Source organism: Bos taurus, chromosome 5, assembly GCF_002263795.3.
Source record: "Bos taurus isolate L1 Dominette 01449 registration number 42190680 breed Hereford chromosome 5, ARS-UCD2.0, whole genome shotgun sequence".
NCBI lineage: Eukaryota > Metazoa > Chordata > Mammalia > Artiodactyla > Bovidae > Bos > Bos taurus.
In genome coordinates, this window is record NC_037332.1 from 115,729,415 (window position 1) to 115,873,593 (window position 144,179).

The following is a 144,179-nucleotide window of genomic DNA, read 5'->3' on the forward strand; positions in this document are numbered from 1 at the left end:
TCTCAGCAGGGCCACACATGGAAACTGGTTAGTGCTGGACGGCTTTGGTTTAGGAATTATTAAACAGTTACACTCAGCTTTCCGTTTCTAACTTATTTCTGTGTGAAAGGACCCATTTGTTTTAGTTGCTTTCTCTTGATTCCCAGAACCATACTTCTCTTGAAAAAAGCAGTAGCTTGATAAACATCTGTATCTAACCACAGGGATTAGTTGGTCAGTGCTTCACTAAAATCAGATTTACAAACTGGGTCCTTGGAGGGTGAATTCTAGAATAGATAAGTGGTTTTTAAATAAAAATCTTCAATTGAAGTATAGTTGTGGTACAATATTACATAAGTTACAGGCGTACAATATAGTGAATTCACACTTTTTAAGTTTAACTCCATTTATAGTTTTAAAATACTGGCTGTATCTGGTGTCGTACATACATCCCTAGAGCTTACTTTACACCTAACAGTTTGTGCCCTTAATCCTCTGCTCCTGTACTGTCCTTCCCTCCCCACTCCCCACTAGTAACCATTGCTTTTTCCTTTGTATCTGTGAATCTGATTTGCGGTTGTATTACTAGTTATATTTTCTAAATTCCATGTGATTTTCTACAATACTTGTCTGACTTACTTTACTTAGCATAATGCCCTCGAAGCCCATCCATGTTGCTGCAAATAGCAGTTTTCTTTTTTATGGCTGAGCAGCATTCCATTTTATATATACGTGTGCACACACACACACCATTCTCTTATCTTCATATGTTGCCATTCACTTGCTTCCGTGTCGTGGCAGCTGACATCCTGCTGCGGTGAACACTACGGTGCGTGCATCTTTTCTCATTAATTTGGGTGGTTGTTTTGGGTATTTACCCAGGAGGGAGACTGCTGGATCGAATGGCAATCCTGTTTTTCGTTTTTGAGAAAGCGTGATAGTTTTCCACAGTGGCTGCACTAGCTTGATTCCCACCAGCTGTGTACGAGGTTCCCGTTTCTCTACATCCTTGCCAGTATTTGTTATTCATGTTCTTTTCAATGATAACCACTCTTAGATAAGCTTTTTAATAAAAGTTTTCATCTTTCAGGGAATGCATGCCAGGACTGTGCAAAGAGGAAGTTAGAAGAAAACGGAATTGAAGTTTTGAAGAAACTCAGACGGTCAGATACAGGTAGGCGGCCTCTCCTTTCTGGGCCACTGCAGGTCGGCCTTGCTTGGAGGTGTTGGCAGTCACCGTGCGGTGCGTCCCTTGGCTCTGGGGGGGAGGGGGCGATCGTATATTGTTCCAGCTGCCCAGGGAGACCCACTTTAAACATCTTCTAAGTTAGCGTGTTTCTAAAGAAAAACCCGAGGGAAGTACACGAAGGGTACGGTCAGCCCAGGGAGTTTTCACAAAGTGAATGAATCCACCCGTGTAGTCACCTCCTGCTCAAATGAAACATTGCCAAGAGCCTGCCCACCCCACTCTCCTCCCTTTTTTAGTCACCCCTCAGCACTCAGGGGTGGCCACTCTCCTGATTTATGCCCCCTTAGTGTCCAGCCCTCCAGGACAGTCTTTCCCTGCACACTTTGCTGCTGCTGTTTCCCCATGTCTGGGGCTCCTCAGTCACCTGCTGGTGTGTACGAGAGTGGCCTGGGTGACTGTTCACATCAGTCGTGGGGAAGCTGCTGCTGCACGTGCACAGCTCTCCCCCTGCCGGGCCGACCTCTGAGTGGTGGTGTGTGTGCCTGTTGGGCAGCAGAGCACACTGGCTGGTGGGCTTTGCTCAAGAGCGCTGGGCAAGCCAGCCGGTGGGCTCCTTGGGGATGCCACGCCCACACCAGCAGCCTCCTTGCTAGACGGCTCTGTCCGAGTCGAGAACGCGGTCTAGTCTTCCTTACAGAAAGCTTTGTCCCGCTGCGTGTGGGTGAGACCCAGGTTCATCCTCTCAGAGCTGCAGGCAGCCCCGTCATGCACACACGCTGACCTGCTAGTCCGCAGGCTCCCGCTGGATATGTGGAAATTGCCCCTCCTCTAGCCCACTAAGAAGGGGAGTGGCCTTCCTATTCCTGGGTTGAAATTTCCACAGAGCTTTGCAAAACTAATGTCATAACTGATTTTGTCCTCTGATGGTATTTATAAGTCAGAAAGCCATTTTTAGACAGTAGCCACTGTTTCCGTTTTGGAGGTATTTTCAAAGTCTTTAGCACATAAGAAAATTGTAAAGTTTCTGAAACAGAAATCCCATTGCAAAGACTTTTTTAAGATCAACTTTAATGTGGTATTCCTTTTTGTTGAAACAGATGACGCTGGAGGGTCTTGAAATCTTTTAAAACCAATAAAAGCTGCAACTTGAAAACCAGCCTTCTGTAACCACAGTGCCATCCCCAACGAGGACGAATGTTAGAGAACTCCACACAGGCTCTCTCGATCCTAAACCATCGAATACCCCGAGAGCCATGCGGGTATGTGCCCGCGGAAGCTGGGGGAGGGAGTCCGCTGTGCTGAAGTGCTCGCGAGGTGGCGCGCGCACACAGCAGGCGTCCTGTGTGAGGACTGAGGAGACCGCTGCCTCGGGGACCAGAGCGGTGGGCAGGGACGTACCTGGTGTTCCCAGCTCCCGTGTGACGCGCCTTTGTCAGGCGGTCTTTTTCCTCTAATACAAGGGGGAGAGTAGACTGTCCAGGCAACAGTAGTTGCCAAAGAGAAAATAAGACACTAGACACTTAAATTTTATAATTTTTGTGTGGAAACATGTTACTGTAGAAAAAAAAATTAGATGTTATATTGTTAACTACTGAAGAATGAATGGATACTGGAGGCGCTGAGTCAATGAGTGAGCGTGGTGTTTAAAGAGCACCTACATCTGTGGGGCTTCTTTGGAGTTCTGTAATCTTAGTTACTTTGTTTTTTAAAGAAGGGCAAATCTACTTACTACTAAGAAGTGAAGTCTCCAAGAGGCAGAAGCCCTCTTCAAAAGCACAGGACATCGTCCAGGTGCGTCATGTTACAGATAACTGACAAATCCTAAGTCGAGCACAAGACCAAGTTTTAAACTTAAATACCAAGCTCTCCTAGCCTTTATTCTATGGGGTAAGGTCCCTTTCTGCTCTTCTCTCTTTAAACTCCTCCCCCCACGGCCCATATTCACGGATTTGCACAGTGAAGACTTGACAGAGACTTGTCAGAACACTATAAACGTCAGGGCTCACGCGGGGCGGGCAGCGTGCCATTTGGCAGGCTGTGTACTTGTGCCCACCGAGCTGCTCTGTGACCCTGGCACTGGCCCTGCGTGGCTTCTGTGTCGAGGCTCCCATGTTAGAGCTCCCCACAGGTTTAGAGAAAGGGAAGAACAGGAAGCAGGAACTTGGGATGTGTAGGGAGTGAGAGAGAAGCCAGAGAGCTCCTTAAGACCTTTTTTTTCTTCTTTTTTGAAGCATGGAAAACAAATCTTTTATGTTACTCTGGTCAGAAATAAAATTTTATCTTCAACTCCGTTTGCTTGTCTTCTCTTTAGTTATGACACAAGGTGGTATCATGTATTTAATGAGAATTTTTACCTTGAATTGTCACTCAATTGTGAAATTGATTACTTGGAATATTTAAATGTTTTTTGAAACGCAAACATCTTAAGTTGGCTTTTAAAAAATTGATGCATTTACAGAATGCAACCAGGGCAACATATATGAAAGTTGGTCAGACACAGGGTATGGCAATGTGGGGCTGCCCTGGTGGCTCAGTGGTAATGACCTGCCAGTGCAGGAGCTGCGGATTCGATCCCTGGGTCGGGGAGACCTCCTGGAGAAGGAAGTGGTTACCCACTCCAGTGTTCTTGCCTGGAGAATCCCATGGACAGAGAAGCCTGGTGGGCTAGTCTATGGGGTCAAAAAGAGTTGGACATGACTTAGCCATTGAGCACGCAGCAATATTAAAGCATAGAAATGACATGAAACAGGATATTAAACTGGAGAAGGGAGAGCCGGCTCAGGATAAGCTTTGAGCGCCACACTGAGAATCAGGCCGCCTTATTATAATGAATCAATGTATCTATAGTCAGTTCTTCTGTGATTCTTACTTTAAAATGAAAATTTATCCCTGCATGATTGATATATTAGAAGCAATCTAAGCATAACTTGGGCTTCCCTGGTGGCTCAGCGGTAAAAAGTCCACCAGCGATGCAGAGTTGCAGGAGACTCTGGTTTACTCCTTGGGTCGGGACGATCCCCTGGAAGAGGGCATGGCACCCCCTCCAGTATTCTCACCTGGAGAATCCCATGGACAGAGGAGCCTGGCGGGCTGCAGTCCACTGGGCCAAGGAGACACGGCTAAAGCGACTTAGCACACCTGCACACAAGTATAACTCACTTATAATTTCATCTCTGAGAAAGAGTGGGTCAGGGAGTAACGAAGTATGGCTTTGTTTGCTGCCTCAAGCTAGAAACGTTTTTACATTTTGTATTAACTATGAAGTGTGTGTAAACCCAGCTATTTATTAAGCTCCTGTCTCTTTATTTGGGGGGGGGGGCGTCCCATCACCCTGAGGTTCTCACTGTGTACTTCTGCGTGGCATGAGGGTTTCAGGGGTACGGGTATACTGTGTTACAGCAGAACAGTGATGTACTCTGAAGGGTCAGTGACACGTTATGGGAGAATAGCCCAGGCAGAGACCAGGGTCTACACTGAGCTCATGTGGCACCAAAGGGGCAGTTCAGTGTTACGGTGCTGTCTTTCAAGGGAGAAGGCGGTGGTCTAGGTGATACTACCACCACTGAAAAAGGAACAGAGGACAAGTACAGTGGCACCTGCTAGCTCCAGTTCTTGGGGACCAGCTGATGGAGAACAGAAAGCAAGTGTTTTGTGACTTTACTTTTTAGGCACGGAGTGCATTTTGTTTACCTGAAATAATGTTCAAAAGTGATTCCATTACTTTAGGAGGCCACTCCTTGATTAAATGGCGCTTGGGCCCAAAGCAGCCTTAAATACAAGACCACCGGCCACCAGTACCTTAGAATTGTTTAATTCCATTTTTAAATGGAAATGAAGTACTATTATTGAAAACTGCAACTTTCCTATCCCTGACAGTGCAGAGAGGGTCCGCTGTATCCTTGGGCTGCATATCTGTGGACTCAGCCAAACCTGGATTGAAAATAGGAAAGGGAATTTCCTGGTGGCCCAGTGCTTAAGACTGTGCTCCCACGGCAGGGACCAGGTTCAGTCCCTGGTCAGGAGACTAAGGTCCCACAAGCCATACCATACGGCCAAAAAAAGGGAAAACGGTTGGGAAAAGAAGATGCTGCAAAGTTCCAAAAACCAGTACTTGAGTTTGTGGCATACAAGCAACTAGTTACATAGTATTTACATTGTGTTCGTCAAGGCTGTATATTGTCACCCTGCTTATTTAACTTCTATGCGGAGTACATCATGAGAAACGCTGGACTGGAAGAAACACAAGCTGGAATCAAGATTGCCGGGAGAAATATCAATAACCTCAGATATGCAGATGACACCTCCCTTACGGCAGAAAGTGAAGAGGAACTCAAAAGCCTCTTGATGAAAGTGAAACTGGAGAGTGAAAAAGTTGGCTTAAAGCTCAACATTCAGAAAATGAAGATTATGGCATCTGGTCCCACCACCTCATGGGAAATAGATGGGGAAACAGTGGAAACAGTGTCAGACTTTATTTTTGGGGGCTCCAAAATCACTGCAGATGGTGACTGCAGCCATGAAATTAAAAGACGCTTACTCCTTGGAAGGAAAGTTATGACCAACCTAGATAGCATATTCAAAAGCAGAGACATTACTTTGCCAACAAAGGTTCATCTAGTCAAGGCTATGGTTTTTCCTGTGGTCATGTATGGATGTGAGAGTTGGACTGTGAAGAAGGCTGAGCGTCAAAGAATTGATGCTTTTGAACTGTGGTGTTGGAGAAGACTCTTTGAGAGTTCTTTGGACTGCAAAGAGATCCAACCAGTCCATTCTGAAGGAGATCAGCCCTGGGATTTCTTTGGAAGGAATGATGCTAAAGCTGAAACTCCAGTACTCTGGCCGCCTCATGCGAAGAGCTGACTCATTGGAAAAGACCCTGATGCTGGGAGGGATTGGGGGCAGGAGGAGAAGGGGACGACAGAAGATGAGATGGCTGGATGGCATCACTGACTTGATGGACATGAGTTTGAGTGAACTCCGGGAGTTGGTGAGGGACAGGGAGGCCTGGCATGCTGCGATTCATGGGGTCGCAAAGAGTTGGACACGACTGAGCGACTGATCTGATCTGAAGCATTATAAATAGTAGAGATGATTTGAAGTGTATGACACGATGTGCATAGGTTATATTAAAATATTATTGCAGCAATCTGTGTAAGGGATTTGAGCATGCTTGGATTTTAATACACATGATGCCCACAGATAAGGATGACTGCTTCCCTGTGAAGTCAGTGTTAACTGGGAAAGCCTGTGTTCTTCAGTGTTTCCTTAACAGAAATTATAGTCAGAGAAATTTAAACAGCACGGAAGCAGACATAATTCAATTTCATTTAAAATTTTTTTTGTGTTCCTAAAATTGCAAATTGCAGACATTTGAAATTAAGAGTTTTTTATTGGCATTTTCAATATTGACTAAAGTTCCTCTGAAATAACTTTACATGAAACAGATTCAACACACTGTAACTATTTAAAAACCATGAGTTTCCCTTAAAGATCACTTAAACATACAAGGCAAGATCAGAGTAAAGATGATACAGTATTCAAAATTTTCTGACCGGCTTTCAGAATGCAAGTTTAAACTGTAGTGGTTTCTTTGTTAAACTCAATCAAAGCTGACTCTCATGGGACACATTACCTCCTGGAGTGGGGCCTGGACACTCCTCAGTGGTGAGCTGCAGCATCTTTGCCTGTAACAGTCAAGCTCTTCCACAAAATGGCACACAGGCCGCCTGGCTTTTGCTCCAGAAGCAGTCTGGGCCTGAACTAAACAGACTGGCCTGAGCACTGTGACTGCTCCCGGCTCGAGGGCACTCTAGGTCTTAGTGGGGCTTGCGCTGTCTCCTGCTGCTTTCTCTGCCTTCAGTATCTGGATACTGAGAAAGATCTAGGGTCAAAACTCGGCTGAACATGCAGTCGTCGTACTGAAACGGAGAAAAGACAGTTAAAAGTCAGTTCCAGTAGAGAGTAAGAGCTATTAATGTAAAGAGCCATTAGTGAGTCTGGATTTGCATTTTAAAGGAACCTCTTTATAACCATCCGAGAAGCTGTTACTTCTCCATTTCCATCAGCTTTATGTTTTGTTTTTGGTAAGGGTACCATAGTTTGGGTGAACTCCGGGAGCTGGTGATGGACAGGGAGGCCTGGTGTGCTGTGATTCATGGGGTCGCATAGTCGGACACGACTGAGCGACTGAACTGAACGGAACTGAAGGGTACCAGAATGTGCCACCCAAAAATATACCTCTTTTGCATGTGGATTGTTTTGAGCCAGAGGCTACTGAGAACCAGCAGATACAGGAGAAGCTCTAAAAGCTGAGCACAAGTTTCCCTTCTGTAAAGGAAATTGACATCTATGTGCAAGGGGACATCCTTTCCACTCTGAACTCTTCCTCAGTGGAGAAGGCGCTCGAATCAGCAGAGCAAATCCGACTGGACAGCCCTTGTTTACTGTGCTTTCTCAGGTCCCTGTCCCGTTGCTTGCCTTCCCTTCCCAGAAGCCCCAAGCCCCTTCTGCTTATTTCAGCCTAGGGTGGGCTACAAGTCCAAGTTCTCGCCCGCTCTGAGTTACTCACTGCTAGGTGTGCCCACTTGTATGCACAATACACATTAGTGACCTGTCTGGTGTGACTGATAGGGCCCAGCTGAGACCTGGGCTCAGCCCTGAATAGTTCGCCGCTCCTCTACACTGGCAGTGAGAACTTCCAGTTCTCTTCCAGTGACCCCCTGATATTAATTAGGCACAGGAAGGGAAATCTATTTTTAAACTTTTTTTTTTTCAGTTTTTAAAAAATTTAATTTTTATTGCAGTACCGTTGCTTTAATTTTTATCTTAAAGGAAAACTCAGGAAGTAAAACCTCATTGTCCAAGAACTGAATGATCTAAATGAGTTGCTCTGCTCCATTAGCTCAGCTAAGTACTTTCAATGGCTTAAGAAACTGAATTACAAAAATTACTATACAACTTGGAACTCTGTCAAATTCTTTGTTTTTTCTTTTAGTAGCTTTGGAAGATAAATGGCTCCTTGTTAGCTCTACAACAGTGCGTTTGTTGTTGCTAAAACATTCAAACATTATAGAAGTATGGAGGAGGGTATCAACAGTTTACCCTGTGTAAGTTAATGTGCACTACTGTTTTAAAAACAAAATTATACTCACTGTTGTGCAGTTTTCTATTTGCTTTTTCACTTAAAATATAACTTAAATTTCTGTGTGCTGCCATAGAAAAATATCTAAGTAGTTACTATTAAGTCTCATTTGACTAAAAAATATTTAGGCCTATATTAATAAAGTGCAGAAATCAAACAGTGTCTATACTAGGAACTTGTGGTGTCAGGACACACTATAAGGTGACTTTATCTGTTTTTACTTATCTTTACCTCTGGATAGATGCCTATCAGTGCATCAGCTTTGGAATAGAACTCCTCTTTCAGGGAAATGATTATCATCTGAAACTGTTCCTGAGTCTGCTCTTTAATATAACTTGACACCTGGGAGGAAGCAGAAAGCACGTTTCATCAGTAAGTGAGGCCTCCTCTCTGGGGGCTTTGAGGACGGATTCTGCAGCTCTGAATCTGCCCATTTTAGGTGACAAGGCACTTACTTCTCTTTCTGTAAACTCAATAAATCCACTACAGAAATGGAAATAGTTCAGACTGTAAAATAAGAGGTTAGTAAAAAATATATATAAGGCTCATTAAATCTACGATTGAAAACTTGGAAGAATATTTTTAAGAATAAAACTCTTAAGATACCATGATGTGAATAGGCAATCAATCTTGACAATAAGGTAAAACTACCACTCAGATATTTCTAGGGTAAAGGGTGGTATTTAAACTTCCAACTTCCTATATTGCCATCAAAGCCTCGAGATGAGAAAAATATGGCAATTATATATACATAATCCATAATCAACTCATTTGGTTAGAGGGGAACTCAAAGACTTAATTCTAAGGAATGAGAATAAGAACAAGATAGACTGCATAGAAATGGGTCTTGGTGGACAGACTCTACTCAGAACTTGGAAAATTATGAAGAACAATTGGGACTCAAATTACAGTTTAACAAGTTACTTGCCAACACCCTGGATTTCTCTGCAAGTTTACAGTATGTCTTCTCCTGACTGCACCCAAGAAGTGAAGGACATATTTTGGAAGCAGGAATGGCAGCTTCAGTTGAGGAATGAGTCAGCAGTTGAGGTGAATGATGAGAGGGAGAAAATGCTTCAGGCTAAGAGGCTGAATTCATGGAAGGACCTCCCCCATTAGAGGCAATGGTAGCCACTGTGAGACAGGTCTTTAAAAAGTCTTGGGGTGTTGACAGAATGGAAGAGGAGACAGGATACAAAAATGTAAGGCATGCATTTTGCTAGGAGTCACGTGTGATAGAGGCTGGGTACCCTGACCACAAGCGGGACTGGAAGCTGCTTCACAGTTGCTCATATTGCATCATGCTCATACTCAATTCAGCAGTGGGGTGCCAGGAACGTAATCTCAAAGGGAAACTGGAAATTAAGAGGCTTTTAGTACTTAGGATAGTACATATTACAATAGAAAAGAGTAGTAAGACCTAGTTCTTGAAGATTCCACTAATACAAACATCTAAATTTTGCTAGAAGATATGGATACCTTGGGCTTCCCTGGTGACTTAGCAGTAAAAAATATGCCTGCTAATGCAGGAGATGTGGGTTTGATCCCTGGTTCAGGAAGATCCTAGAGAAGGAAATGGCAATCTAATTCCAGTATTCTTGTTTGGAAAATCCCAAGAACAGAGGAGCCTGGTAGGCTACAGTCCATGAGGTCACAAAAGAGTCAGACACAACCGACTGACTGAACAACGACGGAATGCACTTCAGTTCCCCTTCAGAGAAGGCGAGTGTCCAAAGTCCAGTGATAGAGCCACCCCTGCCCCCACACAGGATACGGGATACAAAGCGCTAAAAAATTCTCCCAAACAAGTCAGGCCTTGGAGTCCAATTAGCTGACGCAGATTGGCTGGCATTCCAGAGAGATGAAGCAAGACTCTCTTTTTATTCCTGTGTTTCCTTTTCCCAGTCACCCCGACATCTCTCACAGGTCACAGACGTGGCTCTGGCCTGTTCTCTACAAGCTTCAGGGGACTCTGGATCTAGTTCCTAACTTTTGTGGGTGTGGCATCAATGTGCTATTCTTATGTATGCCGTGACATGTTCAAACAGCAAGGCCCTATAGAGAGCTGGGTTAGGTGAATACAGCCTGGGAAATGCTGGAAGATGACACTGTTCCCAGCAGAAGTTACCCCGGGCTGCAGCTCCTAGAAAGCCCCTGCGTCTCCCAGGATCACACAAGAGGCTCAACAGAGAGAGATCAAGGGAGGTCAACTGCACAGACTCAGGGTGGTGCCCAAGACTCAATACACCTCTCAGGGTTGGACTCAGTAACCAAGTTTGTAAGACTAAAGTATAACCCAGAATGCCAACTTAACAAATTACTAGAGACCTTCTCTGTCAGCATGACCAGAGCTGCTGCTGCTGCTGCTCTTAAGTCGCTTCAGTCGTGTCCAACTCTGTGCGACCCCATGGATGGCAGCCCACCAGGCTCCTCTGTCCCTGGGATTCTCCAGGCAAGAACACTGGAGTGGGTTGCCATTTCCTTCTCCAATGCATGCATGCATGCTAAGTCGCTTCAGTCGTGTCCAACTCTGTGCGACCCTATGGACAGCAGCTCGCCAGGCTCCTCCGTCCACAGGATTCTCTAGGCAAGAATACTGGAGTGGGTTGCCATTTCCTTCTCCAATGACCAGAGCAGCCTCCTTATAAACAGCTATAAATGCAAAGTCCAGTCATTTCCGGAAGGCTGATGAACCTAGAATCAAAACCAGAAGTTTAATTCATCTCCTTCCAGAAATGGATGGCTCTGGCAATAGGACCACGGCCCAGGGTCTCTGCAGGATGGGGCCGCCAGCGTTTGCCTCCATCCTGTGGTCACCTTCCAGTCAAGTCCGAAATTTAGTCAAGATGGCTGAGACGTCTGACAGTCTGTCACAGGCGGCTCTGTCCGTCTATGTACTGATCTTTAAGGCTGATTTTCAGTTATGTCCTTCGTTCCCTCATGGTCTCAAATACTGAAAACAGGATTAGGATTATGTGCAAATGCACTGATTGGAGACATTTTAATAAATGAAGGGGACCAAAATTTTGAACTTTAATTCCTTTGGGATTTTATTTAGGTATGTTATTTTGGACTTTATTAGACAACTAATTTGGTCCTATTTGCCATGTGGTCTACTTTTAAGGACCCTCTAGGTCCCAATACCCAGATTTGGGGAAAAGCAAGTCACTCAGCAGCAGTGCTGTGGATCCAGCACAGTGATCCTGAGTCCCCTAAACCCTGAGTGAAAACTACTACCCTGGATCATCTTGTTTTTAGATTTTTAACTTAGATTTTGCCTTTATACAGCAACTATCAAACTATGTTTGCTCAGGGTAAATTGCCTTCTGACTGCATCCTGATCCTTGAACTGTAAACACTGCACTGGAAGTTAAATCAGAAAGGAACTTACTTTGCCAATGTTAGTATTGTCCAGGGCTGCATCTACTTCATCTAAAACAAAGAATGGAGCAGGCCGAAAACTAGAAAAAAATTACAATCAAGTCAGTTACAACTTTGTTTTACAAGACTTGGAGGACAGGACTAAGAATATTCAGAATAAATAAAACATGTCCTTTCGTCTGCCTTTGTCTAGGTCACCAATGGCCTCTGTCAATAAATACAGTGCTCAATTCCCAGTCCACATCCCTTCAAAGGAAGGTGGATGGAACCAGGGCAGTCCTCCCCGACTTCCTCTGACGTCAAGGACACCATGATCAACTCCCCGCCCCACCCATTGCTCCAGGCCCCAATCTCTTCTGCCAGCTCCTCCACAATCTCTTAACTTCTTGACACTGTGGTGTCTTTGGGGCTCAGTGATCAGAGCCCTCTTCTATCTAACTAGCTTCTTTGATGATGTCATCTGCTCTCAAGGTTTTGAGTATCATTCATAGATGGAATGCTCTCACACTTCTACTGACAGTTCTGACTTCTCAAACCCTTGCCTCACTGGTCCAGTGGCTTACTCAGCTCCACGTGGGTATCTGCTCAAACTCAAGCAAAATCAAACTTTTCACCTACCCTCAAACCCACCCCCGTCCTGTGCTCCTCTCCAGTTCAGTTAATGGCAGCTCTTATCCCTCTAGTTGATTAGGCTCCCTCCTACCCCACGCCGTGTCTGCTCCCACACTGGTCTGAACCGCCACCATCTTCCGCCCTGATTGCTACCACAGCTCCCTAACCTGCGCCTGCTGCTGCTGCAGACAGTCTGTTCTCTACAGGCACCAGGCTCACTCTGGCCTCAGCACTTTGCTCTGCACTCATGTCTAGAATATTCTTCCCTTAGAACGCTCCTCTAGAACACTCCACCCATGTGACTTGATCCCTTAATTTCTTCAAATCTTTGCTCAAATATTACCCTTTCAAAAAGTCCTCCCCAGAAGACTTTAATATTGCAAACCCTTCCCTGTTACTACTGCCATTGCCTCGTCTCTACAGCATCTGTCATTTTCTAATAGTCTCTATATTAGAGAATTAGTTTCCTAATACACCTTATTTATCATCTGTCTTCCCCAGCTAAAATTAAGTCTCTTTGAGGCAGGGTCTTTGTTTTCTTCACTGCGGTCTCTCCTATGCCCATTAACACCACTCGACACAGTAAATATTTAACAAATATCTGTTGAATAAATGGATGGGGTGACACCCAGGAAGAGTCGTGTTCTGCTCAGATTCACTCCTGTTACAGTCCCTGCCTCCTCCATTTCTCAAAGTCTTCCTGCATTAGTGGCATCTTCTTTTGCTTTCCTATCATCACCAATTCTTTTTCCTTCTTGGGACCAGTAACAAACAGCTGTAAAACTTGGGTTGATCTTTCTGATCATGAAAACAGAGAGGCTCTATTATCCATACCATAGTTCTTCATCTAGTGCTTTGGATGTTGAAAAGTTAATTGCTTTACTTTTAGCTAACATCTTTCCTGTGATTTATTTTACAAACACAAGTGTCACCATCATCAGTGGAAATGAGGAGGTTAAACTTTTTTCCAGAAGAAATACTTTGCTTAACATCCCTTACTAAATAAATAGCACATCTCTGAATGTGGACTAGGAAAATAACATAAAAGTTAGCTGTTTTTATTTTGTTTGGATTTGTTGTTGGAATTGTTTTTTGGCAATCTTAAATTCAAATCTGGCCATTTGCTACCCCCTTTTCTCCTTTCTTTTCGATTAAGCTGGACATTAGTAGCTTTTGATAATAACAAATTGAATAAAAATCTGTCAAAGACTGAATTCTCTCTTAAATTTGCTGTCTAAATTATTACAGGCCTATAGCATAACCTGAATTGTCTGGCTGAAAAAAATAGCTTTGTATGACGTACGCTGCATAAAGACAAGTAGTAAGTAGATCTTCTGTAGGAAGGGCCATTTGGCCTCTGCCCTGATGCACAGTCAGAGGGCTCACTGTGACCATACCTGTGCACAGCGAACAGGAGTGCCAGGGCTGCCACGCACTTCTCTCCCCCGGACAAGTTATCCATCGGCATGAACCGTTTGCCTGGGGCCACACAGTTATAGCTAATTCCCTCCAAGTAAGGCTCTTCTGGGTTCTCTGGGCTAAGAAATGCCTGAAACACATGTTATTTATTTAGCAATATCAAAAAAGCTATTGGTAAAGTTCAATTTGGAACTGCAAAATACTACTGGTTTTTATTTTTCTCCGTTTGATGGAAAAATATACCAATACTTGTAAATAATGTATTCAGCTCTACTTATAATCAGAGATAACAAAGTTTACTGGATAGGGAATACAGGGAAAACATTCTAACACATAAAAGATCAGATCTTCCCATCAGTCTGCTGTTCATAGTTCAGAAGCATATGCTGCAGTCAAACTAAAACAGTCTTCATTCAATTCTTCCACTGGTCCTTTCATCAAATCTTTACTGAATACCTGTTATGGGTCAAGTTCTATAGGAACAGAGATGAATCCTGCCCTCAAGGAGTTAATAGGTTTCTTCTAGTCTTACTTTATAAAAAATAAGTTAATTTTTGGATTAAAGATCTAAGACCAGAAACTATAAAACTCCTAGAGGAAAACATAGGCAAAACACTCTCTGACATAAATCACAGCAGGATCCTCTATGACCCACCTCCCAGAGTAGTGGAAATAAAAGCAAAAATAAACAAATGGGACCTAATTAAACTTAAAAGCTTTTGCACAATGAAGGAAACTATAAGCAAGGTGAAAAGACAGCCTTCAGAATGGGAGAAAAGAATAGCAAACGAAGCAACTCACAAAGAATTAATCTCAAAAATATATAAACAGCTCATGCAGCTCAATACCAGAAAAATAAACAACCCAATCAAAAAATGGGCCAAAGAACTAAACAGACATTTCTCCAAAGAAGACATACAGATGGCTAACAAACACATGAAAAGATGCTCAACATCACTCATTATCAGAGAAATGCAAATCAAAACCACAATGAGGTACCATCTCATGCCGGTCAGAATGGCTGTTATCAAAAAGTCTACAAACAATAAATGCTGGAAAGGGTGTAGGGAAAAGGGAACCCTCTTACACTGTTGGTGGGAATGCAAACTAGTACAGCCACTATGGAGAACAGTGTGGAGATTCCTTAAAAAACCGGAAAGAGAACTGCCATACGACCCAGCAATCCCACTGCTGGGCATACGCACCAAGGAAACCAGAATTGAAAGAGACACAGGTGCTCTAATGTTTATCACAGCACTGTGTACAACAGCCAAGACATGGAAGCAACCTAGATGTCCATCACCAGACAAATGGATAAGAAAGCTGTGGTACATATACACAATGGAAAATTATTACTCAGCTATTAAAAAGAACACATGAATCAATTCTAATGAGGTGGATGAAACTGGAGCCTATTATACAGAGTGAAGTAAGCCAGAAAGAAAAACACCAATAGAGTATGAAAGAGAAAGTGAAGTCGCTCAGTCGTGTTGGATTCTCTGTGACCCCATGGACTGTAGCCCACCAGGCTCCTCCATCCATGGGATTTTTCAGGCAAGAGTACTGGAGTGGGTTGCCATTTCCGTTTCCAGAGTATCTTCCCAACCCAGGGATCGAACTGAGGTCTCCTGCATTGTAAGCAAGACGCTTCACCATCTGAGGCACCAGGGAAGTCACGAATGTATATGAAATTTAGAAAGATGGCATCGATGACCCTATATGTGAGACAGCAAAAGAGGCACAGATGTAAAGAATAGACTTTTGGACTCTGTGGGAGAAGGCGAGGGTGGGATGATCTTAGAGAATAGCATTAAAACATGTATATTATCATATGTGAGATAGATCACCAGTCCAAGTTCGAGGCATGAAACAGGGCACTCAAAGCCGGTGCACTGGGACAACCCTGAGGGATGGGATGGGGAGGGAGGTGGAAGGGGCGTTCAGGATGGGGACACATGTACACCCGTGGCTGATTCATGTCAATGTATGGCAAAAACCACTGCAATATTGTAAAGTAATTAGCCTCCAATTAAAATTAAATTAATTAATTAAAAACACCACCACCACCATCACCAAGTTATTCTTGGTTGAAATTCTAAGTATGTGATTCAAGATTACTTCAGTCATAAAAGAATACCGAGAGAAAGAGGGAAACTCACATATATATGACCTGGTCTACATCTTTTGTCCATGTCCAACTGCACAGTATTTGCTGTGGATATTGATCACGGAATGGAAAGACCAATACGACAAGGGGCGCGTCTAGACTTGAACCCTGCCTCTAGTTCCTTCCCTCTCCACAGACCCCACATCAACCTTTTTCCCCTACATTACCCTAACTCTACTGCAGAGACCACTGACAGCTCTACAAAGTCAAATTAGTACAGATCACAGAATTCCAGAACTGAAAGAGAACTTGGAAACCAGATGATCTAACCCACGCATTGTGCAGATAAAGAAGCAGGACCAGAGATTTTGACTTGCCAGGCTGACTAGACCTAGAACACAGGTCACTGTGATAACCAATTTTCACGAGCTGACTTTACCCAGTTAAGTGGGTTACTCAAGAGAGAGTGATGGTGATTTACCACCATTAAAGAAAACAATATCAAGTAACACAAGTTCCTACTCATATTTGAGGGTGAGAAATACATACTTGGGCACTGTTGTTTCTGCAGAGCTTCTTGTAGATTTGATCAATTGAGATTGAGATGTGCTCAAAACACTGGTTGAAAAGATCGTATCTCCTTTTTTTCACCTGTTCAAACTCTTGCCTACATATTCTGGCTTCCTTTCTGCTGGCCTCAAAAGCTAAGAGAGAATCAATGTTCTTTATTTTGAAGATCACCAAGGGCTTTTCTTATTTTAACTTTAAAGCATAAAACATTTTTTAAGCTAGATTTTGAGTTTGGCCATCTTGAATTAAATCTACCTTCAAAACATCTCAGCTACTATTAAGTCCAAGAAAATGACTATTAAAATTGATGAGCTCCTTTTCTGGGTAGGGCTGATTTTTAAATAATAACAACAAATTCCAACAGAGTTATCTAATATGCCTCTTGTGCTGCTATGAAATAAGACACTGTTCAAAAATAACCAATACACCTGTTTTTAAATTAAAGCAAAACTCTTTTCAAAAAGGAAGAAGTTAATAATTCAGTATTAAAAGTACATTACTATAAGATAACAGAGAAAAAAAAATATATATATAATCAAAACAAAGGTACAGTTTAGGGGGGATTATTGGTAAATGTTACAGAAATCAAAACCCCTAATACCAACGAATATGATCTTGCTATCAACTAAAGTTTAATTTCACCGTCTATGGACTCCTGAAACTTGTCTCTGACAGTCTTCAGGTTCTCCACGGCTCTTAGGTTTGGGGCTGCTGTCTTCAACAGGATATCTTCTTGGGATGCTACTTGTTGTAGGAGGAGTCTAAGCTGGGCCTCAATTTCTTTATCAGATTGTAGAGCCTATTATTGGCAAAGAACAGCAATGATTAGCATGCCACTTAGACCCAAACTGCTGCAGTAAGTAGGCACCGGGCCCTTCAGGGTATGGCCCCTATTTCTCTCGCTCTGCATCCAGCCCTGCCAGCCCTGGCAGCCCTCTCTGAGCCTGCAGTGCAGTTTGGGGCACTACTGTGGCTTCCTGGGTTGGCTGTGCCTTTTCATAGCTCAGGCGTCATGGGTGCTGCCCTCTTGGAACACGCTTCACCTTCGTATTTCTTAATCTGGCTAAAAAAGTAAACAATTCATGTTATTGCTTCTTTTAAAATTTTTTTTTAAATTGGAAGATAATTGCTTTGTAATACTGTGTTGGTTTCTGCCATAAATCAACATGAGTCAGCCACAGGTATTCATATGTCCCCTCTCTCTTGAACCCTCCCTCCCATCTCTCTCCCCATCCTACCCCTCTAGGTTGTCACAGAGCACAGTGTCACAAAAGCAAATTCTTACTGGCTACCTATTTTACATATGGTAATATGTATGTTTCCATGCTACTCTCTCAAGTCATCCCACCTTCTCCTTTCCCCACTGTGTCCACAAGTCTTTTCTCTATGTCTTCATCTCCACTGCTGCCCTACAAATAGATTCATCAGTACCATGTTTATAGATTTCATATGTAGGAATTAATATAAATATTTGTCTTTTTCTTCAACTTATTTCACTCTGTATAACAGGCTCTAGCTTCATCCAACTCATTAGGACTGACTCAAATGTGTTCTTTTTAATAGCAGAGTAATACTCCATTGTATATATGTACCACAATTTCTGTATCCATTCATCTGTCAATGGACATACACTCATTCATTAAAAAATACTGATCATCTACTATGTATGAGGATTCAGTGATGAAAACTACTCTGTCCTTGCCCTTAAAGAGCTGACAGGGAAGGCAGACATGCAAACTGGCGTTGACAACAGTGTGAAGCCCTCCACCAGGTGAGCGTGAGTACTATGGGCAGAAGAGATCCAGCCCGTCTGGTTGTTGTTGTTCAGTCACTAAGTCATGTCCAACTCTCCGTGACCCCGTGAACTGCAGCATGCCAGGCTTCCCTGTCTTTCACTATTTCCTAGAGTTTGCTCAAACTCATGTCCATTGAGTCCAGGATGCCATCCAACCATCTCCTCCTCTGCTGCCCCCTTTTCCTCCTGCCCTTAATCTTTCCCAGCATCAGGGTCTTTTCTAATGAGTCAACTCTTGGCATCTGCTGCCAAAGTATTGGAGTTTTAGTATCAATTCTTCCAGCGAATATTCTGGGTTGATTTCCTTTAGATTGACTGGTTTGATCTCCTTGCAGTCCAAAGGACTATTCAAGAGTGTTCTTCAGCAACACAATTTGAAAGCATCAATTCTTCGGTGTTCAGCCTTTTTTATGGTCCAACTTGCAAATCCATACATCACTACTGGAAAAACCATAGCTTTGACTATACAAACCTTTGTTGGCAAAGTGTTGTCTCTGTTTTTTAATATTCTAAGTTTTTTATAGCTTTTTTTTTCAAGGAGCAAGTGTCTTTTAATTTCATGGCTTCAGTCACCATTCACAGTGATTTTGGAGCCCAAGAAAAGAAAATCTGTCACTGTTCCACTTTTCCACCTTTTATTTGCCATGAAGTGATGGGTCCAGATGCCATGATCTTTGTTTTCTGAAAGTTGAGTTTTATGCCTGCTTTTTCACTCTCCTCTTTAACCTTCATCAAGAGGCTCTTGAGTTTGTCTTCACTTTCTGCCGTAAGAGTGGTATCATCTGCATATCTGAGCTTAATATTTCTCCTAGCAATCTTTATTTCAGCTTGTGATTCACCAGCCTGGCATTTCACATGATGTACTCTGCATAGAAGTTAAATAAGCAGAGTAGCAATATACAGCCTTGACGTACTCCTTTCCCAATTTCGAACCAGTCCATTGTTCCATGACTGGTTCTACCTGTTGCTTCTTGTCCTGCATACAGGTTTCTCAGGAGAAAAGTAAGGTGGTCTGGTATTTCCATCTCTTTAAGATTGTTTCACAGTTTGTTGTGATCCACACAGTCAAAGGCTTTATCATACTTAATGAATCAGAAGTAGGTGTTTTTCTGGAATTCCTTTGCCTTTCCTATGATCTAATCAGTCAGTCAGTTCAGTTGCTCAGTCATGTCCGACTCTTTGCAACCCCACAGACAGCAGCACGCCAGGCCTCCCTGTCTATCGCCAACTCCTGGAGTTTACTCACACTCATGTCCATTGAGTTGGTGATGCCATCCAACCATCTCATCCTCTGTCTTCCCCTTCTCCTCCCAGCTTCAATCCTTCCCAGCATCAGGGTCTTTTCCAATGACTCAGTTTTTCACATCAGGTGGCCAAAGTACTGGAGTTTCAGCTTTAGCATCAGTCCTTCCAATGAATATTCAGGACTGATTTCCTTTAGGATGGACTGGTTGGATCTCCTTGCAGTCCAAGGGACTCTCAAGAGTCTTCTCCAACACCACACTTCAAAAGCATCAACTCTTCAATGCTCAGCTGTCTTTATAGTTCAACTCTCACATCCATACATGACTACTGGAAAAACGACAGCCTTGACTAGATGGACCTTTGTTGGCAAAGTAATGTCTCTGCTTCTTAATATGCTGTCTAGGTTGGTCATAACTTTTCTTCCAAGGAGTAAGCATCTTTTAATTTCATGGCTGCAATCACCATCTGCAGTGATTTTGGAGTCCCCCAAAATAAAGTCTCTCACTGTTTCCACTGTTTCCCCATCTATTTGTCATGAAGTGATGGGACCAGATGCCATCTTAGTTTTCTGTTGAGTTTTAAGCCAACTTTTTCACTCTCCTCTCTCACTTTCGTCAAGAGGCTCTTTAGTTCTTCTGCTTTCTGCCATAAGGGTGATGTCATCTGCATATCTGAGGTTATTGATATTTCTCCCGGCAATTGTGACTCCAGCTTGTGCTTCATCCAGCCAGCATTTCAGATTATGTACTCTGCACAGAAGTTAAATAAGCAGGGTGACAATATACAGCCTTGACGTACTCCTTCCCCTATTTGGAACCAGTCTGCTGTTCCATGTCCAGTTCTAACTGTTGCTTTCTGACCTGCATACAGATTTCTCAAAAGGTAGGTCAGGTGGTCTGGTATTTCCATCTCTTTAAGAATTTTCTACAGTTTATTGTGATCCACACAGTCAAAGGCTTTGGCATAGTCAATAAAGCAGAAATAGATGTTTTTCTGGAACTCCCTTGCTTTTTTCATTATCCAGCAGATGTTGGCAATTTGATCTCTGGTTCCTCTGCCTTTTCTAAATTCAGCTTGAACATCTGGAAGTTCACAGTTCACATACTGTTGAAGCCTTGCTTGGAGAATTTTGAGCATTACTTTGCTAGCGTGTGAGATGAGTACAATTGTGTGGTAGTTTGAGCATTCTTTGGCATTGCCTTTCTTTGGGATTGGAATAAAAACTGACCTCCTCAAGTCCTGTGGCCACTGCTGAGTTTTCCAAATTTTCTGGCATATTGAATGCAGCACTCTCACAGCATCATCTTTTACGATTTGAAATAGCTCAACTGGAATGCCATCACTTCCACCGGCTTTGTTCGTAGTGATGCTTCCTAAGGCCCATTGACTTCACATTCCAGGGTGTCTGGCTCTAGGTGAGTGATCACACCATCGTGATTATCTGGGTCGTGAAGATCTTCTTTGTATAGTTGTTCTGTGTATTCTTGCCACCTCTTCTTAATATCTTCCCGTGCTTCTGAAGCCTAGCTTGAAGGATTTTGAGTGTTACTTTGCTAGCAGGTGAAATGAGCACAATTGTATGGTAGTTTGTACATTCTTTGGCATTGCCTTCCTCTGGCATTGGAATGAAATCTGACCTTTTCCAATCCTGTGACCATTGCTGAGCTTTCCAAATTTGCTAACATATTGAGTGCAGCACTTTAACAACATCATCTTTTAGGATTTTAAATAGCTCAGTTGGAGGTAATATTTAAACTAGAACCTAAACCATGAGCAGAACTAACTTGAGTGAGGAGAGAAGGGAAAAGTGCGGCAGGCATTACCTTCCAGGAAAACTTTCTTGACCCCGTAGAGGCGTTATTTAACATCTGATAAAGGTGTGTTTTAATTCATTGGAGGAAAGAATTTTTTAGAAGATGCCGAGTAAATTGGTTAATTTATGTACCTTCTAAGAAAGATTCTTACCTCATACTATATATAAAAATAAATTTCAGATAAATTAACTAAGAAAAGAAAAAATCATTAACAGGAAGAGAATACTTATAAATAGTTAGTAATGTTGTAGGGAAGGACTTATTAAATATGAAAGCACTAAATAGACTATAAAATAGATAAGAGGTTATTTTCTGATTTCCCAAAGCGCCACAATTAACAATAAAAGAACTCAATAAATCTAACAAAATATATTAATATTAAAAATATGAAATAAAAAGACGTGGTAGTTATTGCTACTTGACATCCATTCTCCATTTCTTCCTTTCTAACAAAGCCCAAGTTGGCCATGTCTCCCTCATAGGGCCCATGAATCCTGCTTGGCCTAAGCTAAGTCCATCCCACTCCAACAGTGACTGTCCAGGAGTGAACATGTGACCCGATTCAGGACACTGTGATGACAGGACAACTGCTGGACCTCTGTGGAAAAGCTTTTCTTCAACCTTAAGAACAGCACCACTACAATAGGTGCTCTCTCTTCTCTGAGGGTTGTGGTTGTGTTGGCTGGAAGGCAAGAAAGGCCAGAGTCATTTTGTCCTCATAAAAGCAGCAGCTTCAGGACAAAATCAAAACACAAAGCAACATATGGCTACAGGGGTAACAGAAACAGAGTCAGAGCTATTAAATTAAACAGACCATGAAACTCGATTTCTGGTCTGTGCTCTGCTGCTATGAAGAGCTTGTCACTTCCTGAGGTACTGCACTGAGACGCCGACAGGGTAATTCAGGATCCTGAAGTGTGTTGGCTACTTTTGTGTGTTTCAGGACTTTTCTCAATGACTTTTTTTATTCATTGTGAATCTTCAAGAAGAGGGAACAGCCTTTCAAAATACTGGCAGAAACTTTTCTTCTTCAACAAGATCTTTCATGGTATTGGTATTCTACAGACTACAGAGGGAGAAATGCTGATATAAACACTTTAAATATTTTAAGCATTTTATATGTAACCTGTTTATACTATTTCTTTAAAAACTATTAGGAAATCTACTTACCCCCCAAACTATGCTCTGTCATCTAAAAATTATTCTGTAGGATTTATATATTCAGTATTCCCATAAGTTAGTCATAAACAACAGAAATCTTTCAGTTACCTTCAAATCCTCTCTTAGAGAGCTGTAGTCCACCTCAATAGCTGCTTCTTTTTCATATATATCAGTTGTTGCCTGGGTACCTTCTGCTTCAGTTCCCAACTGAAAAACACACGAAGCCCTTTCCTTGTTATCTGAAAATGGGGCTGTCTACTCATGTGTCTGTCCCAAGTCCTCCAGTTGATGGCCGAGAAGATAAAACAGCCTTATGCAGGCCTCCAAGGCCTCGGCTTCCCCTTTAACTTTACTCTGTGTTAGTCTCCCTGCTCCAACCAACCTGGGCTCCTTGAACAGACCGTGTACACATCACTTAGGGCTGGCGAAATGCCCTCTGCCTGGACACCCTTCCTCTACACGTCTGTATCTCTTCATCTTCTACCTCGTCTACTAGCCAGCTGCCTTCTCTCAGGACATCCAAGGCCTCTGCCTCAAGTTCTCTTTATTTCCCTCCCTGCTTTGTATCTTCTTTAGCCTATATCACTACCAAACACATGAATATTTTACTGTCTGCCACTTTTTCCCCCAGAAGAACGCGAAGGAAGGGATTTGGGGTAGTTACACTCACTGCTGTAGTGTCAGTGCCTATTGCAATGCTGGAAACATGTATTTCAGTTTCAATATATGTCACTCTGAACGAAGAAAGAGGAGGAAAGAAGGAACAAATAAAGAAGCACTTATTCAGCTGCAGGCCGGCTTTTGGTGTAATGCTGACACCAAAAGCAAGACCTACAAATTAAGCGAAAACCCTTTCTCACTCTTTTACAGATGTTCTCACCTGAAACAAACCAATAAAACTACCTTTGGAAGTTAAGTCCACATGTTATATATTTACACTAAAACGGTTCACACGGAAGGGGAATTTGAACACAAAGGGTAACACTGAACCCCTGAATCTCACAACTACTATTTATGATTCAACATTGTACTTTGTATTAAGTTTCTATGTGAGTCACCTAATGCCTTGCTATTTGAAGTGTGATCCGTGGGCCGGCGAGAGCAGGCCTCACCTGGGAAACAAGGTCCCCAGGGGCTTCACGTGCACGTGAAGGGTTTGGGAACCAGTGATCTGGTACAGTCTTTCCCACAATATAAGAATTTCCTATGAGAATTCTGGCAGATGTAGGTAACTCATCCCATGTCTGAACACATCCCATGGAAGGGAAATCTCAGTTTCACCTTACAATAGTTGTGAGACGATTCCTACAACTGCATAAGACAATTAATTCTATGTGGTGATCCTTGTCCAGCCTTCTGGAAAGAGACAATGTATACCCAATGCCTTTTCTGTTTTGGACTTTAGATGACCTTGTACAGCACCCTCATTACATGGCTGCTGTCCATGAGGCTGCAAAAGAGTCGGACATGACTTAGCAACTAAACACCAACAACTAGATGTGCCTGTAAAACTTCAATCAGGGACTCACCACTAGAGGCCTTCCCTCCTTCTAGCAGGAAGTGCTCCCTAGTAGAAGAAATCTGACTCTGTGTCCTCCACCCCCAACCCCAGTGTCCCCCTGAGGATTAGAAAGAACAAGTATGTTCTGTCCTCTGTGGCAGACCTTCTTCTACTGGAGGGGAATAACCATATTCCCCAAGAATTCTCTTCCCAGCATGACACAGTCTGGGCCTTTTCACTATCGTGGACACTTTACTCTCAGAAAACATCATGCTTTAGAAAGTAAATGCAATATTCCAATGTGGTTTGACCAGCACAAAGTAGAGCAGACCTATCATTTTCTAGATAACGATTCAGTATTAATCCAGCTTAAGGTATTAATACCTGCTTTGAAATAACCACTATGAATATGAAAGTCATTCACCCTAATAAACAAGTAAATAATTTCACATTCATGGTGGGCACATATGTTGGAGAATACTTCTGAAAGTTCACTAACTGAAAAAACAACAGGACCAAAGCAGCAGCAGGAATGCCTGACCAGCAGCATTTACTTAGATGTCAGGCACTAAAGCTGCTGCTGCTTCCACACTGTTCAATGACAAACCTCTTCTAAAATTACAGCCTTTTAAATAGACTTTCCATTTCTCTCTATATTATTGTGAGTACTGCTTTTCTGCTTCCATCCACTTCTTCTGTTACAGACCCTCCCTTCCCTCTTTCTGCACCCTTAAGAGTGGACACATGATCCAGAATGAACCAGTCAGAGTTCTTCCTCAGGATTTTTCTAACTGAGGGCAGGAGAGAGGTGTCTTCCCGCTCTGGTCAAAGCTAGTGGTTACAGCTGCAGCCATGTGAGGAAAGCTGATCTGAACAAATAAAGCCAATACATATTAAGTTCTCCACAGTGTTCAAATTCCTGGACCATGTCACAGGGGAGGCAGCCTCCACTTCAGTCCTATCCCCTGACCTCCCATTCCCCCTTTAAAGCCATCTGAGTGGGGCTCATGACATTTGTGGCCAGTAAAGTGGCTTCTCCTTTCCTTCCATCTGGGATGTACTCTCTGCTAAAACAGAGAAGAAAGACTCTTTTTTAGGTTTAGTTGTGCAGCTTACAGTATATTGGTTCTCTGACCAGAGATCCAACTGGGGGCCCTGGCAGTGAGACTGCCAGGGAATCTCTCCCCTTCCCCAGCAAAAGACTTTTGAGTATAATATAACACCAGAATTATGCTATGAGAAGTAGTCAAAATCAGCAAGAGAAAAACTGTTTCACAGCTGCTTCATACTGAAGAAACCAAAGGACTGAACGCCTCTTCTGGAGTAGAAACTGGAGGGAAATGCATGGATTTCCAACTGGTGACAAAGCAGAAAGGGGAGGAGGGAGGTGGAAAGGGGACTACAGGGAAGAGGTCACTAAAGATTTAAAAGATAATTTGAAAGGTAAAAGAACTAACTATGTTCACCATCCTCTGCCTTAGCTAATAGTAAGATACTCTTCTTGAACTATGTCGTCATATCTTTCCTCACATGAGCAGCAGAACAAAGGGTACATAAGTGTCCCACCGACCTCAAGAGTACTGTGTAGTATGTATGTGATGAGAAAGCAAAGGAAGCTAACAGAAAAATGTCCACCATGGGGAGACTTCAGTCTCCCCTTTTGACTCCCTGGGTATCTATTATCACCTTCCCCACACTCTCATCGCCTGGACACTCAGTGAGTCATGTTTCTACTGAAAAGGACCTCAAGTTGTTGGTGAAGATGCAGAACGAGATCCCTCCACACACCACTGACGGTGTTCCCAGAGTACAGCACTGCTCATGCTGTCAGGCATGTGCCCCTGCCCGCAACGGACTGTGGCTACCCCATCTCTCCAGAATGCCCCTGAACTCCCATGGCTTTAGTTCCGATTCCTCTTGGGTGTCTATATACAGGTAAGAAACTGGTCCTATGGAGCTAAAAGGATACGGATTAGCAAGAGAAATAAGAGAGCTATACAAAGTGCCCAGTCTTCTGGAATGAGGATCATTTTGCCCTTTTCCCTTCCCAGACGAGATGTTTTTTCTGCTAATAAAGCTTTAGAATAAGACTAAGAGTCTGCATGGCTACAACTTCACTAAGCAAACAAAGGCCTACATAAAGTTCCACACAACTGCACATATTTTAAAATCACTTGCTAGAGTACCTCCACTTCAATGATGTCATCCAGCGACCCCAACAAAAGAACTATTTCAATGTCTTGAACTTTGCAGTCAAGCAACATGTTATGCTTCTCTAACCGATTCTGTTCCAGAGAACTCTGAAGGATCACAACTTCTTTTTGCCATTTTCCCACTTCCCTGCAAATACACAGATATGAAAAAGTGATTATATTTTACTAATTACATAAAGTTCCATCAGGAAGAAAAACATGTTTATAAATTTACATGAAAAAACTTTTTTCTTTCAAGTGCTGTTAAGTTGCAGAGTTAGTCCATGAATGATTGTAATTTAAACTTTAACACTCCTGACAAAGGCCACGAATATAATTATTTAATCCAAGGGAACATTTCCAATAATATACTTTACTCAGGCTAACAACAATACAGTGCTCTTCCAGTTACCTTATTTTTAAATCTGTACAATTTTTCAAGGTGTATCTCTCTCAATGTAAGTTCTACATTTTAGAACCTCAAACCAAGAGAAAGTGTCTGTTAGCAAGATAAATGTCTTACCAATTAAGTCATTACACACCTAATAGTCTAAACTTTATTACTACCATCACCACCACTAATGTAAGGCCTTCTATCTTAATGAGGGCTTAGGAGTCTTACCAGCTGAAACAAAAGGGGGGACTTTAAAGAAGACCCAGAAAACTAAAAATAAAAGAAAATAAATTAAGAATTATATGGTTTTCAAGAATCTGATGATAGAGATGTGGTTCTATTTAAATTAAGTATGAGCCAAAAAAATCATGCATAAACAAACTAAATTCCACTCAAAAATCTTAGACAAAGAATTTTCTGGCAGCATTTTGAAACACTAAGACTTTGAACATTGTGAAATATTCAAGAGTTTGAGCAAAAACAGAACTCACTGCACCTGTTCACTTATGGTTGTGTCAATCACACAGGAGAGCAGATGTCATTGGTTCAACAGGCCAGTGGACTCAAAGTGCTACTGATCATCATCACAGCAAATACACGCTCATTGAATGTCAGGTACTGTTCTAAGAACCATATGAACTCATTTAATCCTTACAACTGTTCTATGACATAGGCACTATTACCATCCCCACTTTACTAATAAGAAAATGAAGGCACCATATATAAGCAGCAGAGCTAGGGCCTGGAACCATGTAGTATGGCTCCAGATTCGACACCTCACTCGCTATGCTGTCATACAGACTAGCAGGGCCTTCCTAACAGGAAGGGACTGGTGTCAAGGAGATTTATGGTAAGGAAGCTGAACCTCCAATACTCTGGCCACCTGATGCGAAGAACTGACTCATTGGAAAAGACCTTGATGCTGTGAAAGACCAGAGGCGGGAGGAGAAGGGGATGACAGAGGATGAGATGGTTGGATGGCATCACCGACTCAGTGGACATGGGTTTGAGTAAGCTCCAGGAGTTGGTGATGGACGACACGGAGGCCTGGCATGCTGCAGTTCATGAGGTTGCAAAGAGTCAGACATGACTGAGCGACTAAACTGAACTGAACACTTTGTATAGGTTTCTCTTTACTCATTTAAAAGTACTATACACTCTAAACAACTAACCACCTCTCTTGGTTTTTCCCCTAAGTTGCAATGCTTGACAGATGCAATAGGAGACCAAAAGCCACATAAAGGTACATATTCAAATAATAAAACTTCTATAATAAATTTCAAATTGATGGTAAACATTTTTTAAACTCTTGATAAACTTTTAATCACCTATCAATGGCCAAAAACTTCTTTCGTTCCTCTTCAATTTGAGCTTGGACTTTCTCAACGTTGGTATTCTGAGTGACAAATTCATCCTTAAGTTGCTGCTGTTTTTCCATGAGTTCATCCACAATTTTCAGACAATTTTCTTCAACCTGTATGGAGATGATTCACATTACAGGCTTACCATCTTTTATATTAATAAGGCCAACAGGTCATTTTATTATTAATACAACCATCCCAGTCATTCCAAGACAAACCCTGTCCTGCATGCTGCCAGAGCCTCCACTGTAGAATGTGACCCACTCCTGTTTACACTACCAGGTAATCACTACCTACCTTTCTCTTTCACTTTGGATTCATTTCCCAGCTTGCTGTCATCTGACTTCTGTTTCCACTGTCCAGTGAAAACATTCTTCCTACCAGACTTTACCTTCTTGGCTTTAACTTTAGCCTTTTCACTTTAACTTTGCTAACTTCCTTTCTCCTCACACGCTGGGGATCGTGGCTGTCTTCATAACTAAGGCAACCACTCCTTCCAGAACTCCATCCTTGCTCCCCCGCTCTTCGCTGCCTACTCTCTGAATTTACATAATGGATTCAATCTACTCCAATAAACCAGCCTAGACTTCTCCTGTTATCCATGTACTCACTAACTATCTGTCGGATATTGCTGTTTAGATGTCACAAAGGGAAGTCATGCTCCACAGGTCCAGAATTTTCTCTCCTTAATCTCTCCTCCTATCCACCAATCACCCAAATGAGAATTCAGAACCATCCTCTCAACATCTAGAAAGTCATGAAGCTGTGCGGATTTTACATCAAGTATTTCTCAAATCTGTACCCCTTCCCCACCTTCTATCACTATTAGAGCTTTTCAGGAACTCAACACTTATTCATCAAAGAAAGTCATCATTTCAATGACACTTTGGTCACGCATCATTCATTACCTTCTTTAGGTGATCAGTGTCTTCTCTACCTTTCTCGATGGCTTCTTTTAATGTGTTAATCTTATTCAGTTTCTTCTTCAGATGATTACGACTATATTCAAGTTGAATATTAAGCCGAGTTTTTTGTTTCTCAAATTCTAATCTAGTATAATACAAGTGGTAAACAGAGTCCTTTAATTTTTTTTCCTTTTTATTTATTTTTTAAATTTTATTTTATTTTTAAACTTTACAATATTGTATTAGTTTTGCCAAATATCAAAATGAATCCGCCACAGGTATACATGTGTTCCCCATCCTGAACCCTCCTCCCTCCTCCCTCCCCATACCATCCCTCTGGGTCATCCTTTAATTTTTAAAAAAATTTTTTGTTTTTATTATGGAAAACTTCAAACACAAATATAAAAAAAAGACTACAATGGATTCCCATACAGCTATTACCCAACTCTAATTAAGTAATTCATGGTCCATCTTCTTTTACCTATAATCCCACTTATTACTCCTTCCCATCACTATTTAAAGCAAATTTCAGACATCATGTAATTTCATCAATAAATATTTTAATGTTTCTCTGAAAGTGAAGTGACTTTAAATACATAACCATAAGCTTCTATAGGTAGAAATGATAACAACCTTAATATCAAAGTGTTATCTTTGCCAAATTTCCTGATTCTCATTAGTTTAAAAAAAATGGTTTGTTTGAATCAGGATTCATATACTGCATATGAATGCGTTTCTTAAATCCTTTACAATCTATAGTTTCCTTATCTGTTTCTTTAAGTTACAATTCATATGTTTATTTTATTTAGTCAATTAATCTTTTCAAATAGTAGTTCATTCACAAACTCCAAACTTGGGAGTTCAAGAACATGTTCTTTCCTGATGTACTTTCCTACTATGCGAGATTCATAAACTCCCCATAAAGAAGTCCAGTATCAAAAAGACAGTTTCTTCAGTAAGTGGTGCTGGGAAAACTGGACTTCTTTTATAAGTAAAAGAAGGAAATTAGAACATCCTCTAACACCATATACAAAAATAAACTCAAAATGGATTAAAGGCCTGAATGTAAGATCAGAAACCATAAAACTCCTAGAGGAAAACATAGGCAGAACATTCTTTGACATAAATTGTAGCCATATTTTTTTGAATCTGTCTCCTAAAGCAAAGGAAATAAAAGCAAAAAACAAACAAATGGCACCTAATTAAACTTGTAAGCTTTTGTACAGCAAAGGAAACCACTGACAAAAGGAAAAGACAACCTATTAAATGTAAGAAAATATTTGCAAGTGATGTAACTGCTAAGGTGTTAATATACAAAATATACAATCAGCTCAAACAACTCAAAACCAAACTGATGAAAAAATGGGCAGAAGATCTGAATAGACATATTTCCAAAGAGGAAATGCAGATGGCCAACAGATAAACGAAAAGATACTCAACACTGTTAATCAACAGGGAAATACAAATCAAATTCACCTCACAGCTGTCAGAATGGCTATTGTTAAAAAGAACACAAATAACAAATGCTGGCAAGGATGTAGAGAAAAGGGAACCCTGGTACACTCTTGGTGGGGATGTAAATTGGTATAGCCACTACGGAAAACAATATGGAGATTTCTAAAAATAAAAAAAGAAGACTAAAAATAGAACTACCATTATGACCCAGCACTTTCACTTCTGGGTACATATAAAAAAAACTGAATGTAAATAAAAAATATTTACATTCTAAATAAAAAAGATACATGCACCCCACTGCAACCATGAAATTAAAAGACGCTTACTCCCTGGACGGAAAGTTATGATCAACCTAGATAGCATATTAAAAAGCAGAGACATTACTTTGCCAACAAAGGTCCGTCTAGTCAAGGCTATGGTTTTTCCTGTGGTCGTGTACGGATGTGAGAGTTGGAGTGTGAAGAAGGCTGAGCGCCGAAGAATTGATGCTTTTGAACTGTGGTGTTGGAGAAGACTCTTGAGAGTCCCTTGGACTGCAAGGAGATCCAACCAGTCCATTCTGAAGGAGATCAGTCCTGGGTGTTCTTTGGAAGGACTGATGCTAAAGCTGAAACTCCAGTACTCTGGCCACCTCATGGGAAGAGTTGACTCATTGGAAAAGACTGTGATGCTGGGAGGGATTGGGGGCAGGAGGAGAAGGGGACGACAGAGGATGAGATAGCTGGATGGTATCACCGACTTGATGGACGTGAGTTTGGGTGAACTTCAGGAGTTGGTGATGGACAGGGAGGCCTGGCATGCTGCGATTCATGGGGTCGCAAAGAGTCGGACACGACTGAGCGATTGAAGTGAACTGAACCCCACTGTTCATAGCAGCATTATTTAGAATTTCCAAGATATGGAAGCAAATGAAATGTTCATCAACAAATGAATGGATAAAAATGTGATATATATATATATGTGTGCGTATGTGTATATATATACATACAGTGGAATACTATTCAGCTATAAAATAGAACAAAATTTTGCCATTTGCAATGTGGATGGACTTGAAGGGTATTATGCTAAGTGAAGTAAGTCAGACAAATACTATATGCTATAACTAATATGTGGAATCCAAAAAAATACAACAAACTAGTGAATATAACAAAAAAGAAGCAGACACAGAGAATAAACTAGTGGTTATCAATGAGGAGAGGGATGGAGAAAGGAGCAACATAGCAGGAGGGGATTGAGAGGTGCAAATTAGTGGGTATACAATAAGCTACAATGATATACTGAATAACACAGGGAATATAATCAGTATTTTATAACAAATGGAGTACAGTCTTTGAAAACTATGAATCACTACACTGTACACCTGTAACTATATAATACTGTATATCAACTATAAATCAATAGAACTCCTATCTTAAAAAAAAGAATTCCAATATCAACTGTAGCTCATCCTTTCTCCATCTACCCTCCCTCACATGACCTGCTAGTAGAATCATTCATATAAGAAACACTTTAAAGCACTAATTGTATCAGACACTGTGCTAAATACTACTAATACAAAGGCAACAACAGCAGTAATAACGAAAAGAGAGTAATATTTAATGTGTTGTTCAGTTGCTAAGTCATGTCCAACTCTTTGCGACACTATGGGGTGTACACGTCCAGGCTTCCCTGTACTTTAGTATCTCCCAGAGTTTGCTTAAACTCCTGTCCATTGAGTCAGTGGTGCCATCTAACCATCTCATCCTCTGTCACCCTCTTCTCCTGCCCTCAATCTTTCCCAACATTAGTTTTTTCCAATGAGTCAGCTCTTCACATCAGATGGCCAAAGCATTGGAGCTTCAGGATCAGTCCTTCCAATGAATATTCAGGTTTGATCTCCCTGCAGTGCAAGAGACACTCAGGAGTCTTCTCCAACATCACAATTCAAAAGCATCAGTTCTTTGGTGCTCTCCTTCTTTATGGTCCAACTCACACATCCATACATGACTAATGAAAAAACCATAGCTTTCGGTCTATGGACCTTTGTCAGCAAAGTGATGTCTCTGCTTTTTAATATGCTGCCTAGGTTTGTCATGGCTTTCCTTCCAAGGAGCATGCATCTTTTAATCTCATGGCTGCAGTTACCATTCACAGTGATTTTTGGAGCCCACAAAAATAAAACCTGTGACTGTTTCAAGTTTTTCCCTTTCTATTTTCCAGGAAGTGATGAGACCAGATGCATTATCTTAGTTTTTGAATGCTGAATTCTAGGCCAGCTTTTTCACTCTCCTGTTTTCACTTTCATCAAGAGGCTCTCTAGTTCCTCTTCATTTTCTTCCATTAGAGTGGTATGATCTGCACATTGATATTGTCATTGATATTACTTCTGGCACTCTTGATTCCAGCTTGTTATTCATCCAGCCCAGCATTTTGCATGATATACTCTGCATGTAAGTTAAATAAGCAGAGTGACAATATACAGCCTTGACACACTCCTTTCCCAATTCGGTACCACTCCGTTGTTCCATGTCCAGTTCTTACTGTTGCTTCTTGTCCTGCATACAGGTTTCTTAGGAGACAGGTAAGGTGGTCAACTGGTAGTCCCATCTCTTTAAGAATTTTCCAGTTTTTTGTGATCCACACAATCAAAGGCTTTAGTATAGTCAGTGAAGCAGAAGTACATGTTTTTCTGGAATTACCTTGCTTTCTCTATGATCCAACTAATGTAGGCAATTTGATCTCTGGTTTGTCTTTTCTAAATCCAGCTTGTACATCTGCAAGTTCTCGGTTCATGTACTGCTGAAGCCTAGTTTGAAGGATTTTGGGCATGACGTTGCTAGCATGTGAAGTAACTGTAACTGTATGGTAGTTTGTACATTCTTTGGCATTGCCTTCCCTTGGGATTGGAACGAAAACTGACCCTTTTCCAGTTCTGGGGCCACTGCTGAGTTTTCTAAATTTTTGACATATTGAGTGCAGCACTTTAACAGTACCATCTTTAAGGATTTGAAATAGCTCAGCTGGAATTCTATCACCTCTACTAGCTTTGTTGGTAGTAATGCTTCCTAAGGCCCCTTGACTTCACACTCCAGGATGTCTGGCTCTCGGTAAGTGATTGCACCATTGTGATTATCTGGGTCGTGAAGATCTTTTTTGTATAGTTCTTCTTGCCATCTCTTCTTAATTTCTTCTGCTTCTGTTAGGTCCATACCATTTCTGTCCTTTATTGTGCCCATCCTTGCATTAAATGTTCCACTGATATTTCCAGTTTTCTTGAAGAAATCTCTCATCTTTCCTGTTCTGTTGTTTTCCTCTATTTCTTTGCACTGTTCACTTGAGAATGCTTTCTTACCTCTCCTTTCTATTCTCTGGAATTCTGCACTCAGTTGGGTATATCTTTCCCTAGGCTTTCACCTCTCGTCTTTTCTCAGCTATTTGTAAAGCCTTCTGAGACAACTACTTTGCCTTCTTGCATTTCTTTTTCTTTAGGATGGTCTTGGTCACTGCCTCCGGTACAGTGTTATGAAATTCCATCCATAGTTCTTCAGGCACTCTATCAGATCTAATTTCTTGAATCCATTTGTCATCTGCACCATACAATCATGAGGGATTTGATTTAGGTCATACCTGAATGGCATAGTTGTTTTCCCTACTTGCTCAAGGATGAGCCTGAATTTTGCAATAAGGAGCTCATCACCTGAGCTTGAGTCAACTCCAGGTTGCTTCTGCTAAGCTAGAGCTTAGCAGAAGTCAACTCCAGGTTGCTTCTGCTAAGCTAGAGCTTCTGCTAAGCTAGAGCTTCTCCACCTTTGGCTGCAAAAAATATAATTAATCTGATTTCAGTATTGACCATCTGGTGATGTCCATGTGTAGTCATCTTGTGTTGTTGGAAGCAGGCGTTTGCTATGACCAGTGTGTTCTCTTGACAAAACTCTATTAGCCTTTGTCCTGCTTCATTTTGTACTTCAAGGCCAAACTTACTTGTTACTCCAGTTATCTCTTGACTTCCTACATTTGCATTCCAATCCCCTATGATGAAAAGGACATCTTTTTCTGTTGTTAGCTCTAGAAAGTCTTGTAGATCTTCATAGAACCAGTCAACTTCAGGTTCTTCAGCATTACTGGTTGAGGCATAGACTTGGATTACTGTGATGTTGAGTAGTTTGCCTTGGAAACAACTGAGATCATTCTGTTGCTTTTGAGGTTGCCCCAAGTACTGCATTTTGGGCTCTTTTGTTGACTATGAGGGCTACTCCATTTCTTCTAAGGGATTCTTGCCCACAGTAGTAGATGGTTATCTGAATTAAATTGACCCTTTATTGTTGATTTTAGTTCACTTATTCCTAAAATGTCAGTGTTCACTCTTGCCATCTCCTGCTTGACCACATCCAATTTACCTTGATTGATCGATCTAATACTCCACGTTCCTATACAATATTGTTCTTTAGAGCACTGGACTTTACTTTTACCACCAGATACATCCACAGCTGAGTGTTGATTCCACTTTGGCCCAGCCTCTTCATTCTTTCTGGAGAAGGGATTAATTCCTCAAAAAGACATAATGATCCCAAACATGAATGCACCTAATCACAAAACTTTAAACATCATGAAATATAAACTGAGAAAACTGGAAGGAGAGAATGACAGATCCAAAAGTACTTGGAAATTTCAAAACTCCTCTCTTAGGGAACACTAGACCAATTAGACAGAGTTAGTAAGCACATAAAAGACACCAATCAACTTGACTTAAAAGTTACTCAGAAAATACTCTACCCAATAGAACAATGCATATTCGTTTCAAGAGCACACAGAATATTTATTACGATATAATACATGCCATGTTATCAAATAAGTGTCAATCAACTTAAAAGGATTTAAATAATGCAAAACATATTTCTTATCACAATAAAAATCAGTAACAGAAACATATCTAAATCCTCCCCCATCACAACAATTTCTGTTAAATTAAACAATACTTCTAAACACCCCATAGATCACAGAACGAAACCACAAAGAATATTAACAAATATTTTAAATGGAATGAAAATGAAATAAAACATACCAGCAATAGTGGGATGGAGCTTAAGCAGTGCTTAAAGGAAAATAAACAGCTTAAACGCTTATATTATAAACGAAGAAAAGCGTAAAATACATAAAGCAAGCTTCTATCTTAAAAAGTAAAAAAAAAGAGAAGTAAATTAAACCCAAAATAAGTAGCAGCAAGGAAATAAAGAAGTTAAGAACAGAAGTCAACTACATAGAAACAGATAAACCATAGAGAAAAATCAATGAAGCCAAGAGTTGGTCTTACAAAGGACCATAAAACTGATATAACTCTAGCTAGACATCAAGAAGAAAAGAAAACAAATTAGCAATATCAGGAATGAAAGGGCCATCAGTACAGATCCTACGAAACTGAAAAGGATGAAAGGGGAAATGTTAATAATTTTATATTAATAAATTTGATAACTCAGATGAAATACACAAATGTTATTTTCAATACACAAGCTACCAAAGCTCACTCAAGAAAAAAGATGTCCTGAATGGCCTTATATCAATAAGGAAACTGAATTTGTAACTTTAAAAATATTTTCATAAAGAAAAGTGGGTAGCACTTGCAAAATTTACCAAAATTTACCAAACTTTAGGAAAAAAATAATAAAATTCTACAAAAACTCTCCATGAAAAACAGAGGAGAGAATAATTCCTGACTCATTTTATGAGTCTGGCATTACCTGATACAAAAATATAAAAAAGAGTATTTGCAAGAAAAATAAACTATAGACCAATACTCTCATGAATACAGATATAAAAATCCACACTAAAATTTTAATGAGTCAATCCAAAAATATTTGAAAAGAATAATACAACATGACCCAGTGGGGTTCATCTTAGATATGCTAAGTTGGTTTAATATTCTAAAAATCAATCACTGTAATTTAGTATATTAATAAGCCACCTCCCTCCAAACTCCAACAGTATTATTATCCCAACAGATAGCAGAAAAAGCATTTGACAAAATTCAACACTCACTCATAATAAAAGAAATTTCAGCAAGCTAGAAATAGAAGGGAATATCCTCCTCTTTTCCGGCAAGTGGCCTGAAGCTGTTTGTTTATAGAAAGGTTATACAACTTTATCTACATACATGGATACTAACAGAGAACTAAGTACATTTTAATAACCACTGTGTGTGTAATTATTTCCCCATTCTCTTACTGTGTATATTTGTGCTTTTTCTCTTTAAAAATTGTGGAATAAAAGAATTAGACCTCTTTATAAAAATAGCAATGTTTATTAGCTATTTCTTGATGAACTGAAATAAAGGCGGTAACTGCAACCATGAAATTAAAAGATGCTTACTCCTTGGACGGAAAGTTATGATCAACCTAGATAGCATATTGAAAAGCAGAGACATTACTTTGCCAACAAAGGTTAGTCTAGTCAAGGCTATGGTTTTTCCTGTGGTCATGTATGGATGTGAGAGTTGGACTGTGAAGAAGGCTGAGCGCCGAAGAATTGATGCTTTTGAACTGTGGTGTTGGAGAAGACTCTTGAGAGTCCCTTGGACTGCAAGGAGATGCAACCAGTCCATTCTGAAGGAGATCAGCCCTGGGTGTTCTTTGGAAGGACTGATGCTAAAGCTGAAACTCCAGTACTTTGGCCACTTCATGCAAAGAGTTGACTCATTGGAAAAGACTCTGATGCTGGGAGGGATTGGGGGCAGGAGGAGAAGGGGATGTCAGAGGATGAGATGGCTGGATGGCATCACTGACTCGATGGACCTGAGTTTGAGTGAGCTCCGGGAGTTGATGATGGACAGGGAGGCCTGGCGTGCTGCGATTCATGGGGTCACAAAGAGTCAGACACAACTGAGCGACTGAACTGACTGACAGGCATAATTCCTTTAAATTATTAAATAATAGTTACATTTATATATAAATAATTGCTTACCAACATCTTTTAATAAAAATACCTTTTTTGATCAGCTTCCTGTTGCTGTTTAATATGCTTGTTCTCAAATTCACGAATATTTTCTACACCGATTTCTTCACAGAAGTGTTGAAAAATATCATCTTCAACCTTTTAAATTATTTTAAAACCAAATGGTTTAATAATCAATTTTACAAAAATATATAGACAATCCTTAAATCTATGTTTTTCCCACCAAGATTTTCTGGATTAGGACAGACTATTTCCGACAAGCATCACTACTCTGTAAAGTTGGTGCTTTCTCTTTAATTAACTACACTTACCTATTTTCAGAGTTCTTATTCTACAACAAAATAAGAAAGTTCACGGTGGCCTTTTAAGTGATTTGGCTTTATGAAGAGTTTAATACAAAACTGGAATGTTTACTTTAGCCATACCAAAACATAACATTCTACATAAATACAGAAAATATTCTTTATGAGTAATACTATAGATTCTTTTTTTAATATAAATTTATTTATTTTAATTGGAGGCTAATTACTCTACAATATTGTATTGGTTTTGCCATACATCAACATGAATCCGCCACGGGTGTACACGTGTTCCCCATCCTGAACCCCCATCCCACCTCCCTCCCCATACCATCCCTCTGGGTCATCCCAGTGCACCAGCCCCAAGCATCCTGTATCCTGCATCAAACCTGGACTGGCGATTCGTTTCATAGATTCTTAAATAATATAAAACCAAGAGGACTAAAGCATAGAATTAACACTCAGAAAATTTGGAAAAACTAGAATAAGCCAAATCCAACAAAATAACATTTAACATTAATATTTTTAAGAGTTTACCTGGTAACTCAGAAGGCAAAGAATCTGCCTGCAATGCAGGAGACCTGGGTTCAGTCCCTGGGTTGGGAAGATCCCCTGGAGAAGGGAATAGCTACCCACTTCAGTATTCTGGTCTGGAGAATTAATTCAATGGACAGAGGACAGGCTACAGTCCATGGGGTCGCAAAGATTTTTAAAGCCTGGCATTTATGCACAATTATAGGATAAGAGAGACCTGTTTTAGCAACAGGACATGTGAAAACGGAGAAGGCAATGGCACCCCACTCCAGTACTCTTGCCTGGAGAATCCCATGGATGGAGGAGCCTGGTGGGCTGCAGTCCCTGGGGTCGCTAGGAGTCAGACACGACTGAGCGACTTCACTTTCACTTTTCACTTTCATGCATTGGAGAAGGAAATGGCAACCCACTCCAGTGTTCTTGCCTGGAGAATCCCAGGGACAGGGGAGCCTGGTGGGCTGCTGTCTCTGGGGTCGCACAGAGTCGGACACGACTGAAGCGACTTAGCAGCAGCAGCAGCATATAAAGAAGTTTCAGACTTCAGTTGAATGTAAATTAAATATGAAAGTGATATGACTACTGTAACAGTAATCTATACTTTGTATAAGGAGATAATCCAAGTCATGTAAAATTATGTTTCTGTGTGCCAAATAATTTGACAAACCAGGGTACTCTGTACTGGTCAGACAGTATTTTCAATTTATTTTTTGTTCTAGGCACTGACAACAGAGGCTGGTTACCAGAACTGGTCTTATTTATTCATAGTAAATATGAATAAATAAGTAATTAGGGATATTTAACCTGGAAAAGGATAATTAAGGGGCAACATAAGGGTAGTTTCAAATCATGTGGTAAAAGGCAGAACTAGAGGCAATGGGTGAAAGTTACTGAGTGATGGTGTGACAAACAGTGTTTTAAAGGTTAAAGATAAGCAACAGTGGAATGAATTAAGCCAGAAAGTTCCTGCTACTTTATAAGCAGAGGCTAGATGATCATATCTTTGGTACCCTAGAGCCAAGCAGCTGTGCCTGGCATATAATAAATGTTCAAGACAAAATTACTGAGTGAATACACAACCTTAAAAGATGAGACAAGGGGAAAAGTTCTTTCCTTCTTAGGCAGTGGAAGAAAGAAAATGACTGCAAATTTTACAATGGACAAGGAGAGGCTGGACAGCTGAAGAGAATAACCATGTACTAGTAGTCATCGCCCCTGAGATGAGCAATAGTGGGTCTCAAAAAATACAAGGAATACAAGGAAATTAATACCATATAAGGAAATTAATTTGGCAAACCAATAAAACTTAGCATTTATCAAACTTTGCTTTAGCACATATTGAAGAAGCCTTAAATTTGGTATCTGGTCTAGAACCAAGCCACATGCCATTTAGTAATAAATATATCACTCATAACCTTATCTATCTTTCGTTGAAATTCTTTAATTCTTTGTTGTCGTTCTTTGATTCCTTCACTCAACATGGCACATTGAGATTCAATATTTAGTAGTTCACTTTGTAGCTGAGATTGTTCCTGATTATAAAAAAGAAAAATATCTTTTTAACATGGCTATTTTAGCTTTATATAGTAAAGCCAAAAACATGATAGGTATCTTTCAGAAAAAAAAAGAGACTCTGTGAGATAAGGTAAATCACGTACAACTGAATAACAACATTAAAATAAAGTCATAAAAATAAAGTAACTTAAAGGACTATAATATACCTCAATCACAAGGGAAAGTATAAAAATTACATGGTGCTTTATAAATGTAATTCCTGAAATTCTATGCCTTGGTCCCAATTTCCATCAAATTTTATGTAAATGTATATTACCCGGTAAAAAGCAGCAAGGTGCTTCTTTTTAATGATTTCTAGTTCACTTTGTGCATATTTGAGTCGTGTAGTAGTTCCTTGTATTAGAGCCTGTATTTGTTTCAAATCTGCTTCCTTGCGCACTATCTTCATTAAATCCTAAAAAGAAAGGGAGATCTAGTAACATTTTATAATAGACAACACTTTCACTTTTCACAGTACTTTGATAGATCATAAGTCACTGCTTTTTACACGTAACCATATCCACAACTCTACCTTCCCTTCTTCTGATAAAAGATGGGGCAACTAAGTGCATAAGTCATCTGGAGTAACCAAGACGCCATACAGGCTCCTCAGAAAACTCTCTCATGTCGTCACAGGAAACAGGCACGAAAATGAAGAATGGGGAGTGCACGTTCTGCCCAAGGCACATAAATGGCGTAAATGAGACCACGTGGTCTTTGCTGCCTTTCTTTAGTGCATCCTTGCCTCACCCATTTCCTTCTCTCTTCACCTATCCTATTGCCCAACCAAATAAATCCCTCATATATGTTCTTCTATATTTTTACTTCAAGTCTGTATATAAAAACATGTGCATGCATACTCACCTATATGTTTTTGTCAGTCTTGTTTTGCAATTTTAGAATCACATTAGACATACTTTTCTACCTCCTGCTTTACTCATTCAGTTACTCACAAAAGTCAGCTGATAAAGCTCTAAATTAATTCTTTCAATGGTTGTATATTATTCTAGTGTGACTGTAACAAAATTATTTCACTCTTCTCTTAATGATGGGCATTCATTTTGTTTCCAGGTTTTTGCCATCACAAGCAGCACTGCAGTAACACACTTCTGTGTGTACCCTTAAATACTGCTGTTTTTATTTCTATGCAATAGATTCCCCAGCGTGAGATCAACAGGTCAAAGGTCTTCATGTTCTTATTATACTAGCTGGTACTAACTGCTCTTCCAAAGCTTTAACCATTCATATTTTTATAAATGATATATGAGTATGTGTTTCTTTATAAGTCTACTAGCATATATATTTTTCCCAACTCTTATTGATATGCATGAAGTAATCCTGAGTACTATATTCTATATTGAGCATTTTTTCAGGTTTATTAGCCATATGGATTTCTTCTATGAACTGCCTAAACCCCTCCTTTGCCTATATGTTTCTATCGTGGCTTTTTCAAATCAATTTATAGAAATCTTTGATAGTATAGAACCAACAGTCTTCATTTAAAACTTTAAAAAATTTTATATAATGGCTTTTATCCTCATTTAAATACTACTTTTAATTTAAGCTTTCAATCTACCCATAATTTATTTTTACATGTCATAATATGGAGCACAAAATTAACTTTCCCTAGATGTGCCAATGAAAGTGAAAGTTGCTCACTTGTTTCTGACTCTTCTCGACCCCATGGACTATACAGTAAATGGAATTCTCCAGGCCAGAATCCTGGAGTGGGTAGCCTTTCCCGTCTCCAGGGGATCTTCCCAACCCAGGTTTCCCACATTGCAGGCGGATTCTTTACCAGCTGAGCCACAAGGGAAGTCCAATACCATTTACTAATCTCTTCTTTCCTCGCCGAACTAAAATATCATTTTGTGCTGTGCTTTGTCACTCTGTCGTATCTGACTCTGCGACCCCATGGACTGCAGCCCACCAGGCTCCTCTGTCCATGGGGATTCTCCAGGCAAGAATACTGGAGTGGGATGCCACGCCCTCCTCCAGGGGATCGTCCCAACCCAGGGATGGAACTGAGGTCTCCCACATTGTAGGTGATTCTTTACTGTCTAAGCCACCAGGTAAGCCCAAAATATCATCCCAGTTGTATGTTAAATTGTCAAATATAACCGGGCCCATTTCTGAAGTTCCTATTCTTTCTCCATTAATCTGTCCAGTAGAACTTCCAATAGAAGTTACCACACTCTCTTCTGTTACATGTTTTTTTACTGGTCTCAGGAAATTCATTTCTAAGAATTAGAGAATCACTTTATCAAATAAAAAATCCTTGCTAATATTTTACTTGAACTTGCATTCAAATTATATTAACTGGAGAACTTCTAACCCAAGAATATAGTATGTCTTTTCTTTGGTGTTGTCTTGTCCTTCAATAAGATTTAGTTTTCTAATAGTTACATGTCTTTATACTTACATTTATTTCTATTGTGAGTAGAGTATTTTCCCCATTTTAGATGCTCTTTTACAGTATAGAGAAAAACTACAGTTTTGTTTATGTAGCCCTCTCATTACCTTATTTAATCTAGTAGTTTTTAAACTACAATCTTATCAGAAAAAGGTTAGTTTTTCTCCTTCTCAAAAATGTATATAAATTATTTCATTTTGTGCCTAAATATAATTAATATAACTTCCAAGACTATGTTAAATAATAACAGTGACAGGAGATATCTGTTTACTTCCTGATTTTAACTAAAATAATTTTTATGTTTCAGCATTTAATCAATTATTTCTGTTGTTCTGGGCAAGAGATATTTATTTTTTTAAAGTAATTTCCACAAATTACTCTTTTACTTAGGACTTTAATTAGGACCAGCAGCTGACCTTTATAAAATCTAATTAGGATCACATGACTTTTCTCCTGCCTTTAATTTGTAAATGTAATGGATTATATTGACTGATGGCAACACTGAAACACCCATGTATTCTTAGAACAAATTCTATTCAACAGATGTATTTTTCTATCACTACATTGCTAAATACTCAGTGGTGATATTTAACTTAGAAATTACACATTATGCTCACAAGGGAAGTCGGTCTTTAGTTTTATTTTTGTGGTTATCTTTATAATATTTGATATTAAAGTTATACTACCTATATTAAATAAAATGAGACGTTCCCATCTTTTTCTATGATCTAGAATGGCTTACCTGAGAATTATATTAGAACTCAGCTGTAAACCCATCTGATCCTAATCTTTTCAATTGTGACAAAATATATATACAATTAATCATCTTTGTCATTTTTAAAGTGTACAGTTCAACAGTATTTAAGTACATTTACATTGTTGTGCAACCAACTTCCAGATCTCTTTTTTTTTTGGAGGCTAATTACTTTACAATATTGTAGTGGTTTTTGCCATACATTGACATGAATCAGTCATGGGTATACATGTGTTCCCCATCCTGAACCCCCCTCCCACCTCCCTCCCCATCCCATCCCTCTGGGTCATCCCAGTGCACCAGCCCTGAGCACCCTGTCTCATGCATCGAACCTAGACTGGCAATCTGTTTTTCATGTATGATAATATACATGTTTCAATTCCAGACCTCTTTTTATCTTATAAAACTGAACCTATACCCATGAAACAAGCTTCCATTCTACTCTCCAGGCCCTGGCAACTGTCCTCTACTTTTCTGCCTCTATTTTGACTATTGATTCATACGATATTTGTCTTTTTGCAATTTACTTATTTCATGTGCTTCCCTGGTAGCTCAGCTGGTAAAGAATTTGCCTGCAGTGCAGGAGAACCCAGTTTGATTCCTGGGTCAGGAAGACCCACTGGAGAAGGGACAGGCTACCCACTCCAGTATCCTTGGGCTTCCCTTTTGGTTCAGCTAGTAAAGAATTCACCTGCAATGCAGGAGCCCTGGGTTCAATCCTTGGGTTGGGAGGATCCCCTGGAAAAGGGAAAGGCTACCCACTCCAGTATTCTGGCCTAGAGAATTTCATGGACTATACAGTCCATGGAGTCACAAAGAGTTGGACACGACTGAGCAACTTTCACTTTCACGTTCTATTTCATGTAGCATAACATCTTGAAAATTCACCCATTTTTGTAGCATGTGTTAGTTTCCTCCCTTTTAAAGGCTGAATAATATCCCATTATATGTATAGACCCTAATCTGCTCATCTGTTCATCTATTGAACACTTGGGCTGCTTCTACTTTTTGGCTATTATGAATAATGCTGTTATGAACATGGTACTATGTTATGAATAATACTATTATTATCTAATACTATTAACTAGTATTATCCAGACCCTGCTTTCAATTCTGTAGGGTATATATACTCAGATGGAGAATTGCTGGATCATTTGATAATTCTATTTTTTAATTTCTTGTGAGTTGCCACACTCTTTTCCATAGCTGCCTCATTATTTTGCATTACTGGAGTCTGTTTTCAATGGGAGATCATTCAACTAACAGTGGCTTAAAAAAACGTGGCTTTATTTTTCTCACACAAAAGCAGTCTACAGTGATGCAATTCCTCAACAACGGCATCTAATTTTCAGCTTTTTACTTTTTATTTTATATTGGGGTATGGTGGGTGGTGGTTTAATTGCTGAGTTATGTCAGACTCTTGCAAGCTCGTGGACTGTAAGCCCACCAGGCTCCTCTGTCCATCAGATTTCCCAGGCAAGAATGCTGGAGTGAGTTGCCATTTCCTTCTCTAGGGGATCTTCCAGACCCAGAGATCAAACCTGTGGCTCCCACACTGCAGGCAGATTCTTTACCACAGGGAAGCCCATATTGGGCTTTTAACAAACAGTGTTGGCTTCTTAATACAATGGTTTTTATACTCAAGCTTGTTCTCTTGGTACAAAACTGCTGCTGCACCTCCAGCCCTCTTGACTGCATTCCAGTCAGGAAGGGAAAAACGCAAAGGACAATGCGAACATTCCCACTGATATTGCCAAAACTGTCACACGGCCACCACTAGCTACGAGAAAACTTCAGAAATCAAATTTAGTTTTATGATTCTATAATAGATGCAACCAAGGAAGGAAAAGGTTGTGGCCAGGTATTGGGCCAGCCAACTACACCACTCCCTACCATTGTCTAATTTTTCAAATGTTCCACTTTTTTCCTGATCAATCTTGGCAATTTATATTTTTCTGAACATCATCCATACAGATTCTCAATTTTTTAACTATGTAAATTATTTGCTTATAAGGTTCTCTTAAAATTATTCTAATTTTCTCATTCCTAATCTGTATATGATTACTTCTTACTTTTCTTCCCTTCATTAGAGTTGCAGGGTTTATCTATTTTATTAGTCTTTCAAAACAACCAGTTTTTAGATTGATTTACCCTTTTCTATTTAACTGTAGCTTTAAAATTTTTCATTATTGTTTTGCTTATTTTGTGGTTCCAATTTCTTAAAGTAATAAATTCCCTTACATTTCATTTTTCTTCTTTAATAACATATTTTCCTCTTGATATAGCTTTGCTAAGTTGCTTCAGTCGTATCTGACTCTGCGACCCCATAGACCGAATCGCACCAGGCTCCGCTGTCCCTGGGATTCTCCAGGCAAGAACACTGGAGTGGGTTGCCATTTCCTTCTCCAATGCATGAAAGTGAAAAGTGAAAGTGAAGTCGCTCAGTCATGTCTGATTCATAGCGACCCCATGGACTGCAGCCTACCAGGCTCCTCCGTCCATGATATAGCTTTACTGTATCTCACAGATTTTGTGTTCACCATTTTTGAAACATTTTGTAATTTTCCTCTTGATTACTTGTTTGATCCCGAAACTATCGACAGGTACATTTCTTAATTTCTATGTAGACAAAAAAAATTTTGGTCACTATTTCTATTTCATTAAATTATGACCAAAAGGATCTATAAAAATCTCTTAAAAACTACTGAGGTTTCCACTGTGGATAAGCATATGATCAGTTTTTAATGTTTCACAGCTAATTTAAATAATATCTCAAATTTATTGAGCATGTGTTTTATAGTTTATATTAACCTATTTAATCCTCTTAACAATTCTATGAAATAGTACTATTACTATATCCATTATTATTGATGAGAAAATTAAAGCATTAAAGCGTTTAAGTAACTTACTCAGAGCCACATTGCTAGTGTTAGAAATAGAATCTGGATTTAAGCTTACTGATTGAATTACCAATTCCTCTAAGTTATTGTTTTTGTCTACTTAGATGTGTCCAATTTTGAAAGACATACATACAGTGAAATGCTTAATTTCATTTCTGTTAACTAATCTTGTTTTAAATATTTAGGTAGTATGTGCTGCAAAGAGGTTTAAAATGTAGATCTTACTTTTTAATACATAATATCCTTCTCATGGGAGAAGGCAATGGCACCCCACTCCAGTACTCTTGCCTGGAAGATCCCATGGATGAAGGAGCCTGGTAGGCTGCAGTCCATGGGATCGCTGAGGGTCGGACATGACTGAGCGACTTCACTTTCACTTTTCACTTTCATGCATTAGAGAAGGAAATGGCAACCCACTCCACTGTTCTTGCCTGGAGAATCCCAGGGACGGGGGAGCCTGGTGGGCTACCGTCTATGGGGTCGCACAGAGTTGGACACGACTGAAGTGACTTAGCAGCATCCTTCTCATGGGGTCACAAAGAGTCGGACATGACTGAGCAACTGAACTGAACTAAATATCCTTCTTTATTCAATTTACTCAATGCTTATTGAAAGCTTACTATATAGTTGAAGATTTTTAACCTTAAGGTTCACATTGTCTGATATTGTCACTCCTGTTTTGTCTGCATTTGCCAGGTGCTCATCCGTAATTTTCAACATTCAATTTTAAGACAATTTCTTACAAATGACATTTAGCTGAGTTTTGCCTTTTAAGCTATGATGATCTTGGTCTTTTATTTATTAACATATAAATTTTATTTATGTATTTATTTTTGGCTACACTGGGGCTTCGCTGCTGTGTGCAGGCTTTCACCAGTTGCGGGGCACAGGCTTCTCACTGAGGTGGCTTCTCTTGCTGCGGAGCACAGGCTCTAGGCCACAAGGGCTTTAGCAGTTGCAGCACATGGGCTCAGTAGCGGTGGTGCACTGGCTGAGTTGCTCCACAGCAAGTGGGATCGGAATTCCTGGACCAGGGATCAAATCCGTGTCCCCTGCATCAGCAGGCAGATTCTTAGCCACTGGACCACCAGGGAAGTCTGATCTTGGTCTTTTAATGGGAAACTTAAATCTACTCATGTTTACTGTAATGACTGATTAGCAAGAATTTATTTCCCCCATCTTACTTTTTATCCTTTATTCTTTTCTTGCATTGTTTTTGCTATTTGTTCCCATGTTAATTGAGTGTACTTTTAAACACTCTAGTCCCACCCAACTTCCTCCACCCACCAAGATACAATCTTCAGAATATTCTTCATCTCCTCACAGGTAAGATCTCTGGGACATATTCATTTCTCTCTCCATCTCTATTTCCCAGGTTTTGCTGAGTTAGGTTAGCACTGTTCATTCATTACAATTAGGTCTCTTCTAACACATGTGCTGCTGAGAGCACTTTCTCTGGTATGTTTTCACATGGAGCATGTGGATGACATCATCTTTGCATCTGCTTATCTGCAGGTTCCTGAACTGTAAGTATCTTGGGAGGTAGTGCTTTTCCCTCGATTGCCTACAGCTCTTACTCTAGTCTCAACTAGTTTTTATAGTCTGATACAAGCTTGATTTTTTTAAATGTATAAGGAATCTTTCTGAAGCGGGGGTGACATATTTTAGCACTGCCTCTATAACCTAGGGCTTAGTGAATTACAACTACATCTGTGTTAATGTTTGCCTTTTCTCATTAATCCTACATGGAACTGTGCGTGTCCTTTCAATTGGTAAATTAAGGTGGATCCTCAGTTTAAGAGACATTTTCTTTTTTAAAAAATTACTTCTCTGTGCTCCTTTTCCAATTTCTGGAAATTTTATTTTTCTCATACCAAGACTCCTGAGTCTACCTAAGTTTCTATTTTTCTCTTTTCTTTTTTTTTTTTTTTCACTATTTTCTTATCTTTGCAATTCTTCCCCATCACTGAGATACTATTTCACTTGTCTTCCAGGTTATTAATGTGGATCTCAACAATGACGATCCTATCCTTCAATCCATCTATTGCATTCTATAGTTTAGAAACACATACTTCTTTTCCTGGGAAAATATTCTTGTGCGTGGCATTACAGAGAGGGCCAACATCACACTGTATCTCCTTGAGTCTGTTAGTCGCTCAGTTGTGTCCGACTCTTGGCGACCCCATGGACTGTAGCCACCAGGCTCCTCTGTCCATGGGATTCTCCAGGCAAGAATATGGGAGTGGGTTACCATTCCCTTCTCCAGGGAATCTTCCCTACCCAGGGATCGAACCCAGACCTCCCACACTGCAGGCAGATTCTTTACCGTCTGAGCTACCAGGGAAGACTCCGTATCTCTTTAATGCTTCTAGTTTTTTGTTCAAGTGTTGATGGCTCCTGGAATACCTTAAATGCATTTATGCGTTTTTTTTGCCTATTTGAGGTTCAGGTATGCGTGTTGAAGCACCCCTAGTGGCAGATGCCCCACAGATATTCTCTACACCCAAAGGCCAGCAACTGCAACAGAAAATTGCCAGTGCCCCACTCAGAGATGGAGGAAAAGATGTCTCTCTGGTCTCCCTGCTACTGCTGCTGCTAAGTCGCTTCGGTCGTGTGCGACTCTGTGCAACCCCACAGATGGCAGCCCACCAGGCTCCGCTGTCCCTGGGATTCTCCAGGCAAGAACACTGGAGTGGGTTGCCATTTCCTTCTCCCACAAACTCAGGATGGGGGGGCCATAATCTACTAATATTTACCTTATGGGGGTCAAGACTAAGCATATTTACATGGGACAAATATTTAACCTTCCTCCAGGACTCCCCTGGCTTCCCTGGTAGCTCCAGATGGTAAAGTGTCTGCCTGAAATGCAGATAGAACCCGGGTTCGATCCCCGGGTTGGGAAGATCCCCTGGAGAAGGAAATGGCAATCCACTCTATTATTCTTGCCTGGAAAATGCCATGGATGGAGTAGCCTGGTAGGTTACAGTCCATGGGGTGGCAAAGAGTCGGACGCAACTGAGCTTGCTTTCCTTTCTTTCAGTATTCCCCTATGCCTGATTCTTCTCCCAGCTCTCTTCAAAGATCAAAAGAGAAGCCCTACCTCAGCTTTTCCTGGTGGCCTTTCCCAGAACCCAAGATCTCATTCACACCCAACTCCCCACTAGGGTCAGGTGAGAGACACACAGGTGGTAACCTAGTATAAACACGGACAGGAAACCACATTCATTCAAGCTGCCACCTTCCTGAAACTTCCCCTGTGCCTAGGCTTAAATTTGTAAAATCTTTAAAAGTTGAATTTTTGTATACCTTAGATCAAAGCATAGTTTGTGGTGTCATGTTTATAGAAAAAGATTAAAATTAGCCGAGTAACTTTGCCAGAACACCTCCTTGAATCAAAAATCAATCATTTGTATAAACAAAAGAAGAAAGCTAAATAGGAAAAATAAATAATCAAAAAGCATTATCCTGATTTAGTATCTCTTAAAGTTTACATTTCAAGTAAATTTGTGCGTGGGATTATAATATTCAAATAAATGATACTTTGGGTGGAAGCATTATTGAATTTCTTTTGTCATTTTCAGAAAGAAAAATGTGTTTCTGAGCATGACACTGAAATCCAGAAGTTATAAAAGATTAATAAATTTGGTTACATAAAGATTAAAAATACATGTGTGACAAAACAAAGTTAAATGTCAGTTACTGAATTGTAAAACGGAATAACTTTTGATACACACAACATGAATTTCAAAAGCATTAGGTTAAATGAAGAAAGCATAAAACAGAAGACTACTATTTTATGATTATTCCATTTATATGAAATTCTAAGTGAGAAAAAGCTACAATGATAGAAAGTAGACTGAGCTGCCAGGTCCAGAGTTTCTACGGAGTCCAGGGGAAGGGACTGACTACAAACGAGCCCAAAGGAATTGTGTGGGGGTGGGTATGGAAATGTTGTATATCAGGATTTTGGTGGTGAATACATACACTTGTCAAAACTTACCGAACCGTACACTTAAAATTGGTGACTGTTCTATATATAAATTATACTTCAATATAGCCAACAAAAAAAGCTGAATAGAAAGTATATTTACAACAAACATGCTAAGAAGTAATTTGCTTATTATACAAATAATTCTTAAAGTAGCTAATAGGACAAATAGCCTAATAAGTTCACAGAAGAAAAATTAATGAGTAAATAAACAAATGATAAATATATTAGTAAACGCTCAACCTCAGTTATAAGAAATGCATATTCAAACAATTAGATTATATGTTTTTCTTTACCAGGCTGGCAAAGATTAAAATATTTGCCAGTATCTAGTGCTGCAATCTAGGGACATACACTCTCTACTACAGGTTTTCTTTCAATGGGAATTTAGCAGCATCTATCAACTTTTTAAACGCACACATCCTCAGACCCAGAAATCCCACATGTAGGAAATCGTCTTAGAGATGTAAGTAAAGGTATACTAACAACAAATATTTATATAGTGCTTACACTTTTGTCAGGCATTAGCATTTTATCTTGAATAGCTGATTTAATCTTTAAAGTAACTCTAAAAGGTTCAAGGTATGAAGGGGATAGGGAACTTGCACAAGATCATACTGCTGGTAAGTGGGAGAGTCAGGAATCAAACTCAGGCAGTGTGGCCATAGGATTTATACTCTCAGGCACTGTGTTACTTTCTCTTTCCAAAGGAATTTGAATGCTGCCTCATTTGTAATAACAAAAACCAAAGTAACACTGGTTAAAATCTATATAATAAAGTAGCAGGAAGGACTCATCAAAAAACAAAGTAGCTCTCTATATGCTAAATGAAAACATTGTCCATGTTGTGATACTAAGTAAAAAGCCTGTTGCAAACACAATCAATAGCAAAAGTCTATTATAAAACAAATCAGGAAAATTAATACATAGACTTGCATATACCGAGAAAATTTCTGGAGTATATGTATCAAAGTATGTTTAAGAAATACCACTGAGATGTAAGGATGGGCAAGGGAAAGATGTTTATTTTTTACTTTACTCCATTCTGCAGAATTTGACTTCTTTAAACTAAAGGCATGGTACTTTCATTACCTAAGAAATTTGCTTAAAAACACATTAAAAACACAATTACTCTACTTAGTATTCTACAATTTTTACAACATGGATTTACCTTTAATTCTTGGATTAGTTGGGTTCTCCTGTCTCTTAAATTCTTTAACTCTTTCTCATCCCAGCATCTAGCCTTGGATTTTAAGTCACTTGACCCTCCAGAGATCACTCCAGATTTTAAAAATAATGTTCCATCAAGAGCTACTGTCTGTAAAATTAAAAATATTTTACCTTGGAGAAATGTACATGAAGAAGATAAAAACAGAATATAACACAACAACTTATACAGCTAAGAATATGTAGTTAAAAAAAACTATTTACTGAACTCTATTATAAGACAACTAGCTCATGAGGGACACCAGCCAACAAACTCAAGTACAAAACTCTGTTTTGTATTTCAGGCACAAATGAGTAGCAATATAAAAAGTTCAAAATAAAATTATATGTTAGTTCCAAACATATTCAGTATTGAGGAGAAAAAAACCCAAGAGTATTTGTATTTAATATCTCATACTTTACATTATGTAATACTGTATTTTAAAGACTCTGACATCACATGTCAAAGACATTCTTTGAAAAGAGCCTTAGTTACTTTAGAATACCAAATATACCATGTACTCTAAAATGAATATGAAATTGGACCCCAAATTTTAACTGAGTCAAATGTATAAAACAGCTTGAAATTTATAGTCTTGCTTTATGGAACAAATGAAAGCAATTCTCAGTGTTTTTAAAATGTTTCTAATTAATTAGTCAAAGCGGAGGAGACAGCCTGTGGAGGACTAAAGCCACCTAACATAAGCTAATTTTTAAAAAAGCCAACAGGAGCCTCATTCATTCCTAGATTCAGACACTCTGTGTGCCTGCTGTGTTTGAGACATTCTGTACTGGGGACTGGAGTGACCAAAAGAGTCCAATATGGCACTCACCCTTATGAGTCAGACTAGTAAGGAAAAGACACATGTAAACATATCATTACAATGGAAAGTATGAGACAAGAGAAACACAGTAATCTGGAAGCATAAAACTGGGGTGTTCCAATCCAGCCTGGAAGGTTCACAGGCTTCCAGAGGCGGTGAAGGCTTTCACTGTGTCTTATCAAAAGTATGAGTTAGAATTAGATTAATTATATTTAACAGAAAACTTAGCTCCTCTCTCTTTTGCCATTACAGAGGTAAACATTCCAGTGTGCATATGCTGGCTGCACAGTTAACCCACACTCCTCTCATGCCACTCTACCACCCTTAGTATTTTTCTTGGATTACCCCTCAGAGGAGACAGGCCTTTTATGTTCTGGAAGGCAGTGGGGGCTCCCTTCCCTCCCAACTGTTAGCCTGGCAACGAATTTTCTCATCAGGTCTGAACTCGGGAAAGACACTAGATCTCTACCAGACACCAACAGCAATGGCATGGAAACTGAACTCCTGTAGGTGGTGTCTGGTCCAGAAAGAAGTCTCCCTGACTAGGAAGCCCACTGTTACATGATCACCTTGCTCCTCTGACCTATCCATAAAAGCTTCCCTCTCTTGGAACACTTTTAGCTCTTGCCATTTTTGCCTAGCAAAGTACACCGATACAGAGTGAAAGCTGACGACCTACACAGGCCCCACTGCTCCTCTGCCTTTCAGCTGTTCTCAGTACAGTTTACTTTTGCATCCACACTGTATGTCACTAGTGATGTGTCAAGTGTCTCTTATTTGACAACCTTCAACGTCATTCTGTAGTCCAAGATGACTCCTAGAGCTCTAGCTACTGTGTCTGTACTTCAGGAAAGAAAGGAAAGAGTGAGGCTGCTAGACAGGGCAGATCACAGAGCTCTTTGTATGTCACCACAGGAAGAATGTGGATCAAACACAGCTGAGGACTGACGGGGTGTGTGGAGGGGTTGGAGATTAGCACTGTCTGACAGCCAACGAGACAGATGGTGAGATGTGAACTTTAAACAGACCACTCTAGCAACCATATGGAAAATGGATTGACTGGTCCACCCAAAGCCAGAGGTGATGGTATGAAATCAGCCAATATCTAGGGTAAAGAAAAGGAAAAGGATTTTGAGATATATCTAGGTGGTGTAATTATAAAAGTATGGGAACTGCAGAGGTTATAAGGAGATTCATGAGTAAAAACCAGAATTTCATTTGGTTAGAAGAGTGGTACTAAGAATTGAGATCAAGATTTAGAAAGAACACAAGTTTAGTTTTATACATGATAATTTTACACTGTGGGCTAACATTTTACCTATTGATAATGTATATCTTGACTATTTCCTAAAAGAAATTCTTTTATAGATTAAAATAAAGATTATTGTACTAAATATAAATATACAATAAGACAACTACAAATAGTTAGTTAGTTTAGTCGCTCAGTCGTGTCCGACTCTTTGCGATCCCATGAATCGCAGCACGCCAGGCTTCCCTGTCCATCACCAACTCCCAGAGTTCACTCAGACTCACGTCCATCGAGTCAGTGATGCCATCCAGCCATCTCATCCTCTGTCATCCCCTTCTCCTCCTGCCCCCAATCCCTCCCAGCATCAGAGTCCTTTCCAATGAGTCAACTCTTCACATGAGGTGGCCAAAGTACTGGAGTTTCAGCTTTAGGATCAGTCCTTCCAAAGAAATCCCAGGGCTGATCTCCTTCAGAATGGACTGGTTGCATCTCCTTGCAGTCCAAGGGACTCTCAAGAGTCTTCTCCAACACCACACTTCAAAAGCATCAATTCTTCAGCGCTCAGCTTTCTTCACAGTCCAACTCTCACATACATACATGACCACTGGAAAAACCATAGCCTTGACTAGACGGACCTTTGCTGGCAAAGTAATGTCTCTGCTTTTCAATATGCTATCTAGGTTGGTCATAACTTTCCGTCCAAGGAGTAAGCGCCTTTAATTTCATGGCTGCAGTCACCATCTGCAGTGATTTTGGAGCCCCAAAAAATAAAGTCTGACACTGTTTCCACTGTTTCCCCATCTATTTCCCATGAAGTGATGATGGGACCGGATGCCATGATCTTCATTTTCTGAATGTTGAGCTTTAAGCCAACTTTTTCACTCTCCTCTTTCACTTTCATCAAGAGGCTTTTTAGTTCCTCTTCACTTTCTGTCATTCAGATCAGATCAGATCAGTCGCTCAGTCGTGTCCGACTCTTTGCGACCCCATGAATCGCAGCATGCCAGGCCTCCCTGTCCATCATCAACTCCTGGAGTTCACCCAGACTCACGTCCATCGAGTCAGTGATGCCATCCAGCCATCTCATCCTCTGTTGTCCCTTTCTCCTCCTGCCCCCAATCCCTCCCAGCATCAGAGTCTTTTCCAATGAGTCAACTCTTCACATGACGTGGCCAAAGTACTGGAGTTTCAGCTTTAGCATCAGTCCTTCCAAAGAAATCCCAGGGCTGATCTCCTTCAGAATGGACTGGTTGCATCTCCTTGCAGTCCAAGGGACTCTCAAGAGTCTTCTCCAACACCACAGTTCAAAAGCATCAACTCTTCGGCGCTCAGCCTTCTTCATAGTCCAACTCTCACATCCATACATGACCACAGGAAAAACCATAGCCTTGACTAGACTAACCTTTGTTGGCAAAGTAATGTCTCTGCTTTTGAAAATGCTATCTAGGTTGGTCATAACTTTCCTTCTGCATATCTGAGGTTATTGGTATTTCTCCCGGCAATCTTGATTCTAGCTTGTGCTTCTTCCAGCCCAGTGTTTCTCATGATGTACTCTGCACAGAAGTCAAATAAGCAGGGTGACAATATACAACCTTGACATACTCCTTTTCCTATTTAGAACCAGTCTGTTGTTCCATGTCCAGTTCTAACTGTTGCTTCTTGACCTGCATATAGGTTTCTTGAGAGGCAGGTCAGGTGGTCTGATATTCCCATCTCTTTCAGAATTTTCCACAGTTTATTGTGATCCACACAGTCAAAGGCGTTGGCATAGTCAATAAAGCAGAAATAGATGTTTTTCTGGAACTCTCTTGCTTTCTCGATGATCCAGTGGATGTTGGCAACTTGATCTCTGGTTCCTCTGCCTTTTCTAAAACCAGCTTGAACATCTGGAAGTTCACGGTTCACATATTGCTGAAGCCTGGCTTGGAGAATTTTGAGCATTACTTTGCTAGCGTGTGAGATGAATGCAATTGTGCGGTAGTTTGGGCATTCTTTGGCATTGCCTTTCTTTGGGACTGAAATGAAAACTGACCTTTTCCACCCCAGCTACAAATAAGAGATAACAAATTAAACTAGATGAAAAAAGAAAGTATAAATAATTTAGACTATGAGAAGTCAATTAATTCAATCAAAAAGAAAAATAAAAATTATTAAATATATTGGGATAGATAATCACCCATTTGGGGGGAAAAGCTAATATCTACATCTAATAATACATATTAAAATTAATTCTAGATTAAAATTAAAATATAGAAGTGATATCATTAAAAAATGTAGTAAATACATACTTGATCTCATGGTAAAGACCCAATTATGCATATATCAATACCTACAAAGGCTAAGAGTAATATAGCTGACTATCAAATATCTGGCACATATACCACAACACTCACTAGATCTTTCAAGAGTATGGTTGCCAGACTTAGCAAAGAGGAATACAGGATGCCCAGTTAAATCTGAACTTCCGATAAACAACAAATAACTTTTAAATTTATGTCCAAATATTTGATCTGGCAACTCTATAGAACATGTTAGGGATGGTTTTCACATTCCATTATTTTGGGGGGGGTGGTCCACCACATGGCATGTGGGATCTCATTTCCCCACCAGGGGTTGAACCCATGTCCCCTGCACTGGAAGTGCGGAGTCTTAACCACTGGACCACCAGGGAAGTCCCAATTTTCATTTTTGAGCTCTATTTTCCAAACTGAACATTTATTAACTCGTTTTTTGAATGTGTAAAAGTCAAATGTGACACACACACAAAAATTTGTGGGCTGGCTTGGCAAGAAGAGAGAGAAGTGTATCAAGAACTTTGAACTAAGAATCTGTCATAACACATATGCTATTCTATGCCAGCTCTCTCTTTCCAGGCATCACACTTGGCCAAGTCAACTTCCCCTCTTAGAGCAGAGGGTACTCACAATTTTCTGAGATTCTTTTTATTACTTTGTTGGCTGCTGCTGTCATTACTGTAACTATTTATCATACTATGCTTGACATAGTGCCTATATGCTATTCAATTCTATGTTTGCACCCCATGAGTAAATATGATTTCCATCTTATAGACTGGGGCTTACAGATATTAAGAAGCTTGCCTAAAGCCATCTGTTATTGTTGTTTAGTTGCTAAGTCATGTCCAATTCTTTGCCACCCCATGGACTGCAGAACACCAGGCTTTTCTGTCCTTCACTGTGCTTTTCTGTCCTTCACTAGGAGTTTGCACAAATTCATGTCCAAAGAGTCAGTGATGCTATCTAACCATCTCATCCTCTGCTGCCCTCTTCTTTTGCCTTCAATCTTTCCCAGGATCAGGGTCTTCTCCAATGAGTCAACTCTTCACATCATGTAGCCCAAGTACTGGAGCTTCAACTTCAGCATCAGTCTTTCCAATGAATATTCAGGGTCCATTTCCTTTAGGATTGACTGGTTTGATCTCCTTGATGTCCAAGGGACTCTCAAAAGTCTTCTAGAGCACAATTAGAAAGCATCAATTCTTCGGTGCTCAGTCTTCTTTATGGTCCAACTCTTCACATCCATGCCTTGGTAGCTCAGCTGGTAAAGAATCCATCTACAATGCAGGAGACCCAAGTTCGATTCCTGGGTCAGGAAGATCCCCCAGAGAAGGGATAGGCTACCCACTCCAGTATTCTTGAGCGTACCTGGTGGCTCAGCTGGTATAGAATCTGCCTGCAGTGTGGGAGACCTGGGTTTGATCCCTGCATTGGGAAGTTTCCCTGGAGAAGGGAAAGGCTACCCACTCCAGTATTCTGGCCTAGAGAATTCCACGGACTATTCCATGGGGTTGCAAAGAGTTGGATACGACTGAGAAACTTTCACTTTCACTCAAATCCAGACTATATGGACCTTTGTCAGCCAAGTGAAGTCTCTGCTTTTTAACATGCTGTCTAGGTTTGTCATAGCTTTCCTTCCAAGGAGCAAGGGTCTTTTAATTCACAACTGCAGTCACTGTCCACAGTGATTTTGAAGCTCAGGAAAATAGAATCTGTCACTGCTTCTACTTTTTCCCTTCTATTTGCCATGAAGTGATGGGACTGATGCCATGATCTCCATTTTTTGAATGCTGAGTTTTAAGCCAGCTTTTTCACTCTCTTTCACTTTCATCAAGAGGCTCTTCAGTTCCTCTTCACTTTCTGCTATCAGAGTGGTATCATCTGCAAATCTGAGGTTGATATTTCTTCTGGCAATCTTGATTCCAGCTTATGATGCATCCAACCTGGCATCTCACATGATGTACTCTGCACAAAGCTAAATAAACAGAGTGACAATATACAACCTTGACATACTCCTTTCCCACAACTGAACCAGTCAGTGTTCCACGTAAGGTTTTAACTGTTGCTTCTTGACATGCATACAGGTTTTTCAGGAGACAGGTAAGGAGGTCTGGTGTTCCCATCTCTTTAAGACAGGGACTAAAATCCCTAAATCAAAAGTTGATCAAACATCTATGTCCATGTTCTTAATAATCACCATGTTATAGACCTCCTTTAATTCTAAAAATGAAATAGGCAGCAATTCATAGAATTATAGGGCTTTTAAAAATAGTTTCTATGTTTATTAAAATAATTTATTTCTTTAAAAAGTAAATTTAGTATCAAATAACCTGTTTCATTTGATTGACAGTCAAAGCTATTCTGGAAGGACTACAATTTCTATTTCTAGCCTAAAAATTACAGTTTACAATCGTTGCTCAGTGCAGTCCTCCTATGCATATTTGGGGGCTTGCATTCCCCAAAAAATACCTTGGGGATATCATATAAAATAAGCAGTTGGGGGAATTTTTAAATATTAGTAGCATTAAATAAAAGTTCTAGAGAGCCTGGCTTAGGAAAAGGAGGATTTCTTTGGCATTAAAAATTCATTCTGAGGTATATCCGATCATTCCACTGAACAAATTCAACTGTTTCAAGAAATTGTGTTTCAGTGTTATAAGCTGCTGAAGCAGATCCTCTGTAACTTTTGTGGTATACAGGTTATACATATTTTTAAGCTGTCTTTCACAGGTATGGAAAATAATATACTTTAACATTTCCCTTTTATTTTTGAATGGGTAAGATATTCACATAGTTCAAACTCCAAAAGATACAGGGCACAGAGTAAAAAATTTCCCTGGTATTGCTAGCCCCTATGACCCAGTTACCCTCCCCAGAGATGATCAATGCTGTCAATTTCTTATGTATTCTTCCAGAAATATTTTTGCATAAACAAATACACATCTCCTTTCCTCATGTTTTACACAAATGGTAACATAATAAACACTAGTCTACTTACTACTTTTTAAAAAACTGACTATATCTTGGAGTAGTCATGTATAGATTTAAGAGTTGGACTATAAAGAAAACTGATCACTGAAGAATTGATGCTTTTTAACTGTGGTGTTGGAGAACACTCTTTAGAGTCTCTTAGACAGCAAGGAGATTGCACCAGTCCATCCTAAAGGAAATCAGTCCTGAATATTCATTGAAAGGACTGATGATGAAGCTCTAATACTTTGGCCACCTGATGCGAAGAACTGACTCATCTGAAAAGACCCTGATGCTGGGAAAGATTGAAGGCAGGAGGAGAAGGGGACAACAGAGGATGAGATGGTTGGATGGCACCACCGACTCAATGGACATGAGTTTGAGTAAACTCCAGGAGGTGGTGATGGACAGGGAGGCCTGGCGTGCCGCAGTCCATGAGGTCACAAAGAGTCAGACACAACTGAGCAACTGAACTGAAATCTTGGAGATTATCTGACAGTTGTACATAAAGAGCTTCATTCCCTCTATTTAAGGTTATATAGTGTCCCACTTTATAAATGCATTATAACTTTACTGAACAGTCTTGGGCAAATTGTTTCCAAATTTCTTGCTACACACAATGGTTCAATAACTAAATCTTGTATATATATATCATTTCATACACATATGATTTTATGTGTATGTAAAGTTCTGAAGAAGTACAACTGCTAGACTTGCCCTTCAAAGAGTTGGCACAAATTTACATGCCCAGAGCAGTGAACCCAAGGGTCTCTTTCCCCATAAAGTGTTATTAAACTTTTTGATGTTGATCAATTTGATAAGTGAAAACAGTATTTTGGTATAGTTTTAATGGGAATTTCCCATATTTTAAGTGAGGGTGAGTTTTCATATTTAACAGCAATTATATTTCCTTTTATGAACCTAAGTTTGCTCCTCTCCCTTGTCTATTTTTCAACTTTATTTCTGTTCTTTACCTGATTGATTTGTAGCAAATTTTCTTTTTTATGAGTAGAAAATATTTTCTCTGGTTTGCCATGTCTTTTGATTTTGCTTATAATGGTCTTTTCTATGCAGAAATGTTTATGTAAATTTATGCATAGCCATTAATAATGGCTAAAAACCACAGAAGCCTGGCAGGCTATAGTCCATGGGGTCACAAAGAGTTGGATATGACTGAGTGACTAACTTTTTCACCCATTTTTTTTAGCCTTGGGGTTGGCTTTTTAAATTTTTGGTCATATTGGAAAGGCCTTACTATCTCTGAGATTAAGAAAAAATTTCCCATAGTTTCTCTTGATACCTTTACAGTTTTATTTTTTAACATTTACATTTCTAATCCATGAATATACTGATATAAGGTATGAAGTGTAGATTCAACTATATTTTATTCTAGATGATACCCAGTTTTTTCAACCTACTGTACCCTGCATTTTTATTCTCTCTAGTTTAATATATTTAATTTTTGGAAAAACGATGTTTTCACAGATTACCAGGTAGTTAATAACATTTTTCTGGGTCTGTTTTTTTGCTACATCATATTAGAAGGGTAAAACATAAATGAAAGTGAAAGTCGCTCAGTTGTGTCTGACTCTTTGCGACCCCATGGACTGTATTCTCTAGGCCAGAATCCTGGAGTGGGTAGCCTTTCCCTTCTCCAGGGGTTTTTCCTGACTCAGGACTGAACCCAGGTCTCCCGCACTGCAGGTGGATTCTTTACCAGCTGAGCCACAAGGGAAGTCCAAGAATACTGGAGTGGGTAGCCTATCCCTTCTCCAGTGGATCTTCCCAACCCAGGAATCAAACTGGGGTCTCCCGCATTGCAGGCAGATTCTTTACCAACTGAGCTATTAGGGAAGCCCAAAGCATAAACAGATATTTCTACATATGATTTAGAGAAATAACCATCCAGTCTATGGGAAAAGGAAGCAAAATAATTGTTGTTTCTTTGCTTAAGGGAAATGGATGAAATAATCACATGTACTGAAAGAGACTCTAGATTTTAAAATTTTGTTACATAAATTTTTAAACTATTTTAAGACTGAGTTATAAATATCTTAATGACTAAACTACAGCTAGCAAAATCACTGTAATTTACATTATATAGTTTACATATACTGTATGTAGTTTATAAACTTACAAAAATATAATTTTGTGATGTAACTTGCAATGTTTGAACAAAGAAAATTTTAAACCACATTATCAAGACAATGGAAAGACATCAAGTCCATGGAAAACCAAAAGCACAAATTAAAAACCTCAGATGATTTCTGTGAAAATATGACATCTATCCAAACGTCTTTTGCATCCTAAAACATAGAAAATATTCTTCAAGTGGAATAATAATAATGGGAAGAAGAGTCCCTGGAACATACTTCAAAATAAAAATATGATATATAACGCTGATTAAAAATTTGAAGTAACAAAAAGAACAAAATATAGCCTAAAGGGGTAAGGCATATTACTATGAACAAGATATAAACCATCAATATATGGTGAACGAAGGAAAAGTTAAACACAGTCTTATCTTCATGTGACTTCTTTAAATTCATCACACAAATCTTCAAAAATCAATTTTACAAATATACAAAAATCAACTTCAGCATAGTTAATGAGGTAGCAAATAAGGAAGATATCTTAGTAGCTCACTTATTACACCTGCTTAAATTTAATATGGAGAAATCAATGACAGAGATCACATTAAGATTATTATAGCTACAACTACTAAAGTGTATGAGAAGTTAATCACATAAGACAAGTCAATACATTTAATACAGGAAATTCCTCTCTTTTATAAGTATAGCCTGCTATGTGTTAATTTGCAATTCTGGACATTTCACATCAAATGTGTAAACTGACTAGTAAATACAAATTGACTATCACTTTTTTGAGAGCTATTTCCTGGGCACTATAAAAGCATTTTGCATGTTATTACTTATTTAATCCTATAACTATGAAATAAGTACTATTATTTCTGCCACTTTAGATGAACAAACTAAAAGGTTTAGAAACTTGCCTAAATTTACATAATTAATTACTAAATAGTATCACTGGTCTTTTTTTTTTGCAAGTAGCTCAGTCATGTCCGACACTTTGCAACCCCTTGGACTATACAGTCCATGGAATTCTCTAGGCCAGAATACTGGAGTGGGTAGCCTTTTCCTTCTCCAGGGGATCTTCCTGACCCAGGAATCTTCCCAGCCCAGGGATCAAACCCAGGTCTCCTGCACTGCAGGTCAATTCTTCACCAGCTGAGCCAAAAAGGAAGCCTAAGAATACTGGAGTGAGTAACCTAGCCCTTCTCCAGTGGATCTTCCCGACCCAGGAATTGACTGGGGTCTCCTGCATTGCAGGCAGATTCTTTACCAACTGTCAGGGTATCTTCACCAGCTATCAGGTTCTTTACCAGCTATCAGGAAACTGGTCTTACTCCATAGTTAATGCCCTTAGGTACTATGTTATCACAAAGTAGTTTTTTAAAAAAGACTATATCAGATAATTAGAATAATTTTACACTGTTTAATTAAATACAAATTCTATTTCAATTGAGAGGAAATAATATTTTTAAAACCTAAATTATTTGAGAGACTAATATTTAGTAACCTCATTTCAATTGTGCTATTTCTATATAACTTCAAATGTGTTAAAACCTTGAATGTATAAAAGGACAGTTAGTATCTTCATTAAACTATAGAATAACTGAGAATGTAAACTAAGCACCTAAATTCTTTCCTGGTATTCAGAAATGTATGTATTATATATGTAAATACAGGGAAAATCTGAGATCCATTGTATATATAGTTAAAAAATTAACAGCTCTAGGATATCACTACAATAAATCTAACTTCCAAAATATGATTTCTGATTTGGGGAAATATTAGAGAAAGTAATTTTTGAATACTTAACATTACAAAAACTACTGCAGCCATGAACATCTTAGGTTCTGTTAGTCTTCCTCACATAGGAAAACATATGAAAGCATATATAAATATTTGTATACGTAACATGTTAGTCTTACAAATACTGCTTTAAATTATCCAAAACTGCAATTTAAATCTCTTACTTTCCGTCTTTCAGGTCCAGCGAAGGCAATATGCCTTGCTTCTTCCAGAGTCTCACAGACAAGGCCATTTCCACACACAAACTGAATTACTTTCTTCAGCTGAGGAAACTGAGTCTTTATGACATCAATCATCATTTTACAGCCTTTAATCTCCCTTAATCTTTCATTGATTGGTTTGATCTAAAAGGTTTAAAAAATACTTGATATATTAGGTATATTAAAATATAAACCAAATACTCAGTACATTCTTTTTCAAAGAACATATATAAACATGACAGTAAGTGGTTAGTAGTATGCACTTATACACAATAAAAGTTAGATGAGAATCTGATGAACAATACCCCTGGCTTCATTTAATATTTTTTAAAAATACATTTCATCAAATGCCAGAAGATATAATTTCCAGATTAAATTTTATCACTAACTAGTTGGGATTAAGCAATGACTGAGAAACCCTTCCTGCTCTCAAAATCATAAAATCTAGTGGGAGGAAATACCTATTTATATACTTTCTAAAGAGTGGCATAATAATATGGAACTCAGAAAACCATTTTAGGCTTAAATATCAGGAAAGCTTGTAGATCCCCTTTGACATGACTTAAGCTGGTTTGATAAAGAGATCAAAAGATATTTGCAATGTGTTACTGAAAACCAGAAAGTATAATTTCATTTTCATAAACAAAAACCCTATAACCAAAATATGTGTGCAGATATAAATATTATGTAAATTTTAGATACTCTTAAGACCTTTCAATACATACCTCAAAGCTCAAAATTTAGCTTGCTCCACCAATAGCTGACACATATTTACTGGACCACACACTTACAACTGAAACTTTGGGTTAGCATTTCACTGACAGAACATACGTTTCATCCTTCTCCAACATACTATGCTATAGGAGAAAATAAATTGCTGGCTAGTGGTGCACTGCTAGAGCAATGTGCTCAAAATCATTACGGTAAATTATGGCAAAACTAGATTAGGAAGAAATGATATGAAGGCAAGAAAGACAGCTACCTCTGCTGCTAAGTCGCTTCAGTCGTGTCTGACTCTGTGCGACCCCATAGATGGCAGCCCACCAGGCTCTGCAGTCCCTGGGATTCTCCAGGCAAGAACACTGGAGTGGGCTGCCATTTCCTTTTCCAGAGCATGAAAGTGAAAAGTGAAAGTGAAGTCGCTCAGTCGTGTCCAACTCTTCATGACCCCATCAACTGCAGCCTACCAGGCTCCTCTGCCCATGGGAGTTTCCAGGCAAGAGTACTGGAGTCGGTTGCCATCACCTTCTCCAGATATTATTCTTTGCCTGTCAGTATATTAACACCAGCCATTTGAATGACTAACTGGCATCCAATCAATGACTTTGTAAATTACTACCACAGTCTCAGGCAATAAAGACATACTTTAAAAGACAGAATTTTATCACCATTAAATACTAAGGATTACAAATTTCTTACATCAAGGTAATCTAGTGCAAGGAACGTCTCAGGTTCAGCTCTTTCCTCCTTCAGAAATCGAATACAATCTTTTGCTACCTTTTCAGAGGCTACAACAATGGCAACCATGTACCGACCAAAAAGTTTAGTAACAGCCAGCTGGTATTTCTTATGAATAGGATGACACAGGTCAAGTAGTCTTCCAAACTTAGCAGGTTTCAAAAAGGAGAGAAAAACAAACACATTAGTGAGAAACGTATAATTCATTTTTTAATGCAACAAAGCAACACAGATCAAAACTAGTTTTACAAAATTATAAACATCATAATTTAACAGTCTCAAATGGAAAATGGAAATAAATTTCTGGTGGCTCAGACAGTAAAGAATCCGCCTGCAATGTGGGAGACCTCGTTTCGATCCCTGGATTGGGAAGATTCCCTAGAGGAGGGCATGGCAACCCACTCCAGTGTTCTTGCCTGGAGAATCCCAGGGACGGGGGAGCCTGGTGGGCTGCCATCTAAGGGGTCGCACAGAGTCGGACACGACTGAAGCGACTCAGCAGCAGCAGCAGTCATACCAAGGTACTAAAATATTTTACAAACCTAGTAACGAAACAGCATTCATTCATGACGTTACTTATTAAATAAGAATCTGTGAGGCATCTACTGCATGCAGGTGCTGAGCCAGACACTGGGTAAACATGCCTGAACAAAACAGATCCTCTCTAACCTCACAGAGTTTTCAGGTTAGTAGGGGAAGAAAATAAATAATCAATAATTATATGCATGTACAAAGTAAGAGTTAAAAGAGACACTGTGACTAAGCACAGAGTGCTCTGAGAATATGTAACAGGGACCAGGTTGACCTGAGAAGCCAGAGATGGCTTCCCACAGAGAACTGTTTTTCAGGATCTGAGGACGGGTCAAGAATCAGACTGAAGTTCAAAAAGTCTAGAAAACATCAGAATGCCAGCCGTCCTGTATCAATGCTCCCTAGACGTCTTTCAGATTCAATTTTACGTCTTTAGACTCTTCATTCGCTAGATTCTACTTCAGAAAAACCAATTTCTTTATGATAGATCATCATTGTCTTTAATATTTATTATCTTGTTTTTTCTTCTCAATTCAGTTATGATTAAATAAAATCTGACTTCTAGGTCAGTAGTTTGCTTTTCAGCTATGTAACCATTTCTTGCTATTTGCAATTTATTAGTTCAGTAATGTTTGTTCCTGATTTGTTTTCTTAGCACTACAGTTTTTTATTTTATTCTGGTATCTGAACTTGATTTTGTGAATTCAAGCTCTTATTAAATTGTCTACAGGACAAAAAGCTTATGGGGGATTTTGTTCTGTAACTTTCTTCCACAAGGCTCTTTGACTTCTAAATGCCTTTTATTCTTTTTTTTCTTTTAATATATGTACCTATGCTGCCATACAGCTTCTCTTCACCTTTCCTATATTTAATGTGGGCAGCTCTGTGTAAACCTTTTACTTTCTGTAATGGATAACTTTTTTTGATTCTCACCTAAAACTGAGATGGTTATCTCCTCTGAGCAACAAATGATGGACCAAGTATTTTCTGTTCTATATTCTAAAGATTTTCTGATTGCCCATCACCCAAGGACTTGAACTGGAGTGGGTTACCGTACCCTCCTCCAGGGGATCTTCCTGACCCAGGAATTGAATCAGGGTCTCCTGCATTGCAGGAAGATTCTTTATCAGCTCAGCTACCAGGGATGCCCAAGGGCTTGAAAAGCAAAGGTAAATGAGAGCTGTGCTAAAGCTATGCACATATTTTACTTGAATAACTGAGTTTTATTCTTTCTTCAATTAATATCCCATACTAAGGTTTTTCTTCTTGGGGGAAAGAGAACAGATCCCATTTGGGGGGAGAGGGCTTTGAACTGGCTTCTCAATTTAATGAAGAGCTCTAGAGCCTTCACTTCCATCTAAGAGAAGCAGAAGTCCATATTCTCTGATTCTATTTGAATGCTAGTTTTCTACTCAGAAGGAAACAACAAAGTTTCCTTCTTGCTAGATTAGGGATATTAAGTGAGAATTCTCAGGAATTAATCAATTTATCAGTTTGCCTTGTGCAGAATTAAGAATCAGCAATGCTATATTTTAATCTTTAAAAAGAAATCCTGGACTATTACTATTTTCTGAAGGTTAGTAGAGCATGATGTATGAGCCCCTTTCCTCTTTTGGTTGTTGAACTAGTTTTTCACTAGTTTTTGTGATTTTCCTTGGTATTGGGGGAAGAATTCTGTGACCCACCCTTATTCTTCTATCATTATCTAGTAACTAACACTTAAAGAGTCAGAAAGGCAAAAAAGATGCTATAAACTAAATGAAGATGGGTGATCAGAGAAATAGGAAAACCAACAGAGTGTGGTATCAAGGAGGGTTTCAAAAAGTGCAAGTGGTTAACAGTGTCAGATGCTGAAAAAAAAGGCTGTCGTGAAACAAGGAGCACACAGTGTACACTGGTGTTAGTGACAAGAGTGAGACGACAGACCCCAATACCAAAAGAAATAATTCTCTGAAGTGGATACCTCACATAACAAGTTAGATATTGCTGCATTGGGGCCAATGAAATAAGCTAGTAATACTGGATGGACAGTCAGATTTAGAGAATAAAAATTCACTGTTCAAAAGTATGCCAACAATGTCCACTGAAGAAAGTACTTAAAAAAAAAACTGAAATCATGAAGAAAATGAGGTTTAAGGCTATGTGTCTACAGGGCAACAGACTATTTCATATACACATATCCTTTGGGGATATCTGGACTCTCTGGGTAATGTGTTCATATCAATGTTTCTCCCCAATAATTACTTACCTATAGACATTACTGGGGATTATACACATTTTACCCCAGTTACTATTATGCCTTAAGTATAAATAATAAAACACAAAATTTATAGGTTTCTGAAATAATAATACTTCCTAATAATTTCAAATTTTTAATCACAAATAAGAAAGCTTAGCCTTTTTATTTCAATTACCACTGAATCGGGGTAAAGTCTCTTAAGGTGTTCTAGAATCTCTGCTCTCTTTTGCTGACGTTTTCCTTCATGGGTATCAATTCCAGCATTCTGCAATTCACTTCTAATAAGATTCAACTCTTCATTAACTTCAGACATTCTTGATTTTGTTTTTTCTATTTCATTCACTAAGTTTTCCTCTTGCTCTTTTTTTTCTTTCAAGCAATTCCTATATGACAATAACAATAATACATTATACAGCAAAAAGAAAAACCAAAATTTAGGAATTGCAATACACTCTAGCCTGGCATCGCAGGGGAATGGGATAGTGCTCTATCTATTTCAAATGGTGAAAAATACAATATAATAAACCTAACACCAAACATGAGCAAAAGATACTTAAATAATTCTTGAGTCAAAAGATACATATTTCTGGATTCTGAGAAAAAAGAATAGCTCACTCACTATAACCAGAGCAATCATCATGAGCTTAACAGTAAGTAAATATCAATTAAAAAGAAATTCTTAGTGATAGAATACTTAGGTGCTGATAGTTTTCATGACATATTTTTGTTATAAAATATCAATACCAAAGGAGAGTTTTAAGTTTCACCACTGTTAAACATTTATATTTTCAAAATCTCAACCTTAAGTGGTTAATTATAATTTTTAATTATCTACCATGAAATAAAAAAACAATGGGAGAGTGAGAACATTATGATACAGGGGAAGCATTCACCACAAATATACAAGACCCCAGAGATACAGGAAAGCTGCAAGCAATTTTTTTTACTATACCTACGTGCATGTTTTTGTATACTCCTCCAACTTCTCTATTCGCTTTTTATGATCTTCTATTTGTTCCTTTATTTGTTTTATATTTTCCTATAATAGGAAATGAAATCTGAAATCAATTATAGCAACTCCAAACAAACAGTTTTTCACTAGATGCCTAGAACTTGTAATAGCATGTGTCTGTGCATGCTGTCACTTCAGTCATGTCCAATTCTTTTGTGACCCTATGGACCTTAGCCAACCAGGGTCCTCTGTGCATAGGATTCTCTAGGCAGGAATACTGAAGTGGGCTGCCATGCCCTCTTCCAGGGGATCTTTCCGACCCAGAGATCAAACCCGCATTCTCCTGCAGCTCCTGCCCTGCAGGCAGATTCTTTACTGCTGAGCCACTGGGGAAGCCTTTAACTGCATATGTTGTTCTAAATTTGAAATATATAGATAACCATATGAAAATTCTCAGGAGAGCAAATTTTTATTTTGAAAAGGCAGTATGGTAAAGAGTTTTGAGGTTTCAGGAATCAAGGTTCAAATCCTCACTCCATCATTTACTAGGTATCTATCTTCAGCAAGTTTACTCTGGTAACTTCAAACCCCAAGGGGATTATTTTCAAATATTTATATACAGTCCTCTCTCTCTTTCAAACTAACTCATTCAGTAAATATTTATTCACAGCCTACCATGTGCTAGAAACTACAGATACTATAATGAACAAGACAGAGTCTCTGCTCTCAAGGACTAAGGTCTGGTGGGAGAAACAGACAAGTAATTCCACTAGAGCGGCTCAATACTGTAACTGTATAGGAATCTAAAAGGCAACTACAGGCTTGTGGAAGGAGGACTTCACAAGTATTGCTCCATTCACTTTATCACTAAGTCCAAGGACTGTGGTAGTCTCTAATTTGTTTATCTTTAACATTTTCCCTGTCTAATTCATCCCGTGCATTACAGCAACATTAATCGGTTTTTAGTTCAGTTGCTCAGTTGTGTCTGACTCTTTGCGACCCCATGAACCGCAGCACGCCAGGCCTCCCTGTCTATCACCAACTCCCGGAGTTCACCCAAACCCATGTCCGTTGAGTCGGTGATGCCATCCAACCATCTCATCCTCTGTCGTCCCCTTCTCCTCCTGCCCTCAATCTTTCCCAGTTTCAGGGTCTTTTCAAATGAGTCAGCTTTTCAAATGAGTGACCACTTCGCATCAGGTGGCCAAAGTATTGGGAGTTTCAGCTTTATCATCAGTCCTTCCAATGAACACCCAGGACTGATTTCCTTTAGGATGGACTGGTTGGATCTCCTTGCAGTCCAAGGGACTCTCAAAAGTCTTCTCCAACACCACACTTCAAAAGCATCAATTCTTTGGTGCTCAGCTTTCTTTATACTCCAACTCTCACATCCATACATGACCACTGGAAAAACCATAGCCTTGACTAGACGGACTTTTGTTGACAAAGTAATGTCTTTGCTTTTGAATATGCTGTCTAGGTTGGTCATAACTTTTCTTCCAAGGAGTAAGCATCTTTTAATTTCATGGCTGCAGTCACCATCTGCAGTGATTTTGGAGCCCAGAAAAATAAAGTCAGCCACTGTTTCCCCATCTATTTGCCATGAAGTGATGGGACCAGATGCCACGACCTTAGTTTTCTGAATGTTGAGCTTTAAGCCAAATTTTTCACTCTCCTCTTTCACTTTCATCAAGAGGCTCTTTAATTCTTCTTCACTTTCTGCCATAAGGCTGGTGTTATCTGCATATCTGAGGTTATTGACATTTTCCCCGGCAATCTTGATTCCAGCTTGTGTTTCCTCCAGCCCAGCGTTTCTCATGATGTACTCTTCATAGAAGTTAAATAAACAGGGTGTATACAGCCTTGACATACTCCTTTTCCTACTTGGAACCAGTCTGTTGTTCCATGTCCAGTTCTAACTGTTGCTTCCTGACCTGCATATAGGTTTCTCAAGAGGCAGGTCAGGTGGTCTGGTATTTCCATCTCTTTCAGAATTTTCCAGTTTTTTGTAATCCACACAGTCAAAGGCTTTGGCATAGTCAATAAATAATCTTACTCCTTTACTAAGTGATCTAGAACCAGGAGTTGCCACAAAGCAAGTCACAATAAATTTAAGAAAACTAAAACCATATCAAGCATGTTTTCTGACCACAACCGAGACTAGAAATCAAACAGAAGGAAAAAACTGCCAGAAAACAAATATGTGGAGACTAAACAGTTATTATTAAACAACCAATGGATCACTGAAGAAATCAAAGAAGAAATTTTTTAAAAACACCTAGAGACAAAATACAATGATCCAAAACCTATGGAATGCGCAAAAGTAGTCCTAAGAGGGAAGCTTATAGTGATTTAAGCTGAGGTCGGAGAAGGCAATGGCACCCCACTCCAGTACTCTTGCCTGGAAAATCCCATGGACGGAGGAGCCTGGTAGGCTGCAGTCCATGGGGTCTCGAAGAGTTGGACATGACTGAGCGACTTCACTTTCACTTTCACACACTGGAGAAGGAAATGGCAACCCACTTCAGTGTTCTTGCCTGGAGAATCCCAGGGACAGCAGAGCCTGGTGCGCTGCTGTCTGTGGGGTCGCACAGAGTCGGACACAACTGAAGCGACTTAGCAGCAGCAGCAGCAGCAGCAGCAGCAGCTCTGAATGGGAGAGGTTTGCAAACAGTATATGTGCTAAGCGGTTAACATCCAAAATGTACAAAGAACTCATACAACTCAACATAAAAACAAGAAGTAATTAAAAAATGGGCAGGTTATCTGAATAGACATTTTTCCAAGGAAGACATACAGATAGCAGGTGCATGAAAAGATGCTCAATATCATCAGAGAAATGCAAGTCAAAATCACAATGAGATATCATCTCACCCCTGTCAGAATGGCTGTTATCAAGAAGACAAGTATTGGCAAGGATATGGAGAAGAGTGAACTTTCATGCACTACTGGTGGGAACGTAAATTGGTGCAGCTACTATGGAAAACAGTATGGAGATTCCTCACAAAATAAAAATATAACTATCATGTGACCCAGCAATACCAATCCTAGATATTTTTGTGAAGAAAAAAGTAATTAGAAAAGATATGCACTCCCATGTTCACTGCAGTATTATTTACAATAGTCAAGATAAGGAAGCAACCTAAATGTCCATCGATAGATGAATGTATAAAGATGTGGTATATTATATATACAATGGAATATAACTCAGCCACAAAAAAGACAGACAAAAAGACCAAAAAAAGACATTGTACAAATGAAGAAATCAAAGTTCAAAGAAGTGAAATGATTTAGCTATATCAACACAGTCAGTGACAGGACAAGACTGGATGGAAGCCAAGTCTCTCTTACTCTAAGGCAGAATAGTATAATGCCGTCTTGATGGTTACCTCTCATGTAGACTATGAAGCTCCTCTTGGGCTATGTCCTTAGTATTTCCAAATGACCTTTCACTTATACTATTTGTTTTTTTTTCCCTTTAGTTATACTCCTCCTAACCTCAATGGAAGAACAGACAACAGCATCTGCCTGTGCCTATCATTATGTTGTTGTTCAGTTGCTAAGTCATGTCTGACTCTTTGTGACCCCGTAGACTGCAGCACACCAGGCTTCCTTGTCCTTCACTATCTCCCAGAGTTTGCTCAAACTCCTGTCCATTGAGTCGGTGACGCCATCTGACCATCTTATGTTTTGTCGCCCCCTTCTACTCCTCCCCTCAGTCTTTTTCAGCATCAGGGTTTTTTCCAATAGGAAAGGTCTTCACATCAGGTAGCCAAAGTAGTGGAGCTTCAGCATCAGTCCTTGTAATTAATATTTAGGGTTGATTTCCTTTAGGATTGGCTGGTTTGATCTCCTTGCTGTCCAAGGGACTCTCAAGAGTCTTCTCCAACACCACAGTTCAAAAGCATCAATTCTTTGGAACTCAGCCTTCTTTATGGTCCAAGTTTCACATCTGTATGTGACTACTGGAAAAACCATAGCTTTGACTATATGGACCTTTGCTAGTAAAGTGATGTCTCTGATTTTTAATACACTGTCTAGGTTTGTCATAGCTTTCCTTCCAAGGAGTAAGCATCTTTTACTTTCAAGGCTGCAGTCACCATCCGCAGTGATTTTGGAGCCTAAGAAAATAAAATCTGCCACGGTTTCCACTTTTCCCCTTCTATTTGCCATGAAGTGATGGGACTGGATGCTATGATCTTAGTTTTATGAATGCTGAGTTTTAAGCCAGCTTTTTCATTCTCCTCTTTCACCTCTGTCAAAAAGCTCTTTAGTTCCTCTTTGTTTTCTGCCTATCATTATACAAGTATGCATAAAATGCTTACTGACTACATGAAGGAAGACACTATTTTTATATGTTATTTTTATCAGTTTCTTTACACTTTTATTTTACTTATTTGGCTGTGCTCAGTCTTCACTGAGGCACGTGGGTTTCTCTCTTAAATTTGGTGCATGGCTTAGTCGCCTCACGGCATGTGGAATCTTAGTTCCTCAACCAGGGATTGAACCTACATCCCCTACACTGGAAGGCAGAGTCTTAACCACTGACCCACCAGGGAAGTCCTTACACTGTCTATATCTTAGACTATGAAAGAGGACCTAAATAGTGCTAAGCAGTCTAACAGGTAATCCAGAAAATTTAATTAATTCCTTATATCTGATGTAAAACCATTTATATACTGAAAAACAAATATAAAAAGGGAATAAAATTTCATGAAAAATAATTCTAAATCATTTATTACACAAACCAAGGTACCTGAACTTCTCCATGTCTCCTCTTTTCAAATGCCCATCTTTCTTCATCAGACCTCTGTTCCCACTGCAGCTTTTCCAACTGTTGGGTCATTATAGCCACTTTCTTTCTTACCTGTTCCTTAAGTTCTTTATATTGAACCAGCTGTATAAAAAGCATTTAAACATTGATAATTCATTTAAAGAAGTGTGAGAGGAAATTCTTTCTATGATATTCTTTACTAGCAGATAATTAAACTTATCAAAAATGTTTTATTTGAATTATATCATAATTAGCCATCTTCTCCAGCTAAGACAGCATGAACACAAAATGAACATCTTATTTTAAACTGTTTAGATAGATCAACAAGGTATTCAAAACCAACTCTATAAGGTCTCTGTAAGAAATTCTGTAAGAGAAAGCACATTAAAACTCATTAATGGTCCAGAAGTAAGAGGAGTTCAGAGAAAATTATGTATTTTTATATCTATACAGTCTCAATTATTTTAGCATATATATTGTGAAATAAAGTTATAAAATTAATGAAAGAAATAAATAATAGAAATTTAGTTGAAAGAATGTTTGAAAACTTTGGATTATAAATTTCTGGATATCTATTATTGACTTATATGTTATATACTAAATTGGATATTCATTAATCACTTAACATTTTAAACAATCTTAACCAATTTCCCTCCTGTCAATTAAGTGATCATGTCTCTTCAAAGCCACATATAATCTGACTTTTAAGTTTTTAAAATATTCATGAGGAAAAAATAATTACCTTAAGAACATATGAATATAATTATGTTTTTAAGGTAATTATTTTTTCCTCATGAATGTTAATTACCTTAAAAACATATGAATATAATTCCATAAAATGAACCATGTAATCTTGCTGAAGTATTTTCTATGACTTTAGTTAATTCACAAATGTTACGATGTCATCTACTTTTATAAAGGAAAAATAGCCTAGTGTAAAAATTAAATTTAGGTTCTCCATATAGGCTGAAAAATCAAAATCCCCATAATTTAAATTCTGCGGCAATCTCTTAAAATAATCAGAAAGAGAAGTCATCCTTTAAATTCTAATCAAAAGGAGAAGCTGAAACAGTAGAAACAAATGATTTCCCACATGCCAACTTTTTCACCTGACCAGCTTCTAGTTCAATGTCTCGTCCTTTATGTAACATTTCTTCCTCAATCTGCTTTTCAAAACTTCTCCATGCACCATCTAAATCAGCCAGCTCTGTCTCCAAGGCTTTTATGTCATCTTCCTGTTTAGAACATTGTTTTTCACTGTCCTTTATTGATTTTTTAGCCATATCTAATTTCTTGAGGTGGTGAGAAGTGTTTTCTTTAGCTTTAATGTATTGAGGCCTCTTCTGATTTAACAGTGCTTCAAGAGATCTAAAAAGAAAAATAAACTTTGCTTTAAAGGAAAATCTTATATAAAAGCAAGAAGCTCTTCTGATCAAATTATACATTTAAAAATAAATGCTAAATAGTGACTTTCAGAGACTGTAAGCAGATCAGTGATTGCCAAGTAAGAGGCAAAATCAAATAGGTGAAGCACTGGGGAATTTTTAAAGAGTGATAAACTACTCTGTATGATTCTGCAGTGATGGACACATGACATCATGCATTTGTCAAAACCTACAGAAATTTACAGCTCCAAGAGCAAACTTTAATGTACACATTAAAAAAAAAATTCACTTAGAAGGCGAGGGATCCCAGATAAAATATAGAAAGTGACAGAAGAATCTAACTGTAGTACAAATGTATGAAACCACCTTACTGAAGAGGATAAGAGGAAACGTGTTAACCTAAATAATACTGGAAATGACCAGAGCCCATAAAATAAAAAGCAAAAATAATTATACACAAGCCTTGTACTCTAGTTGATAAATTTGCTTCCCACAAGGACATGGTTTAATAATTCTAGTACTGCCATGCATGATTACTGGAAATGAACAATTAAGCAAATGAATATCATGTGGGACTTCCCTTATAGTCCAGTGGTTAAGACTCCATGCTCCCACTGCAGGAGGGACAGGTTCAATCCCTGGTCAGGGAATTAAGATTCCACATGCTATGTGGCACAGCCAAAAAGCCCCCCAAAAACCATCAATAATGATGGCAGGCTGATACTATATTAGATAGATGATTTAATAATATAACATATATATTTTTAAAATTTATGGTAGAGTCTATTTATTTACTGGCCACACCATGTGGTTTGTGGGATTTTAGTTCCCCAACCAGAGTTTGAACCCCGGCCCTCAGCAACAAGAACAGAGAGCCCTAACCACCAGACAACCAGGGAATTCCCTGTATATGATACGCTGACATTCCTGATGTACTATAATGATCGCATTTTACCTCTGTGGTCTTCTTCCCCAAAACCCATAAACTGGTCTAATTATGAGAAAAGTAACAGAGAAATACTAATTGAGATACAGTCTCAAAAAGCTTCACCAATGCTTCTTAAAACTGTAAAGGATACCAATAACAAGGTTTAAGTCTGAAACTGTCACAACCAAGAGGACCTTAAGAAGACATGATGACTAAATATAATATGGTATACTGGATCAGAAAAAGAACATTAAGTCAAACATTAAAAAATGAACCAAGTATGGAATTTAGTTAATAATAATGAATAAATATGGGTTAATTAATTCTGACAAGTGTAGCATACTAATAATGTAAAATGTTATTTGTTGTTCAGTCGCTAAGTCGTGTCTGACTCTTTGCAACCTCATGGACTGCAGCACGCCAGACTTCCCTGTCCTTCACTACCTCTGGGAGTTTGCTCAAACTCACTTCCATTGAGTTGGTGATGCCATCCAACCATCTCATCCTCTGTAGCCCCCTCCTCCGCCTGCTATAAGTGAGAGAAATTTAGTGTGGGGAATATGGGAACTCTCTATACTATCTTTATAATTTTTTGTATATCTAAAAGTATTCCAAAGTAAAAAATCTATTTAAAAAATCAATTTTCAAAGCATCACAATATTTCTATCAATCTAAATAAAATCCAACTGTTAATAATGATTTTGAAAACTCACTTTAATTCTTTTTGTGTTTGTTGTAGTTGTCTGCTCAACATTCCATGTTCCTTTTTCTTGGCTTTAACTATGTTTTCATGATGAGAAAGAGACTCTCTTGTGACACTCAAATTCTTATTCACACGCTCTAACTCAGTGTATAAAAAATTAATTTTTTTCTCATTGTGATACAGTCGGAAAAGCTGCAGTTGTATCTTGTTAATTTTCAGTTCTTCAAGGAGATTCTGGTAACGGTCTGCCTACAACAGTGAAATTCAACAACAGTTAAGACGGAGTATATTTTACATTGACCTTTCATAAACTCAACTAGAGTACTAATAAATGATCTCTAATGAATTTTCATTTATGTCATTAACAAATGATATTCTTGCCCAAAGTACCATTATTTGGATAAGGCTTCTGCATATACTTCTATAATAAACCATTAAAGGATTTTATATTCATGCACACAGTGGTATGGTGGTAAGAACCATTTGTTAGTCACTCAGTCATGTCCAACTCTTTACAACCCCATGGACTATAGCCCACCAGGCTCCTCTGTCCATGGGATTCTCCAGGCAAGAATACTGGAGTGGGTTGCCATTTCCTTTTCCAAAAGAACTATCTGGGGCACCCACTAACTGAGTCCTGTCCCACTTCTGTCTTGACCTCAGAAGTTTGGCAAGCAAGTCTGACACCAGCTTCCCCATTTGTAAACTAAAGGAAGTAATATCACTTTTAAAGTTTCTAGCCATTTTCAATTCAAAGATTCCAGGTAAAATTTCTTCTATAGAATGTAATTTTTTCTATGAATAGAACAAATAGGATTGTTAAAGTTCTAAATTATATGTGAGATGGGAGAATTTCCTGAGTATTTGTACCATTGAAAGTGAAAGTGAAGTCGCTCAGTCGTGTCCGACTCTTTGTGACCCCATGGACTGTAGCCTACCAGGCTCCTCCCTCCATGGGATTCTCTAGGCAGGAGTAATGGAGTGGATTGCCATTTCCTTCTCCAGGGGATCTTCCTGACCCAGCGATTGAACCCGGGTCTCCCGAAGTCCAGGCAGACGCTTTAACCTCTGAGCCACCAGGGAAGCCCAAGTGTACCATTAGTAAAGAAAAAAGGAATGTTCTACCTTATGAAGAAAGCTCTTAATCAATGAAATATTCCAAGTAACAGGTAAACAGCAATCTGCCAGGATGTTGTTAAAAATAATCATGAAGTTGGACTATTCTAACTATCCTTATAATGTTTAAAGTTATGCAATTCTACTCTGCTATAAGCTGTTTTAGTGTATTACAAAAACTATAGTTTGACTTGCACTTACACCACCATCCCTTTCCACTGACAAAACCAAGAACACACACACATAAAAATCTGAAGAAGCAGAGAAATATCACTAATAAGGAACACGTCTACCTTTCATTTATTTTTTCAAATATTTATTAACTGGCTATTGTGTGCCAAGCCCTCTTCTATGTGCTGTAAAATATGGTAGGGAATAAGGTAGAAACAGTCTCTGCTCTTCTTAGATTACAACCAAGTTATCCTAGTGGGGCAAGGAGGGAAGCAGAGTCAGAGAATAAATAAGCAATAAATAATACACAAGATAATTTCATACAGCAAAATATGCTACAAAAGAAACAAAATAGGGTAATGCAATAGAACCAGGGAAGGGATGCTAATTTAGATTGGGCAAGTGGACAGCAAATGTCTGCCTGAGAAAATGGCTTCTTTATGAAAACTTCAATGAGAGTATTAGCCATGTAAAAATCAGGCACACAATTATCTAGGCAGAGGAAACAGCAAAAGCTCTAGGACACAAGGGAATGTGGTATTTTCAATAAATGATAAAGGTCAATGTGGCTGAAGAGTAGAGGAAGTTAAAGTTTCAGAGGTGAACAAGAGGCAGATCAGCAGGCTGGGAAGGGAGACTAGATTCTCAGTGCAGTGGAAAGCATTGCTCCAGAAGAGGTTTTATGCAAAACAATGACAAAATCTACTTTGCATTTGATAAAAGAATACTCTAAAGGCAACAGTTTACAAGGCGCTACAGCAGGCACTGTGAAGGGCACCAAGAGGTACCACAGAACAGCATTTACAAAGTGTGACCACGGCCTCCTAGAGTTCCCCAACACCCTTTCATGGAGCCCCTGAAATCAAAACTGTTTTCCTAATAATACTCAGATTTCATTTGTCTTTTTCACTGTGTTGACATTTGCACCAATGGAAAGGAGGGTAAAGTTCCTAGGTCTTAGCACAGGTTCAACACAAAAACAGATATGAGAATTCACCAGTTTTCTATTAAGTCAGATATTCATGAAATTATACAAGGTAAAACAATACCACTCTTCTAATTATTTGGTTTTATAAAAGTCAGTTTACTTTCCATAAAAATATGCTACTTATGTTAACATACAATGAGTTTATTATTGTTATTTTTACAAAAATAAATCATCAAAATATAATTTTTAAATGTCTCAGTTTTAATTTCAAATACAATAAACATTGATAGATAACTCTTTGGGGTCCTCAATAATTTTTAAAGTATAAAAGCATAAGATCCAAAAATCTGAGGCCCTCTGCCATATGAGATATAAATCCTTCAAGTTTAATTTTAGTTGGGAAAATCAGACACCTTTGCAGCTCAAGTTGTCCTGCCTATTTTGCAGAAAGAAACCCAAACTGGAAAATATACCAAAAAGTTTATCTTTGATGAATAATGGGCTTTATTTAAGTTACTAAAAGAATTATTTTAGTAACCCCAAACCAATACTTACAATTCTAATACAGGTTTTGTATGCAACACTTAATTGGCTACCTCATGACATCTTACCTCTTCTTTCTCTAATTTTGCATGTTTGCGCTCTGCAGCTACATTTTTTTTCTTATTAAAATTAAATTGTGCATCTTCTTCGGCTTTGTGTAACTTTCTTTTCTTTTCCTCGTATTCTCCTATAAGCTCTCCTGAAGTGCTGATTTCCTCAAAAAACTGGGTTCTTTCTTTGGGTTTTTTCATTGAAATTGACTCCACAGTTCCCTTTCAAAAATAGTTAAGCACACCAACATATAAAATATAGTGATACATTTTCAAAATCATGAATAAAACAAAATACTATTGCTACTTACCTGAAAAACTAAACAGTTCCGTGCTTTGACTATTATGCCTATCTTTTCCAGCTCTGTGATATAAGCAGAACGACTCATAGGATTATCATTAAAACTATATTCTGAGCATCCTCCTAAAATAAAAGAACAAATGCTGTTATGGGAAGTATAAATACCAGATATGTATCAACAACTATTGAAATGGCCAATTATGGCAGTAATATACATGTTAAAAAATGCATTTAATCAATCAACAAATGCTGAGTGTCTACTACATGTCAAGTAGTATTCTACAGTAGTGAACATAACAGACAAAAGTCTGATCTCAAGCTTATATCCTAGTGATGGAGGCAGACAAAAATGAGATAGGTAAGTAAAATAAATATCATGTAGGAAAGTGTTAAGTGCTGAGTAAAATGGAGGTAGGAAAGGGGTATGGAAGTCTCTGTGTAGGAGAGAGAGGCATTGCTATTTTAAATAAGATCGTTTAATGGTCTAAGTGTTTGTGTCTCCACTGAATTCATGCGATGAAATCCTAAACCCAAAAGTGATGGTGTTAGAGGGTGAGGCCTTTAGGAGGTGATTAGATTATGATAGTGGAGCCCTCATTAATAGTATTAGGGTGCTTATAAAATAAAAAGGTCCTACAAGGCTCCCAAGTCCCATCCACAAATGGTAAGTCTGCAACCGGAAGAGAACTTTCATCCAACCATGCTGGTACCTCATCTAGGACTTTTAAAAAACAACCAAGAGGCATCTATTTACAGAAGCCCAGTAAAATCCTAGCATAAATAGAAATATATATATATATATATATATATATATATATGTAACTCTGAATCTTATTTACTCAGGAAATACAAGGATTTGTGAATAAATCCTAGCAAAATAAAAAGTCAAATATTTCATGCGATTTGCTTTTTGGTGGTAGGAAAAACTTTCTATACAAACCAAAAATATGCATTTATAGTTACTTCATCACTACGAAAACTAGATAAAGATACATAAAGAATCTCAGGAAGAACTTTTATGATATCACCACCTTTGAGGTAAACTCCTTCTTTCATTTTTAAACTAATAACCAGGGAGAAAAACCGCTATCTGACAGTAGGGGAATCTGAATAAATATGTCTGCTTAAAGAAAAGTCCAGTGGAGAATCAAAATAGGTTCTATTATTTGCTTCTGATATCTGCTATCCCAAGAAAAAAAATACCTCGGATAGTCCTTGCAAATGTCTTCTCTTCTCCACTTTCTTCCAAATATACAATTTTCACACTTGCAGAAGAAGAAACAGGTTTTCCAATGTGTGCTCCATGAATGAGTTCTTGAATATTTTTTACTCTTAAATTAGCTATTTTTTCTCCCATTACAAAACTAAGTGCATCCATTACATTAGATTTCCCTGGGGAAGGAAAGACAGGAAAAAAGTTATTTATTTTTAATGATAAAAAGTCTTGCCCAGTGCCAAAGGAACCAGGCTACTAAGGAAAGTGAAATACAACTGATGTGCTCGTGCTAAGTCACTCTCAGGAAGTGAACCAGTGCCCCTTGCAATGGAAGCAGCATGGAGTCTTAACCCTTGGACCGCCAGGGAAGTCCCTCCACCACTTTCTGTTAAGAATGTATCACTGTGCCTAAACTGTATCAACAATATGATCTAGGCTGAACATGTGCTTTCTTTCTCAGAGTCTGGAATTTGGGGGAATGGAGGTGCTTATGTGACCATTCCCTAATATAAATCCTCAGAGTTGAGTCTTTAATGAGTTTTTGGTTAACATCTCATATATGTTGTCACAACTAGTTGCTGGAAGAATTAAGCCTGTCCTGCGAGACTTCACTGAGGGAGGATTCATGGAACCTTGCAACTGGTTTCCTAGAGCTCCTCATGTGCCTTTTCCCTTTGTGGAGGTTTCTTTGTTTCCTTTCACTGTTATGAGTAACCATCCTGGGTACAACTATATGCTGAGTCCTATGAGTCCTCCCAGTGAATCACCAAAACTGGGGGTATCTTGGTGACTCCCAACTCAAATGGAAAACTGTTTTGCAACCATGAGCACATAGTACAGAACAACTTCCAAGGTGCGGCGTCATTTCAACTACAACTCTCTCTGTTTAATGTTTTTTCTTTTTCATATTCATTCCCTCATGTCCACAAGCAATTTAAATTTCTAGTGCCAAAAGCAGAAAGAGTAACATAGAAGAATACTGCAAATCACTGGAAATATGGCTGAGTTTAGAAGTTCATTGTCTTTTTTAAAAGAACTAGAAATGGTTAAAAATGCTGCAAATATATTTAGCTAAGTTTCAGTTAACTAACAGGTATGAAACATGGCTTTTTGAGGGGTTAATCGATAATCTGCAGATTGAAAGCTATTGTAAGACGGTTACATATACAGAAAGTGAAAGTCGTTCAGTCAAGCCTGACTCTGCAACCTTGTGGACTATTCAGTCCATGGAATTCTCCAGGCCAGAATACTGAAGGGGTAGCCTTTCCCGCCTCCAGGGGATCTTCCCAACCGAGGTATCAAACCCAGGTCTCCTACATTGCAGGTGGATTCTTTATCATCTGAGCCACAAGGGAAGTCCAAGAATACTGGAGTGGGTAGCCTATTCCTTCTGCAGGGGATCTTTCCCACCCAGGAATTGAACAGGGGTTTCCTGCATTGCAGGTGGATTCTTTACCACCTGAGCATATGTAGGTTACATATACAGAACATTAACTGAAGTTATTAAGTCTGATGATAACAGAATTAAACAGAAATTAGTGTTATCAATCCTTATTTAAAATCTGCCTAAAATAAATACTTCCCCACCCACGTCCAAGGTAAGGAGCAGCGGCTGCACTCCACTGGAGCAGCCATGAAGAGAGACCCCAGGTCGAAGGTAAGAGAAACCCAAGTAAGATGGTAGGCACTGAGAGAGGGCATCAGAGGGCAGACAGATGGAAACCACAATCACAGACAGCTAGCCAATCTGATCACATGGACCACAGCTTGTCTAATTCAATGAAACTAAGCCATGCCATGTGGGGCCACCCAAGATGGGTGGGTCATGGTGGAGAGGTGTGACAGAATGTGGTCCACTGGAGAAGGGAATGGCAAACCACTTCAGTATTCTTGCTTCGAGAACCCCATGAACAGTATGAAAAGGCAAAAAGATAGGACACTGAAAGATGAACTCCCCAGGTCAGTAGGTGTCCAATATGCTACTGGACATCAGTGGAGAAATAACTCCAGAAAGAATGAAGGGAAGGAACCAAAGCAAAAACAATACCTAGTTGTGGATGTGACTGGTGATAGAAGCAAGGTCCGATGCTGTAAAGAGCAATATTGCATAGGAACCTGGAATGTTAGGTCTATGAATTAAGGCAAATTGGAAGTGGTCAAATAAGAGATGGCAAGAGTGAACATCGGCATTCGAGGAATCAGCGAACTAAGATGGACTGGAATGGGTGAATTTAACTAGAAGACCATAATATCTACTACTATGGGCAGAAATCCCTCAGAAGAAATGGAGTAGCCATCATAGTCAACAAAAGAGTCCGAAATGCAGTACTTGGATGCAATCCCAAATACGACAGAATGATGTCTGTTTCTTTCCAAGGCAAACCATTCAATATCACAGTAATCCAAGTCTATGCCCCAACCAGTAACGCTGAAGAAGCTGAAGTTGAACGGTTCCATGAAGACCTACAAGACCTTTTAGAACTAACACCCAAAAAAGATGTCCTTTTCATCATAGGGGACTGGAATGCAAAAGCAGGAAGTCAAGAAACACCTGGAGTAACGACAAATTTGGCCTTGGAGTACAGAATGAAGCAGGGCAAAGGCTAACAGATTTCTGCCAAGAGAACACACCGGTCATAGCAAACATCCTCTTCCAACAACACAAGAGAAGACTCTACACATGGACATCACCAGATGGTCAACACCGAAATCAGATTGATTATGTTCTTTGCAGCCAAAGATGGGGAAGCTCTATACAGTCAGCGAAAACAAGACCGGGAGCTGACTGTGGCTCAGATCATGAACTCCTTATTGCCAAATTCAGACTTAAATTGAAAAAAGTAGGGAAAACCACTAGACCATTCAGCTATGACCTAAATCAAATCCCTTACCATTATACAGTGGAAGTGACAAATAGATTCTAGGGATTAGATCTGATAGACAGAGTGCCTGATGAACTATGGACGAAGGTTTGTGACATTGTACAGGAAACAGGGATCAAGACCATCCCCATGGAAAAGAAATGCAAAAAAGCAAAATAGCTGTCTGAGGAGGCCTTACAAATAGCTGTGAGAAGTAGAGAAGCCAAAAGCAAAGGAGAAAAGGAAAGATATACCCATTTGAATGCAGAGTTCCAAAGAATAGCAAGGAGAGATAAGGAAGCCTTCCTCAGTGATCAATGCAAAGAAATAGAGGAAAACAACAGAATGGGAAAGACTAGAGATCTCTTCAAGAAAATCAGAGATACCAAGGGAACATTTCATGCAAAGATGGGCTCGATAAAGGACAGAAATGGTATGGACCTAACAGAAGCAGAAGATATTAAGAAGAGGTGGCAAGAATACACAGAACAACTGTACAAAAAAGATCTTCACGACCCAGATAATCACGATGGTGTGATCACTGACCTAGAGCCAGACATCCTGGAATGTGAAGTCAAGTGGGCCTTAGAAAGCATCACTACAAACAAAGCTGGTGGAGGTGATGGAATTTCAGTTGAGCTCTTTCAAATTCTAAAAGATGATGCTGTGAAAGTGATGCACTCAATATGCCAGCAAATTTGGAAAACTCAGCAGTGGCCACAGGACTGGAAAAGGTCAGTTTTCATTCCAATCCCAAAGAAAGGCAATGCCAAAGAATGCTCAAACTACAGCACAATTACACTCATCTCACAAGCTAGTAAGTAATGCTCAAAATTCTCCAAGCCAGACTTCAGCAATACGTGAACCATGAACTTCCAGATGTTCAAGCTGGGTTTAGAAAAGGCAGAAGAACCAGAGATCAAATAGCCAACATCCACTGGACCATTAAAAAAGCAAGGGAGTTCCAGAAAATCATCTATTTCGGCTTTACTGACTATGCCAAAGCCTTTGACTGTGTGGATCACAATAAACTGGAAAATTCTGAAAGAGATGTGAGAAACATGTATCCAGGTCAGGAAGCAACAGTTAGAACTGGACATGGAACAACAGACTAGTTCCAAATAGGAAAAGGAGTATGTCAAGGCTGTATATTGTCATCCTACTTATTTAACTTCTTTCTATGCAGAGTACATCATGAGAAACGCTGGGCTGGATGAAGCACAAGCTGGAAACACTGCCAGGGGAAATAGCAATAACCTCAGATATGCAGATGACACCATGCTTATGGCAGAAAGCAAAGAAGAACTAAAGAATCTCTTGATGAAAGTGAGAGAGGAGAGTGAAAAAGTTGGCTTAAAACTCAACATTCAGAAAACTAAGATCATGGCATCCGGTCCCATCACTTCATGGCAAATAGACAGGGAAACAATGGAAACAGTGGCTGACTTAATTTTGGGGGGCTCCAAAATCAATGCAGAGAGTGAGTGCAGCCATGAAATTAAAAGATGCTTACTCCTTGCAAGAAAAGTTATGACCAACCTAGACAGCACATTAAAAAGCAGAGACATTACTTTGTCAACAAAGGTCTGTCTAGTCAAGGCTATGGTTTTTCCAGTAGTCACGTACAGATGTGAGAGTTGGACTATAAAGAAAGCTGAGCACCGAAGAATTGATGCTTTTTAAGTGTGGTGTTGGAGAAGACTCTTCAGGGTCCCTTGGATTTCAAGGAGATCCAACCAGTCCATCCTAAAGGAGATCAGTCCTGGGTGTTCATTGGAAGGACTGATGTTGAAGCTGAAATTCCAATACTTTGGCCACCTGATGTGAAGAGCTGACTGATTTGAAAAGACCCTGATCCTGGGAAAGATTGAGGGCGGGAGGAGAAGGGGACGACAGAGGATGAGATGGTTGGATGGCATCACCGACTCAATGGACGTGAGTTTGGGTAAACTCAGGGAGTTGGTGATGGACAGGGTGGGCTGGTGTGCTGCGGTTCACAGGGTCGCTAAGAGTCGGACATGACTAAGCGACTAAACTTAACTGAATCCAAACTCATTTATTACATTAATTCTTTTGTGTCCTAGGTCATAAGGATACAGTAAACGAACAAGATAACAACCTTGTCTAATGAATATTATAATCTACTAAGAGGTCAAACAATAAATAAACAGGAATTATATATTATAGTAAGTATTGGTGAGGAAACAAACTGAGGGATGAAACAGAAGGTAACTGGGAGAGGTAACTTCTGATAGGATCAAGAAACATTTAAGTAGGGACTTCCTTGGTAGGTCATTTAGTAAAGAATCTGACGGTCATTTAGTAAAGAATCTGACTGCAGTACAGGAGACCACCTATTGACAAAAATGAATGAATGAATGAACCAACCAAGTTAAGCTTTGTAATGGTCAGAGCAGGAACCTCTGCTATAAATAACTCAAAATCAACATCAGGAAAATAATTCTGGAAGAGTAATATTTTAGACTATCATCACTTGATGATGAACCAAGTATTCAAAGATATAAAAATTACAATATCACTCTCCCATCTCAAAACCCCAATTTTTGCACTCATCTGCCCTCTTACCACGGAGAAGGCAATGGCACCCCACTCCAGTACTCTTGCCTGGAAAATCCCACGGATGGAGGAGCCTGGTGGGCTACAGTCCATGGGGTCGCTAAGAGTCGGACACGACTGAGTGACTTCACTTTCACTCTTCGCTTTCATGCATTGGAGAAGGAAATGGCAACCCACTCCAGTGTTCTTGCCTTGAGAATCCCAGGGACTGGGAAGCCTGGTTGGGCTGCTGTCTATGGGGTCGCACAGAGTCGAACACAACTGAAGCGACTTAGCAGCAGCAGCAGCAGCCCTCTTACCAACAGCTACTAAGTCCCTTCTGATTTCAACTCTGCATATCTCTTCCATTCTTCTCCTTCCTTACCATTCTTCTACTTTTTCAACCCCTCCTTACTTTGAGAAGACTCTTAGCTGGACTCAGCATTCACTCTCTTGCCTCTTCAAATTCATTCCTTCATTCTATAAACATTTATGGAACACCTATTAATCAGGCATTCTCCTAATTACTGAGGCTAAAAAGAAACAGTATGTAGGATTTTCCCCTAAGGTGCTTACAGTGGGGAATATTATCAATTTTCATTGAACCTCATTTCATAAATAAAAAACCAGATGCTCAAACAATCATATTTTGGGGTTAGGTGTCTAATTCCAAAATCTATACTCTTCCCACTAAAAGCAGGAAATTATAACTTACTACAATAAGTTATAAGCTAAAATTAATACACAAAGAACTATGAAACACTTAAGAGCAGCACTAATTACTGGAGACTCTGAGTAGGCTTTGCAGGAGACACTTCTGGGCTAAATTTTAAAGAGGAAGTAGAAGTTTGGGGAAGCGATGCTGAAGGTAGACATAACCGTTACAGGAAAAGAGAACAGCCTGATCACTGGTACAACTGGGAAAGCAAGGTACCACTCTATTAGGAATGGACTTCCCAGGTGGCACTAGTGGTAAAGAACCTGCCTGCCAATGCAGGAGACATAAGAAACTCTGGTTTGATCCCTGGGTTAGGAAGGTCCCCCATGGCAACCCACTCCAGTATTCTTGCCTGGAGAATCCCATGGACAGAGGAGCCTGGCAGGTTACAGTCCATAGGACTGCAGAGAGTCAGACAGATTGAAGCAATTTAGCACATTATAGGAAGAAGAGGGTAAGTACTGATACAGAGTTCTTTGGACTACAAGATCCAACCAGTCCATCCTAAAGGAAATCAGTCCTGAATATTCATTGGAAGGACTGATGCTGAAGCTGAAACACCAATACTTTGCCCTCCTGATGCCAAAGAGCTGACTCATTTGAAAAGACCCTGATGCTGGGAAAGATTGAAGGCAGGAGGAGAAGGGGATGACAGAGGATGAGATGGTTTGATGGCATCACCAACTCAATGGGCATGAGTTTGAGCAAGCTCCGGAGTCGGTGATGGACAGGGAAGCATGGCATGCTGAAGTCCATGGGGTCACAAAGAGTAGGACACAACTGAGAAACTGAACAGAACTGAACTGAATATACAGAGATGGAACAAAGCTTGCAAGGTCGGGAATGAAAAGAGAGAAACTAAACTTGATGCTGAAGATTACAGGAAGCTACAAAGGATTTCAGGAATAGCAGTGACTTTTTCAGATATGTTTTAGAAAGATTTCTAAGATAAGCCACCAGAAAAATGGGCAAAGAACATAAAAGGGCAACTCAGAGAATCAGTTCAGTTCAGTTCAACTCAGAGAATGAGAAATACAAAAGGCCCTTAACCATATAAAAATACACTTGAGCTCAGTTTAAGTGTACTGAGTGGAGTTCAAGACTTTGTACAAACACTCATTCCAAGTATCACACCATTGGAAATGCAAAACGGAATTGAGCAACCCTTCACATAATCATCAGTTAAAAGGTGAAAATCACCTGGTGGTGGGCTCAGTAACTTCCTGATAAATGAGTGGAGTCAGGATAACAATGCAGGAGTGATTACAGTAATCATTTTTTCAATGTTTTCTGATAGAGTAAAGGGAAAATGAGGAAATACATTACAGAGAAGAGGCAAGGAAATCAAATGTGTGAATACATCTAAGCTCAGGTATTCTTTCATGTGGGCTTCCCTGGTGATCAGACAGTAAAGTATCTGCCTGGAATGTGGGAGACCTGGGCTCAATCTCTGGGTCAGGAAGATCCCCTGGAGGAGGGCATAGCAACCCACTCCAGTTTCTTGCCTGGAGAATCCCCATGGACAGAGGAGCCTGGTGGGCTACAGTCCACGGGGTTGCAAAGAGGCCAACTGAGTAACTAAGCACATTCTTTCACATATACTAAGTGCAAAAGAAAACCTTAAACAACAGCTGTTTTTAAAATGCAACAGAAATTTTACAACACTTCCACAATAATTATATTCCAGATTTGGTGTGCCCAGAAAGCACACATTTAAGTGTCCTATTCCTATCTGTCATATAAATTAATTTACTGAGTCAACAGGTCTCCTTCAACTCAAAAAAGGTTTCTGAGCTAAGAAAGGAAATCTGGACTGAGAAAGCCAAATTGGAGTCTCCAGATTTGGGAAAAATCTCAAGGTCACTATTGTTTTAGAGCTTACTCCCACCTGCTTTGGGTCATTAACCCACTCTTTCCAATCATGGAGCCAAGGTGAACCTGGCCAGGCCCCAATTCCAGGCCAGACTCTGCCACTTACTGGGCAATCTTGGAAAGTCATCTGGACCCTCTGAACCTCAGTTTCCTCCACTGTAAAATGGGAATTATATGCATTTGTGAGGATTAAACAAAAAGAAGGGTACCAGGAATTTGGGGAAAGCTCAATTATTGCAGTCATTTCCATAATATTCCTGCGAAGGTTCCTTGGATCCAAATGTTTGTTCCAGCCCCTTGAAACCAATGTCTTCCTCCCGATCTCGCTCCCATTATGTCTTTTTAGATGAGAAAGAGAAGGGGATATAGAGGAAAGCAACCACGACTGAGGGCGAGAGGAGGAACCCACAGGGCAGAGGAGCAGGGGTGAAGGAGAGGAGAGTCCAGGGTGGAACCCTGGGGCTGGGGCTGCAGGGCGGGGGTCTGGCCTGGGTGGGGTCTGAGGATCATGGAGTTGGGGCAGCGGGTGAGGGCCAGGCTCCCAGGGGTACTGTCTGAGGGCCAGGGAGCTGGGGCGAGGGTGAGGGTGAGGCCCCTGGAGGTGCGGTCTAAGGGTCAGGGAGCTGGGGAAGCGGGCGAGGGTCAGGCTCCTGGGGGTGCATCTGAGGGCCGTGGAGCTGAGGCGAGGGTCAGACCCCTGGGGGTGCGGTCTGAGGGTCGTGGAGCTGGGGCAAGGGTCAGGCCCCTGGGGTGCGGTCTGAGGGTCGGGGAGCTGGGGCAGTGGGTCTGAGTGTCGGGGGGCCGGGCAGCGGGCGAGGGTCAGGCCCCTGCGGGTGCGGTCGGGGGGCCGGGGCAGAGGGTGACGGTTGGCCAGGTGGACGGCGAGAGGAGGCTCCTGCCACTTCCAACCCGCCCTGGACGGAGTCTGAGGGTCGCTTCCCACCCCATCCTGCATCCCACCCCGTCCCTGAGGTGGGTGGCGAGGGTCGAGCCTGAGTCCAGGCCTTGAGGCCTCCCTCATGTTTCCTCAGGCAAGAAGCGGCTTGGCCGAGTGCGGCGGGAGAAGACATTCTAGGTCCCGAGTTACCGGAGCCGTTGGGGCCGATGATGCAGGTGAACCTCTTGAAGGGGCCTATGACCTGGCGGCCCCGCCACGACTTAAAGTTCTCCACAAACAGCACTTCCAAACGACTCATGGCTGCGCTCTCCGAGCCTCAGCTGCGTTCTCACACGCTGGCGGGAAAAGCGCGGGAAGCGCCTCGTGCGGTCTCGCGAGAAGAAAGCGAGAACACGAGCGCTGTGCTGTTTCTTAGCAACCGGAGTTGTTTACGTTTCCGAGGAAACCGAGACTCCATGCCTCTGGGGCAGTGAGAGAAGGCCGATTGAAAGCCTCTTGGGCAGGCTTTCCCACCTGCCCGGACTCCTGGGGAGCCAGCCGCGCTGGGCTAAAGCTTGTTTTATTTTTGTTGTATTTTCTTTTAATCTCGCATGTTTTTGAAACCTTTTAGAATTTCTTAGCAATTCGCAGTCATGGAGGTAGCACAGCCCAAGGACCTGAAGGAGGACTTTGTCCTGGCCAAAAGAAGACATGCGGAGCTGGTCAGGCAGAAACGAATTTTCAACGCCAGGAACAGGATCATTGGGGTGAGACCCTCCGGATCGGAAGGGAGAGGAGCCAGGAGGGAATGGTGGGGGAGGGGAGGGGGACAAGGGGGCGGGGGAAACAAGAGAGGCGAGCATCGAGCAACAAGAGATGATGAACTGTTGGAATGAAACTTTTGATCCAGGCACAGCTGCGGACGGCTCCAAGCTTTGCCGGGAAGAACTGTTCCACGTATTGAGTTTTCGGAGAATGAGGGAGGCCTCATAACAAGACCGAAAATTGCTCCCTGTCACTTGCCAGACAGGCAAATTGAGTCCTGCAGCGGGGAGCGAGCTTACCTGGAGTTAGTGGCCAGAGACTGGAATGCGGTTCTCCTCTCTCTGAGCCAGACTTTCTACATTGCCAGGGACTTCCTCCAGTCCATTTAACAGACAAATGCCAGTAGAGAGAGTTCTTATTTTGTGGCAAACCTGAGCCAGGCCTTGGAGATGAGGGATAAGACGATCCTTGACCTTGTGAAGTTGATAGCCCAATGGACAAGGCAGGCGTTAAAATGGTCACATTATAATGCAGGGAAGTCAACGCAACTAGGGCTGGGAGAGGAAAGCAGAGAGGGCTTCCTGGAGGAGGTGATGCTTAAGTAGTGTTCTGAGGATGAGGACCTACTGACTAAGAAAGGGAGAAGGAAGCTCTAGGGAAAGTTAAGACAGGCTGAAGAACCAACAGAGGCACACAAGGGCATTCGGGTATGAGACGATTTGGTTTATAAAAAGATAAGTACGATTGTTATCAACTGAATAAAATTGTCTGGCTCTTATTCTCTCCCATTGTTTTCCTTTCCCAGGGTGACACCACGGCCTGGGATGCTCAGGTTTGTGACCAGAACATAAAAGCAGCAACTGAAAAAGCGAGAGATGAAGCCTTTGGTGAGCATTCTCTGAGTGGCCATTGAGTGGTTCAGGGCTTTAGACCCACGTCACATTCCTCATGTATGTAAAGCCTTGTCGTTTTCACACTCTAGTTTCTTGTGCTCAGTTAACTTAATGCACCAATTCTTCCACACTTGAAAATTAGCTATTGAATTCTATGAGTAGGATATATATTGTGAGCGGACATGTATATTTTTCTCTGTTTTCTTTAAAAACTAGGTATGAAAAACCTCATACACACACATATTCTCTGCCAAAAGCTCAAGACCTTCTACCAGGGACAGTTGGTAACAGTAGACAACACACACTCTTGAGCCCACAGCCCAGAGCTGACTCAGAACCAGCCATGGTTCAAGTAAAAGTGTTCTGGCTTGTGGGTCAGATTCTCAAATAGTTATGAAAATTAAGTAGTGTTCTGAGGATGAGGACCTACTGACTAAGAAATGGCAGTTATGTCCAACAATGTCTTTTAAAGCACCATAAGGATTTTTTTAATAGAAGAAAAGGATACAAAATTATATGTACAATGGGTCATCAATTAAGTTTAAATATATAAATATATATAAGTTAAAAATATATAAAAATATGTTTAGAAAAAGACACAAAGGAACTATACCAAAATGTGAGCAGTGGTAAATTTGGAGAGATGGCATGAGGAATGAAGTTTACTTTCTTCTTCATCAGCTCGTTTCAGTCGCTCAGTCGTGTCTGACTCTGTGACCCCCGGACTGCAATGTGCTAGGCCTCCCCATCCTTCACTATCTCCCAGAGTCTGCTCAAATTCATGTCCATTGAGTCAGTGATGCCATCCGACCATCTCATCCTCTGCCACCCCACTCTCTTTCTGCTCTCAATCTTTCCCAGCATCAGGGTCTTTTCTTCTTTATAGTGTTTCATATTTTCTTTTAAAATTGTAGTGTAAAAGTAATTGAAACCTGTGATAAGCCATAATGGAAAAGAATATGAAAAAGAATATATATATATATATGTATAACTGAATCACTTTGCTGTACAGCAGAAACTAACACAGCAATGTAAATCAATTATACTTCAATAAAATTTTTTACAAAAGTAATTCAAACTTACAGAAATGATGCGACAGACATACATATACCCACCACCAGACTAGATGTGAACATTTTGCCAACCTGGCTTTAGATATCTTATATTAAGAATGATTTTTGAGAATTAAATATTACACAGAAGTAGTTAAAGCTCTCCTCCGTCTTCCCATTTTCCCCTTCTCTCCTCCTCGGAGGTGTGATCATTCCCACGTGTGTCTCTGTGCTTCTACCCCTCATGTAGGCTTATCCATGACAATATAAAATTTGTGTGTGTGTTTTACATTTTTACATAAAAGATATATTGAATGTATCCTTTTGCAACATTTAAGAAATTCAACAACCTATTTTGGGAACTTACAGGTGATCTCCATACAGAATATTCATTTTAATTGCTTTATGATATTTTCTTCTATGAATTTTAACCACAGTTTCTTTATTCCTCTGCTGGTGGCTGATTTAGATTTTTTTGTTTTTTAAATAATTGCAAACAATGTTAGTGACTCTCCTGCACTGTGTCTCAATGCTCATGTTCCTGGTGGACCTGGACCTGGCATTGACAGGTCCTAGGATGTGCGCATTTTCAGTTTCAGGGGATGTTGGCAAGTTGCTTTCCATGGTTATAAAAGTACCAAGTTACACTCTCACAAGCAGTAAATGAGAAACCTCTACGTTTCTCCACATCCTTCCTAATACCTGCTATTTTCAGTGTTTTAAAATGTTTCTTCAATTCATTGGATGTTTCCCATCTCGAATGGTTGATGCTCTTTTCACACGCTTATTGATCACTCAGGTTGCTCTGTAGTGATGTGCCTTTTCCCTTCCTTTGCCCCTTTGTGGTTAGGTTGTTTGTTTTAAAGTTGATTTGTAGGTGCTTTTTTATATTCAGAATTCTAACCCTTAATGGTTGTGTTAACCTTTGGGAGAGTTGGATGACTCTTAGAATCACTAAAAATTATTTTTTGGGGGAGATTCGAATTTCTTTCTTTCCTCTGAATCTTTTGCTAATGAGTATGCTGTATCTTTTCTAGCTGCTGAAATGAGACAAAATGACAAGATTGCATGCCTATCAGAAAACCGGGAAAGGAGAGATAGGAAAAATCTCTGTAAAGCTATCAATGATTTCCAGCAGAGCTTTCAGAGGCCGGAAACGCGCCGTGAATTTGACCTCTCTGACCCCCTGGCCCTTAAGAAGGATCGTCCGGCCCGGCAGTCAGATTATGATGCTCGGAATACAATATCAGGAATGCAGAAATTCATGGGGGAGGATTTAAACTTCCATCTGAGGAAGAAATTCCAAGAGGAACAAAACAGGGAATGGTCCCTGCAACAGCAAAAGGAACAGATGATTGGCCGGGAGAACCAAAAATGTGCAGGTAACAGCAGAAGACAAGTGGGTCTCAGTACTGTAACAAATCAACCCCAGTTTTGTTTTTTTCTTGTTTCATTTTTGTCTCTTAAGCCTCACTAATAGGCTACTTTAGCCACATGGCCAAACAAAGAGACATCAGAACCTGTGTTTCAGGATTTGGACGTCTTTAGTCACACGTCCATCACGCAGGAAACACTTTCTGAGCTTGTGGTGTGTCAGGGCGCCCGTGGGGTCCTGGCGCCCAGGGTAACTCAGCACTGGTCTGACCCTCAGTGTGCTCACAGCCTGCTGGGAAGACAGTGGGAAAGACATAGGTCTAGCCTGGGTCAGTTCATGTCCAGTAAGACACTTGGATCATCCCCTGAACCTGACCGTCCACCTCCATCGATGGGAGCTCTGTTCTTCCCGTTGCTCCAGCCCAAAGCAAGCCCTCCTGACTCCTTCCTTTCTCTCCGATGCCGCACGCACTCCTGCAGCAAGTCATCCCGAATTCCGACCACCGTCACTACCTCCACCACTACCAGTAGACTCAAAGGCCAGCACATCCCAACGGATCACCGAAATAACCTCTAACTGGCCCCCCAGCTTCTGCCCTTGCCTCCCTACACTCTCTTCTCAGCCCAATAGCCAGAATGATCCTGTTAAAAAGTTAAACTGCTGAGGGACTTCCCTGGTAGTCCAGTGGTTGAGAATCTGACATCCAGTGCAGGGGATGCAGGTTTGATCCTTGGCAGGGAAACTAAGATCCCGCATGCCATGGCACAACTAAGCCTGCGTGGCAACTGCTGAGCCTGTGAGCTCTAGAGCCTGCTTGCCACAGCGAAGATCCCACGTGCCAAGGCAAATATATATATACATAAAGCTGCTACTTCCCTGGTGGTCCAGTGGTTTCGATTCCACGTTCCCAATGCAGAGGACATGGCTTAAATCCCTGGTCGGGGAACTAAGATCCCATATGACTCAGCATGGCCAAAAATAAAAAATTAAGTGGGATCCTTTGTTCAAAACCAATAGCTTCTTACTTTACTCATTAATGATTGTCTCAGTTGGTAAAGAATACGCCTGCAATCTGGGAGACCCAGGTTTGATCCTTGGGTCAGGAAGATCCCCTGGAGAAGGCATGGCAACCCACTCCAGTATTCTTGCCTGGAGAACTCCATGGACAGAGGAGCCTGATGGGCTATAGTCCATAGGGTCACAGAGACTCGACTGAGCGACTAACACACTTACTCAATAAAAACCAAATTTATTTCAAGTACCAGCAAGGCCTTCACAGTCTGACCTTATCTCCTACTACGCTGCCCCCTAAGCCCTTCTCCTTTGGTACCCAGATAAGTGTGCTCAGTCGTGTCTGTAGACATTACCAGGCTACAGTGATGATTGCCAGCACTGCCAGGCACTTGTCTAAGAGCTTGGCTTGAGTTAACTCATCTGTGTCTCCCATGAGCCTTCCATTGCACCCCCCTTCTTCTGATGGGCGAGTGATGAGAAGCGGACCCAGAAACAACGCTGCGCAGGGCGCTCTGCACATCTGGGAAGGAGCCCTGGGCAGGCACACACACTTTGACTGTATTTTTCTTCCTTTCAGAGGATCTCTACTTGAAGACAAGGCTGCAGTTTGACGAGACAGCCAAGCACTTACAGAATCTGGAAACCGCCACCAGGAAGGCGGTTTGTGCAACTGTGAAAGAATTCAACAAGAACCAGGTGTATACCCCAGGCCTGTCTGGAGGGGAGGGAAGACACACAGCCACCTCCCTGGGTGTCCCAGCATTCTCAGCGCATCAGTGATAGCCATGGTTATTTTTTTTTTTTGGCCATGTCACATGGCTTGCAGGATCTCAGTTCCCTGACTGAACCCAGACAATGGCAGTGAAAGCCCAGGAATCCTCACCACTACACCACTGGTGGACTCCCAGAATATGTTTTTTTTTTAATCTCTGCAACAATCATCTGATCTTATTAGTCACTGTGTTCAACGGCCCTGTCAGAGAGGCACCATGAACTCAATTGATCAAGAAACAGGCTCAGAGGGAGGAATTGACTTTCTTAGAGACAGCTGAGTACTAATCTGATTTGCTTTGGCAGATGTAAACACTGGACTTCCAAATATTAGAAGTCCAGTATTCAAACCAGACCTGTCCAATCACAAAGCATGCACTTATGTAATATAGTCAGGCTGGCCTCCTTGTTAGTCCCTGCTATGTGAGGGCTAGCAAAGTGCCCCATCTGTCCAATATTAGAGAGAACTGGTTTCATCCTTGACTTGACTTGATGGAGGAATAACTGTAGCCGAGAGGCAAGCTGTCTAGCTAAAGGTCACACAGCCAGGGCCTGTCCCTTCTACCCATCGCCTTCATGTAAGCAGGGATTTGACCAGGAATTTATTTGTCTCGGGGGCTGAGGTTGCCGGGCAGTAGGAACACCTTTTAGAAATCACCACTTCCGCAAATCACTTGGTTGGCGGTTCTTTGTGGCCTGCCGCTAGCCCAGGGTGACCAGGACCACAGGGAAGGGTTCACAGCCCTGTCCTGGGGGTGGGTGAGGCCAAGCCGAGGGGAGATGGCTGCCTAATGGGGGGCGGCCGCTCCCTGCTTTGGCAAATCGCTGCAGACAGACCTGCCAGGATTGTGCACGTGACCAACTGGTAGTGATCCTCTGAGCCCAGCCCACTCGCCCAGCATTGCCCAGGCAGCCAGGGGTCCAGGGACCTCCCACGTCCATACCTGATAAGTCTCCCCCCACCCGCCCAGGAGCCCTGTTTAGCACATTCTTCCTTCAAGGGCCCCTGCAAGGTTTCCCAGCCTGCGCCTCAGTCCCACCAGACTGACTCAGACAACGTGTTGAGTTGCTCAATCGTGTCTGGCTCTTTGCAACCCCAGGGACTGTAGCCCGCCAGGCTCTTCTGTCCATGGGATTCTCCAGGCAAGAGTCCTGGAGTGGGTTGCCATGCCCTCCTCCAGGGGATCTTCCTGACCCAGGAATGGAACCCTGGTCTCCCGCATGGCAGGTAGGTTCTTTACTGTCTGAGCCACCAGGGAAGCCCCTTCAGGGCATCATCCTTAATATCTTCCCCTGCGCAGGCCCTGGAGTCAGCGGAAAAGAAAATTCAAGAGAGAAAACAAGAACAGGAGGACAACCTAGCCGAGATCTCCAACATGCTGCGTGGGGACCTGCTCTCGGAGAACCCGCAGCAGGCAGCCAGCTCCTTCGGGCCGCATCGCGTGGTGCCCGACCGCTGGAAGGGCATGAGCCAGGAGCAGTTGGAGGAGATCCGCCTGGTGCAGAGACAGCAAGTCCAGGAGAAGCTGGTGCCTGTCCCCGCCCCCCTCCCCAAGCCCTCAGCCCCCCACCGTTCTCTCCACCACCACCCCTCTCCACCCGCCCCAGCCCTCAGACATGGCTCTGTGCTCCCTCCCGCCTTCCTGGAGCATCTAGTTACAGCCGCTGTCACACTGGGCCCCAGAAGCTGCCCTCAAGGAGTCTATGTTCCATTTGTGGGGGAGGACAAGAGTGGAGTGATCCCACAGGTGCTGGGTGCTGGGCAGGGGAGGAGGCTGGGGTAGGGGGGCTGAGAAGGCTGGGAGTGAGGAGGGTCATCATGGGACTCATGACCTTGAAACAAAGGTCTGAAGGTGGAGGGAGTCACCTGGGGAGAGGATTCTCTCTGTGGGGGCAGAAACTGCACGGACCACGGCCTTGACTGCAGCCACAGGGTGAGGGGTGGGTAGGGCTGTATTGCCTTGAGGGGCTTCTCTGGAGCCTCTATTTCCTGGCGAAATAGGAGAGTGGTCAGCAGCTGAGGGTGAGGGGTAGGAGTTTTGCAGGAACAAAAGTGCTCCAAGGTCATCTGGAAAGGGGAAGGGGCGAGTGGCCGGGCAGCCCCAGCCCCCCCTCCCCCACTTTGAGTCCTGGTCATGAACTTGAAGCAACCCTTGAGTAGGGCCATGCTTGCCTATCATGGGAGAGCTGGAACTCAATGATGGTCAGAGCTTGCCTGGCAAATGGGACCAGGTGGGAGGCTCAGGGTGCCCAGGTGTCTGCCAAGGGGTGTCAGCTGTGGACGCTGGGCTGAACGAGGAGGAAGACACATGGAGTTCAAGGGGCCATTGAGAGGTGTCGAGTCTGCAGACTGGCAGTCACAGTGTGGGGGAACCTCGTGGGAACGAGGGTGTGGAGAAAGAGGGCCAGGTCCTCACTGCGGTGGATGGGACTCCAAGATGAGACTCCGGACGGGGATGGTATTGGCAACGACAGGGTGAGAGCAGGGGTTCCCAAAGCAGGCCGTCTGGACCAGCCGCACCTAGGAACTCGAGAGCGATGGAGATTCTCAGGCCCTCGCCAGGCCTACTGAACCGAAACACTCAGCAAGTGCCCCCTCCCCGCCAGGGCTTCTGATACCCGCCAGAGTTCGAGAACCATGGGCATCATTTGCCCCCTGGGGGGGATGGCTGAGAGATTGGAAGGGGATCTTTGGAGAAGAGGCAGAATCACTGGGAATCAGGAAAAGGGTCATCTCTGAGTATGTTGAAATGACGTGAAATCACGACAGGAAAGAGATTTGGAGACGTTCTCAGACCTGCAGAGGATGGGTGAGGCTCCCACGGGGTCTGCAGATGACAGCCACGCTCCATGTGATGCTGTGGTTGGTGTGAGCTTCCCAGCAGACGGGCACGGGGAGAGGGAGGGACAGTGGCCTGGACCAGGAGATGGGGAGCAGGTTGGGCACCTCACCTTGAGAGGGGAAACAGACGGCAGCCAGGGGGTGAGGCAGGGGAGTTAGCCCAAAGTGGGAGGAGCCTGAGGCTGGCATCAGGATGCACGGGACATGGCCACCTTCGCCAAGCCCGGCTCTGCCCTTCACAACGGTAGTTCAGCCCGACTGCCTGGCAAGGAAGGTCGGCCATCTGTCCCGAAAGCAGCATTTTTGGTCTGATTTCAGTCTCTGTAGAAAATTAAGAAGCTGCTGCTGCTGCTGCTGCTAAGTCGCTTCAGTCGTGTCCAATTCTGTGTGATCCCATAGACGGCAGCCCACCAGGCTCCCCCGTCCCTGGGATTCTCCAGGCAAGAACACTGGAGTGGGTTGCCATTTCTTTCTCCAATGCATGAAAGTGAAAAGTGAAAGGGAAGTCACTCAGTTGTGTCCAACTCTTCATGACCCCATGGACTGCAGCCTACCAGGCTCCTCCATCCATGGGATTTTCCAGGCAAGAATACTAGAGTGGGGTGCCAAATAAGAAGCTAGAGAAACACAAACAGAAGAAAACATCCCACGTGAAATCTCACACTCAGAAGACCCCTCTCCCATCCCCCCACGTGCCTTCTGGTGTCCCGTCCCCTGGGCTCCTCTTGTATACAAGGATATAATTTGGAAACTTGAGATCACGCTAAGAATACTCTGTTTCTTAGTGTGGGCTTCTATGCCCCCCTATCGTTCCCAATTCTTCTTCTTTTTTTTTTTTTTTAATTAGAGCACAGCCAGGGATTTTTAAAAATATATATATTATTTATTTGGCTACGTTGGGTCTTAGCCATGGCATGCAGGGTCTTTATTACACCATGTGAACTCAGTGCGGCACATGGGACCTTAATTCCCCGCCCAGGGATCGGAGCCGGGCCCCCTGCATTGGGGGCTCAGAGCCTTGGCCACCGGACCACCAGGGAAGTCCCCTCTGGGGCTCTCCTGCTGGGGGACAGGCGGTGGTGAGTCCCTCTCCTCTCCGTAGAGGCTCCAGGAGGAAGAGCGCCAGCGAGACATGGACTGGGACCGGCGGAGGATTCAGAAGGCTCGAGCCACCTTGCTGTTTGAGCAGCAGCAGCAGCGCCTGCAGCGTGGCCTGCGCAGGGCCCTGGACTGCAGCAACCTCAGCCTGGCCAGGGAGCAGCTCCTGCAGTGAGTGCTGGGCGGGGGAGCGGGGGCGCTGGGAACTGGGAGCACCATCGAGGGCACCAGGCCTGGGGAAAGGGGAGGTGAGAGCTGCTGTCCTGCAGGGCCCATGGAGCAACCACCGACCTTTCCTGGACCCCTGGCTCACCTTCCCTGAAGCTTTCCCGCCCACAGGCTCAGGACCTAGGGGTATCTTTTACCAGAGGCCGCCCCCCACCCCTGTAGCAGCAGTGAGTGGAGCTCTGGCACAGCCACCCGGTAAAGAGGAGCAGGGAAAGGGCTCAGAGCTAGGAAGCCAGCTGTCCCCACGCAGGCCAGGGAGGGACTGAGGCTCCCCTGTGCCCACATTCCATAAACACCCGTCCCTGGACAGTCCTCACCTGGGCGCTGGCAAAGCCCAGCGGGCCCGGACACAGGCGCTGGTGACAGAGTTCACAGAGGGCCCGGGAGCCGCAGGGGAGGACTCCGGGTGGGCTTCCGGGAGGAGGCGTGTGGCCCAGACACAGGGGACGACAGTGCCAGCTGCCCACCACAGGGAGGGCCCGCCAGGCAGAGGGAGGGGTTCCTGAGCTGCCGAGAAGCAGCAGTCTCTTCTTCCCCAAGGACAGGCCCCCGGAGTAGTTCAGACTTCCAACTACAGAAAGTGTCAAATGCAGATCAGTAGGTGAACCTGTCACTAAAAACACATTATTTAACTTTTTAATCTCTCTATTCTTCAAGCTCTGACTTGAATTCAGAGGGGACCCACCAGTATTTTTTCCAATCAGATGTCTGTTGACTGATGGTTCCATCTTTGGAGGCCTAAATGGGGAGAATTAAGAGATCATCTCACAGAAGTCAAATGGGAGGAGCAAGTGTCTTTACAATCATGGAATTCTAAGATGTCCCCACATCTCACACACACAGGTCCCTAGGCTAACCAGCCAGTTCAGTTCAGTTGCTCAGTCGTGTCCAACTCTTAGCGACCCCATGGACTGCAGAACGCCAGGCTAACCAATCAGCAGTGACGAAATGCCCCTTCTTCCCTTCGAGCGGTAGTGCTGGGATGAATTGTGTCTCCTGGGGATAAGACACCAATAAAACGTAAAACATTTAGGAAGTCAGGCATTTGCTGATTTCTTTTTCTCCTTGTTTTATTATCAGGAAAAAACATATGAAGGAACTCTGTACCAATCATGCCACTGAAGACTATTTCACACAGTTTAATACAGGAAGTCGATAAGGAAAAATTCACCTTCCTTTCCTCTGAACCGTTTATGTGTAAAGCGCAGTTACCTTGAAGAGTCATATCTGTTTAAAAAAAAAAATGCACCCTTTGGTCCAGAAGTACCGTTTGAACTGAATTTTTCCATTGTAGACAAAGCTTGATTAAACCTCTTCCTGTATTTCTATGAGGAGGATTCGTGTCCACTCAGCTCCGCTCCGACTGGCTCCAGAGCACCTCTGAGTGCTGTGGACCCAGGGATGAAGGCCTGCGAGTTAGACTCTCGGTTCAAGGGGTGCATCTCCCACACTCACAGGTGTCATTTTGTTTATTTAAGAGTGTCATGTTTTATTTTATTTGACTGCACCGGGCCTTAGCTGCAGCACGTGGGATGCTTTGTTGCAGCGCACAGGAGCCTTTAGTTTCGGCGTGCAAACTCTCATCTAGTTCCCTGGCCAGGGTCGGAACCCGGCCCCATGCACTGGGCCCACAGAGTCTTCACCCCTGGACTGCCCAGGAAGTCCCCACGGGAATCACTTTACCTGCTTCACGTGGAATGAACGAATTGCTCCCTCACAACAGCCAGGGGCGGGTGTTTTCATTACTCACAGGTGAAGAGCCGGAGCTACAGACACTTTAAATGACTTCCCTGAGGTCACGCTGATGGAAATTGGTGGACCTGGGGTCGAACTCGCAGAATCTGGCTCTCAAGCACTTCTGTCTCCTGGCTCCCGTGCGTGTGTGCTCAGTCACTTCAGTCGCATCTGACTCATTGCAACCCCGTGGACTGTAGCCACCAGGCTCCTCTGTCCATGAGATTCTCCAGGCCAGGATACTGGAGCCGGCTGCCATGCACTCCTCCAGGGGATCTTCCCGACCCAGGGATGGAACCTGTGTCTCCTGCACTGCAGGAGGATCCTTTACCCACCGAGTCCCCTGGGAAGCCCCCTGGCTCCCATAAGGAGACCCAAAACCAGAATGGCCAAAAAGGCAGAAGTTTATTTCCTCCTCTTGTCAGAGCCCTAGTTGACTGGTGCTGCCTCACTGCCCTGCCACCTCCCGTGACGTCGTCACACTGTGGCCGGGAGGAGAAATCGGGAAGGAAGAGGATATGCGGTCGCTTGCAGCACACCCTCTGGGCCACGGCTCTCGAGAACTGGACGGTTCACCTCTGCTCACACCTTATTGGTCAGATTGCGGTCATGTGACCATGCCTGGCTGCAGTGGAGGTTGGGAAGCTGAGCTGCCTAACCACGTGACAGGCAGTAATTCCCTAACGGTGTAAAAGATGGAAGAAGACCTACTGGGGGACAGCTAGCTGTCTGCCAAAGGGAGACTCGAATGCTGATTTGGAATTTGCCAGAGGGGAGGTGAAGGGAGGCAAGTTACATGGGGGAGGGTGGGTTAAGAAGGGAGTTTGTCCATCAGTAATGGGGTCAGGATCACTGGGTCACACCCAATTACAGCTCCTCCTCCGTGGACGCTTCTTGATACACTCATGGCCAGTGACAAGGGGCAGCTGTTGTTCTATACACTTCAGTCATGTCCAACTCTTTGTGACCCCCATGGACTATAGCCCGCCAGAATCCTCTGTCCGTGGGATTCTCCAGGCAAGAATACTGGAGTGGGTTGCCATTTCCTTCTCCAGGGGATCTTGCTGATCCAGGGATCGAAACTGGATCTCCCATGTTGCAGGCAGATTATTTACCATCTGAACCATCAGGGCAGCGCTTGGTGGCACGTCATCATTAGCCGAGATGGAGCCGGATACACCTGTGCTAGCAGCTCAGCTCGTGTTCCCTCGGTGTCTAAACACAGCTTCGTTCTTCCCACACCCAAAAACCTTCACTGGCTGAGGTTTGTTAGGTTTTCCCACATGGATCAGTTGGAGCTGGACCCCCTTTAGGGAAGCGGGTTGAGGGTGCATAGTTTCCTGGGGCCGCCAGTAACAAAGTCCCAACACACTAGGGGAGGGGGCACCTTAAACAGCAGAAATGTGTGAAGTCCAAGAGGAAGGTGTCGGCAGAGCTGCTTCCTTCTGCGGGTCAGCAGGAGAACCTGCTCCTGACCTCTCTCCCAGCTTTGGGGGTTTGCCAGCGGTCTTTGGTGATCCCTGGCTTGTAGATGCATCACCCACATCCATGCCTTCCTCATCACATGGCGTTCTCATTCTGCTGAGTCTGCGTCCAAATTCTCATTTTTTTTTTTTTTAATTCTCCTCATTTTTAAGGTTATGGTTGTGCTTGGTTGCAAAGTCATGTCGGACTCTTGTGACCCCATGGACTGTAGCCTGCCAGGCTTCTCTGTCCATGAGATTTCCCAGGCATGAATACTGGAGTGAGTTGCCATTTCCTCCTCCAGGGGATCTCCCCGTCGCAGGGATCGAACTTAAGTATCTGGCATCTCATCGAACTCAAGTATCTGGTGTCTCTTGTATTGGCAGGTGGGTTCTTTTACCACTGAGCCACCTGGAAAGCCCAGTTATAAGGACACTAGTCATATTTGATTAGGGTCCATCATAATAAGTTTGCCTAAACATTATTAGAGAAGGAAATGGCAACCCACTGCGTTATTCTTACCTGGGAAATCCCATGGACAGAGGAGCCTGGCAGGCTATAGTCCATAGGGCCAAAAGAGTGGGACACAACTTAGCGACTAAACCACCATCAAACTAATTATATCTACAATGACCTTATTTCCAAATAAGGTCACGTTCTGAGGTACTAAAGGTTAGGACTCTAACGTAACTTTCGAGGGAGGGACACAATTCAACCTTTAACAGGGGGAATACAGAGGGCCCCCTGGCCCCAGTGGTTCCCAAGATAATCCTATTAAGAATGTTGTAGTCCGGGTTGAACAAGCCATGCTTCAAGGAGAATACTGGTTGAGTGACAGCCTCTGTGGATTGTTCATCTTCCTGCTTTGGGGCAGGGAGATAGTGATGGAAGGTGATGTCCGTTCATTCAGTGCACACTGCGTGTTCTTCACGTTCTGGATGCTGGGCCAGGCCCTAAGCTAGGATCTCTTACAGGTTAGTGGGAGACCCAGATATGGAAGTAGGTCCTGGCCCAGAAGTGGGGGGTGGGGGGTGGGCACAGGCTAGGAGGGAGACAGCACCAGGAGGACGCTGCAGCCATCAGTAATACTAGTTATGGCCTCGGAATCACGCAGTGATACTAGTTACGTTCGTGGAATCACGAGCCGGAAGTGGAGAGGCTTGTTTTGACTCTGAATTTCACATCCTTCCGGAAGGTATTCCGCAAAGACAAAGCTTGAAAACTGGACACTTGCCTGCTTCAAGTGCGCCCTCTGCTGGTGATCAGCAGTACGGTACATCCCCAGACAGGAAAGCGAATGAACCCCGTGACTGATTGGCTACTGCGCACCGGTGGTGGGCAGGTTCGTGCAACACCCGCGCATCACTGGGTGTTGCGATTGCCATCCTGCTGAAAGAAAACAAGAGAGGTGGAATAATCTGACTCTCCTTCGAAAGCACAGCCAGGGTCCAGGCGTGGTGGGACCCTCGCCATTGCTCCTCTGAATGGCCCCATTACGATTCTATAGACATACAAACTCAAGAAGTTTGGGTTTTTGCTTTTTCATTTTTTTCCCAAAACTTATTGTGAAAATTTTCAAATATTCAGGAAGACAGTGGTATAGCCAAACAGTGGGATACTATTCTTTGCTTAAGCTATCAAGCCGTAAGAAGACATGAAAAGTGGTGCTGGTGGTCTACTTGCTCAGTCGTGTCCAACTGTTGCAACCCCATGGACTGTAGCCCACCAGGCAAGAACACTGGAGTGGGTTACCATTCCCTTCTCGAGGGGATCTTCCTGACCAACGGATCAAACCCATGTCTCCTGCATTGCAGGCAGATTCTTTACTGCCTGAGCTACAAGGGAAGCCCCAAGAAGACATGAAGGAGCCTTAGATGCTTATCACAGAGCGAAAGAGGCCAATCTGAAGAGACCAGACTCTGAAGGCTTCTCTGATGGTTCAGTGGTTAAGAAGCCACCTGCCAACGCAGGGGACGCAGGTTTGATCCCTGCTTGGGAAGCTGAAATCCCACATGCCGTGGGACAACTAAGCCAATGAGTAAAGCCCCCACACCTGGAGCCCGAGCTCTGCAACAAGAGAAGCCCTGCGATGAGAAGCCTGCACACCGCAGCAAAGAGTAGCCCCCACTTGCTGTAACTAGAGGTAGCCCACGCTCGGCGCAGCAACAAAGACCCAACACAGTCAATAATAACAATAATAATATTCAACGGATGCCAGGGATTTTGGGGTGGGGCTGGAAGGGGAGCACAGAGACTTTTTAGGGCAGTAGAGCTATTTTATATGATGCTCTAGTGGTGGATATGACTGAGCACAGGGTATATAATCCCAGAGCCAAATTCCCTTGTCTGTCCTCCTATCCCTATTTTACAGATGGCCCAATGGAGAAAAAGCACATGCAGCGCTTCATGATTGCGTAATATAGACGTGAACTGTTATTTATTGGCCACGCCTTGCGACATGTGAAATCTCAGTTCCCCGACCAGGGATTGAACCTGCGCCCCCTGCCTTGGAAGCATGGAATCTCAGCCACGGGTGGTCAGGGAGGTCCTTGCAGCTTTATTCCTGTCTGGGCCCTCTTGCCCTGATCCTGCTTTGTCCCAGAATCAATTTGTGGAGGGTGATGTAATAGCAAGAATCTTTGAACAATCAAGACCCTAAACACTGCACAGTATCTGTTTTTTTTTTTCAAGCTTAGTGTCATTTTATTTTTTACCTAAACACTGTGTAGTATCTTAATGGCAAATAGAGACTTCACCAATAGAACACATTTACTGATGAGGTAAAGAACCCGCCTGCCAATGCAGGAGACATAAGAGACGCAGGTTCAATCCCTGGATTGGAAAGATCCCCTAGAGAAGGGCCTGGGAACCCACTCTAGTATTCTTGCCTGGAAAATCCCATGGACAGAGGAGCCTGGCAGGGTAGAGTCCATGGAGTCGCAAAAGCCGGACACGACTGAAGTGTCTTAGCACGCGTACACACACTGATGAGGTAACAGAAACAGAAGTTGCACACACACAGTGTGTTCAATAATTTCTGTCTTTGCACAAACACACATCAGAAACTTGTTATTTTACTTCTCGGTGTTTTTACTAGTGTCTTCCCCAGCCTATTTCTTCTGGCCTGCCCTCCTTTAGGAAAACCTAGTAAAATTATGTTGCTGTTACTTGTCACCACTCAGGGCTCACCACTTCTGACTTTGCTAAAGGATAGATTGACCAAAGAAATAATTTGGAGGCATGTTTTTATGTCGGTACCTCCTTACCTGCTCAGATGTTATATATATAACTTGTCCATCGGTTCGTACCCTCTAAAAACTGTGTTCCAAATGGAAAGAGTTTTCATTGGTTCTTGCCCACACCATTGCCTGCAGAACTTGGCCCTTTTGTATCATCTGCTCTTCCAAGATTCTCATCCAGTTTTTAATAAGCATTTTCTACAGGAAAACATATATCCTCAGCATGAGAGGCTGGTGTGAAATCATTCGACGCAATTATTTTTAAAACTTTTGGCGAATCTTCTTGCCTCTGCTGAGTGTTTTTCTCTTGCTTTTGTCTGTTTTCCAAATATGAAAATTGCAGCTCTCATGGCCAAGTTCACACTTGGTTCACATAGCTGAAGTGTAAAATGCTCCTCCATCATCTCTGACAGCCCAGTCATGCGTGGGCCACGTTCCTTTGGCTTCCAAATGTCCCCCAATATGGGAGCTGTTCCTGCGAACCCAATACCTACTATGCGCCTGGGCAGGAACTCAGGGAAGTGTGTTCCATGGATCGTCAGCTCATCACAACAACCGCATGGTCGCTATTTACCCTCCTTTTACAGATGAGGAAGCCGAAGGGCGGAGGTCAAGCAGCTAGCTGTGGGCGGAGCTGGTTTGAGACCCAGATAGACTAGTTCACCATCCCTCTCCTTACCCTGAGTGTTCCCTACACTCTTTGCTACTGAACTAGGGAAGAAGCTTTGTGTTCTATCCAAGTTAATCACTAAAGGGATGCTGCCTACGAGCTTAAATTACACATAATGGCCCATCTCTGGGAATCCTGCCTCCCAGGGAAGGAGCATGAAACTAAAATACCTTTGTTTAGCTCACAGGAACCCTCCTGACCAGGCCCAGCTGTTACTGGCCGGGGTTCTTGGCCCCCTTGCTGCTGTGCTCTGCTCAATTGCTCAGCTGTGTCTGACTCTGCGACCCCAATGATTGTAGCCCACCAGGCTCCTCTGTCCGTGGGATTTCCCAGGCAAGAATACTGGAGCAGGTTGCCATTTCCTACTCCAGAGATCTTCCCAACCCAGGGATCGAACCCGTGTGTCTGAAGTCTCCTGCACTGGCAGGCAGATTCTTTGCCACTGAGCCACCCAAGCTCTTGTTACCCTCTATAATCAATAGAACTTGATCAGAGGCCAGACAGGAAATTCAGGCGGGACTTTATTGGGGACCCTGCTGCAGCAGCGGGGGGGGAGAACAAACAACAGTTCCCTTGCTGACTCGCTCCCTGAAGGGCGGCGCAGGGTGTGCCCAGGGGAGAGGCGGGAGGGGCGGCTCAGGGGGTCTGCCCCCTTAGCTGACGTTTAGTGCAGGGAGTACGCACAAGACCTTGTTTTCTGCTACCCCTTTGCTTTTGCTCCGGACTTTTCAAAGTAGCGCTTGGGTTTTTGGTCTCTTTGTATTCTTTTGTCCAGAATTTGCCTTAATTGCATAGCACGCAGTTATTTTTAGTCTGTGTATTTTCTTTGCGTTTTGTTGCTAGAGGAGGGGTGTGTCCAGATGCAAGCATGGCAGCAAAGAGTCCCAGGTCCCAGGCCTGTCTCAGGCCTGTAAATGACAGCAGGAGGAAGAAATTCACACTCCCCCCCCACCCCACCTCCCCGGAGGCTGATGAGAACCAGGAAGTGTTTGACTTTACTCCCCTCCCCTTTTAGTAGAAAAGAAGTTCAGTTCAGTTCAGTTCAGTCGCTCAGTCGTATCCGACTCTTTGCCTGACTTCTAACTCAGGCAAGTTGGATCTTTGGGACAGGAGTCCACCATGATCTCAGCCTACTGGCTTTTCAAGTCGAGTCCCTACTTCTTGCCCCAGCGACTCGTCTCTTGATTTACTGGCCCATAGAGCAGCCAGCAGTACAAGCTGGGACTCAGTAACATTGCCAGCCAGTCCCGTTTCATGGACACAGAGCACTGCGCCTTCAAAAGCCATCGCTCTCCCTCCAGTCCTACCAGCTAATAACCGCTGGCGTCTCCAGGCAGCATTGTAGACCACAGTCGACTGACATGATGTCACTGGAGCTTTGTAACAGACTTGTGAGATAAGCAGCTGTCTATTACCTGAGTTTACAGAGACTGAGGTTTAGAGCGGTAAATAATATCGGAGCATAAGAAGAGCAGGGTGGGGATTCAAACCTGGCTCCTGCAGACCCCTGCTTCAGTGGTCAGGCCGTCTGTCCTCGGAGAGAGCCCCAGTTCAAGCAACAAACCCCCAGAACGGGTGCCGCGGGCAGTCTCCATCTGTGCCAAGTGCTATGTTGAGTATACATTCCTTTCGCATATTTCCATTCCTTGCAACAATCCTCAGAAATCAGATTGTCTCCATTCTTTGCAGATGAAGTCACTGATGTGGAGGATTTCTGCCTCCAAAGAATGATGAATATGTCAGATTGAATATACTAAAAAATCCACCCACTACAACTCAACTAGATCCTCGATAAATTATACCAAGCATTTTATATGCATTGCTGCGCTCACAAGAGGGTAAATGAAACCATGAAAAATGTGCTCACACACAATAAGGAACAGCAGACTGAAAGCAGAACAGTGGCCAGTAACAAGAAATGGAAGTTAGAGCTGCTCTGGTGACAAAGGCTGGTAACAGGAACCTAGAGCTTTGGGGATTAATGGTTTCATTAAAGAGACTCTCATTAAGGCAGAGCATCACAATTGAGACCTCTGAGACTTTGGAAGGTGGCTACACCCTTGGAGAAAATGCTGGAAAGCAATGAGTCTTCACTGTGGCTTAGAGAGTGACCATGTGGTGGTTTTGATGGTGATGGTGGTGGTGATGGTGGTTCTTGAGAATTCACACCCAATATGCTCACTCTTACAGAGCCCCAGAGTTTTAATTTTTCTAACAGGTTAGAAAAATCCCCAGCAGAAAAAATTTAAGTGTTTTCGGATTAATTTTGCATCCATGGTACCTAGTAGAAGCAAAGACAAGTAAGCTCTGGAAGAAGCAATCCCAGTTTAGACTTCTGATTCCTTCCCAGATTAAACTTGACCAAAGACAAGCTCACACAAACAGAAAAAAACGTACAATTAAACAGAGTGCTGTGAGTGTCAGCCGAAACAACCACCCATATTTAAGTCTCCCTAGAACTTTATTATTTTTTTAAAATATTTAATTATTTCCGGCTGAGTTGGGTCTTAGTTGTGGCAGGCGGGCTCCTCCCGTGGCTCAGGGGCTTCTGTCTAGTTGCAGCACGGGGCCTCCGTGGCTCCTTGGCAATGTGGGATCTTATTTCCCCGACCAGGGATCGAACTCAAATCCCCTGCATTAGAAGGTGGATTCTTAACCACTAGATTACCAGGGAAGTCCTCTTAGAACTAGATGTTGAAGGTATCAGATAGAGGTATGTTAAATATGGGTCTTCTGCTTCCAGACTCAATGGAGTAATTGACTATCTCTTCTGCTATAAACAACAGAAAATTGGACAAAATAAAACCACAGCTTTCAGACGCTGGACAACAGACTGCACAAGACTGAGATCGCCAAGGGAAGGGAACAAAGTGAGCTGTACAATCACTCAGGACTTCCTCCTAGAGGCGTGGCCGTACCCCGCAGGGGGAGGCGACACCCTCCCAACCCCACTGAGCAGAGCGCACTCACTGAGCTGAGCTGAGCTGAGGAGGCAGAGCTCAGGGTCAGGGAAGCTGAGTTTGTGGAGCAGAGTTACAGCGTGACCCACCAGCCCCACTCCTAGGTGTATGCCCAGTAGAAGTAAAAACATCCCCATCAAACACCTGTACTTCCCCAGCAGTCCAGTGACCAACACTCCGTGCTCCCAGTGCAGGGGATGTGGGTTTGACCCCAGGTCAGGGAACTAAGATCCCACATGCTGCAAGGCATTGCCAAAAACTATTAAATAGAATAAAAATAAAAACAAAACCTTGTACATGAATATTGAGAGCAGCTTTATTCACAGTAGCCAAAAAGTGAAAAAAAAAAAAACAAATGTCCATTGACGAGGAATGTGTAAACAAAATGTGTCCGTGTATACACACAGCAGAGTATTATTTGGCCATAAAGAGGAATGAAGCCTGACTGCCACCGTGCAGACCCACACTGAAGACAGTGTACTGAGAGAATCTAGACACAGAATGCCACATTTTATCATTCGGTCCACAGGAAACGTTCAGAATAGGCAATCCACGGAGACAGAAAGCAGGTTAGCATTCTTCCAGGAACTAAAGGATTTTGGAGTGATGAAAATGTTCTGAAATTAGATAGTTGTGAAGGTTGCATGACTCTGTGGATATATTAAAAACCATTGAATTGTATACTTTAAAAGGGTGAATATTATGGTATGTAAACTGTATCTCAATGTTTCAAAAGCCCATGAGTTACCATCACTATATGCACTAGAATGGCTAAAATTATTTAAAAAATTATACCAAGTGATTGTCAAGATGCAGAGCAACTGGAACTGTAATTCGTTATTGGTGGAAAAGAGGCAGTTTTCACGTAGTTGATGTACATTTAACAATACATTTAACCACATACTCAACATTTAACAAAGTAACCATACATTTAGCCTATGACCAACTATTGCAAGAGAAATAAAATCATGTCCACAAAAAGACTTTTACAGTAGGGCTCATAGCATCATGATTCATAATAGCGAAAAACTGCAGTCAGTAACGGAGAAGGCAATGGCACCCCACTCTAGTACTCTTGCCTGGAAAATCCCGTGGGCAGAGGAGCCTGGTAGGCTGCAGTCCATGGGGTCTCGAAGAGTCGGACACGACTGAGCGACTTCACTTTGAATTTTCACTTTCATGCATTGGAGAAGGAAATGGCAACCCACTCCAGTATTATTGCCTGGAGAATCCCAGGGACGGGGGAGCCTGGTGGGCTGCCATCTATGGGGTCGCACAGAGTTGGACACGACTGAAGCGACTTAGCAGCAGCAGCAGCAGCAGTCAGTAAAACTGTCATCACCAGGCGATCAGATAAACAAATATTACACCTGTACCACTCTCTGAGTAAAAGAAACAAATCACTGATATACCCAACAAAGTGAATAAATCAGAAACCATGGTCAGAAACATGCCAGACCCCCCAAAAGTACAGAAATACAATATCTATGTGTGAAACTCTAGAATGAACAGAAGTATATGTTTACTGAGGTCAGGGGACGGAGGTTGACTGCAAAGGGTGTGGGGTGGTTGTTTGGAAAGATGGAAATGTCCAGGAGGAAACACAATGACCTGCCCCCCCCAACCCAAGCCCCATCAAGACGGCCAAAGGAGGGGCCTCAACACACCTGCTACGAGGCAGCGGGAAGTGAGGGTGCTGGCTGCCCACACCAATGTCCACCAGCAGGGGGCGTTTCTGCATGGCCTGCACCAGCTCCTTCCCCGTGCGTCTCTGGTCTCTCCAGGCACATAGACGGGGCTGCCGTGGAGGCTGTGGGCATAACGGGCTGTGACAGCCAGTCTGCAGTGTTGGCACAGTGAGGCAATGACAGGTCCCCTTGCTTCTTGCCTCGTCATGTGGGCGGGTGGTGGTCTGCAGGGTGGAGTGGGATATGAAGCAGGCGCCTTTTAGGTACACTTCCCGAACAAGGCACCTTCTTGATCACGTCCAGAGTGTGTGCATGATGTTAACACATGGATGAAAAGAATGTGGAATAAGCCTGGTTGGGAGCAAGACCGAGCTCTGAGGAGGAAGTAGTTTCAGGGTGGGGCTTACCCCTCTGTGCTTACCCCCACCTCGCGGGGCCCAGGGGTCAGCCCCAGGTTGATACTGCTGCATCCTGGAAACTGGTTACCCCTCTGCCCAGAGCCAGCAAAGCTGGTTTCGCTCATCCTGTGGGTGGGATGTCTGCCTCCCTGGTTTCTTCTGCCAGATGGAAGATGAGACCGGCGCCTCCGGGGTCAGTGCTAGTGCTGGCTGTGGCCCCAGTGTGTGGACGTGCGTAGGGAGGTGGGAGAATGGGAGGCCTGTGATTTAGTGGGTCTTCTCTTTTTTACCAGAAGTTCTAGAGAGCTTCCGAACCCACTTGTTCTAACAGGGCTCAAAAAGACTTCAACCCTATTGTCCACAATTGCTGGGGGCAGAACATTCCAGAGCCCGCTGGAGACAGAAGCAGCTGGAGCCATCCCCTCCACAGCAAGCTGACCGAGAACTCCTCACCCCGTAAGGTTCCCACTGAGGCTCTTGGGCTCAACAAATACGCCTTTGTTGACCCGATGTCCAGTCGGAACTCAGGGGATTGGGGATAGGCTTGACGGCCTTCCAGGCCTCCCTGGGATGGAAGCAGAGTCCAGCCAGCCCCCATGAAGTCTCATACTCAAGGTCATGCTGTCCTCGGCTTGCTCATGTGGAAAGTGACCCAGAAGGGCCTTTTGGCTCCAGATCCGCCACCGATGGCCCCAGTTTCCTCATTCCCAACTCAAATTCACGCCCAGGGAGTCTGACTAAACCAGGTCATCCTTTCAAATGGCAGTCCAGAGGTCACAGCCCCAACCCTGGTCCCTTTCGATGTAGCCAGGGGGATATGGCCCAGAGTTAACCATTGGTCCAAAGAGTGGTGGCCTTGCAGCAACAACAAAAACACCCAGCAAAATAGCATCTGTAGGTGCTGTGCTCGTTGAGGCCAGAGCAGTACTGACAAGGCATATTCAGTGATTAAAACTTTCACGAATCTGTAGTGTATTATTGCTAGTTTGGGGTTTCTCTGGTGGCTCAGTAGTAAAGAATCCACCTCCCAATATAGGACACACCGGTTTGACTCCTGGAGAAGGGAACGGCAACTCACTCCAGTATTCTTGCCTGCAGAATCCCATGGACAGAGGAGCCTGGTGGGCTACAGTCCATGGGGTTGCAAAAGAGTCAGACATAACTCAGTGACTAAACAGCAGTACTGCTAGTTGTATTTCCCGGTTGTGGAACTGAGACTTAGGGCATAGGAGTGATTTTCTCAAGGTCTGGAACCAGGCGTTGACCCCCAAGTCCCACAGGCAGACCCCCAACAGAGTGCCCAGAGGGCTGGTTAGCAGAACCTCAGAGAGTGGACGTGGGGGACAGATCTCTAATATAGCTCTCTAGCCTGACCTCTGCCCTGAGCCCCAGGCTCGGCTTCAAATGCTGACTTGATAGCTCCGCTTGGACGGCTAACAGATGGTTAGAAAGCCTGTGTCCAGAAAGCCTATGTCCAGACAGCTCTATCCCAGACTTGTTCCTCTGAACTCCTTTCCAACTCTGTCGACGGCAGACCCATCCTTCCAGCTGCTCAGGCCAAATCGTGTGGCTTCATCCTTAGACTTTCTCTCTCTCTCATCCCACATCCAATTCCATCAGCAAATCCTGTTGGCTGGACTTCAACATATATAAAAAATCTGACCCCTTCTTACCATCTTCTTGGCTAAGCCCTATCTCCTGCGTAGATAACTGCATTAGCCTTCTCACTGATACACCCCTGCTTCTCCCCTTGTCCTCGCCCACGTATTCTCAACACCGCAGCCCCGGAAACCAAGTTCAAGTGCAAGTCAGACTGTCCTTCAAACCCTCCAATGGTTTCCAGCTCAAGTAGAGTGAAGCTGCTTGTCTTCCGAGGCCCAGCTGAACTCATGGCCTGTTGTCTGTCCCTCTGATCTCCTCTTCTACCTTCTGATCCCCCACCACCCCCTCTCATTCCACTCCAACCCTGCTCCCTTCCCTGCTATCCACTGAGCGTGCCAAGCACACTCCTGCCTCAGGGCCTTTGCACCAGCTGTTCCCTCAGCTTAAGTCATTCTTTCTCTGAATATCACCGTGGCCAGCTCTGTCAACTCCTTAGGGACTCATCTCAAAAGCTACCTTCTTTTGAGACAAGGCCCTTTCTGCCCCCTAAATAAAATGGAACACCCCTCCTCCATGGTTCCTGCTCCCTCCTCTCCTGCTTTATTTTTTTCCCACAGCACATATTGCCTGATGCATATATTTATCCCCTGCCACTAGAATGTATGTTCCTTAAAGTCAGGGACTTGGCTTTCTTTGGCTCTGTTCCTGGAGCCCTAAACAGTATGTGACAGGTATTTGTTGCATGAGATTGATAAAGGAGGGGGCGTGAGTTTCATAAGCTGAGCTGGTCCACCCAGTGTTCAGACATACTCAGGGCACATCGCGAGAGCAAGTGGGTGAACCCACTGAGGTCTTGTGTGTGTGATAACTGAAGAGCTGCTGGGGAAAAGCTCACGAGGGGGAAAATGACAGTCCAGGCACAAGGTGCTTCCTGATCATAGTGACTTGGTTGACGACAGAGACAGCTGTGGCTGACTCCACGGGGCTCCCTTAGAGATCCAGGGGATGGCACTGGAAGTCCAAGGACCAGCATTTCTGGGAGCCGCAGGGAGTACCAGGCAGCCTGTCCCTGTGGTGCTCCCTGAGAGGTGCCCCTTGGGGTCAGAGAGCCTGGCCAGCCAGGCCTGTGCGTGCGAACGTGACACCCGCCTCTGGGGGTGATGGGGCCAAGAGGCCAGCACAACACCGGCCGAGTCACAGCCACGCTTGTGCTCCTCTTCCAGCCCCACAACTGATGTATTAAGGCCGAAAGACCTCTTCCTGGCAGATTCAAAGGTGGTGGGATGTGACTTCTGCCCCAAGCGGCTTGCATTCTGTAAGGGGGAGCACAGTTCATTCATGTGATGCGTGTTTTTCAAAAGCCCACAGCATGCCAGGCACTGTGCCAAGCCCCAGGCTGCAGCTGTTAACAAGACGTGCAGGCTCGCCGGGGACGGAAATAAACCAGCAAATAAATGCACGACGAGATGAACACAAGCAGACATGAACGTTACCAAGAAGATGACTAGGAGAGCTATTTTGTTCTGTGCAGCATTTTATTTTTTATACCAGCATTTTTAATGATGACCTGGATGAAGTTCTAAAATGCATGCTTCTCAGCATACTGTAGAGCACAGGTTGTTGTTGCTGGTCATTTGCTAAGTCACGTCCGACTCTTTGTGACCCCATGATGCAGCATGTCAGGCTGCCCTTCACTATCTCCCAGGGTTTGCTCAAATTCATGTCCATTGAGTCAGTGATGCTATTTATCCATCTCATCCTCTGCTGCCCACTTCTCCTTTTGCCTTCAGTCTTTCCCAGCACCAGGGTCTTTTCCAATGAGTCAGTTCTTTGCATCACGTGGCCAAAGGATTGGAGCTTCATGTTCAGCATCAGTCCTTCCAGTGAATACTCAGGGCTGATCTCCTTTAGGATGGACTGATGTGATCTCCTTGCAGTCCAGGGGACTCTCAAGGGTCTTCTCCAACACCCAAATCCCAATTTGAGAGTGTAGCGAGCTCTGCTTAACGCACTGTGGTGACCTGATTGGGAAGGAAGTCCAAGAGGGAGAGATATGTGTACATGTATGGCTGGTGTACTTTGCTGTACAGTAGAAACTCGCACAGCAGCATAAAGCGATTATACTCCAATAAAAATTTTAAAAAATAATTGCTTCTCAGGTCTTCAGCACATTAGAGCCAGACCCAGGACCCAGAGAATCAGCAGGATGGGATTTAGCCGTGATACATTGTCCAGATCTGGAGTCAGGCCCCGAGGTCAATTATACAAGCTTGGAAGGTCAGAGTCGACAGAGCGTGGAGAGAGAGAGGATGTGGAGGATTTTGTTGACCACAAGTCAAGGACGGTGTGGCTACTCACTACCATTCATTCCACGAATTCTGAGTGGATGTTATGGCGCCTGACACTGTTCTGGGCAGTGAAATGGCAAAATAAGACCCTGTGCTTATGGAGCCTGCATTCTGGTGGGAGGACAGACAACAGACAAGTGAATCTGGGCCTGTGGATGGTGATGGGTGCCAGCCGGGAAGGAGGGCTCATCAGTGAGTGTGGAGAGGGTCTGCAATCTTAGGTGGGGTGACCAGGGTCACTCAGCTCTCAGGGGAGCAGGCTCGGATTTGTAGATGCTGTGTGTGTGTGCTAAGTCACTTCAGTTGTGGGCCATTCTTTGCAACTCCATGGACTGTAGCCCACCAGGCTCCTCTGTCTGTGGGGATTCTCCAGGCAAGAACACTGGAGTGGGTTGCCATGCCTTCCTCCAGGGGATCTTCCCAACCCAGGGATCGAATCCATTACTCTTATGTCTTCTGCATTGGTAGGCAGGTTCTTTACCTCCAGTGCCACCTGGGACGTTCAATTTGGAGATTAGGGTGCGGGTATTTACTGGGGAGTGCAGTTGGGATCCCCAAGTGGAGGAGGAGGAGGAGAAGCAGGATTGGGCATTGGGAGAAGTTGAACTGAGATTCAGGCCAAAAGCCTCAGCCAACCCCCAGGGAGCTGAGGACACAGATGAGCCTTCAGAATTGTCTCAGATCTGACTTTCAAACCCTGTGTTGATCGGTCATTGGATGAGGCTGCCTTGGAAGGACACACGTCCTCAAACAGGAGGTTTTCTTCAGAAGATGGTGCTGGAGGTGGTTTAGTCGCTCAGACGTGTCTGACTCTTTGTGACCCCATGGACTGTAGCTTGCCAGGCTCCTCTGTCGATGAGATTTACCACGACAACGGCACTAGAGTGGGCTCCCATTTTCTTCTCCAGGGGATCTTCCTGACCTAGGGACTGAACCAGGATCTTCTGCATTGCAGGCAGATTCTTTACCAACTGAGCCACCTGGGATGCAGAGACAATCCTCCAAAGGGCTGAGAGCCAAGGGCGCCTCTCAGCAGTCAGGGGACCAGTCCTCCACCCCTGCAGAGGGGTCTGGACAAGGCCTCACAGTGTCCACGACTGTCCTCCACCCCTGCAGAGGGGTCTGGACAAGGCCTCACAGCGTCCACGACTGTCCTCCACTCCTGCAGAGGGGTCTGGACAAGGCCTCACAGCGTCCACGACTGTCCTCCACCCCTGCAGAGGGGCCTGGACAAGGCCTCACAGCGTCCACGACTGCAGGAAGACTTCAGCGAGAAGATGCTGACATAATCTGGAGGCCTGAGGACCACAACCTTCCCAGGCAGAGGAAACAGCAAGTGCGTGGGTCCTGAGGAGGGAGGCTGCTCGAGGGGTCCAGGAGGCTGGAGCAGAGTGGGGGAGGGGAGGGGAGGGGGAGAGGGCTTGGCATTGACCATCCAGGCCTTTGCAGGACTGTGACTTCTCCTGGGAGTCAGACTGGTGCCTCTGGAGGTGTTGGTGGAGGAACTGCTACACCTCAGTTATAGGTTGGTGGAAACAAAGAGGTAACTTTTCCCATCCTCTTTTATGGGACCCCTCTATCCTTTCCAAGGGTCTCTCAGGAATCTGTGGACCCAGATGAAGAACCCTTGTATTGCACCCATTTTGCTGATGAGATGAACAAACCAAGGCCCAGAGAGGTGAAGGGATTTGCTCAAAACCAGGCAGTACTGAGCTGAGCTGAGAGTCCCTTGGACAGCAAGGAGATCAAAACAGTCAATTATAAAAGAAATCAACCCTGAATATTCATTGGAAGGACTGAAACTGAAGCGCCAATACTTTGGCCACCTGATACAAAGAGCTGACTCATTGGAAAAGACCCTGATGCTGGGAAAGATTGAAGGCAGGAGGAGAAGGGGGCGACAGGATGAGATGGTTGGATGGCATCACCAACTCGGACATGAGTTTGAGCGAGCTCTGGGAGTTGGTGAAGGACAGGGAAGCCTGGCGTGCTGCAGTCCATGGGGTCGCAAAGAGTAGGATACGACTGTGAGCGACTGAACACCACCACCACCACCAACTGAGCGTCTGGGCTGTGTGGTCCCAAAGCCCACTTTGGACTTCCCCTTTCACCTGTAAATTGGAGATAAACCTGCTCACCTGGCTGGGCCGATGGGAGGACTCCATGCAATGTCTGTGTTGAGGCCTGGTCCACAGAGGCCTCCGTAAACCGACACTCCTGGATCCCATGACAGTGAGGCGGAGGGCAGATGGTGAGAATGGGCTCCTGGTGCTCGTGCCATAGAAGGGAGCTTCCTGCATCATCTGAGGCTGTTTTCGGGGAACCCAGTCCTCTCTTCTGTGCTGCAAGAGGCCAGCTGCACGCTGGGGCAGGTGGGTGGGGCGGGGGGGGGGGCTGGCTCGTCACTGAGGCACCACAAGGGAGGAAGACAGGCTTCCCTGACCTTGACTCAGACCTGCCAAGCAAGCCAGCCTCCTAAGAGGGATCGCATGGATCGGTCGCTCGATTGTGTCCACGTGGCCAGGCGCGCAGGACGAACAGCACGGGAGATGCCGAAAGGAAGGATGTGTGCTGGGACCCAGGCTGCCTTCATGAAGAACCAGCTGGGAGATGCCGAAAGGAAGGATGTGTGCTGGGACCCAGGCTGCCTTCACGAAGAATCAGCTGCAGGTGCTCCATGCCTTTTGCCTCTTGATCCACACATGGTGTGGCCACATTCCACTGAGATCCTACAGGGTCCTGGAGATTCCCGGGGCTGAAGCAGACCCCTCTCAGCGTGGGTGCCCCAGAAGGACCTGATGGAGACCTGCTGTCTGATGGAGCGTGGGTAGGTCTCGGGCAAGGAGGGGTGTCGGGGGCCGCAGAGGGAGGAGCACAGCGCTGGGGCTGATGGGAAGACAAAGGGGCACGCTGGCATCCTCAGACCCAGGTTCAAGTCCCTGTTGTGTCAGGCAGCTTAACCTCTGCAAGGCTCAGTTTTCCCAGCTGTAAAATGGCACCATAACACCACCTAGCTCAGGGTTACCAAAAGAAGAGTCAGCAGATGAGTGTTTATGAAGACCCATCCCACCTGCCCCCAACTCACTGTCAGCACAGGAACACCAGGTGTGCCGTGTTCAGTTACTCAGTCGTGTCTGACTCTTTGCGGCCCCTGGACTGCAGCCCACCAGGCTCCGCTATCCATGGGATTTTCCAGGCAAGAATACTGGGAGTGAGTTGCCATGAAGCACCAGGAACAGTGGGTAATTGGGCCCTGGGGTCACATCCCTTAGGCTCAAACACCAGCTCTGCCTCTCACTAGCGATGGCTCTTGGAAAAATTGCCTACATTTCCCAAGGCTGAGTCACGAGGTCTGTATATAATAAGCATGTCATCATTCCAGAACTGTTGTTAGGATTAAACGAGATAATTCATTAAAGTCCTTGGCACATAAGATATACTTCACAAATATTAGCTATTACTACATTTAAAAAAAAAGTGCTTTCAGGATATCCAGGACTCATGAATGGGGAAAACCACACCAGTTACTGGGATTTGAAGGGACCTCAAACCACTAATACAGAATTTGACATAGGAAAGATAAAGTTCTCCATTAAAGTTCAAAACATCAGTTCCGTATAAATATTTTTCCATTTCTGACTTAGAGAAGCCGCCTCTCCCTGTAACTTAAGCCCTCAGAGCCTTTGAAAGGAAATGTCAAATGAGAAAACCTAGCATGTCCTAACCACGGGATTCAGCTGTTTCTTTTTTCAGTCAACACACACTTAGTGAGCCCTGTGGGTATGCCTGCCTGTGGGTCAGGTCTGGGGGATGCCAGGGGGAAATGCCCGGGTCTTTGTCTCCAAGGAATTCACTGTCTAAGGCCCTAGGACCTTCCCGATTGAGAGTTCAGTTCAACAGCCTGAAATTCACCAACTGGCTGTCTTCCTTCCACCCAGAAACACACTGGGAAATGGATATTCTAGAGCAGTTTTCCAACAACCATTTCTTGGAATCGTAAATGTCTGAGAGTTGCTGCAATACTTTAGATTATCTTGTTTTCTTTATCCACTGAAGCCAAGATTTTAATGCTACATCTGTGTGAGTATCTTTTGATAATAAGAACCAAATGTTGTTGGTGGAAATGACTGGAAATTACACTTCGGATCAGAATGTGGGGTTTTAGATTCCCACTTGGAAGGCAGTGCTGAGAAACAAACACACAAGACGTTTTCCCTATAAATCACCTCGGGATGTTGCAATACTCCTCCTCTCTCCCAGCCGGGATCAGGAGGACTGGGATGAAGTGTCCTGGGGGAAGGAGTCACTGGGTGGTAGTAAATATCCTGCAGCCAAAATGGCACACCCACCTCCCACCTCCTCCGGCCTGTCCCATCAGCCACTAGAGCTCTCTGCACGGGGCTGTCCACAAGCTTCTCAAACTCGACACGTCCAGACGAAAGTCACCATTTTCTCCAAACCCGCTCTGCTATCTGTAGACGCCACGTAGAGGAAAGGCACCGCCTCGTCCTGTGCTGGAAATCTGGAAATCATTCCTGGCCTCCCCCTCCCCTGCCTGTGCCGCTCTCACAGCTGTCAAATGCTGGCCCTTTTCTCTCTGATTTAGTCCCCTCGTCCCCTGGCCCCTGTCCTGGTTGGAGTCCTCCTCCAGAGGACCATCTAATCCTCTGTTGTCCCCTTCTCCTCCCGCCTTCAATCTTTCCCAGCATCAGGGTCTCTTCCAATGAGTCAGATCTTTGCATCCAGTGGCCAAAGTATTGGAGCTTCAGTTTCAGTCCTTCTAATGAATATTCAGGATTGATTTCCTTTAGGATGGACTGGTTGGATCTCCTTGCTGTCCCAGGGACTCTCAAGAGTCTTCTCCAACACCACAGTTCAAAAGGATCAATTCTTCGGTGCTCAGCCTTCTTTACAGTCCAACTCACACATCCATACCTGACTACTGGAAAAACCATAGCTTTGACTACATGAATCTTTGCCTTAGAAAGCAGCTAGGAACTAAATATTTGTTGGGTGAATTTCCCTAAACCTGCTGCTCTACCAGTGTGCCCATGATACCCAGGAGGCAAAGCTGCCAGCTCAGTGTGGTTTTGTCAACATGGTGACCCCTCTAGTGGAATCTGATGCTTGCTGCACCCCTGCTCTTTCCAAAGCATTTTGCTTGAACTGGTTCGTGTGCAGCCTGTCTACAACCTGTGGGCTGCACACTATAATCACACCCATTTGCAGGTGAGAAATCAAGGCCAGGGTCGGCGAGGTTGTGGTCCGAGGTCACTTGGTGGGTCAACGGCAGAGTCAGGATTTGACACGACGTTGGCACCCACCGATGTTTGCTGAAAGAGCTCTTGGATGCTTTATTTAATCAGATGCCAAACAGACTCCACCCCTCAGCAGCTCCCACCCACCCTAAAACCCCGCCCTCCCCACGCAGCACTTCTCTTGAATTTGGCACTGAAGGTCATTTCTGCAGCCAAAGGTTGCTATCTGGAAGGGGAATTTCCCACTCTCCCCTCATATCGTGTAAATGGACCACTGCCCTTTCCAAATGGCTGATGCCCTGGTTGCTCCCAACCAGCGGTCAGTTCCTAGGTCATCACCTTCTTGGCCACCCACAGAATGCTCCAGCTTGTCAGCGAACTCATGATAAACGCCTGCGGTTTTCCTCTGGGAGGACAGTGGTGGGGGGTGGCCCCCCACAGAGGAGGCTGTCCCAGGGTGTCCCCTCCAGCCACCCGGACCTACCCGAGGCTCGGCCCCCTCTGAGGAGCCACTTTAATTGGTTCTGCATGGTGGTGTTATGGCTTATGTCGAAATCAGAGCAAAAGAATTCCGAGGACAAGGCCGCTGTCGGGAACCACATGGCCTCCCAGCTCCGCCTCCCCTAACCTGTTCCCAATTAGGGGCTTGAAAGGCTGCAGGCCGCCTGTTTGTTTGTGAAACTCTTTGACCAAATTCTGCCTCTGAAGCCCCTTTGTGGAGTTCCTGTTCATCTTTTCCTTTTTAAAATGCAGATGAAAAGAAAAGCCCCATGGAGGTGAGAAAGAACAAGGTCTCCCAACACTATGATTAAACAGGTAACTGATGAGAACCGGCTGCACAGCACGGGGAGCTCTGGTCAGCGCTCTGTGGCGACCTAGACGGGAAGGAAATCCAGAGAAGGGATGCCTGTATATGTGCAGCTGAGTCACTTTGCTGTACAGCAGAAACTTAACTCAACATTGTAGTGTGACTACACGCCAATAAAAATTTAAAAAAAAAAGAAAGAACAAGGTCTCCCAGTCTGATCGCTACGTTGGGTCTGATGGGAAGGGTTGGAAAATGGTTAGGCTTCGTCCCTCTGCACTGGCTGGTGACCAGCGGTCAGGCTGACAAGCTGACACTCCCTCAACTGGACGCTTCCAGACGTGCCTGGACACCTTGATTCATGAAAGAGCAAGTGGGAAAACTTGGGAAGAGGCAGCATTTTCTTCCCCAGCCTGGACACCATTTTTGCCATCTACAAAAATACACTCTGCTATATTTAGGCAGCGCTAGTAACAGGGCCCTTTCTCTCTCTTTTTCCCCCTCAAGAATGTTTCTTGGTTTGTTTTTGTCATTTCATATTTTCCCCTACCACCTGGGGAAATCATCAAGCACTCACATTCCTGAATCCATCTTTCCTGCTGCTAGCTAATTAAAATGAACCTCTGGCCAAATTACGACCTTCTCGTGGATTTTAGGGATGGGTGGAAACTATTTGTGCATGTTTCCCTGCCTTGGATGGACTGTGAGTTGCTGGTATTTCTGGGGCATCCACTCCTTGCTGGGCACCGTGCTGGTTGCCATCTGTGCCTTTTTCACGTCTTGTTGCTAGGCGCCGGGGGAGCTGTTATCATCACGCCACGCTCTAGATGAGAAAGCTGAGCCCTAGCAGGTCAGGCCCCGGCCCCAGCGGCCTGGGGACGCTGAGATCTGAATCCAGGCTTCTTTGACTCTAAGTTCTTTGTTGAACACGAAGCTCAGTCTGGAGCTGGAGACACTCATTGGGGACACTCACTTCTGAAGTTCTGTGGGTTCTAGTTTATTGTGGCATTCCACTGGCCTGCACCTGGCCCTGGAAGCGTGCCCCCTAGAAGGGGCCTTGACCTGGGGGGTCGAGGTGGGGGGCCTCCCTCCTAATTCACCTCCCTACCCCGAACCCCACACTGAGATGTCCGCTTAGCTTCCAGCCCTCACCCTAAACGGTAGTGACAAGGGAGCCCTCTTGGCCTTTCCCAGGGACCCCAGGAAATCAGGCACAAATTAAAGAAAGTCCCCAGCTGCCTCTCCCGATGGAAGGCTTGGCAAGTTGGAAAAGGGCGTCCACTCTCTGGATGGGTGTGGCCCCATGTCCAGGCATTCGGTTTGGCCAATTTGCAGTGGGTGGCATCCGGGCCACCATTCGCCCCTTGGTCTGGCGTCACATGCAGTGAACAGCTTCGTGCTGGGCGGCCCTGACTTCCCTCAGCAAGGAGGCCATCAATCACAAGAGCACAGTGTTCCGGAGCCTGCCACCCAGGGCCTGTCCCAGTGACACGATATATATTGATCTGTACTTACGCTGTGTGTGCCAGGCACTATTCTGAGCATGTCTAGTGGTATCAACTCATCAATCTGCACCGAGCCCCATGAGGCACATTCTCTTATTATCCCCATTTGACAGATGGGCAAACTGAGGTTGTCATTTGAAAATACAAGGGCCATGGGGCCAAGCTTCTTTTTATTTTTATTTTTTATACTTTTTATTTTATGTTGTAGTATAGCCAGTTAACAATGTTGTGACAGTTTTGGATGGACAGCAGAGGGACTCAGTCGTACATACACATGTACCCATTCTGCCCCAAACTCCCCTTCAATCCAGGCTGCCACCTAACATTGAGCGGCGTTCCCTGACTATACAGTGGGCCTTTGTTGGTTATCCACTTTGAATACAGCAGTGGGCACACGTCCATCCCAAACTCTCTAACTATCCCTTCCCCCAACCCTTCCACCTGGCAACCAAGAGCTCCTTCTGTAAGTCTGTGAGGTCCAAGCTTCTTTTTGGGTTTCTTTGTCTGTTTGGCTGAGTACGGTCCTGGCTGCAGCTCGTGGTATCTTCCTTGCCTCACGTGGAATCTTTCGTTGCAGCACACGGACTCTCTAGAGGCGGCACACAGGCTCCAGGGTGCGTGGGCTCGGTAGTTGCAGTACTCAGGCTTAGTTGCCCTAAGACATGTGGGATCTCAGTTCCCTGACCAGGGATTGAACCCACGTCCCCCGAGTTGGAAGGCAGAGTCTTAACCACTGGGCCACCAGGAGTCCCTTAAGCTTCTTTACACATAGCTGACCGGTCCCTCTGCCCAGCCTCTGGGCATCCCTCTGTGTAACATTGGAGCAGGCGGGCGTGGTCCAAGCCCTCCGTGGCCGGGCTCCTGCCTGTCGCTGCAGCCACCTTCCAGTGGGCCCTCGCCCATCCTGCTCCAGTTGTACTCCAACCCCCACCCCATACGAGACCGTTTCGCGGTTGTCTGTCCATCCAGCCTGCCTGGCAACTCCCTCTTCTTTATCTTTCGGTGTGCGCACTTGAGCGTCAATATTTTTGGTCTCTGTTCGGACCAGCTCCCTCCTTCCTTCCTTTGGGTCTGCGGCTCGCACTGTGTATGTCTGTCACGGGACGCCTGGCAGCTTCTCCGTGTTCACAGCCCACCTCCTGCAGGCGAGAGTGGGTCCTAGGAGACAGGCCTGGCTGCTGTGGGCAGGGTTTGGCAGAGAAGGGCCCCATCTCTCTCTTCCCTGCACCCCCCTCCTAGACCAGGATTCCGGGTTAGGCTCCCGTCGGTGATCCAGACCACAGACCTAATACTTGCTGTAAACAGCATCTTTCTAGAGCTGACGGTTGCAAGCTTCTAGTCTGTCTTCTCTCCTACTTGTTTGTGCCCCTGGCTTGCTGGCGTCCTGTGCCTGTGTGAAACGATCCTGCAGAGGCCTGGAGAGAAAGCACCCAGACACGTGAATCACGTGGACATTCCATTCATTTCAATGAACCAGAGGCCAGGATCTTGGCAACACACCAGGAAACGCTCAGGAAGATGCTTGGTGAACGAGCCTCAGCCTCGCACTTCCTCCCAGGAGACACATTTGGGTTAATGGGGACAGCATCCTGGGAGTCCAGGGTGGGACTTTCTGACTTGAGAGGAGCCCTAAGTAGGGAACACTTACTCTCCTAAACACCTCATTCTGAAATTACACCATGACTATGGGGGCTCCCCCAAAAGTTCAGCAGGTAAAGAATCCACCTGCAATGCAAGAGATGTGGGAGACGTGGGTTCAATTCCTGGGTCAGGAAGATCCCCCGGTGGAGGAAATGGCAACTCATTCCAGTGTTCTTGGCTAAAAAAATCCCATGGACAGAGGAGCCTGATGGGCTACAGTTCATGGGGTCGCAAAGAGTTGACATGACTGAGCAGGCACGCATGCCTTCTATGACTGTAAGAGGTGTGAACTGGGGGTAATACCCAAGTTCCTCGTGTGATTTCCAAACACCACAGCAGTGTGCATTCTGGGTCACGGTCTGTGGCTTATGGAGGGATGTCTGGGTGGCACCCACATGCAGGCCCCCGTTGCCACAAAGTGCTGACCCACCTGGCCATGTAGGGTTGTGCCCACTGAGGCTCCAGCTGCTGAGAAACACCAAGCTTGGCAGTTCTGGCTACTGTGCGGTCAGTCAGTGTTGGGGGATGGTCACTGAAGACATGGAGAGAAGTTAATGATTTAAGAGCCATGTAGGGGGTTCCGCTGGTGGTCCATGGGTTACGAATTTGCCTTCCAATGTAGGGGAAACGGCTTCAATCCCTGGCCTGGGAACCAAGACGCCACCTGCCGCAGGGGAGCTAAGCCTGTGGGCCGTAACTACCCACGCTCTAGGGCTAGAGCTCCGCGACAAGGGAAGCCAAGGCAGGGAGAAGCCCGAGGACCACAGCGGAGAGAAGCCTCCACTCCCCGCAACCGGAGAAAGGCTCTGCACAGCAACGGAGAGCCGTGTGCCGCCCCCAAGACCCAGCGCAGCCAAAAATAAATAAATACACACTTTAAACAACAACGTGGAGTGGCTGCGGACAACTGTGGGCAGCACAGATAAGGAGGAAGCAGAGGAACCTTTAGCTTCTTTCTGGCTCGAGCCGTTAGCTGGTGGAGGTGTCCTTCACAAAGGACAGAGACACAGGAGGCGAGCCAGGTGGGGGTGAAAGCCTGTGTATTAGCTGCTAGCGCTGCCGTCACAAAGACTGCAGGCTGAGGGAGCTGAAACACAACGCAGATCTAGGCACGCTTGTCGTCTCCAGGTGCTGGAAGCTGGAAGTTCAAGGTCACAGTGGCTGCAGGGCTGGTTCCTGCTGAGACCTCTCTCCTGGGCCCACAGATGGGCATCTTCTTGAGTCCTCACACAGCCATCCTCCTTTCTGTCCTGATCTCCTCTTCTTAGAAAGACACCAGGCTGCCATGGCGGCTCAGCTGCTAAAGAATCGCCTCCAATGCGGGAGACCTGGGTTTGATCCCTGGGTTGAGAAGATCCCCTGAAGAAGGGAAAGGCTACCCACTCCAGTGTTCTGGCCTGGAGAATTCCATGGACTGTATAGTCCACAGGTTCACAAAGAGTCGGACACAACTGAGCAACTTTGACTTTCATATTGCATTAGGACCCACCCTAACGATCTCATTTTAACTTAATCACCTCTTCAAAGACCCCACCTGCAAGTGCGGTCACGTTCTGAGGGTCAGGGTTTCAACAGATGAATTTTGGAAAGACACAGTTCAGCCTATAACAGGATACATGTAGCTTTGTTATTTTTTTTCCTTTTTGGCCATGCCGTGTGGCACGCGAGATCTTGGTCCCCCAACCAGAGGTCAAAGCCGTACCCCCTGCAGGGGTAGTGCAAGTGTCTTAACCATTGGACGACCATGGAAGCCCCAATGCATGTATTTTTAAACAGGTTGAGCCCCGAGGACCCTGAAAACACCCAAGAAGCCATGTTGGATGCGTATGTCTGGGTTTAGAGGGAAGGGCTTGCCTGGGGCTGTGAATTGGTGGTGGGGGGTGAGTGGTAAAGAGATGGTAACTGGGGCCACAGGGGGAGGTGGAATTCGTCCAGGAGAGAGTGGAGGGAGAAGAGACCCAGGACCAAGCCCCCAGAGCACAGTGTGGGAAGGGCGGGTGAGGCTGTGGCTGGTGGGACTGGAGGTGATCCAGGGGAGGCTGGGGTCACAGAAGGGACCCCAAGGAAGAGACTGCAGGTGTGCGGTCGTCCTTTTGAACAAGTGCCCTGATTTCCACGCGGCCCACATTCTCTTTCCTGTATCCCACAAGATGGCAGACAGCTTGGGGCAGGGACTTAATCTCACTTTTATCCAAGGCCCCCTCCCACCCCATCTCGCCCCAGGGCCTGGTTCAGAATTAGAATACAAATTGAAATCTGAACATCCGTTTCCAGTTTTCTTTAGGCAGGTGTGAATTTCTGTTTTTGTGAAATCAGCCTAGCCCTGGGAGTTAAAGGTGGGTAACTCTGTCCTCTGATGGCAAGAGGCTCCCGTCCCCCACCACCCGCTAAGGCAGTCTGTGGCAGCAAGCGACCGTGAGCTAAAATGAAACACCCAGATGTGCTGTTCGACTTGGAAGGGGGAGAAAACCCGGCTGTGCTCACTGTGGCTTTGTCTGGCCTTTAAACACCGATTGGTCAAAGTGAGTGATGCTTTCCAGATGCTCCTGGCTGCCCCAGTCAGGAGTCCGGCTGGCCAGCTGGGCCCCCTCTGCGGGCCTCTCCCCAGCCCAGCTTCCCTCGCAGCCAGACGGCCTGCCTCGGGCCGGCTTCCACCGCCTGGCTGGAGCTGCGGGGCCGTGGCCTCGCTTCCTGCTGCAGGGTGGGGGCTGGGCGGATGGTCCCCAAGGACCCTTCCAGCTCTAACAGGCAGCAGCTGTGTGCCTCCTGGGCCGGCCCTGGAGGACCCCCACGGGGGAGCGGTAATGAGGCCTTATATTGAAGACTGAATACTGGGAAAGAGTGAGGGCAGGAGGAGAAGGGGACGACAGAGGATGAGATGGTTGGACGGCATCACCGGCTCGACGGACATGAGTTTGAGCAAGCTCCGGGCGATGGTGAAGGACAGGGAAGCGAGGCGTGCTGCAGTCCATGGGGTCACAAAGAGTCAGACACAACTGAGCGACTGAACTGAACTGATGTGAAAAGTGCTTGGTGATCTTCTGCGACACAGCCCCACACGTCTGTCCCCAGCTGCCGGCCCAGCCAGCCCCCAGTGCTTAGGGCAGGGCTGCCTGGATAATGTACTCCTGGTGACATCAGCCCCTCCCCCACCTTCCCCACCCCTCCCCCACACACCCCCACCCCTCCCGCTGAGCTGCTGTCTTTTGGAGTTTATCACACTTTGATGTAAATCGATGAACAGGCTTCTTCTCCTAGAGTAACTGTCTCAGATTCTTACACTTGAATTGGTGAGACATCTATGTTTAAATTTCTTTTAAAATTCTAACTTCAAAATGATTATAGACTCACAGGAAGTTGCAAAAATATCACAGGGAGACATTTCTGCTTCTGGAAAGATAGAGTCCATGTACTTTTCCCTATTCCTCCCACTAAGTACAGCTGAAAATTATGAATGCTTTATATAAAGCTAAAGATGGAGGGCAGGAGGAGAAGGGGGCGACAGAGGATGAGATGGTTAGATGGCATCACCGGCTCGATGGACATGAGTCTGAGCAAGCTCTGGGTGATGGTGAAGGACAGGGAAGCGAGGCGTGCTGCAGGCCATGGGGTCACAAAGAGTCGGACACGACTTAGAGACTTGAACAAGGAACAACAACAACAATATAAGAAGATTCTTAAAGGGGGAAAGAAGCAGGTGGGCTGAGTAGGGACCTCAGGACCCAAGGAATTGCACATCCGCCAGTTCGCTGGGTTTTCTTTTGCCTCGTGTATCCCCTGGAGAAGGAAACGGCAACCCACTCCAATATTCTTGCCTGGAGAATTCCAGGAACAGAGGAGCCTGGAGGGCTATAGTCCATGAGGTCACAAAGAGCCAGACACGACTGAGCCACTAACACACACACATCCCAGACTTGGAGGTGGAAAAGCTGGTATTTGAAAATGCCAACAGGCACAGAAAAACAAAAGCCCAACAAAAACCTGCCTCCCGAGCCAAAGGACCAGGAAAGGGCAGCCAAGCAAGACAGAAAACTTTTAGACAATCGCTGCCCTACTTTAACTAAACACACAGAAGAAAACACGGCCCCGCCCACACCAGACTCTAATGAGGTGTTCCAACGTCCCCACTGGGCTAGTGTCAGGGAAACTGAGTGGGGAGCCAGGCCTTTCACCCCTGCCAGCTGGAAACGAGGCCCCTCTCTGGTGGTGTCTGTAGAGACACGTGGGGAGTCCAGAATTCCACCCCAAGCTGGCAGTGACAAAGCATCTATCCTCCTCCCCACTGGGGTTTTGTCAGAGGAGGCCTGGCAGAGAGTCGGGCCCATCACACTGGCCTAGTGGTAACAAGGACACTCCTCCTCCCACGCCATGTGTCCAGGTGAAGAGAGGAACCCAAGCCCTTCTGTCCGCCCCAGCTGGGGAGATTTCAGTGGGGGCTAGGGGAGTGCCCACACCCCCGCCTGCGGTAATGAGGAGCACCCATGGGTGCAAAGGCCAGCAAAGGCCAGGTGGGAAAGCAGGACATCTATCTCCACTTGGCAGACACCCCCACTCCACCCCGCCTCCCCTGCCAGAGCAGAGGGAGTGGAAAGCAGCTGAAAAAGAAGCTTTAGAGAAGATCCAGGGGGCTTTGCTGATGGTTCAGATTCTCTAATCTGCCTGCCAATGTAGGAGACACGGGGTTCAATCCCTGATCCAGGAAGATCCCACATGCTGTGGAACAACTTAGCCCATCCACCACAACTATCGAGCCTGGGAGATGCAACTACTGAAGCCCACCCCCCTTAAGCCCGCGCTCCACAAGAGAAGTCCCCACAGCGAGAAGCCTGCCCACCGCAGCTAGAGAGTGCCCCACTCACCGCAACAGAGAAAAGCCCCGCACAGCAGCAAAGAGCCAGCACGGCCACAAATAAATACATTTTTTTTTTTTTAAAGAAGTAAAAGTAAAAAGAAGTGCTGGAATTTCAGGATAGTAATTAACAAAGAAAAAAAAATAAGATCCAGAGTTGCATATGTAATATGAGAATGTCCAAGTTTCAAACAAAAACCACTCACTTTGCCAAGGACCAGAAAGATTTAAAACTGAATGAACAAAAGATAATAAACAGAGCTCAACCCTGAAATGACAGGGATGTTAGACTGTCCGACAAAGACTTCAAAGCACTCATGATAAAAAATGTTTCAACAAGCAGTTTATGAATATGCTCAAAACAAATGAAAAAGTAGAAAGTCTCAGCAAAGACATACAGACATAAAAAGGGTAGCATCTGTGAGCTGAAAGACAAAACGGTAAGAATTACTCAATACAAACACTTGAGAGATGATAGATTGGAAAAAAACTAACAGAACCTTGGGGACCCAAGGGACTATGACAGAAAATCTAATGTTTTCACATCAAGGCCTGGGAGGAGAAGAGAAAGAGGACAGGGCTGAAATAGTCATGAAAAACTTCCCAAATTTGGCAACAGCCATAAACTTATACACTTTAAGAAACTGAGAAAATTCCAAATACAATAAACACAGAGAAATCCAGACCAAGACACACTGTAGTCAAAATTCCAAAATCTAAAGATCAAGGTAAAAATCTTGATAGCAACAAGAGAGAAATGGCACTTTACCGGTCAGAGAAACAATTCAAATTATACCAGATTTCTCATCAGAATTAATGGAGATCAGGAGGAAGTAACACAACTTATTAAGGGCTGGAAGAAAAAATTCAGAATTCTATACTCAGAGAAAACAGTCTTTAGAAATTAAGGGAAAATCAAGACTTTATAAGATGAAGGAAAACTCAAAGGAGAGAAATTTTTGCCAGTAGACCGAAAAGAATTTCTGAAGGAATTTTTGTAAACAGAAAGGAGACAATAAAACAGGAAAAACAGGAAAGTAAGAAAAAATATAGGAAAACACAATAGGTTTTCATTCTCCTTTTGAATTTTCTAAATTATGTTTGACATTGAAGCAAACATAATTTGCTTCAATGAAACCACAGTCACAGAAAACTGATCAAACTGATCACATGGACCACAGCCTTGTCTAAACACACGGGTCATGGTAGAGAGATGTGACAGAATGTGGTCCACTGGAGAAGGGAATGGCAAACCACTTCAGTATTCTTGCCTTGAGAACCCCATGAACAGTGTGAAAAGGCAAAAAGATATGACACTGAAAGATGAACTCCCCAGGTCAGTAGGTGCACATATATGCTTCTGGAGATCAGTGTAGAAATCACTCCAGAAAGAATGAAGAGACAGAGCCAAAGTGAAAATAACACCCAGCTGTGGATGTGACTGGTGATAGAAGCAAGGTCTCATGCTGTAAAGAGCAATATTGCATAGGAACCTGGAATGCTAGGTCCATTAATCAAGGCAAATTGGAAGTGGTCAAATAGGAGACGGCAAGAGTGAACGTCAACATTCTAGGAATCAGCGAACTAAGATGGACTGGAATGGGTGAATTTAACTCAGATGACCATTATATCTACTAGTGTGGGCAGGAGTCCCTTAGAAGAAATGAAGTAGCCATCGTAGTCAACAAAAGAGTCCGAAATGCAGTACTTGGATGCAATCTCAAAAACGAAAGAATGATCTCTGTTCGTTTCCAAGACAAACCATTCAATATCACAGTAATCCAAGTCTATGCCCCAACCAGTAACGCTGCAGAAGCTGAAGTTGAACGGTTCTCTGAAGACCTACAAGACCTTTTAGAATTAACACCCAAAAAAGATGTCCTTTTCATCATAGGGGACTGAAATGCAAAAGTAGGAAGTCAAGAGATACCTGGAGTAACAGCAAATTCGGCCTTGGAGTACGGAATGAAGCAGGTCAAAGGCCAATAGAGTTTTGCCAAGAGAACACACTGGTCATAGCAAACACCCTCTTCCAACAACACAAGAGAAGACTCTACACATGGACATCACCAGATGGTCAATACTGAAATCAGATTGGTTATATTCTTTGCAGCCAAAGATGGGGAAGCTCTATACAGTCAGCAAAAAAAGACCAGGAGCTAACTGTGGCTCAGATCATGAACTCCTTTTTGCCAAATTCAGACTTAAATTGAAGAAAGTAGGGAAAACCACTAGACCATTCAGGTATGACCTAAATCAAATCCCTTATGATTATACAGTGGAAGTGAGAAGTAGAGTCAAGGGCTAGATCTGATAGATAGAGTGCCTGATGAGCTACGGATGGAGGTCTGTGACATTGAACAGGAGGCAGTGATCGAGACTATCTCCAAGAAAAAGAAATGCAAAAAGGCAAAATGGTTGTCGAGGAGGCGTTGCAAATAGAGAGAAAAGAAGAGAAGCCAAAGGCAAAGGAGAAAAGGAAAGATATGCCCATTTGAATGCAGAGTTTCAAAGAAAAGTAAGGAGAGAGAAGAAAGCCTTCCTCAGTGATCAATGTAAAGAAATAGAGGAAAATAATAGAATGGGAAAGACTAGGGATCTCTTCAAGAAAATTAGAAATACCAAGGGAACATTTCACGCAAAGGTGGGCACAATAAACTACAGAAATGGTATGGACCTAACAGAAGCAGAAGATATTAAGAAGAGGTGGCAAGAATACACAGAAGAACTGTACAAAAAAGATCTTCATGAGCCAGATAATCACGATAGTGTGACCACGTAGAACCAGGGCCACCTAGAGCCAGACATCCTGGAATGCGAAGTCAAGCGGGCTTTAGGAAGCATCACTACAAACAAAGCCAGTGGAGGTGATGGAATTCCAGTTGAGCTATTTCAAATCCTAAAAGATGATGCTGTGAAAGTGCTGCCTCAATATGCCAGCAAATTTGAGAAACTCAGCAATGGCCACAGGACTGGAAAAAGTGCTTTCATTCCAATCCCCAAAAAGGGCAGTGCCAAAGAATGTTCAAACTACTGCACGATTGCACTCATCTCACATACTAGCAAAGTAATGCTCAAAATTCTTCAAGCCAGGCTTCAACAGTATGTGAATTGTGAACTTCTAGATGTGCAATCTGGATTTAGAAAAGCCAGGGGAACCAGAGATCAAATTTCCAACATCCGTTGGATTATAGAAAAAGCAATCGAGTTCCAGATAAACATCTACTTTTTGGATTACTTTATTGATTATGCCAAAGCCTTTAACTGTGTAAATCACAACAAACTGTGGAAAATTCTGGAAAAGATGGGAATACCAGACCACCGGACCTGCCTCCTGAGAAATCTGTATGCAGGTCAAGAAGCAACAGTTAGAACCGGACATGGAACAACAGACTGATTCCAAATTAGGAAAGGAGTACATCAAGGCTATATATTGTCACCCTGCTTATTTAATTTATATGCAGAGTACATCATGTGAAATGCCAGGCTGGATGAAGCACAGGCTGGAATCAAGATTTCCGGGAGAAATATCAATGACCTCAGATATACAGATGACACCACCCTTATGGCAAAAAGTGAAGAAGAACTAAAGAGCCTCTTGATGAAAGTGAAAGAGGAGAGTGGAAAAGGTGGCTTAAAGCCCAACATTCAGAAAACTGAGATCATGGCATCCGGTCCCATCACTCCATGGCAAATAGATGGAGAAACAATGGAAACGGTGATAGACTTTAGGAGACTTTGGGCTTCTAAATCACTTCAGATGGTGATCGCAGCCAGGAAATTAAAAGATGCTTGCTCCTTGGAAGAAAAGCTATGACCAACCTAGACAGCATATTAAAAAGCAGAGACATTACTTTGCCAACAAAGGTCCATCTAGTTAAGGCTATGGTTTTTCCAGTGGTCATGTATGGATGTGAGAGTTGGACTGTGAAGAAAACTGAGTGTCAAAGAATTGATGCTTTTGAACTGTGGTGCTGGAGAAGACTCTTGAGAGTCCCTTGGACTGCAAGATCCAACCAGTCCATCCTAAAGGAAAGCGGTCCTGAATACTCATTGGAAGGACTGATGTTGAAACTGAAACTCCAATACTTTGGCCACCTGATGCGAAGAGTTGACTCCTTGGAAAAGACCCTGATACTGGGAAAGATTGAAGGCGGGAAGACAAAGGGACAACAGAGGATGAGATGGTTGAATGTTTTCACCAACTCGATGGACATGAGTTTGAGCAAGCTCCAGGAGTTGACAATGGACCGGAAAGCCTGGCGTGCTGCAGTCCATGGGGTCGCAAAGAGTCGGTCACGACTAAGTGTGAACTGAACTGAACTGGTAAGATGACAGCAATAGGCTGATAAGTTATGTATACATAATATAATACATAGAACAATCACTAAAATAGCTATATAAAGCAATGTATTAAAAATGCTACAGGTAGATAAAAATGAAATTCTAAAAAATGTTCAATTAACCCACAAAATGTCAGGGAAAGGAAAACAGAAAAATGAAAGATAGAACAAATGTAAAACAAATATAAATTGGCAGACCTATGCCCTAACATATCAGCAATTACTTTAAATGTAAACGGTCATTTCCTGGGGCTTCCCTAGTGGTCCAGTGGTTAAGAATCCACCTTGCAGTGCAGGGGCCTTGGGTTCGATCCCTGACCTGGGAACTAAGATCCCACTTGCCTTGGGGTGACTAAACCTGCAAGCCACAACAAAAGATCCTGCATGCTGCAACCAAGACCCAATGCAGCCAGATAAATAAATACATAAATAATTTTTAAATGAAAACAGTCATTTATTATTTAAGGACAGTTAAAGACAGAAATTGGCAATTTAAAAGAGGAGCTACGATGAACATTGGGGTACACATGCCTCTTTCAATTCTGGTGTCCTCGGTGTGTATGCCCAGCAGTGGGATTGCTGGGTCATATGGCAGTTCTATTTCCAGTTTTTAAGGCAATATTGTAAAGTTAAAAAATAAAATAAAATAAAAAAGGAACTAGTCAGAGTGAGTTTTAAAAATGACCCAACTATGTGCCATCTCTAAGAACCCATGTATAGGCAGCTTAAAAGCAAAAGGTTAGAAAAAGATATATCATGCAAATATTAATTAAAAATCACGTGGTTATATGAATATCAGATGAAGTAGACTTCAGTGCAGGGCAAATGGCTAGATAAAAGGGCAAATTCATTAAAAAGACATACAAGTCCTAAATGTGTCTTTACAAAAGAACAGAGCTGCAAAATATGTGAAACAAAACTGACAAAACTGAAAGGAAAAACGTCAATATCACAACTCATCCAATGTGAAGTGGATAATTTGAAGAATCCTATAACTATCCGGGAAATTGAATTCCTGAGTTTAAAACTCCTAAAAAAGAAGCCTACAGGCCAAGACAGTTTTTACTGAAAAATTCTACCAAATATTTAAAGAAGAATTAATATTAATTCTGTTCAATCTCTTCCAGGAAATAGGAGGAACACCCAGTTCACTTTATGAAGTTCATACTATTTTTATATCAAAACAAGATAAAAACAGTATAATAAAAAATGAAACAAAAAACTATAGACCAAAAATTCCTCATACAAAAATCCTTAACAAAATACTAGTAAGTAGAATTTAACAGTATATATACTCCTTATTTAACTTATATGCAGAGTACATCATGAGAAACGCTGAGTTGGAAGAAGCACAAGCTGGAATCAAGATATCCAGGAGAAATATCAATAACCTCAGATATGCAGATAACACCACCCTTATGGCAGAAAGTGAAGAAGAACTGAAGAGCCTCTTGATGAAAGTGAAAGAGGAGAGTGAAAAAGGTGGCTTAGAGCTCAACATTCAGAAAACTAAGATCATGGCATCCGGTCCCACCACTTCATGGGAAATAGATGGGGAAACAGTGGAAACAGTGTCAGATTTTATTTTTCTGGGCTCCAAAATCTCTGCAGATGGTGATTGCAGCCAGGAAATTAAAAGGCACTTACTCCTTGGAAGGAAAGTTATGACCAACCCAGATAGCATATTAAAAAGCAGAGATATTACTTGCCAACAAAAGTCCGTCTAGTCAAGGCTATGGTTTTTCCAGTGGTCGTGTATGGATGTGAGAGTTGGACTGTGAAGAAAGCTGAGGGCCAAGGAATGGAAGCTTTTGAACTGTGGTGTTGGAGAAGACTCTTGAGAGTCCCTTGGACTGCAAGGAGATCCAACCAGTCCATCCTAAAGGAGACCAGTCCTGGGTGTTCATTGGAGGGACTGATGCTGAGGCTGAAGCTCCAATACTTTGGCCACCTGATGCACAGAGCTGACTCATTGGAAAAGACTCTGATGCTGGGAGGGGTGGGGGCAGGAGGAGAAGGGGTCGACAGAGGATGAGATGGCTGGATGGCATCACTGACTTGATGCACTTGAGTTTGGGTGAACTCCAGGAGTTGGTGATGGACAGGGAGGCCTGGCATGCTGGGATTCATGGAGTCACAAAGAGTTGGACACTACTGAGCGACTGAACTGAACTGAACACAGAATTATACCCCATGACCTCAGTCTCACAGCTCTTAAAATATTAACTAAAACCTAATAACAAACTTAAATGTAAAACAGAAAACATTTAGAAAAAAGCATAGAAGAAAGTCTTTGGGATCTAGAACTAGGTAAAGAGTTGTCAGAGTTGACCCCAAAAGCATTACTCAGAAAAGGAAAAATTCTTAAGTTTTTTTTTTTTTGTCTGAGAAAAATCTTGTTAAAAAGCTGCAAAGACAAGTTACAGACTGGAAGAAAAATTTGCAAACCACATGTCCAACAAAAGACTAGCATCTAGAATATATCATTTCTCAAAACTCAATACTAATGAAAATAAACTAACAAACAGTTCATTAGATAGTGGAAAAAAACATGTCATTTCACCAAAGAAAATATACAGAGGAAAAACAGGCACATGAAAAGACACTCAACATTATTAGCCATTAGGAAAATGCAAATTAAAACCATGGTGTGATGGTTTGCTACACACCTATAAAAATGGCTAAAATAAAAAAGAGCAACAACACCAAACACTGGTGAGGATGCAGAGGAACGAGATCACTCACATGTTGCTGATGGGAATGTGAAATGGTACAACCACTCTGGAAAACAATTTGCAGTTTTCTAAAAGACCCTGATGCTGGGAGGGATTGGGGCAGGAGGAGAAGGGGACAACAGAGGATGAGATGGCTGGATGGCATCACTGACTTGATGCACTTGAGTTTGGGTGAACTCCGGGAGTTGGTGATGGACAGGGAGGCCTGGCGTGCTGCAATTCAGGGGGTCGCAAAGAGTCAGACACAACTGAGCGACTGAACTGAACTGAAAAAAATAAATATTCATTACCTACCATATGCCCCAGCAATTGTCTTCCTGGCCATTTTTCTAGAGAAATGAAGATTTCTGTTCACAGGAAAACCTGTGCACCGACATTTGTAACACCTGTCTTCTTGAGGGCCAGAACCCAGAAACAGCCCTCGCGTCCTCCAGCCTTCTCTGAGTCCGTTTACTGTCAGCCTATGTGGATGACTTCTATCAGGTTGAGAAGTTCTTTTTCCTTCCTAGACTGCTGAGACTTTTTTTAATCATAGGTGGATGCTAAATTTGTCAGATCCTTACGTATATATAATTATATGGCTTATGTCTTATGTAGTGAATTATATCAATTAATTTTAAATGTTAAACATACTTGTACTTCTGTGGTAATTCCAACTTGGTCATGATACATTATGCATTTTTTTTTGATTATATCTTTTATATATTACTGGATTTGACTTTACAGTATCTTGTTAAGGATTTTTGTGTCTATATTTACAGGGGATATTGAACTGCAATTTCATTTTCTCATAGAAAGTAATGCTGGTCTTACAAAATGGGTTGAGAAGTATTCATTCTTTTTCTATTTTCTGAGTTTATGTAAAGCTGAGATTATTGTTGCCTTAAGTGTTTGATATACTTCACTTACTAATCTTTCCTCTAATCCTCAATCTCTCTGCCAATATGGTAGCTAGTCCATGTGGGATAAATAAATTTGTGTTTATAAACCAGGTGTTGCAAGTTCAGATGACTTTAAGACTGGGCCAGTAGCAGAAATAGGTGAAACAGCTGAACACAATAGGGAGGAGTAGTGAGTGTGAAGTGAAAGTCGCTCAGTCGAGTCCGACTCTTTGCGACCCGTGGACTATACAGTCCGTGGAATTCTCCAGGCCAGATTACTGGAGTGGGTAGCCTTTCCCTTCTCCAGGGGATCTTCCCAACCCAGGGATTGAACCGGGTTCTCCTGCGTTGCAGGAGGATTCTTTACCAACTGAGCCGCCAGGGAAGCCCAGGGAGGAGTCGAGTCTATTGCTAAAAGACAGAGCCTTCAAATTCAAACTTCATCTACAAATAACAAATGCCGGAAAGGATGTGGACGAAAGGGAGCCCTCCTACACTGTTGGAGGGAATGTAAATTGGTGCAGCCACTATGGAAATCAGTATGGAGCTTCCTCAAAAAGCTAAAAATAGGGTTGCCATACAATCCTGGCAATCCCACTGTTGGACATGTATCTGGAGAAAACACTAATTCAAAAAGATGCATGTACTCCTGTGTTCATTGCAGCACTGTTCAAGAGCCAAGACATGGAAGCAACCTAAATGTCCATCTACAGACGGATGGATAAAGAAGAGGCAGTACGTGTACACAGTGGAATACTATTGAGCCGTGAAAAGAATGAAACAATGTCATTTGCAGCCACACGGACGGACCTAGAGATCATCACTAAGTAAGCCAGAAAGACGAATACCATTCGATATCACTTGTACGTGGAATCTAAAATGTGACACAAATGAATTTATCTACAAAGTGGCAACACACTCACAGACACAGAGCACACACTTGTGGTTGCCAAGGGTGGTGGAGGAGGGATGGACGGGGAGTTTGGGATTACCAGACAAGCTATTACATATAGGATGCGTAACACTAAGGTCTTACTGTATAGCACAAGGAACTGGATGCGGCATCCTGTGATAAGCCAGAATTGAGAAGAATATGAAAAAGAACATATATGCATGACGCAATCACTTTGCTGTACAGCAGAAATTAACACGACATTGTAAATCAGCTATACTTCAGTTAAATAATTTTTTTTAACTCAAATTTTTAAAAAACTTATCTGTGGAGCAACCCCTATACATAATCCCAGTTGCATATTTTGTTAACGACGTGGAGCACACAGCAGGGGACACATTATGAGCCCCATCATACTGAGAAATTAGAAGGGGCATAGATGTGGCTCTGTTTCTTGCTCTCCTTGCATTGCCTCATTTCTTCCCTGCCTCATTTCTCTTCTCTCTCACTCATACCACCCTGAGGTTGCAAGCTTCCAATAAAGCATGAGAATGTTTAGAAAGAACGTGGGGAGGAGGGGGAGTTATGACAGCATGCAGGCATTGCCCAGCAAAGCAGGAGGGACTTATCCAAAGGGATGAAGAGATAAGACATGTCTGGCAATGTGCTGATCAGTCTGGGTACAGCTAGGATTCCCACAGGCAGTGCACAGGGTTGGCACAGCATTTCCTGACTAGCTGACCACAAGTGCCCATGAGCTGGCATTCTCTCTTGGGGTTGTCTTGGTGCCTTAGGTCACAGCACCCAGAATCTGGGGAGCAGACTCACTGAGAAGAGGCAACAGTTCTTGTAGTCATCCGTCCTAGGCTGCTGGAGCTCGTCTCCCCTGCGTCTTCATCGTCCCTGGAAAGGGTCAACCCGCAAACCTTGACTGCGTCTGTCTCAGGCAGGGCCGTGCGCTGGCCGCTCAGAACTGAGCCAGACGAAGTCCTCTCCAGGACAACTCAGGACTGGACATCATCCGCATAAAGACTAGAAACCATCAAAGAAAAACACGATGAAATAAACTCACGCTCTGTTTCTCAAGGCGAGGAAATGTGTTTCTACATTTTGGAACTCTTTCCGTTCAAAACTGTCAAAATAAAGAAGCAGAGCTTGTTGCTGGAAGGGATAAGCTTTAAAACTGGGGAAAAACAGCTCATGTGGGACTGGCTCTTTTCCAAACGCGCTTGACGGATGAGTGGTTAGTGCCTGGTGTTTTCAAAGGGCCATTAAAGTGTTGTCCTGTTAGAGCGCAGAAGGTCATAAGACACCACGGCCCTTAGTTTTAAGGCTTGGTGATGACATCAGTTGTCAGACAAAGTTTTATTTTTTGGATCAGAAGTAACGAATTCTGTATAGCTCTGAACAAATTCCTACTTGTCTTTCTAAAGTACATCTCCTATCGTTATGGGCTGTTTCATTTTTCCATTGAAGTTTAAAAAATATATTTTGAATTTTCCCTGGCTTCAGGATGAAGTCATAAGATCTCAGAATTGCCAACAGATGCTGTCTTTCTAGAGTGTTAGTGTGCAGGGAAGTTTTATTAAAGTGATTTTTGTGTGCTGCAAAAGCTTAGACATGTATTAAACCTGCCACAAATAGTACGCATATTCTCCAAGGGATGTCTCAGATTTGATTTCGGGGTTCACTCTTGCATAGAAAAGATGACTTTAACTTATACACCTTTTTGTTTTCAGTTTGGGCTTTGTGAGTGTGTGTTTGGCCTATGTCCCCACTGTGATTTTAAATTGCCAAAACTTAAACATGGAAAACTGGTATTTGAGATCAGGCATAAAATTATGAGATCATATACCTCCAATTTTTTTCATGCATTTGGATAGTCTCGGTTCCAATGTTCTTTTATGCCAATAAGGAACATGGGCTAGAAGCAGTGCAGGTTGTTAAAAGGACTTGCCAAACATACTTCTCAAGCTTAACCCCATTCGACAGGCGGGGGCGGGGGCGGGGCGGGGCAGGAAGAAATAGCGTTACAGCACGTTGGCTTGAAAGCAGTCTGTCCAACGACTGGCCCCCAAATGTTTCTCATTAAGTGTCTTCCCCAAGGGCAGGACTGGGACTCATTCATTTCTTAATTTTCAGCCCCTAACTCAGTGTCAGACAGCGTTCGGTGCTTAGGAGACATCAGCTAAAAGGATTATTTGAAAAGTGTGTGACATTAAGAGCTGTGTTGCAAGGATGGGTCTCCAAGAGTACGATCCACACCTCAGGGCAAAGGATGCTGTGGTGCCTTTCGCTTCCAAGATGGACTTTTGGAACGCCAAGCAGACGCAGTGTTTTGAAATCCAAGAAGTTGCTTTGCCTGGAAGGAGAGACTCCAGAGAGGCGAGAAGAGAGCCTGATGCTTCTGAGTTCCTTGGTGGGACCTGCACCCCATGTCCCGTTCCCCCTTCAGAACATGTTGGGGACCGGGGGATCCCAAGAGAAGTCCTGGGGAACCCTGACGTGGAGGGACCTTCCCCGCCTGGAGGCCCTGGGCAGTGGGGTGCTGGCTGGAGGTCATGCAGAGAGGACTTGCTGGTGGCTCCCGTCTGGAACATCCTCTGTTCCCCCAGGTGTTCTCACCTGTTCTTCAGGACTCCAGCCAGATGTTCCCTCTCTGGGAAGACCACCTGCCCCCGAGTCTGGGTTCCCTGACTCCTCTCCTTGGGGTTTCCTTATCCCCTTTGCATTCAACTGTCATAAACAAATCACGTGTGCCTCTGTTTCCTTCGTGGCTTATGAGCTCCCCTGGGAGGGACCGTGTCTCCAGGCATCACTGTGTCTCTGTGATCAGAACAGGGGGCTCCTGGGTCCCCTCTGCCCCTTCCTCTGCCCTCCCCAATTTATCACGGTTTTACTGAACATAAGGCATTCCCCCCCACCACCCCTAGCGGCTTTGAATATTTTTCCTTGTGTTTGTTTTTCAACAGTTTGGCTATTTGGTATTTAGAATGTGGTTTTCTTTGTGTTTACACTGTTTTGGATAAATTGAACTTCCTGAATCCGTGGGCTGGCCTCTTTCATGGCTTTGGGAAAATTCTTGGCCATGATCTGAGTATTGCTTTTGCTCCCCCCCTCACCTCTGTTTTTCTGGGGCTACAGTTACATGCCTGTTGGGCCTCTGAACTGAATCCCATAGGTCTTTTATCCTCTTTTAAAATCCTTCTTCTTTTTTTTAAGATCTATTTCTTTGGCTGTTCTGGATCTTCATGGCTGTGCGCAGGCTTTCTCTAGTTGCAGAGACTGGGGGCTACTCTGCGTTGCGGTGGGTGGGCTTCTCTTGTTGCAGAGCACGAGCTCTAGGCACATGAGCTCAGCAGCTGCAGCTCGCGGGCTCTAGAGTGCAGGCTCAGTGGATGTGGCACATGGGCTCAATTGCTCTGCAGTCTGGGATCTTCCTGGACTGCTGCACGCTAAGTCGCATCAGTCGTGTCTGACTCTGCAACCCTATGCGCTGTAGCCCGCCAGGCTCCTCTGTCCATGGGATTCTCCAAGCAAGAATACTGGGGTGGATTGCCATGCCTTCCTCCAAGGGATCTTCCCGACCCAGGGATCGAACCCAGGTCTCTCATGTTTCCTGCATTGGCAGGCGGATTCCTGGGCCAGGGATCAAACCCGTGTCCCCTGCATTGGCGGGCAGATTCTTAACCACTAGACCACCAGGAAAGCCCCCATTCTTCTTTTTTCCTATGTTTCAATTTACATATTTTTATTGACTTATCTTTGATCTCATTTTTCTTGTGTTCTACTATACCTAATGTGTTGTTGAACCTTTCCCTTGCGTTCTTAATTTTCCAGATCTAGAATGTCAGCTTGGTTATTTGGTTCTTTTTTCTCTAAAAAGTCCAATTCCGATTTGAAAATCTCTCATTATTTTGCCTGTGTCTCTGTCCCTTTGGCATACGAATCATCATTATTGTAAAACTCTTATCAGCTGACTTCAGTATGCGGATCAGCTGAGGTTATGAATCTGTTGCCTGTCTTCTCTGCACATTACTCGTCATACTTTCTTCACTCTTTTCATGTATCGAAATTTTAACTGAATGCTGGACATTCTGTACAGAAAGCAAGGAGGTTCCAGGCGCTTTATTCTCCTCTGGGGAGGGTTTCTCCTCACCTCCTAAAAATATCTCTACTTACATGAAAAAAAGGTAAATCCAAAACTGTCCCTATTGGATAGGTGGTGGGAGAGCCTTCTCACCTCATCCAACCAGGAACTGAGGAGGGAAGGGGCTGGCCTGCGGTTTGAGCATATTCAAGTTTGTCTCTGGGGTATCCCTGTTCCCAGATCGTGCCCTTGACGACTTAAAAACTATTCACAACCTAACACTGAGAGTTACCTTTTATTCGGTGGGAATTTTTAGGACTTTGAGCCCCCGAGATAGCATCGCAGCAAGTGACCTTGAGAGAATTGTTCTGAGGAGGCGAGGGGAGGAGCCGGGTTGTATAGAAGTTCTACAACAGAGGGAAGGTAGTCTGAACATCCAAAGATGACTGTTAAAGAAAGAAAACCAGATAACGCAAGTTAGGAAATTTAGCATTTTTCTAAGTTTGGGAGGATGCAAGCGTCTGGGATGTCTGTAGTCACTCCTTGCATGTGGATCTCAGCTATCCGGGGCCAGTATCGCTTGGAGGAAGGTCACGGTTGGGAGTGGCTGCAGGCTGATGGCTGCTAGGTCACACACAGTCTTCTTCCCGATTGTCCTCACGGCTCACCAGCTCACACCAGAGGGCTGCGATCGCTGATGACTGAGACATCCTTGTTTACTGATGTGGCAGGAAATATTCCATTTCTCACCCTCCTGAGCTTTTGACTGGGGACCTGGTGGGCTTTGTGCCCCGAGCCCTGAGAGACTACAGGACAGTCAGCCCTCCTACATCCTGCCCAAGCAGCTTCAACACCTGGCAGCTGTGTGGCACAGGACGGCGGGCTGTGTGTTGGAGGGAGGCCTTCTTTCAGCCTGGGCTCTGTGTCCTCAGCCCTACTCTGCCTTTCTGATTTCCTCCTAGTTCCCCAGATCCCTGCACAGCCCCGGAACTCAGCAAATGTGCACCCAGGAAAACCGGCCTGTGCATCCCAAGCCCTTCAGTTTTCCTTACCCCGCTGTCCAGTGTGACCACTGGGTACCAGCTGGCTTCTCCTTCCCCTGGCTGAGCCTCCCAGCCAAAAGCAGCCCCATCTTCAGTCCTCAGAGAGAACAATGGCTAGAGACTGTCAGCTCCTCTTCAGGTCTCCGATGCTAGCATTTAATCTAAGCTTCATTGCTTCCACAGCTCTTTAGTGTCTTTAAAAATAAGATTGTTTGCAATTTACCCAGCTTTTCAAATTGAGGTGATGGGAATACCAGCCTGTTGAAGTGAAGTGAAGTGAAAGTCGCTCAGTCGTGTCCGACTCCTTGTGACCCCATGGATTATTCAGTCCATGGAATTCTCCAGGCCAGAATACTGGAGTGGGTAGCCTTTCCTTCTCCAGGGGATCTTCCTAGCCCAGGGAACAAACCCAGGTCTCCCACATTGTAGGTGGATTCTTTACCAGCAAGCCACAAGGGAAGCACATTATTCCAATTTAAAAAGAAGAAAAGGAATGCTTCCTACACAGTTTATCCACATACTTGCTTTTGTAAAAAGAAGTCATGCTTAAGTACATGATAAATACACAATTGTATTGACACCGTGATTATAGCTGTAAACATCTTTCATGCAAGTGAACAAGAACTAGAGAGGAACGTGGAAAATGAGCCTCATGGGTTGGGGCAGTGAGGCTGTCCGTTTTTCTTGGACTTCTGATTTCTTTTAATATGATTAAAATCTGGTTTACAGAATTTTCAAAAATATTATTTTAGAAATCCAGGCTGGACTGTGTGGCCCCGCCTGAGGCCTGCTGCACGACGGGGTCCCAGGCTCTCGGTCCCTCCCCTGGTGCCTTAGTGGACTGAGTTCTGTCGAGACTTGGAGTCAGGAGAGCTGGGGGGAGGAGAGCACCAGGCTGGGCTCTCAGGGGCTGCAGGACGCCTGCTGAGCCCCTGGCCTTCCTGAGCCCCGGTTTCTCCAACTGTAAAGTGGGCCTGGTACCCCTATCACACGGGGTTGCTGAGACTCAAGGCCATGCTGTGTGTGGCTGGCCAGAACTTGGCTGAGTCTGCATGCGAGCCCTGGGGTCCGGGGACGTGAGCAGACGATGCTGCAAGGCTCAGGCCGCCAGTAGAGGGACGTGCGATGGTCCCGGGCGTGTGTATGGTCCAGGGCATGCGGGCTGATCTGATCAGACACCTTCACGGGTCAGGCCTGCCGTTCACGCCCTATGCTTAAATGGGCACTACTGAGCCATGGCAGGACCAGGGTGCACTTTCTCCTGAATGGGGAGGTCCCTGGGATAAGCAGAGGGTGACTCCACCCAGCGATGGGAGAAAGGGACAAAGCGTCAGCGCCGGGCCGAGCTGGCCAGTGCGGGAGTGAGGGCAGAGGACCGGGGGGACACCCCAAGAGGGGCTGGGGGAGAGGAGGCCCGCACATCCACATGCCCACAGACCACCCAGCCTCGGCCAACCTCAAACCCCCAAATCCCAGATGGAGTGAGAGGCGTTGGCGTCTGAAACACGAGAGCATGTAAAGTATGTTCGTAAGTGAAGTCAGCCTCGTAGAATGTGAAACCTAAGACACAGGCTGACTTTTTCCCGTGTCAGGG

At 43.3% G+C, this 144,179-nt stretch overlaps 3 protein-coding genes and 1 long non-coding RNA gene across 16 annotated transcripts in view; 2 read left to right on the top strand and 2 right to left on the bottom strand.

Moving 5' to 3' along the window:
- The window catches only part of FAM118A (family with sequence similarity 118 member A), a 23,179-nt gene extending 19,725 nt beyond the window's left edge, over positions 1-3,454 (top strand). For all 10 annotated transcript variants that reach the window (XM_059886176.1, XM_024991452.2, XM_059886177.1 and 7 more), the window contains 2 exons: positions 1,070-1,153; positions 2,266-3,454. In XM_059886176.1, coding sequence (XP_059742159.1) covers positions 1,070-1,153; positions 2,266-2,285 — 104 coding nt within the window. In that variant the 3' untranslated portion in view covers positions 2,286-3,454. The remainder of the gene's footprint in view (positions 1-1,069; positions 1,154-2,265) is intronic.
- Positions 3,455-6,536: 3,082 nt separating this feature from the next.
- SMC1B (structural maintenance of chromosomes 1B) lies at positions 6,537-88,789 on the bottom strand. Of its 2 annotated transcripts, XM_002687980.5 has the most exons (25): positions 88,613-88,786; positions 79,506-79,694; positions 78,313-78,425; positions 78,020-78,223; positions 75,204-75,442; positions 73,287-73,545; positions 72,160-72,300; positions 67,408-67,490; positions 66,627-66,834; positions 63,643-63,828; positions 62,188-62,367; positions 50,756-50,902; positions 39,807-39,944; positions 39,391-39,507; positions 37,177-37,283; positions 28,770-28,911; positions 27,829-27,974; positions 26,101-26,254; positions 22,522-22,620; positions 17,041-17,197; positions 16,378-16,532; positions 13,700-13,851; positions 11,701-11,770; positions 8,541-8,651; positions 6,537-7,086 (listed from the first exon to the last, which is right to left on the bottom strand). In XM_002687980.5, the coding sequence occupies exons 1-25, from the start codon at positions 88,719-88,721 to the stop codon at positions 6,985-6,987; spliced, it is 3,708 nt and encodes a 1,235-aa protein (XP_002688026.1). In that variant the 5' UTR covers positions 88,722-88,786; the 3' UTR covers positions 6,537-6,984. The 2 variants fall into 2 exon arrangements, with proteins under 2 accessions (XP_002688026.1, XP_059743181.1); XM_059887198.1 differs by lacking the exons at positions 11,701-11,770; positions 13,700-13,851 and having other exon boundaries at positions 88,613-88,789.
- Positions 88,790-88,867: 78 nt separating this feature from the next.
- On the top strand, positions 88,868-99,703 carry RIBC2 (RIB43A domain with coiled-coils 2). 2 transcript variants are annotated; one of them, XM_059886659.1, is made up of 7 exons: positions 88,868-89,169; positions 89,973-90,054; positions 92,150-92,494; positions 94,079-94,197; positions 95,574-95,801; positions 98,217-98,383; positions 99,284-99,476. In XM_059886659.1, the coding sequence occupies exons 1-7, from the start codon at positions 89,056-89,058 to the stop codon at positions 99,294-99,296; spliced, it is 1,068 nt and encodes a 355-aa protein (XP_059742642.1). In that variant the 5' UTR covers positions 88,868-89,055; the 3' UTR covers positions 99,297-99,476.
- Positions 99,704-119,950: 20,247 nt separating this feature from the next.
- LOC100848536 (uncharacterized) lies at positions 119,951-138,740 on the bottom strand. 2 transcript variants are annotated; one of them, XR_807041.4, is made up of 4 exons: positions 138,281-138,740; positions 124,183-124,284; positions 123,397-123,526; positions 119,951-123,250 (listed from the first exon to the last, which is right to left on the bottom strand). It is a non-coding gene; the product is annotated as an uncharacterized lncRNA (long non-coding RNA). The 2 variants fall into 2 exon arrangements; XR_234798.5 differs by having other exon boundaries at positions 119,951-123,526; positions 138,281-138,735.
- Positions 138,741-144,179: the final 5,439 nt, after the last annotated feature.

Coding starts and splice junctions, on each gene's coding strand:
- SMC1B (XM_002687980.5), bottom strand. CDS start 88,721: ATGAGTCGTTTGGAAGTGCTGTTTGTGGAGAACTTTAAGTCGTGGCGG. Junction 75,443..78,019: donor CAAAATTAGAGAAAGAAGAG/GTAAGATGTCAT, acceptor TCACTGTTGTAG/GCAGACCGTTACCAGAATCT. Junction 67,491..72,159: donor GGAGACATGGAGAAGTTCAG/GTACCTTGGTTT, acceptor TTCCTATTATAG/GAAAATATAAAACAAATAAA.
- RIBC2 (XM_059886659.1), top strand. CDS start 89,056: ATGGAGGTAGCACAGCCCAAGGACCTGAAGGAGGACTTTGTCCTGGCC. Junction 92,495..94,078: donor GGAGAACCAAAAATGTGCAG/GTAACAGCAGAA, acceptor TCTTCCTTTCAG/AGGATCTCTACTTGAAGACA. Junction 95,802..98,216: donor AGCAAGTCCAGGAGAAGCTG/GTGCCTGTCCCC, acceptor TCCTCTCCGTAG/AGGCTCCAGGAGGAAGAGCG.